Source organism: Larus michahellis, chromosome 9, assembly GCF_964199755.1.
Source record: "Larus michahellis chromosome 9, bLarMic1.1, whole genome shotgun sequence".
NCBI classification, from domain to species: domain Eukaryota; kingdom Metazoa; phylum Chordata; class Aves; order Charadriiformes; family Laridae; genus Larus; species Larus michahellis.
Genome location: NC_133904.1, coordinates 1636388 through 1776012, shown reverse-complemented (window position 1 = coordinate 1776012; position 139625 = coordinate 1636388). Strand labels below are relative to the sequence as shown.

Genomic DNA, 139625 nt, shown 5'->3' with positions numbered 1-139625 from the left:
CCCTGGCACCCACACGGCTCCGCGCCCGCCATGGCCGCTGGGCTCGGCGAGGCCCCGTGGCACCCTCAGCATCACCCACGGACACGCTGTGGGTGGGAGATTCCGGCTCCCATCCCGCAAAGGGCTCTGCTCGGCAGCTCTTTGCAGCAGCCACGTCTGCGCCGGGCTGGGGCTGCGCGGCCTGATCCAGCCCAGCGGGAGTATTCCTGTTGGGATCCCCTTGGGATTCCTCCTGGGCCACAGGAGACACGTTCCCACGAGCCGTGCGCATAGCAGGGGGACCGAGCGATCTCCCCACACAGCCCTGATGCTGATTTCCTCTGCTGGCCACTCCAGCCGGACCAGACCAGGACTGATCCTGCCAGCAGGAGATTTTTAACTCTTTGCCGGTGCTGAGCATCTCCCTTTGGACCTGGTCTAGTGGGAGGTGTCCCTGCCCATGGCAGGGGGGTTGGAACTGGATGTGGAACTAGGTGATTTTTAAGGTCCCTTCCAACCCAAACCATTCTATGCTTCCCTGGAGAGGACACCGGGTGCTGTCAGTGCAGGTCTGCACAGCCCCGGCACACCCCCCTTCTCAGCCCCCCAGGAGGGCAAGTCCAGTCTGGGGCTTGAATGGGGTCCCAACAAACCTTCAAAGCAAAACCCCAGTAACAAAGCCCCTGCAATCTATCACTGGCTTTATTTTGATCCAAAATATAATAAAATCCTTTCCAGCCTGCCAAAAGCCGGATGGTTTGGGGTTGGAGTTGCTGTGCTACACTGGTGAAACGAGGAGCCCGTGCTATTTTCCTGGCCATGGGGCAGAGCTGAGGCCCCGTTCACCCCCGCCAGCTGTCAGCGGAGCTCCGCGCACCCATTAGTGCCATTTTCTGCTGGGACTCGTGCTGACACGCTGCACCGCGTGCCCTCCGCTGTGGCGTTGCTGGGGAGCAGCCGCAGCACAGGGGCTCGGGGCAGTGATTTGCCCCGCGCTCGGCAGGGTCAGGGCTGCTGTGGCGTCCCCTTCACTGCAAAATCCCACCTTCACACCCCATCAAGGGTTTTCCCCCGGCAAGGTCTTGCCTGGCGGGGCTGGCACCGGCTTCCCCCACCCTCTACGCACTGCCCCGAAGAGGGTCCCAACCATTTTCCAACATTTCTGCGCTCCCCCCCAGCAGCAGCAGCAGCCTGTGGGGTGTGGGGGATGCTGGGATTTACCACGACCATGTGGCGGCAGCCTCCCTCCGTCAGCAGGATCAGGCCCCCAGGAGCCACCCAGCAACGCATGCCATCCCAGCAGCCTTTCCCTTCTCCCCCTACCTTCACTGGCTGTCCCAGTTCCCCACTCCAAGCCAGTTGTTTCAATCAGCTAATTGGTGCTAATTAATCCCAGTGGCTCCAGAGAAGCACAGGAGGCACAGCGGGTCCCAGGCACTGCTGCTTCCACGGCACGAGTGGCGGCGGCCGGGGCACGGCGGCTCCTCTAAGGCTTTGCAAGGGCCTATTTTCTCCCTGTTGCCTTATCTGGGCCTCGCTGTCCCCTGCCTCGGTCACCTCCCAAGCGCTGTTTAGTTTTAAGCATCATCTCCGTCCTCATGGAGCCTCCCGCTTCGGTCACCAGCTCCCGGGAAAAATGGTGGTTTTGTCAGGAAGAGGTCATTGCTGGGTGGTTGGGAATTAGAGGTGGCTTCTTCTGCTGGCTGATGTCATTAGCTCTACATTAATTGCATTAACCTTCCTTACAGTTTCCAGTCCAGCCCGTGGCACATGGTTTATCTTTAAAAACAGAGTTGATTTTTAGAAGAATATCAGAGGACAGACTTTTTTTACAACTCTCGGTATTCACTTGTTATCAGATCCACTAATATGTTATGGGAAGGCTTGACACTAGAATAAAACTCGGTAATCTTTCATCAGACTCTTGGCTGAATAATCTCCTTATAAAAAGGAAATCCTTTGTTTATTGGCAGAGTGCTTTTCTTTAAGGGGAATTGGAAACGCATTTGGTATTGGCCTCAAGTAGTTTTAGCTCAGCAACAATAAAATAAGTTGGTGCAACATCTAATCTAATGGTTGGATAATTCTGCGTCTGGGCTGTATCCTGCTGGTTTCACTCCCATGTAACCAGGAGCAAATAAGCTAAAATGCTGCATTTTCTAAGTATTGCTTCTCTCATCTACAATGACAGGGAACTTTAAAAATGTGAGAAAATGCCTGTGTTTCGTGGTGCAAGGGTGCAAGGGCAGGTGACGCAGGCCACAGCTAGCAGGGATGCTTCAGTGCCTCCGGGTACCCTGCACCCCTGAATTTATTTTGTGTCGGTCCCGCCAGGAGGGTGGTTTGCTCAGTGGTGAGAAGAGGAAGTGGGATAAAATTACACAGATTTTATTCCTGCGTCAGTGACCTCTGTTTGGGCCCCAGTTTGTGAAGGTACCGGGGCACCCAGCCGCACGGCAGGACACCGGAGCCCTAAGTAACCCCGTGCATCTGGGTGCCACCTCCAGTCTGGGCCATCCTTTATTCACCTAGAAAATGGGAATGACAGCTCTGGGACAAAGCAGTAGTCTCTGGTGTTGTCACTTGTCACTGTTTCTAATAGGGGGAAAAAAAAATAAGTATCACCTTCTATATGAAGGGAAACAAGCACGTGGCTGGATGCTTATGGATGCTGGAGGACCCTACCCAGATGCCCAGCGGGAGAGCCCAGGCAGCAAGGTGCGAGCCCTGCAGCACATCCCTGGCCCCCGCTGCGGAAAGCCCACGATAAAACACGCGACGTGGTCGCAATCGCCCTGCAGAATCTGGCGGCGACGCAGCCTGTCGCCCGCGCAGCGCCCGGCAACCCGCATTTAATTTTTATGGCTTCGGAGGGAGGGGAGTTATTACTCTCCCAGTGCGCACGCACTGGTCTTACTGGTCACCACTGGATGCGGGCGACTGCCTGAGCGCAGGGAGGCCTCCCCTGGGCGACCACCATCCCCTTGCGCATCACTGCGGGGGCGGGGGGGGGGGGGTGGGGACGGACAGCAGGTGCCTGCCCAGCTCCTGTCCCCCGGGGAAAGGGAGCTCGGGTGGGCAAAGAGTTAAAAACCAGCCTTTTCTCCCCGGAGCGCAGCGGCACCCGCGTCCCGCTCCCCCCTCCCCGCCCCCGGCTGCCGCTCCTTGGCCGGCCTCCCTGCCTGCCCCTGCCTGCCCCGGCCCCCCCCACCTCGTCCCACAACACATCACATCCACCACCCCCCCCACCCCCCCCACCCCCCCCCGCGGGAGGCGGTTGCTCCGTCACGGCGGCGCGGGGTGACATCACCGCCGCCGCCGCGCCGAGGACCGACCGCTTCGGCTGCTCGCCCGGGCGGGCGGCGGAGGGCTGCGGGCTCCCCGCTCTGCTGCCGCCGGCTCCTCCGCAGCAGCAGCCTGTGTGTCCCGTCCCCCCCCCGCCCCTCCCACCCCGCCCGGCCTCCTTCTTCTTCTTCTTCTTTATTTTTTATTCCCCCCCCTCCTTTCTCTCCCCTCTCCGCGCATCTCCTCCCCCCCCCTCCGCCCCTTTCCCGGCCGCCCGCGGAGCTCCCTCTCCCCTCCGCGACTTCCCGCATGACTGTCACCAAGGTAAGGACCTGCCTTTCCCCGGCTCGGATGCTGTGCCGGCCCCGCGACGTGCCACCCCCGCCCCGCTTGCCCGCAAGGTGCCGCGCTGGGGGCTGCGGAGCGGGGCCCGGCCGCCTTCCCGCCCCCTTTGGTCGCTGCTTTTTATTTCTTTTTTTTTTCCATTTTATTGTAATTTTTTTTCCCCTATTTCTTCGCGTCTCCCGCTCGCTCGGCCCCTCCAGCTCGCAGCCGTGCTGCATTTTTAACCCTTGGAGCAGGCGGCCGGGAGGGCCGGGGGGGGCTGAACATCCCCCGCGGGCGGACCCCGCTATAAGCCGCTTTCCGCGGCCGCTCGGCAGATGCTGCCCAGACCTCTACAGGTGGCTGCCGGCTTGTCTGGGAGCGGGGGGAGACCTCGGGAATGGAGCTAGGGGGGATTAAGGAGCGGGACGGGGGGGCTGCGGGGTGGAAGGGGCTTGACGATGGCGTGGGAGGCTGTGCAGGGCCACTTCGGTCCCCCAAATCTGCCCAATAACCCTCTGGTTATTGGATCAGCTTTAGAGCTTGGCTCTCCCAGATTGCTGCCAGTGCTGCGGAGGGGAAGGTTTTGCTCTCCGAGGGCTGTTTCCCATTTCTCCCCATCCCCTTGATCCCTCGTGCCGGGGAGCCGAGTTCATCGCCTCCCGCTTGCCCCATCCCGCAGTGGGTCAGGGTCATGCCAGGGTGAATGTGCCAGTGGGGTGGGCTGAAGCACGCAGCATCCTGCTGAATTAGTGGGTGATACAGCAGTGTCCGGAGGAAAGGGGCCACCTCCGGACTGCGGGAGCCGTGGGACTTCGGGAACGGAGCAGTCCAAGCTGGACCTGCTTGGCCCAAGCCCTCCCACTTGCTCTGCGGCCCTGACACAAGCATGTGGTTGTGCCGATGAGTCTAATGGTTCGTATACTCCGAGGGGAAACAACAGCCCCCCCTGCCTCGGGAAGCCCCCTGTGCAAAGGGCTGCCTGGCGGGCAGGGTCTGGCCATAGCTGGGAGGGTCTCCGTGGGCTGTGAATGCCACCCCGGGAATGGGACTGAGGGGGTGTTTGGTGCCACACCGATGATGTGGGCTGTGGCACTGCTCACGGGGCCGTAGCGCAGACTTGCTGGGGCATTGGGCACGGCACCGAATGAACTGACTGGGTGCACGCAGAGTGGGAGCAAATGGGACTGAAGCTGCCGTGGTCCTTTTCCGAGCGTCGAGGCGGGACGCGTCCGGCGACGGCAGCATTAGCTGTGCTCTGTTTGCTGTCTTTCACCCCAAATGTCGCTGGCCTCCCCAGCGGGAGGGGACAGGCGGCGGGGGCACACGTGTTGGCACGAGTGTGCTGGGGACGTCCGACGAGCCTGAAGATGCTGGTGTGTGCCCAGGCTCCCCAGTGAAGAGGCTGCTGGGGAGGAATCCCTCCCCTCCGTCTTTGTCCTCGGCAAATAACTCGCATTTTGCCTGCTTGGCTTTTGCTGGGTGGTCACCAGTGTTTGGGTATTCCCGCACTCCTCGTGCTGCGTTGTGCCACCCCGCAGCCCATGCCAGCTCCACAAACCCACCAGCGTCTGTGTTCAAGAAAAAGTGTGTTTCCAGCTCTTCTGGGTGCTGTGAGAGGGACTGATCGACGGACCTGTGCGGTCAGTTGGGTTAAAAGAACTGCAAACTCGCCAGCGTGAAGTGTCACAGTTTTAAGCCAGGCTGACTAATTTGTAGTGCTCATTAACAATTTTGTTTTTCTGAGTGCAAACAGATTTATTCAGAGCTACATTGAGAAAAGGCCGCGGGGCTGTAAGGAAAGCACCTTCGGTAGGGCAAGGAAGGACTCCGCTGTTAATTTTTTGGGAATGGAGGTGCAAACTGGGAAAAACTGTGTCATGTGCACAACGTATGCTTTTGCTGAAGCGTTGTAAAGCTCTAATGCACCCCGTAGATTTTATTTCCTGCAATATGGACTGTCCTGACGCAAGTTAAAGAAAACCCAAAAGCAGGCTCCTGACCTGCCACAGCGTGGGCGCCGGCGTCTTTCCAGTCAAGTCGGGGCAGGGACCCCAGCAGCGGGGTGGCGAAGGTGTCCGTCGCTCACCGGTCCTTCCCCTGGGCGCGAGGCTGGCACGCACGGCCCAGGCTGGTGTGGTGGGGGGAAAAGAACGTGGCACGAGCACCCGTGGGAGAGGAGATGCTTTTTCTGTGCGTTTTTGGCTGCCAGGAGTCAGTGCGAGGCGGGGACTCGGGGAAGGGTCCGGTGACCAAAGGCTGGGGGAAGTGGGGGGGTTTGGGGACCAAGAATTGTGCGTGTGTTCCTGCAGATGAAGGGGAGAGTCCTGGAGGACTTGTGGGGTCTTTGCCTCCTGCCCAGCTGCAGGTGTCTAACTAAACCCAGTAATGGCGTCTAACTAAAACCAGTAAAAGCCCACAGCTTCCAGTGCTGCCAGGGACAGGCATTTACAGCGTTCCTGCAACAACTCCTCCCACGCTGGGGCCGCGTCCCGGGCGGTGCTGGAAACGGGAGCCATGGGTAGGATTTTACAAATTTTGCAAATCTCCCCGAGCGACTCATCCTTAGAGGAAAATTGATTTGAAAATCGGGTCTGGGTGCCTAACGCCAGGCAGAGCTGTCCTAGCACGAGCCGGAGGCATGGGGAGGCACAAAAAGCTTTTCTCGGGGTGTGGGGGAGACTGTGGGAAGGCAAAGAGGGGGCAGAAATATCTGCTGTCAGTGTGTGAAACAAGCTGATTTCATCCGCGTCCCAAGCCACCCGCTTCCCTCCCACAGGAAGACGTTCAAGCAGCCGCAGCGCATCCCCAGACCTCGCTCTTTTGGGGGAGTTTGCTACCCGGGAGAGATTAAGCAGGTTATAAATAGGATGGAGAAGAAGCAATTGAAAGGCAAAAAGAACCCCCGCTTGGGGATCTGCCCAAACTCTGTGACACCTCCCTGGCACCATGGCATGGCATGATGTGGCCACGCCGCGCCACACCAGCTCTGCCTGGCCAGGGCTTTCTCCGGGCTCTGCAGTAAGAGCCACCGAGGTGGTGGCCTTCAGCTGAGAAGGTGCTGTAGGCATCAGGGGCAGCTTCATCCCGGCTGTAGACCAGCTGGTCCTGCGAGGGTCTGGGGCTTGGGGTTGCTTGCCAACAGAAAACCAGCCCAAACGCATTGCGCGTGAAGAAAGGGACCCGCGTGACGGAGCTAAAGCAATAGGCAAACAGTGCAGACAGGCCTGGGTCTCATGGCAAACAGGGAATTGTTTGACGGCTGTGGTTTCGAAGGGCTGGTTGAGTAATTCCTCACCCCGGATGACTTTCCGCTTTATACCAGCGAGTGGGGAGAGCGCGAAGCCGGGCTGGTGGCGGGCGGGCGGGCGGCGCGGGGCTCGGGGGAGAGGGGATGTGAGTCACGGGATGGAGAACAAAAGCGGGAGGAAGGAGCCCATGGCCGGGCTCTCCTAATTCATTTGCCATCAAAAGGGTAACGGGATCTTTGGGGGTATCCAAGTGGGAATCCCGCGGTCAGGGAGGGGCGAGACACATTGACCCTCCGAGCAGGGGTTGTGCTGGAGGGAATTTTGGCGGGCAGAGGCATGGCAGAAGTCCCTGGGTATGGCAACAGCGCTGCCAGCTCCCACCCGTCGCCAGAGGCTGTTTCCAAAGCCCTAAATATAATTAACCATGAAGGCAAGTTAGTGGGGGCCTGGGGGCCTGTTAATTTGGGGAATGTAGTTTTAAAATGACTGGAGGTTTTTCTAAAAGACGCAGTTTAAAAGAGGATGCTATCTGGGAGGTCCCGCGATGTGCGTTAGCCTGAATTATCCTATGGTCTTCTCTGGCTTTATTATCTATTAATTGGCATTAGTCACCGAGCCACGCTGCCTAAATAACGGCTTATCCTCATTGTTCAGCGAGCAGAGGAAGCCAAAACCAAAACCCAGAGAGGAAACTGCAAATATGGCCCGTCGTGATCAAATGCAGTAAATAAATGATGTCCCAACACGGGTAAATAGTAATTACCGCAGAGGCCCTTGACTGGGAGGTTACAGTGACAATGCCATGACGTTCCTGGTGGCAAGTCGCAGTGTCCCCTGCCTTGTTGCTAAGGGCAGATACAGAGTGTCTGGGGCTGATCCCATGGAAAAGCTCATAGTGGTTCAATCAATAAGAAGCTTGACTGAAGGCACTGGACCATGTTATCAGGGAAAATAGCTTTGCGGGAATTAGGCTTTGGACGGCACAGCTTGACTTTGTTTCTGGAGGAATAACTGGTGAAGTCTTCTCGAGGTGGTTTGCTAAAAAGGAATTTGATCAAGTGCTGTGTGTGTGCGCTGACGCTTGAGAAACGGCCCCAAATAACGTTAGTACAACTCACGTTAAGGGATTAGGTGTCTAGCAAATAGACAAACGGGATTTATCATTGCATGGGGTTTTTGCTCATGGGGTTCGGCTCCATGGGGCCCCCGTAACCCTGAACCCAGCCAGGTCCCTGCACCACGTCCCCACGCAGGACCGAGTGTCACCGCCAGCCGCTGGCACAGCGCTGTGACAAAGGGCAGACACTCTTCCCGGCGGGAGAGGGGCACGGAGGCGGCGGTAAAAGGCAGAAACAATCCACGGAGGGCCTGGGAGAAGCGGGGCTTCCTCCGCCTCTTGCCGCCTTAAAATCAAAGCTACCGTAGATTCTGAGTTGGGCTTCAGCGATATGGCAGTTGGAAAAGCCTCGCTCCTTTGGGCTGCCCAGGCAGACGTTGCTTATAAATAAGTAACTGTGCAGAATGGAATTCCGAGGCGGGGGGGCGAGGTAGGGATGGAGGGATGGTGGCTCTTCTGGAGGAGCTGCTTTGCAGCACGTGATGGGTGAGGACCATGTAATGGCGCGTGGTGCCGCAACTGGAAGGGGATAACGAGGTCCCATTGCTCGCTAGCTGGGCCGGGATGGAACGAGGCAGTCAGCACTGAATTGTGAATAAAGTACACAACAGGCCCCCTTGTCTCCGACAGCGGGGACGATCACTAATCTTTAGCTTCGGTGGGGTTTCTGGGGGTTGGGAACAAGCATAACGGGCCGCTTTGAGTCTAAAAATGGAAGCTCCCCATTTCAAGAAGTATACTCTCATCAAAGGCAACTTGTCTGGCCTGCGGCTTTTTAATGAGTTTTAATTGTGATTCAGTGCAGCATTAATCTGGCACTTTAACATTGCCTGTCTGTGGCCAGCAGGCTCGCTGGGCGCTGTAATTCATACCCTGCAAGTGCAACGCAGGGTCGCTCCCCCTTCTTCTTCTTTTCATGGAAATTTTATCAAATGATGAATAGTTCAATTCATTACCCAGCTAGCAGAGAGCTCGAAGGAGTCGAATCCTGGATTCCTATCTCCCAAGTCAGTGTGTAATTACCCAAATCTGGCAGCAGGCAAAAAATCTACGTGCTGGAGCCAGCTGCTAGAGTCCCCCACAAATCTGTGAATCCCATCGTTCCCGGGCTGGGAGGGGACGGGCGCCAAGCTCGGCTCCCAGAAATCCCGCGCTCCTTTGTTCATGGCAGAGCTGTTGGCAAAGCCCCCTCGCTGCGGCTCGCGCCGAGTCGCTCTGCGGAGCCTCCAGCATCGCTGGGAAAAGCCCGGGCAGCGAAACTGCCCGAGGGGAGGCTGTGCCGGGGCAGCGCTGGGGCAGCCGAGATGTTGCTTGAGTCGCGGAGAGCGGAGAAATCGGGCTAAACCCTTCAGACCCCAGCCCAGATTGGGGTCCCGCTATGGCGAGCGCGACAGGGACCCTGCTTGAGGAGGAAACCTGGTCAGCCTCGAGCAGGGCAGGGTGACGGCCACCTGGCTGCACCAAAAATGAGCCTTTCCAACTTGTTGCTCCATGCTCGCTTAAAAACACGGCTGAGGAAGCGCCCGCTCCTGCTTAATGCCAGGATGGGAGCTGTGCCTGCAAGCTGCACCGTGCTGCTCTCCCCATCTGAGTGCCCACCACGACCCCCGTCCTTCCACCGGCACGCGGACCCGGATTTTCCCCTCTTGGAGTGGTGGTTTCTTCCGCCGTCAATCTGCTGTGCGAATCCCTCAAACAAGCTGTCGAGCCTTATGGAAAAATCCTCACCCACCTCCTGTTGCTGAAGGGTGGAGAATAGCCGGGCTCCAGCCAAAAAGCCCCGCGGCGCTGCTGGGGCCAGCCTGGGGACGTGCGCGGTGGGGACAGGGGGGGTGCCAGCGCCGGGCATCACTGTCACAGAGTTAAATGCTGTTTGGTTTTGGTACGGGGAAGGACCTAAAAGGCCGCTTCCCGGGATTGTTGGGGCGCTGGGGCTGTCGCCAAAGCCTGAGCCATTGGCGACGCAGGGGCGAGGGTCCCTTTGCAGCCATGGCCATCCCTTCGGACAGCCCAGCCCTGGTTGCCTTCTGCTCCGAGCATCCCTGCTCTCCGCCTGTACAATGGCTGCTATAAATTCACCAGGGAATAATGGTCTCTCTGTCCGTGCGCAGGACCATCTCTGCGTGCCCGCCCCGAGGCACGCTGGCCCTGGGGGGGCTCCAGACTCATGGGGGCCACATCCTGGCCCATCCCTGCCGGCAGCACCGGGAGTTTGGCCGTGGTGCTGGCGGGTCCCGTGGCTGCAGGCAGGCTGGGGCCATCCCCGTGCCAGCTGCCGGCACCCTGAGCCTCCGCACCGGGTGCTTCGGGGCTCGATATCCCCACCAGTGAAGGAGGGATTGCTCAGCCCCCGCTATGAAATCCCTGCTGGCAGCTGGGATAAGCAGCAGTTTCGCCATGTGGGGCTGGGGGCTGGCGAGGAGAGCCGGTGCAGGGGGGGCTGGAGCTAATCCTAATATCATTAGGAATTAGCTGCCGGCAGCTGCGCTGGCACGGGCGGCTGCGCCCTGGTGCGTGTTGGCACCCGGCATTTCTCGAGCGTTTTTGGTAAAGCTGAGGTTTCAGGCTTCGTGCCCGGGGGGGGGCGGTTTGGGGCAGGCGACAGCAGGGCGGCTGTAACCAAAGGGTTTCCCTTTCTTCCAGGGTCGAGGAGCGCCCACGGTTCCCTGAGCCCCGCGGCCGTCCCTGGGTGTCAGGAGGCGCCCCACCAGCCCCCGGAGCAGAGCAGGGCAGGTGAGGACCCCGCGCTGCGCCCGTGCCCCGACGGACCCCGGGGGGGACCAGAGAGGGATGGAAACAGCCCGGGGACACGGCGCCGTGCCCAGGGTGGGGGTCTGCCACCAGCAGCCCCTCTTGCCCATCCCCAGTTGCTCTGCAGATAGCTGCGCAGGCGGTTGCATGGCCAGAAAAGCATTTGGTTTTAATCCAGAGGGGCGCAGCGGCTGCTGCAGCTCTCCTCCCCCCAAAATCTGACCCCGTTCCCCAAAGAAGCTCCGTACATCAGAAGAGAGCAGATGCACGGAAGACTCAGTCCTTGTGGAAATGCTGAGTCCTTTAAGCAAGTGACCAAAAAGCTGAATGTGCCAAAATATTGCTTGGGTGAACACGGGTGAGGCCGCGGTGAGCAGCGAGCATCGCCTGCGGGCTCAGCCTGCGCCTCCCCGGGGGGGTTTCCAGCTCCGGGTGGGTTCACTACCAACCTCTGGCAAAAAGAGTCGCTTTGGCAGCTCTCATAATTATATTAAGTGTGAAGATACCCAATGCTAGAGCATTGTGTGCTAAAATACAAGGGAAAATAGGGAACAGGCGAGATTTGAGCTCTGTTGAATGCGTGGTGAACATCACGGGGCAGGGAAGGAATATCGCAGCCGTTCCTCCATCAGCTTCCCTGCCCTCTTCTTTGTGCCTGAATAACAAGGCTCCGTTTCGCTTCTGCGGATGGTTTCCCCCTTCCTGGGAGCTGGCACAACAAGGCAGGGCTTGTCCGGGCTCCAGCTCCCCGGCGGGCACCGGCCAGGCTGGCAGCGGGGGGGTTGCTGCCTCCCGCATCCCGGCCGTCCGGTGACCTTCATCCACCCAGGCTCTGGCACTTCCTCGCGCTGGCCAGGAAACGGGTTTCTGAAGCCTGAAATATTTAGAAGATAGTGTTTGTTTTTCTTCTTTTTTTTTTTTTTCCTTCCCATTTTTCTTTCCTTCTTCTCTTTTGGAAAACTTTTGCCCCCAGCTGGGACAAACTTCTAAAAAACCCTTGCGGTTTTGTAAGCTGTCCAGGAGCGAACGGCTCCGTGCGGGAGCGGCTGGGATGGGAAAGGAGCCACCGGAGCCTGGGCTGCGGGATGCTGCCCCGTGCCTCAAGGAATACCCCGGGGTACTCGTTCCCAGGGAACATTTTGGGGATTTTGGGTGGAAAACAGCAAGTGAGGGAGAGGCGTCTGAGCTGCTCACCCGTGCACTATCTCCCTGCTTTAGTAAACTGCTGTTTGCCAGGATAAATAAGTTTCTGTGGTTCATGTCCCGTACAAAGCTGGGGCTCAGTAAGGATGTTTTTCAGGCTGTCACAAAAGTAGAAGTGTTCGTGCTCTCCGCAGCCCTTTTTGCCCCCAGATTTTTACCGCCACCCACCCCATAGCATCTTCCCAAGCAGTTTCTTACCCACGGGGTCCGTCAGCTGCCCTTCTCCCCACCGTCCCCCGGCCCTTTCATACCCGCGTGTGCGGCTTTTCACCTCTTTCCAATTAAAAAGCCGGTGGGTTTAGGAAGGGGTTGGATTTATGGCATCCTCCCACCGGAGGCTTTCGCTTGTTATACAGGCAGCCCCGCTCATTCTGCTTAAAACTGCGGGATCCTGGCTGGAAAAAAAACATAACCCGGTCTCTTGACTCAGTCTTCTTGATGACGTGTGGTGCAATGTGAAATAACGTTCATGGATGAGCGCCTGGCTCGGTTACCCGCTCGTCTCAACACGTGAAAAGAGACCTTTTTTTCCCTCTCTGAGTTTCCTAAAAACGTCCCGAGTTGAGAAAAAGCATGCCAGGGTTTTATCCTCAAGGAAACATTATTCCAAGAAGCTGGAGGAGGGTTGAATCCTGTGGCCAGTGACCGAGGGCAGCTCCGGGGGCCAGAAAGGCTTTGTGCTTCATCGGGTTGTTTCCGCCAGCTTCACGGGGTGGGAAGGAGTTGGGAAACAGAGTGGGAGGAAAATTGTGCTTGTTTACAGAATTTATTGACGAGCGTGAGACTTGTGTTTCTTCTCAGCACGTGGGCCCAGGAGAGGGTTGGTTTGCCTCCCCCGGAAGGTTTCCTGGGGGGAAAATGGTCCAAAATGGGAGCCTTGCCCAGTACTGCGAATGCTGGTGCCAGGGATGCTTATTGCATCATTCCTGGGCGGTCCGTGACATCTGTGGGACCGTGTGAAGTGCCCGGGATGGCTGGGAAGCAGCACCGTGGTCAAGGAGGGACGGGGACTCGTGGTGACAGCCTGGCCCCGTGGCCAGGAGACATCTGGCCTCGCTTGGTGCTTTTTTCCCAGCGGCTTGGGAAGAGGAGAGGCTCTTCCCAGGCAGTCAGGGGTCTCTAGAAAGAAGAAATCATTGAAAAGTTGAACTCCAGGGAAATCCCTGTCACTTCCTTCCAGGCTGGAAAAAACTCAGCTGGCAGATACTGCTTCAGAAATGTTCATCTGTCTTCTGTCCTTTGTTTAGACCATGTTAATCGGATTAACCCTTAATATTTGTAAAATCAATCTACTGCTCTTTACAAGTTGGATAAACGTGGAGCTCTCTTTGCCTCTCCTTCTCTGTGCACTAAGGACAAGTGGCTTTCCGAAGCCCATCTCAGGGTGCCCCCCCGGCTCCAGGGTCCCCACCGGGGATCTGGGGTGCGCCCACCGCCCCAACGGGTGCAGAAGCAGAGATCTGCTCTGGCTCTTGGCAGCTCAGCCCCACTTGGGGGGGACCAAATCAGAGCAGTGCTGCCATTGGGGGTCTCAGCCCCTTGGGAGCTCTGCCCTGGGCTGTACGACTGCCTGGTGTCCCCGGTCTCTCCTCCGCCAGGACATTGCCCCAGTACTAATATCATCACAGCATCATACATTGAATCATAGCATCGCTCCTGTAGGACACAGCCACTGCAGGGACATCTGGATTTGCAGCACAACCTTGGAAACTGCCTTCTGGAGCACCCCAAAGCGCTGCTGTCCCTGACCCTCATGCCTGGGCGGCTCTGGCAGGGCTGTGGGCTGCGGGCACATGGGGCAGAGCGAGCCTGGGGGATGCCCAGGCTCTTGCCCGCCCGCCTGAGTGTCACCTCCTCGCGGGGGGACACCACCCCACGGAGCTTCACAGCAGCCCTGCTGCGGCTCCTTGGATCAGGGCAGCCCAAATGCATCCCTTGAGTGCAGCCACTGCCCCTGCAGAATCATAGAATCGTAGAATGTGTTGGGTTGGAAGGGACCTTTAAAGGTCATCTACTCCAACCCCCCTGCAGTGACCAGGGACATCTTCAACTAGATCAGGTCGCTCAGAGCCTCATCCAGCCTGGCCTTGAGTGTCTCCAGGGATGGGGCCCCCACCACCTGCCTGGGCAACCTGGGCCAGTGTCTCACCACCCTTCATGTAAAGAACTTCTTCCTCATGTAATGCAGCCCTTGTATCTTGCTGTTGGACTCGGTGTCAGCAGGGTCCGTCCCCCTCCGGTGCCATCCCTGCTGGGGGGAGAGGTTTGGGGTGTGGATGCGTTGGTGGGGGGCACCTTCCTGGGGCACAGCACGAGCGGATGGTACCAGGTCACCCATGAAGGAGGCAGCCAGGCCACGTCAGGGCGGGTGCTCCCGCACTGCAAGGCAATTAAAGCCATCATCTCGCCATTCGCTATAGCAAACAGGCAAAAGCAAGCCCCCACGAGTAAGGACACAGCGAATTCAGCATCAAACCCCGTGTCTGATTTTTTAACGCACCCTTAATGCGATGTTTGGTCCGGGGGCTCTGCTGAGCTGTGGGTGTCCCACGTGCCAGCGTTATGCCTTCCCATGGGCTGGCAGCATCCCCCGCCGCCGAGCAGCCTGTGTCCTGGGCTGCTGCTGCTGGTGGGGAGCTGCCATGGGGTGCTGCACGGGGTGAGACCCGAGCTATGTCCTGCGCCCCTCCCCAGCTGCCTCCGCTTGCCCCCCAGCAGAGTTTTTAGCTTTGCCGTGTCCCCCGTGAGCTCGTCCCCACCACTGCTCCCCGGCTGTGCTGGGCAGGGCGAAGTCCAGCAGGACAGAGGGGATGGGAACATGACAGCCTGTTTTATAGGAATGTTCTCTTTGCATTTATTCCGGTGTTTATTAGAGCCCAAAGGTGTTTCCTGCGGCCGGGTGCAGAGCTGAAGCCATTCGCTCAGCTTCCCTCTGCCGCTCCAGCTGCTGTGCCATTAGCCAGATGCATAAATAAGGAGAAAACAAGGCGTTTTGCTGGTTGCTGTAGGAGATAGTATACGAAGTGTTGTGAAGAGCAGGCTGAAGGGCTCTCCCCTGCTCCATGGACTAGGTACGTGTCAAGGGCTGGTTGGGCTGGGGCGGATGGGGTCTCTCGTCAGTGGTATGAACATGCACGAGCCGTGGGACAGACGCTCCAGCATCGCATCCCGGCAGGAGACAGTGAAAACGGAGCTGGTGGGGCGGGACGGGGGCAGGAGGATCAACACGGCTGGTTCCCCGCTCTGCCGGGGGGAGAGGAGGCCGGCGGCACTTCTCCCTGCCGTGGGTGCGCGTCGCGGGGAGGGACGCGGCCTCGCGCGGCATCGGCTGGCGCGGGGCGAGCAGCGGCGTGCCCACAGCTCTGCGGGCTGCTGGGCTCTGCCCGGCGCAGCACCCCGGGGCTCCGCCTTGTGACAAGACAGCAAAAATTATGCAACTGCTTATCAGCTTTTCGTGGGGATCAAACCCACATCAGGACCAGGAGAAAAGAGCATCTTCCCAAGGAGATACTCTTTTCTTTGTTCTTGAATATTTGTAACCACTTTGGAACATGTATAATCCATTTTTTGACGAGGGGTCACAACATGCAGGGAAAAACTTGGTCTAAAAGAAAAAAGCACCTTCGAGACGCTGATGGCATTTGGGACTGTGTCCCTGGTGCCAGCAACGGAGCGTTTCCAGGCAGCATTTCTGCCCGCTGGCAGCTGGGGGGGGGAGCTTGTAGGGGTCTGGGTGAGTCCCCCCTGGGGGCCAGTGCTGAGGTGGGGGTAGAGCTGTGACTGTCATCCCCCCCCCGTCCTGGGAGCCACCGCGCTCCCACAGCAGCGTGAGATGGATGAGGTCCCGCAGCACTGCTGATGTTTTCTTGGATTCAAAGCTACCCAGCCGTCCAAACCTTAATAGCTGCGTGGAGGCCTAACGGGAAGCTTTATCCTTCATTATCGACATAGTTATTCTGTAATGGGATGTGCAGTTTTGCCTGTCTCATAAATACCCATAATCTGCTTTTTAGTGGTCAATATATAATCCCGAACCGACCTCATACAACTATCAAACTCCCTCCTGTAACTTTCTCAGGCCGGCAGGGTTGGTTTTGGGGCTCTGGTGGTCATGGCTGCTGTGCCGTGTGTGTCGTCACCCTGGTGCGGGTGTGCGGGGCTCTGGCCGCCGTCCCCAACGCCTGGGGCCGCTCCTCAGGGGGACGCAGGCTGGGAACGCATCCACAAGTTGCCTCCATCAGCCTGTGCTGGATGCCACGCAGCCTCCCTCTTTTCCAAAGTCAAGCAAGCGCTTCTTGCAGAGAAGCACAATTCTAAAATTGAAGCCTTTGAAATTGCACCATTTAACAAATTTGCTCCATGGCAGAGCACAAAATGGCTTTTCCCCACGGCTGAGTGCAACCCCCCCCATTTCTGGTGCTTGCAAAAGCCCGTTGCGCTGAAAATCATAGAATCACAGAGTGGTTTGTGTTGAAGGAACCTTAAAGCCCCCCAGTGCCACCCCCTGCCCTGGGCAGGGACACCTCCCACCAGCCCAGGTTGCTCCAAGCCCCGTCCAACCTGGCCTTGAACCCCTCCAGGGATGGGGCAGCCACAGCTTCTCTGGGCAACCTGGGCCAGGGGCTCAGCGCCCTCACAGCCAAGAATTTCTTCCAAACTTCTCATCTAAATCTCCCCTCTTCCAGTTTGAAGCCGTTACCCCCCATCCTATCATTACGCTCCCTGCTCCAGAGTCCCTCCCCATCCTTCCTGGAAGTCCCCTTTAGGGACTGGAAGGGGCTGGAAGGTCTCCCCGGAGCCTTCTCTTCTCCAGACTGAACCCCCCCAGCTCTCTTAGCCTGTCCCCACAGCAGAGGGGCTCCAGCCCTCGGATCATCTTCATGGCCCTCTGCTGGACCCCTTCCAACAGATCCATGTCCTTCCAGAAAAAAATCTGATCTGTGTCCCACCTTCTCTGTTTCCCCAAGGAAGGGGCTGCCCGGGGGAGGTTGCATGGACCAGCCCCTCGCCTGTCGCAGCCGCTGTGGCCCCGCTGCTGTGTCACATCGTTCCCATGCAGGGTTTGGGGCTGATCCTGCCCCGGCGACGGCCCGCGAGGGGCAGTCGTGCCCGTGCTGGTGCTTTGGGGGCTCTGAGCAGCTGACTCGCCGGCAAACTTTACCTGGGTGTATGAATAGATGTTGCTTTACACCCCGCTGCTGATCCCGGGGTCTCTGGACAGGTTAATGAGCACGTTACCGGGCTGCGCATGAGTCAGGTAATGTGCTGTGTACGTAAATGTCTCCATTTGCGAACGGTCTCAGGAGCAAACGCTGTTTGTGTTGGGATGACTTTGTTCTCTAGAAGAAAGTAGGCGGCACTGCGTAATTATCCTAAACGGGGCTGGCAGTCACCGGGGAGGAGGACATGGGGGTCGGCGTGATGGCTGGTGTCTCGTGGGGCTCAGCCTCGTGCCCTGCCACCGGCGATGCTCCGGCTGGTGCCAAACTTGCCCGGGAGCAGCCCCGTGGGGGTCGGATCCTGCCACGCGTTGCTCAACGCCGTGGGGCAGAGAGGCAGGAAGGGTTTGTGTGTTTTATCTCAGCCTCCCGGGATGGTGAATTGAATGTTTTTGCTTTCCCTCTCTGCACAGAGCTTTTGTCGAGTCAATGAGAGACCTCCACAAGTCTAGCGTGCTGGGAAGCAAGCACGGCAGCCTGGTGAGTGTCCCGCGCAGGGCATTTTAATAAGGCTGGGACAGAGAGATGCGTAGAAACAGCAGCTGAGCCCAAGCAAGCCAAGAGCCCAACTGGCCGGCTGTGCTCGGTAGGTCCCTTGGCACAGAAGAGAAACCACTTATTTTACACCGGAGCCTCGGCGTTTCTTAGCCTGCTTTCAATGTCAAGTCGGGGCTGGAAATGCAGCCGGGTGCCCCGGCCGAAGCATCGATCCTGCGGCGATGCTGACGCTGGCCTCGCAGACGCGTTCGGTGCCCGAATTACGCCTGCACACTGCGAACATGTGTTGCTCGCTGTGGCGGAATTGTTATGAAAATGAAGAACGGGATGTGCCTAAATGTTAAATCTTACCCAGCCTCGTTAGCATGAAAGCCATTAATGTGAACAAAAGCCGTTTTCAAGGTTGAATTGAGAAGCATCGGAGCATTAGAGTAGCGGAGAGATTAAAATCAGCATTTGTTTAGCTCTAATCTAATGTGCATGGAACAATAAGCATTTGATGACTAATTTTGGCAATGCTGGGTATCTTATCAAAATATAGCTGTTTAATTTCAAGCTTTTCTTTAGGGAGTGGATTCCAGCAGCATAAATCCTACATAAATGCTTTGCTCAACGCACCGGGCATGCACTGAGCAGACCCCGAGCTCCGTGGCCGGAGGAGCCGGGGCAGGACACGTCTTGGGGTGACACCGTCCTGCCGCAGCCCGCTTCTGCATTTTCCCCTCCTCCGGGTGAAAGAAATAGCGGCTTTGCTCAAGCAAAGCGAGCGGGGATGGGGTTGGGGTTGGGGTGGGGGGGGGAGGTGGCTTTGCGGGGGCTCCCCCACCCCGGAGCGATTGCAGGGATGGGCGCTTTGCCGTTTGCCGGTGGTGGTTTAGGGTCTGAGCTCATCCCAGCGCCCCGCAGGCGCAGGTCCCCGTTGTGGTTCCTGGGCTCCCCCTCAAGTCCACGGCCAAAATGGCCCCTTTGGGAAGGATTTTAACCCCCCCGCCTCAGCCGTGAGGCTCCTAAATCTCCCAGCGTCGATGCTCACCGGCTGTGGAGGAGCATCGGGACCGGAGCAGGGTCATGCCCTCCTCGCGGGGACTTTGGGGACGATGACTCTGTCCTGGAAGGCAGGGCACTCAGGAGCGTGGCATGGCAGCGAGTCTGGTAGTGGGTTTTTCCCTCTAAAATAAGCCCTGGTGAGCTATTTTGTTTTCTTCCCCGCTCTCTGCACACGGGAGCTGTGAGGAGTGTCCCCGGGCAGGGCTGGGGGGGGCGGGACGGCCAGCCCTGTGCTTCCTTACCAACGCAGCCATCTCCTCGGTTAAGACCTGCCAAAAAGCAGCTCTTGGTTTTGCACAGTTCCGCTTTGTTGCCTTAATGGCTGATCAATACCCGAAATGTCAAACTCGCGCACTGCTGACCTTTCTGATGGAAAATAACTCCGGCCCAGCGGCTCCCGGGGATGCACATGTTGGCTCTGGAGAGCAGGGAGGGAAAATAACCCCGTGCAGGGGGGGTACAGGGGCAATGAGGGGGCAGGTTGCAGTTGTCTTTGGTTTCCTTCATGCAAAACTGCGCCTTGACTTTAACTGGAAAGCCCCAGATGGGGAATGCTCTCCAGAACCCCTGCCTGACCCAGGAGGAGGTGAGAAAAAAGTGTGATTTTGGAAAGGCACTCTGTCCTGTAATGCCACAAAACCTCTCCTGAAAGCCCCATTTTTTCTAGGCAAAAAACAAGTCTTGGATTTCCTTTTCCCAACGCACTTTTTCATGCAAATATTTTTTTTCTTGCTAGTCAACCGTAGCCCTGATACGTAACGGTGGGCAGAACAATAAGTCGGACAGTCAGGGTGAAAGAGCACTGGTCTCCTATTAAAAACCTCCCTACGGCCGTGGGGGATGCTACGTGCCATCGCGGTTACCCAAAGAGCCGCTGTAGGTGCCCCAGCCCCCTTGTCACTCCCCAGCGTGAAGCAGAAAGGGCTTGCCAACCCCCCCCAAACGCCTGCTTCGTCTGCAGGTGAAGGCAGAAATTAATTTCTCTGAAAGCTTTCATGATTGAGGCAGATTAATCGGCGCTATATATAGGATATACAGATTTTTTAGGGATTACAGTCCACTGTAACTGCCTATTGCGGCGTCGGGGGCTCTTTGCGCAAGCTCTCCCTCCCGGCTGCTGTTGCCAAGGCTCCCGATGCTTGAAAAGATGCATTTAAAAATAAACACGTTGAGACAAGAGCTGTGTCCTGCTGCTGCTGGTAGGCAAAGGCTGGAGCTGCCAGCAGATCAGAAAAGCTTCCAAAGAGGGGCTGGGTTCTTTCTTTTTGGCTCCCTTTCTTTTTTTCTCCAGGCGAAGGGCAGTGCCGTTCTCAGGGGACGCGGGCAGAGCTGCTCCTCGGGGGGTTTTGTGCGTGCTGCTGGGACACGGGGGTCAGGTCCCACTGCCCCACGGCATCCGCTCTGCCTGGCTGATGGGGGCGGCAGGGTGGGTACCAGCCCTCCATCCCAGAGAAAAGCCTGCAAAAAAAAAAAAATATTGGGTTTTGGGTGGTTTTGTTATTTTTTTTTTAATGAGAAGCCTGAGACACTCACTTAAAAGCTTATTTCCCCACCCTGCAAGAAGCAGGAGCTCGCAGAGTGCCCGGGGCAGGTCTGTCCCCTCCGCAGCCCATTCCTCATCCCGCGGAGCTCCCTGCCCCGCTCCATGACTTGCTGGCATGGTACGCAGGTGCGATATTCCAGCTCCTGGGATAGGTGGGGAAAAAGAGGGAAGCCAGCTCTCTGCAACCTCCACGCACGGTCCAGCCCGCGCTCTCGGAGAGGAAAAGTTGCCCGTCCCTTCTCTGGTACGGGGCTGCAGCCGCTCCTCCGCATCGTCGCCTTAATCCAGCCCTATGGTAGATAGAAAAGCTCTTGCTAACCGACCTACGTTGCGTGCTCCTGTCCATCTTCTCCCCGTATCTGCTTTTGCAGTGGAGCAAGGTCAGGGTAAGATATTAACGCAACTCTGCAAAGGTGCCAGGCAGCGCGGCAGGTTCACCCAGAGCCGCAAACGCCGGGCTCCTTGCCTAGAATATTGCCCCTGGGGTCTTTCCCCACCTCCGGATCTGCGTGTTTTCCTCTGGTTTTGAGGAACAGCACCAAAACCGACGCGATGACCCACAGAAACAGTCCGGCTCTCCTCTGCATTTCTCCTCCAATGAAATATTTTTTGCTAAAGGAGGGATATTCCGCCCTCCCAGCTGGGGTGCCCGGCTCGGCGCAGACGCCCGGCGGTGGCAGATATCCTTGCTCCGATTATGAAACCTCAATGAGCTGCTTTGTTCTTTTGTTTGGAGAGCAGGAGCGGGATGGCAGCGCTGCCGTCCTCCCCCCACCCCGGGGCTGCTGGGGGGTGCAGGGGAAGGAGAGGAAGGGGAAAGAGATGCTCTGCACTGGCCTGTATCCCTGCTCCGGGCTTCCCAGCACACCCATATCCTGCTAAAACTATTGTTGGCAAAGAGATTTCCACCTTCCAGCTTGGGATTTTGGGACACGCTCTTCCCCTCAAGCACTTAAATAAGTAAAAAATTGCAATGAGCCCAAAAACGCCGGGGCGGAGCAGAGAATTTCTCTGCCGCTGTTTGTCTCATGAAGTTAATGCTGATGCTGAATGTGGTGATTTGGGATGTGATTTGTTTTATCGCCTCGCTTCAAAGTGCTTTATAGCATTCTCCTTTTTCATGTAAGTTCTGCTCAACTTAAAACGAGGGAGGAGTTTTGTAATGAAATTTAAAACCAGAGTCCAACAATAATGCAGAACTAGAATGAACCTTGGAAACGCTGGCACATTAGTGCGATGCTGGAGATGGATGGAAATGACTCCAGTAAATCAATAATATTTTTTTTTTAATGCATCTAAGCCATTGAGAGTGAGGTGATGGAAAAATAAAAATGCCCATTAGTGTCAGCAGAATGTAGAGAATTACCCAAAAAGTGAGTTTCATAAAAATTATGTATTATAGCCTTGCAAATGCTCTGGGTAATAACTTCCAGAATTGCTGGACGTGGCGCATCGTACGGTGACAGGAGCTGGTCCCTCCCTGCCGCGAGTTCGGTCCGAGCTGGGGCTGACAGAGGCTGCAGAGACACCTGTGGCTTCGTGCAAGTGCCCAGGGCATGAAAAATTCCCAGGATTTTTTTGGTCTTCCAGCATCGTCCGTCTTCCCAGAGAGCAGTGGGCAGCAGCGCACCCGTCGGCTGCGGGGTGATGGCTGGGGGCTCACGAGCATCCCTGAATTCACCCCGAGTTTGTGTTTGGTTTTTTTTTTTTCCATTTTTCTCTTCGAGAGCAGAGAGAAGGGTATTTGTAGGGGGAAAATAATTTGCAATGAAAACGATAGGTTCTGAACAGACACAATTTTGCAAAATTTAAGTCAAAACCCTGCAAATAGCGTGTAAGGGAGGAGAAAAAGGAAAAGAAATTTGGAACAAAACCCCCAAGAGTTTGGGGCTGTTCATTTCCACAGTTGCTGAAACGCAGACGGAGCAAGGCTTTAAATTCAAGGGGAAGACAGCAAACGGAATGTTTCTCTCTGAGTTTTGGGGGAGGTCCCTGTCCCCTGGCACATGGAGGCCTTGCCACAAGGATGTCACCGTGATCAGGTCATGGCCACCTCTCCCCACACCCCGTGGGACGTGGGGCACTGCGGTCTCCGCACGCAAATACCCGCGCGAAGCCCCTGGCTGCTGTCGCCGTCCCCCCCGGGAGGAAGCAGAGGGGCCGGCGTGGGACTGCGGCTGGGTGGCTTTTTCCAGCCTTTCCTCTCCTGCTTTGTCTCGCCCGAGTCGAACTCCTTTGGGGAAGGGGCTGTTTTCCTCCCTGGCTGGGAAATGTCCGCACCACCTGCAAATTCCTCGGTGCCGGAGGGGAACGCTGAGCCGCGTCCTGCCGGCATCCGAAGCGTCTCTGCATCCCCCCTCTCCTCTCCATCCCCTCCTCCTCTTCAAAAGCCTTCACTGGCTCAGCCAGGAAAAAGGATGTTTGTCCAGCGCCGAACTCCAGCGTGCCCCCTCCGAGCCCGGAAACCCCGGGGAGCGAAGGACTCTGCAAAGCAGCACACGGGGGGAAAAGAAATAAGTAAATAACAAAACTATTTCCCATTTGAAACTATACCTCTGTCCTGGGTTGCGGAGCTTGTGGGATAAGAGATTTTCATCCTCCTGGCTAGAAATTTTGATTTGTTTTCAACTGTTTCCCATCATAGAAGTGGTGTTTCTTGTGAAACCGTGGATTTTGCTGGGAAGACTTCCCACGTGCAACCCGTCGACCCTTTGCACGTTGGTTTTTCATTGACTTTCTTCTTCTTGGCATCCTTAAGGTGGCTTGGTGGCCTTGCATGTGGGCTTGCGCTCTTCTCCTTCACATCCTTCGGGAGCAGCCGGGTGCCAGGGAAATCTTTCCACATTGGACCCAGGTGTCCCTGGTGTCCCTGCCATGGGCTCAGTGCTATGGCCACCATGGGCTGCCAGCGGAAACCAAAGGGCTCCTGCCCCTTCCTCCATCCCCTGGATGCTTGGAAGCCCCATGAGATAACACTAGCTTCAAAGAGAAGGTTTAAGTATATGTAGTGGGGAAAAATGAATGGAGGAGCAAATGATAAAACTAAATGGAAAAATAAAGCTGGCATCTGCCTGGAAACTCAAAGTTTTCATGAATCCGGGGAACGGAAACATCGGTCACAAAAACACCCCAATGGGATAACGCAATGGGAAACCAGTGATATTTTCTTGGCCGGAAAATATTTCTAGGCTTTTATTTGCAGGCGATGCCTCCTGCAGCCCAGCAGGCTCCACGGGGAAAGGGGTTTGGGTGAAGCGTGGCAGCCCAGGGTGTGCAGATCCCGCCGGAGCCGGCAGCACCTCCACGTGCCAAACCCGGAGGTGTGAACAGCACGGCGGAGCAAGACCCCGCTTTCCCTGGGACGCTTTCCAGCGGGAGAGCGCGGCCTCTGCCAAAGCCATCTGCTGAAGAACCAGACATGCAGATGATGATGTTTTGACGGTGGACTTTGCCTGCCCGCCCACCTCTTGGGGGCTTTGCTCCGGCGACGGGACAAACTGCCAGCAGGAGCAGCCGGCTTCGGAGCCAGGCGAAGGGGCAAAGGATGCTGAACTTTTTCTTTTTCAAACCAAAACCAACGTTGATGTGTAAGTGTCCCGTCAGCTGCTTTTCCCCGCTCCTGCCGCACCGCAGCACCCTCTCCATCCGAAGGCTGATGCTCCCTGCAGCCGGCGGGGCTGGGACCCCCGTGAGCGCTCCCAGCTCTCCCATGGGTCACGGAAGCTATTTTTGGCGCGGGAAAGCCTCCACCGGCTGACAAAACCAGAAATCTGCAGGAAAGGACCTGGCTGGGAGCCACCCACCACACAATGTCAGCTCTGGGCAGCCCCAAGCCCCTTGCCAGGGATTTTGCCGGCGTTTCGGGGCTGTCTGCATCCCCAGGGTGATGGGACGCTGCTTACAGGAAATACGGGCTGAGGTTAAAGGAAAGAAACTCTGGATTTCTCCAGCGAAACAGGCACTTGAGCTTATTGCTTCCTCCCGGCGTGGCGGGGGGCTGCATGGGGGCTTGCCCAGTTTTCGGTGAAAGAATAAAACAGGGAGAGCTGGGGAAAAAGAGAGATGTAAAAACACTGAGGTCCTGGGGACCGCGGCGGGTAGGGAGCATCCATAGCACACCCACGAGGACCCGCGTTAAGGGTAAAAACACATCTCCAGGATGTGCGGAGCTCGTTTGTGCTGGTGATTTCTTTGGCAGCAACTTGTTCAAGTTGAATTTCTGGATGGAGCAAATATTGGGAGCCCCCTCTTCTGCTACCCCCTGCGTGGCAGGAGGGGTTTCCGCAGGGGAGTCCGTGGGTTTTCTCCTGCATGGGGGTATGCTACGAGGCACCTGAAAAGTTTAGTGGGAGAAGGATTCAGCAAAAGGCTCTTTCTGTAGAATCTGGGGCTTTGCTTTTCAATAGGTCCGGAGCAGAGGGGCACAGTCAAAGTGCCAGGATCGTGGAGCAAATCAAGAGCTTAAAAAAATATGGAAATGCATTTTTGTGCTTTTCTTAATATTGTAAAGGAATTAATTTCAATATGAGAACTCATCTGTTGAGACAAAGGAAAATGTAAGACTTAGTGAAACTCTTGAAAGCCACTCCTCAAGCTGCGGTCGGGGTGTTTTTCCTTGCCCTGCCTGACTCCGACCGCTTGGGTAGGTTTGGCAAAGATTCACAGCGCGTTGTTGGACGTGAGTCTGCATTTTTTCAGAGCAGAAGCCTTTCCAGCCAAAAATGCCTCTCTGCTCTCGTTTTGGGTTAAATCCTCCAGAATCTGTGTCCTTTTTTCCTTCTTTGCAGCGTGGGGACTGCCGACAGCATCGCCTCCGCGTCAAACATGCAGCCCTGGTGCTGCCGGGCGTCCTCGGAAGGATGCTGGCAGTGTGTGCGGCTGGGGGGATGGAAAATCCCCAGCGGGAGGTGTCCCTGCCCTGGGTTGGAACTAGATGATCTTTAAGGTCCCTCCAACCTGAACCATTCTGTTATTCTATGATTCTATGAAAATAGAGCGGGGATTTTGGTGTGATTAACGGGGTCAAGGCAGCCCAGCGGGATCGTGGAATCATAGAACTGCCTGGGTTGGAAGCGACCTTTCAGATCATTGAGTCCAACCATCAACCCAGTGCTGCCAAGCCCACCACCATGTCCCTCAGCACCACGTCTGCCCGGCTTTTAAATTCCTCCAGGGATGGTGACTCCACCACTGCCCTGGGCAGCCTGGGCCAATGTTTGATAACCTTTTCAGTGAAGAAAGCCTTCCTAATATCCAATCTAACCCTTCCTTTGCGCAACTTGAGGCCGTTTCCTCTTGTCCCATCGCCTGTTCCTTGGGAGAAGAGGCTGACCCCTCGCTCAGGACTCTGCCTACGGGCAGGTTTCCTGGGGGCAAGGCATCAGATGCTGGGAGGAATATCGGCTTCAGCGGGGCTCTGCTCACACGAGGTCACTGCGACCTGTCCCTGGACACCAGCCCTACAAGGCACAGTGCAGGCTGTCACCTTCTGCTGCTCCTCGCTGCCTTTTGCCCCACAGCCAGGAGTTAATCCTGCCGTCGGGCTCACTCGTAAGAGATGGGAACACTACCTACTGTTTCCAGTCTTAAAGCTGAAGTTCCAGTCTGAAAGTCCGAAATTCCCCTTTCGGATTCAGGAGCTGCTGCTCAAACACGCCGTGCTCCCAACGCTGTGCATGGGCGTTGAGTTTGGGGCGAAGCATGGCCTCAGCCGGAGTTATGTAGGGTCGGAGCAGCCACCGGCGCGTTTCTCTGGTGTTGCCCCACGCTGAGAGATGCTCTCAGCAGATGACCCAGGGTTTAAGTACGCACTTACAGGCTTTTGTCAATAGATGCTGGTTACGGAGACGTGAGCGGCGACAAGTCCTCAGGCAATTACCATGTGTTTGGATAGAGCGGAGTACTTATCTTCCTCTAAGGTGGCTTAAACGCTTATGCTGTTCTGCACACTCAGTGTGCCTTAAATCTTTATAGATTTTATCATGAACACTTGCGCTACCATAAGGATTGTTCAAAAGAAGACCGAAATGAAAAAAACCAGTCTTTTTCTTTTTTTTTTTTTTTTTTCCCCACTTAGAAAAAGCAAAGTAGCGAGGACAAGCAGAAGGGTGCTCACCTCTGCGCATGCAGCTGCGGCGCTCGGACTTGCTATGGGGAAGCAGGACGAGCTGGTGGGTCCTTGGGATCCCTGGTCCGCCGGGATCAGCTGGTGGGATCCCTGGGAGCACCTCGCTCGCTGTTGGGAGCAATGGCAGCCGGCCTGCAGCACGTGCTCCCGCGACGCTGCGGGTTACCCCACGCGGGGAGATCCATGCGAAAGAAGCTGAGAGAGCTGAACACAGGGTGTACCGGCTCCCCGATGCTCGCTCCCTGCCTAAGTGCTCTTATTCTGCCCTGATGCGTGCTTTCATGTGGGCCAGGCCAATCCGTTTCCAAGTCATCGCATTAAAAGCCTTAATTGGTTTGTCATCTGCGCATGAAGTAGTAGCGCTGTGTGTTCTAGATAAGCAGTTCGTGCTGAAAAGGAGATCAGCTTAAATTTTGCAACAGTCGAGAGCCTTTTAATGCCTTGTGTGAGTTGTACCTTGCACCGGGGTACATTTTTTCGAGTGTGTTATATTTGCAGACCTGGGCTGCGCCGATACTGCTGTGCCTCGTCAGGCACAACCCCTATAGCAGCGCGGGTTGGAAACTGGGAAGCAACTGGGAAACAGGCCGGGCGGGGTATTTTTGGAAGGCTAACCCCTCTGTGTTTGCCTGGCAGATGTCATGGCGCCCGCAGTACCGCAGCTCCAAGTTTCGGAACGTCTATGGGAAAGTGGCGAGCCGGGAGCACTGCTTCGATGGCATCCCCATCACCAAGAACGTCCATGACAACCACTTCTGCGCCGTCAACGCCCGCTTCCTCGCCATCGTGACGGAGAGCGCCGGCGGGGGCTCCTTCCTCGTCATCCCCCTTGAGCAGGTAAGAGGTTTGGCCCCGGCGGAGGTGACTCCGATCTGGAGCCGGTCCCTAAGCGCGGGTCTGTGGATGTACGCTCCATCCTGGGAATCCCCTCCTGCCGCGGGATGCGTGGAAACCTCTGCTGTCCTTTACTGGGGTTTTCTTGTGCGGGGAAGGGAGGATTTACAGCCGCCTTAGTGAATTGGGTTTGTTCTTCAGGAAGAAAAGGAAACATTTGTTAAAGGCTTCTCTTTGCGCCGGCATTTTTGGCATCTCTCGGCGAGCACGTGATGGCAGGGCGGGCGCTGGGCACAGCTCCATCCTGCCCCTCCGCAGGGCCAGAGGCCGCTCGGGTTTGTGACCCCCATATTTTCACTGACACAGCTGCCGGGAAGCAGGGGAGTCCCAGGGGAGCCCCTCGTCCTGCCGAGCAGGTACCTGTCCTTGTCCTTTATTTGAGCTTGTCCATATGATGTTCAGCCCTCAAGCTTCACGCCCCGGACAGCCTGAGGGGGAGGCCGCGGCTGCGCACCCGGTTTTCCCATTGCAGAACCAAAGGGGCTTTTGCTCTGTGCACTCCAGCAGATGCCACCTCACGTAAGGTTTATTTTTAAGACCCCATCACCAAGCCATAGCCCCCTGCGAGCAGCCAGTGCCCGGGAGCCGTGTGCTGCGCCCTGGCAGTCCTCTTTGTGTCTGCGCTCTCAAGCCGGTTTGCGGCCCGCGTCCTTTCTCCCCACCGCGCTGTGCTTTTGCTTCCACAGCTGAGGCTTTCCCCGGCTCTTTGCCTGAGTACCCACGTGAATCCGCACATCTCTGGCTCGTGCAATTTTACATTCCGAGAAATTCAGCCGATGCTTCAGAAGCGGCCCCCGGGGGACCACGCTTGGTGTGCAAACAGCCGTGCAACGCAGAGATGCGTCTCTCGGAGGAAAAGCCGGGCAGCAGCGACCTTGAACATGAAATAAATATTACCTTTGCTCTGCTTTGCTGCCCAAACGTGAGCGCAGGGCTCTGCCGCAGGGTACCATGGTTGCAGGGATGCCACTGCTCTCCCGCTGGTGCTCCAGCGTGTGGACCGGCAGCTCCAGGCTGGTACCCACATCCCATCCCTGGGCATCCTGCCGTCATCCCACGGCTCTTGGGCTACAGGAGGGGACACAGGGCTCCGAGTCACTCATTCTCAGGAGTATTTCTGACATGGGAGGAGCTGCGCTCGCTCCCCTTAAGGATGCACCTACTCCATGTCACTTGAAGACACACCGTGTATGAAGACGTACGACGTGCATGGGGAGAAGGTGGTTGTCGGACAGCAACATCACGGACTTCCATCCAGGATTTCCATCTGGGAGGGGAATGTGGCAGAGCTGGGGCGGTGGGATGGAGGAGTGCTCCCCTCCGAGCCCCTCCGCACCCCGTCTCCCCATGCCCTGGCGTTCCTCTTAGACACTTTCCCCGGGTAACGTTCCCATCTCTTTCGAATTTCTCTTTAATTTCTGGAATAGAATCAGCTACAGATGGAAGAAATGATAATCAGTGTCTTAATTGCAGCGCACAGCTTGACTCCTGTTAATATTCGGAAAACCAGGAGCTTTGTCTGAGCACTCGGAGCGCTCCAGCCTCCATCCCTGCCTCCCTCCCCAGGCCACCGAGCCCGAGCTGCGAGGATGCCCATCCACACACCACTTGCTCGCGGTCCTAAATCCCAAGCTAATAACCGGTATTGCCAGCAAATTACCCTTTGTTTTTTTTTCCTGGCAAGCGTAGTCCCGTCCCAGCGGGATAAGAGCAGAAGGAGTGCGATGCCGTTTGCAACCTGTTCCGAAGGGATCATCAGCCGCGGGTGGAAATCCTGGCAATATTGCGCCCAATAAATCCTGGCCGGAGCAGACCTTGGCACTCCATGTCAAGTGGCTGCACACGCCTTCGTGCAATCTAATAATTTCTTTTTTTTTTTTTTTTCAAATAGGGACTGATTAGCTCATTAAGAGTAAACTAATTTTCTTTGGAAATCAGCAGCCCTCTAATTAATTGGCATCCATATTTAGCCGAACATAATTAAGGTAACCTAGATACTGCAGATCTACTCAGGACTTGATTTGCTGCCATTTTTTTTTTTTTTTTTTTTTTTTTACATTTCTGCCCGCTGTTCTGCTCAGAAATGTTCACCAGAAACCCCCTCTGCTTTATGCTTCGAGGGACAATGCATTTGCGTACGCTGGGCCGTATGTTCCTCTGCCTGCACGTCAGAAGGGCTGGTTCCTCGCGCGTTTACGTGGCAATCAAGGGGATGAGCAACCGCTTCTGCAAGGCTCCCGAGGTTGGAAAGATGGAGCACGGCTGCGTTTTGTTCCCCCGTCCTCCCCGAGCCTGTCCCCCCACGCCACGCTGCGGCAGGATCCCAAATTCTGGAGCCTCGGCCACTGGGAAGCAGCCTCTCCCCAGCACCGCGAAGGTTTTGTGCCGTAAATATCCCTGGGGAGTGGGCGAAGCAGAGCTTGTGTGCTGGGGCTGGGGCTCCGGGAGATGGTTTGCTCCCTGAGCCATAGCAACAGAAGGGTTCAGCCCAGGCTTCAGAGACCGGAGAGAGTCCAGCGGAGGCTACGGAGATGACCAAGGGACTGGAGCGTCTCTGTGCTGAGGAAAGGCTGGGAGCCCTGGGGCCTGGAGAAGAGCAGGCTGAGAGGGGATCTCACCAATGCTCATCAATAGCTAAAGGGGGGGTGTCAGGAGGATGGGGCCAGGGTGTTCTCAGTGATGCCCGGCGACAGGACGAGGGGTAACGGGCACAAACTGGGACACGGGAAATTCCATCTCAACACGAGGGAAGACTTAGAGGGTGGCAGAGCCCTGGCACAGGCTGCCCAGAGAGGTGGTGGAGTCTCCGTCTCTGGAGACATCCCAACCCCGCCTGGAGGCGTTCCTGTGCCACCTGCTGTGGGTGACCCTGCTCTGGCAGGGGGTGGGACTGGGTGATCTCCAGAGGGCCCTTCCCACCCCTGCCATTCTGGGATTCAGCTGAAGGGGAGAGGAGACCATGTCAAAAATCTGTTATTTTGAGTCAGCAATAACCCAGCCCGGGTTGAGCTCCATCATCATGAGCAAAATCCAATCCTGCTCAGTCGGTGCAATTCCACAGGAAAGCAGCTCGTGCGATTACATCCCTGTTTGTGGTCCAACACGGACCACGCTTCTGCTCCATCCTCTCTGGACACGCTGCCGGCACCGGCCGTCCCGCCACAAGCTGTCCTCGTGCTCGGCGCCTTGCGAAGGGATGTATGGACAGAGAGAAGGACATGTGAAATTATTGGAAAGCCACGATTTGGGCTCCATTTTTGAAAAATCTGTGCAAGAATCCCAGAAAAATCAGGAATGGTGTGGTAACATTTTTTTTCGCAGGTAACGTGCTTAATTGGGAGAATCTGAGGTCTCACATTTTGCAGCCCGAATAGCAGTGTTGTCCCCAGAGCTGCGCATCCCTTGATGCCAACGCTGAAATCCAGCCTTGTCACCATCAGCAGCAACGGCACAAAGTCACCCGTGGAGGAGCCTTCGTCTCTTCTGGACTTTCCAATGCTCCAGGGTGCATTTTGTGGCATTTCCAGGTTTTTATTGGTAGCGATGAAGCATTTCTGTTCCTGTGAAAGGGAAGCCGTGGCTCTGACATCCGTGTCTGACCCCAGGGCCGGGATGGGGCCGTGCAGCCCCAGGAGCACCCGCTCCGCCCTACCCAGTCCCTAAATCCCAAAATCCGCCCCCCAATCCCTAAATTGTCGTCTTCAGCTTCGGTCCGTTTAGTCTCCCAAATGCTTTAGCTTTATCCAAACGCATGGAGAGCCCAGGGAAAGGGACAAAATACACGGTGCTTTTTTAAGATATTACACTTGCAGCCCCGAAGCGTGAGAGCTGCTCTCCCCCGCCTCCCCCGTCCAAGGGCTGGGACACCTTTTGGAAGCAGTTATTAAATAAAAGAAATAAACCGGGGCGTTTGTGCTGCAGCTCACCCGCAGCAGCCAGCACCAAGGGTACTCGGAGAGCCCCTGGGCTTCGGGCTGGCCCTGGGCTGGCCAAAACCAAGCCCCATTGTTAGGTGGGTCTATCTCGGCTGTGCCTCATTTAGTTGGCGTCGTATAAACGGGGCTGGGGGTGAGGAGGGGCCGTACTGCATCTTGCTGGGGGGGGGCTGTGCTGCAGGGGCCCCTTAGGCCAGCTGTTGCAGGAGAAGGGTGGGTGGCATCGCTCGCACTGCGACAGGAGGATTTCTGTTTCCATCGGGGATGGAGACGGCTTGTTTTCCCCAGCCAGACAATGTTATCTGCCTGCGCACCTGAAGGAAGCCGCGGGCAGGAAGGGGGAGTCTCTGTTTACATGTGGGAAGCTGAAGTCCAAGGCCGCTGCTCGTGCCAGCGCTGCCTGCGGGGGCTGTGGGTGGCTGCGTGTGAGCTCTGGAGCTGCCCGTGGCGTGGGGCAGGTCCTTCACCCCACTGTGGGCAGGGCTGCCTTATTGCTGGCCAGGGAAGGCTGTGCAGAAGAGCAGAGGTGTGAGCAGGGCATCCTGGGGGGCTGGCAGGGGACTGAGCCCCCGCTGTGTCCCCATGAGACACTGATGTCCATTGCCTGTACAAACCGATCCAAAGCAGGGGCAGCCCATGGAGGTGATGGACCCATTGCCAATCCCCGCGGAGGTCCCGGACCTCCAGGGCGGCTCATGGAGGTGACGGACCCATTGCCAATCCCCGTGGAGGTCCTGGACCTCCAGGGCGGCTCATGGAGGTGACAGACCCATTGCCAATCCCCGTGGAGGTCCTGGACCTCCAGGGCGGCTCATGGAGGTGACGGACCCATTGCCAATCCCCGTGGAGGTCCCGGACCTCCAGGGCGGCTCATGGAGGTGACGGACCCATTGCCAATCCCCGTGGAGGTCCCGGACCTCCAGGGCGGCTCATGGAGGTGACGGACCCATTGCCAATCCCCGTGGAGGTCCCGGACCTCCAGGGCGGCCCATGGAGGTGACGGACCCATTGCCAGTCCCTGCAGAGGTCCCGGACCTCCAGGGCGGCCCATGGAGGTGACGGACCCATTGCCAATCCCCGTGGAGGTCCCGGACCTCCAGGGCGGCTCATGGAGGTGACGGACCCATTGCCAATCCCCGTGGAGGTCCCGGACCTCCAGGGCGGCTCACGGAGGTGACGGACCCATTGCCAATCCCCGCAGAGGTCCCGGACCTCCAGGGCGGCGCACGGAGGTGACGGACCCATTGCCAATCCCCGTGGAGGTCCCGGACCTCCAGGGCGGCCCATGGAGGTGACGGACCCATTGCCAATCCCCACGGAGGTCCCGGACCTCCATTCCAGCCCTGGGGAGTTGGGGACAGGGACAGCAGCTGGGTGAAGCCTGAGTCGTGCCGCGGGGAACCGCGTGCAGATATTGCCTGTCTCTTTGTTACCCAGCACAAAGGGACGCAGCAGAGGAGCAGCCCCTCTGTCACCAGGAGCGGTGCCACCATCCCTTGTCTGTGTGGCATCAGTGGGTGCCCTCCTGCCAGCTGTGTGCCAGGGTGGCAGCTGGCAAGCGGGAGGAGCGGGCTGCATGCCCCAGGCAGCCTGCCCTGGCTCTGGGATGGCTTGTTTTGGCTCACGGTCCCGATGGTATCCGCTCTGCCTGTGCGCTCGTGGCATCACCCTAGGGACCCCCCCGCGGGGACACCGGCTTGCCGAGGCTGGGCAGAGAACGGGCAAGCTCATCGCACAGCTGCTCTCCTTGCTTCTCAGAGCTGCTGCGCTTCAAAGCGCTGGGAGGTTTTCTGCAGGGAAAAAAACGCAGAATTTTCTCTGTTTCTCTGTACTATGAACCAGTTTTCACGTCCTTGGAGCTTTTCTACCTTTAAACTCCGGACACAGGAGACTGCCTTGGTCTGTACTATGGGTTTTTTTGGTTTTCTGTGGATTTTTCTCTATCCACTTTTAGTCTGCGGGAGACATCTCCTTTAACCTAGAGCTGGCCACAAAAAAAAAAAAAAGAAGATAAATACCTGAGGCTTACAAAAAAAGCTGTCACTTCAGCATTACCGTTCCACACCAGAGCACAATGTGATGTCTCTGCATTTATCAAGGAGATAACGGGAGAGCAGCTGTGGGGAGCCCGGACCTGGGACCCGGCTGATATTAAGCACCTCGATCAGTCAAAAAGTGTCAGTGTAAAATTTCCATGCTGCTCTGAGAGCTGGTGCTGCATCAGAGGAGGAAACGAGGTCTGGAAACGCGGATCCTTGGGCCAACAGGAGCTTGGGGGTGGGGGGTGGGGGAGGCAAATCTGGATTTTTGCCCCCATTAATGCTTCTGCGGCTGCAGCAAAGCCTGGGGTCGAGCCTGGGGAAGGAGAGCTGGGCTTTGCCGGGGCCGTGGCAGCGCAGCCCTGCCGGCCCCCTCTGCCGGTTAAAACAGAGAGAAACCCTGTCCTCGCTGGGGAAAAGGGGCTTTTTGTTACCAGTAAACATGGATTTATTTTTAGTGTTCCATAATCCAATTTAACAGAGACGTTATATGGGCTTTTGTCTTTTTAATTAACAAGCTTGAGCCTGGCTACTGCTTTTATGGCGCAGATAAATACCTCTGCAGCGAAGCTTCGGGGTTTTAATCTGTGCAAATTGTTTGTCAGAAAGCTGCTGCGTACGGTGCTTTGGGGGGCTGTAGGGCTCGGTGGGTCCAGGCGCGGGCAGCTGGGGGGCTGCTGTCTGCCTGGGCAGAAGATGGGATGCTTACAGCCCACAACGGTATTTATATTTAATTTAACAGTACTTATATTCACACAAGAGGAGAAACTGATATTTAGACCTTCATCCTGGCAAAAATGGCATTAAGCAATGCCGATTTCTTCTCCTGCTTTGTGATTTGCACGGCTTAATACAACAAAAAGAGTAACGGGGTCATCTATAAAGGGACGTAATTTTTTTATGGCGGTAACCTGGTAAATCTGGGACTGTTTGTTGATCCCGAAGCGCCCCTGAACATGGAGTTTGCCAGTTTTGGACGATGTGATAGCATCATTGCTCCTGGGGAAACTGAGGCACGGAGACTTGTGCTGTTTGCTGAAGGGGCATGGCGTGGGGGCTGAGGATGGCTAAGCGTGCTCGCTGTACGGAGGCCGGCGGCTAATACCTGCGTGGATTGCAGCTTTTCTTGCTTTCCCCTTCTCCCCACCGTGGCCAGGCTTTGCTGGGGAAGGAGCCTGTGGACCCAGGAGGGTGGGAGATGTGCAGGCAGTAAAATCCCGAGGGCTAAGCAGGAATCCTCTGCGTATTGCCAGGCTTGTTTCAAAAATGCACGCGCTGTTTTAGCAGGTGCTGGAGGATGCTGAGGGCACATCTCCCTCTCCCTCCCCTCCCTATTTGAATTTCCCAGGTGTCACAGGCCGGGAGAAGGGGCAGCAGGTCTGGCTCGTGGTGGTGTTTTCCTGGAGGCGCACATCAGGCTCAACAGCTTCTTCTCTCAAAGGTGCCAGAACATGGGCCGAGCTTTTATAATTTGTTTACTAGAAAGCTGGCTCTTGGCTTAGCTTTTTCCCTACTGCTTTCATTCACAGGAGCAGCCAGGGAGCTTGAGAGTGTGTTCACAACACCCAGGTTACTCTCTGCAGGACCCGGAAGGATGTTCAGACATTTCCAGTGCCTGGAATTGATGCTTTGATAAACAATGTTGTTGTTCGCACGCATGGATTTCCTTTTTTGGTTTGGTTTGGTTTTTTTCCCTGTGGATTTATATTACTGAGAATCCCTGGACCGGCTTCCAGCCAGGTCAGTTGCGTGCCCCATCCCTCCCAGGGGATGATCCTGCTGGGAACACGTGTGGTTGCCCCATCTCCTCCGCCTTGGCTGGCTTTGGCCAAAATGGGGCCATTTAATCTCTCCCGTCTGGCGGTTTGCGCCTGCTGGAGGCTGGATGCGCATCCTGGCAGAAGGGATGCTGCTGGGGAGAGCAGAAAAGGTGGAGAAGGGCTTTAGGCATCTGTCTTTATCCCGTTGCTGGAGAGGAACATCTCCAGTAGCAGCATCCTTCCACCTGCACAGGGGAATTTCCTCGGGGAATCGTTTGTGCAGCTGCACAAGGGACTGGGGCAGTGAGTGCTGTCTCTCGGCGCTGCCCGGTGATCTGTCCTCTCGCGTTCAACCTCTCGCCGCTCGAAGAGCTGGTGTTGCAGATGTGATGCCCAGCTGTGCCTGGAGCCCTCCCCTTGCCTCCCCCTTCCCGTGGGCTCTCAGCCGGGGCCGGTCCCCCGCTACCCGGCAGCCGGCAGCGCACGGTGGCAGTGGGTTTTCTGGGTCCCTGCCAAGGGTTTGTCCCATTTCTCTCTCGCTTGTGCTGGTTCCGTTTGACTTGGTTCCTAATGGCGACCAGTTAACCTGCAATGACCTTCCCTCCTACTGAAATCAGCCGGGATCTGCCCCGGGCCAGGGAAATCTGTGTAATTTCCTCCTCTTTGGTTCTTGAGTAGGAGAGACCTTCTTTAAAAAGGCGGCAGTAAATGTATTTGCTCTTAATCGCAGCCACTGGAGACTTGTGTGTACTCAAGGATTTCCTGGGAAACCCTGTAAATCCCCTGTGGCTCAGGCAGCGCTTCCCTGATCCCCCTCGAAAAGCTAATAAGGGATCAGGGAGCATCTGGGGGAGCTGCGGGGTGGGGAAGGGTGGCCCGGCCGGTCCCCGGGGTCACTCACCACCCTGGTGGGTGCTCCTTCCTCGGGGAGGTTTCTCACCCAGGGAGAGGTGCCGGCGTTGATGCCGGATTGATGCTGCTGCTGCTTCTGTAGAGTTTTCTGTGCGTGGTTGGTTTGAGGGGAGAGTCGAATAAAGGTTTTCACCGCGCGCGTAGCCCTTTGTAGGGAACATGAGGATCTGGAAATGTGCTGGGTTTGTATTTCCAGGGAAGCTGGTGAAAAGCAGGTTTTATGAAATACATCTATTGAAATTATTCATGCGAGCTTCCTGCTGGTTTGTTGCAAAGCAGATGTGGAGTCATAGAATCATAGAATCATAGAATCGCTGAGGTTGGAAGGGACCTTTAAGATCATCAAGTCCAACCTTCAACCTACCCTGACAAAAGCCACTTCTAAACCATGTCCCTAAGTGCCCCATCTACCCTTTTTTTAAACACCTCCAGGGACGGTGAATCCACCGCCTCCCTGGGCAGCCTATTCCAATGTTTAATAACCCTTTCAGTGAAAAAATGTTTCCTAATATCCAATCTAAACCTCCCCTGACGTAACTTGAACCCGTTCCCTCTCGTCCTATCGTCTGCCATGCTGAGCCTGAAGCTTGAGCTGCTCAGAGGGTCTGAAGCGATGACGCTTCTTGTGGCCCGCGTCTGATGCTGCTGGTGGCCAAGAGGGTCACTGAGATGACTCCGATACCCAAACTTGCCGTGGGCTCACAGCAATGCTTTGATGACTTAAGAGTGCTTAAAAGTGATGCTTCTAAGAACACGGAGGCTTTGCTCTGAGGGATGGTGTTCCCCTTCCTGGGGCAGCCCGACCTCCTGGGGCCGTGGATCCATCTCTCCTGGGCTCTGCCCTCGCCGCTGGTCCAGCCGTCCCTGGGAGAAGGCTTCCTTCTCACCCACCAAGCAGCAAAATAACTGAATTCAACCAGCTTCAAAAATTCATTGCCCTTTCTCCCCCAGCCACAATACAAATAACTTTCTCCTTTTCAAGCGCTCCTCATCGCTCCAGGGAAGGGAGGAAGGCTTTGAGGGGCTGAAGTTGCTGGAAAATGTGCTCCTTCCAGCCCATGCTGTGGAAAAACATCAGAGCTGCCGGAGCCGAGAGCCACGGCGTGATCTCGCTAAAGGGACGGTATTTGGGTCACTGAGCTTCCCAGGGATCCGGCGATTAGGATTCACTGCAGCTTAATGCACGGCCGCTGGCGGGGTCCCTCAGAGAATGACTGAATGGGAAGCTGCAGCATGAATCCCTGATTATTTTTTTTTAATCTTTTTTTTTTTCTCCTTAAATTCCACTTCTTTGGCTCCTCCTCCTCTTTCGGGTGCCCTGGGCATGGGCACAACCCGCCACCGCTCTTGCACGAGGGCTGTCCCTTGCTGTGGGCAGCCTGGCAGCTCCTGCACGCTCTCTGCCTTCAGCTAATTTTAATCAAAACTCTTGATATCTTGGGCAGAAACTATCCCTAGCGACCAAACTCTTGTTTTGTCCTCTGGAAATCCTAGTGAATTTTGGCAAAAAACCATCTGATCTACCTCGCAAAGGACATCACTTGGCCGGTTGCTCAAAACTGGAGTGATTGCATATTAACTTGTGCTGTTAAAAGCTCTGTCCGCCCGGAATTTAACGGCTGCTGCGTGAATTTCTCCTCTAGACAGTGTGTTAATAACGTCACGCTAATGCAAATACGAAAATAGGGGGGAAGCTAGATAATCTGAGCAGTTTGGGTAAGCGATGTCTGCTAGCATGCTTAATATAATAACCGATAAAGCTGTGCTTTGCACCCCGTTAATTCACAGGAGGTTGGTACCAGGAGGCAGGGCTTCATGTGCTGCGTTTTCCTCCACCTTCTGTCTCTCGCTTTCGGGTTTTCCCTTCCCAAATCCTGTCTGCTTGTCCCGGGGGCTGCATCCCTGCAGCTCGCGCTTTGCTCCGTATGATGCTCGTGTGCAGGACGAGACCCAAAGCACCTCGTCCTCTCTCCAGGGCCGTGGGGCACAGGACTGAGCTCTCCCCACCTGTGAACAGAGGGCAGAATTAATATATTTTTATTTTTTTTTCCCCCACGAGAAAACTTAAAGAATGTGGGAAAAATCAGATTTTTTTTTCTTAATAACTTTTCATGGCATGATTTTTGCCGTGGAGTTTGGGTGAAAGCAGCGGCTCTGTGGGTCTCCCCAGGTGATGGGCAGCTCTTGCCCCACGTCCCGAGCACCCGTCGGGGCAAACGTCCCCTCCGGGATGCCCAGCCCAGCACGGACACCCGGCGTACCGGGGCGCCGGGGAGAGAGCTGCTGAATGGGAGTGCTGGTTTTAGGTGTCAGGATGTTTTTTAGTGAAAAGCAGCATTTTCCTAAATCTTCCTTCCCCTCCACCCCTTCGGAAAGTTAAATTTAGTGGAAAACTAACTTTTTGATCAAAGCTGTTTTCTAGGCTCTGCATCAGAAATGCTTAATTTTTTTTTTACTTATTTAAATGAAGGGGCTTGCCCTCTCTAATGGTTTCCCTTGTGTTGAAGCACATGTGCTCTCAGCACTTGGTCGGTCGATGCTTCTCCTTGGGCTTTGCTTTTCCTGGGGACCGTTGGCTCCCAGCACGGAGATCTCTTAGTGTGCAAGGGGGGATCCCTGAGGTGCTGGGGGCCGCTGCCCCGCACCGTGCAGGTTCGGTGTGAGGGGGACTTCCCAAGGGGCTCTCTCTGCCACCGAGGAAAAGGAAAATTTAAAATCGATGGGTGATGCTTACCGTAACGTATTGCCCTTCCTGCAGTGGTGCTTGGTGTCATGTGGGCAAAGAAAAGTATCCCGGGGGGACGCGTGGCTGGGGGGATTCAGGGCACCATCCCTCCAGCCACGGCACCATCCAGAGCTGCCGGAGGTTTGGGTCACCCTGGTAAAACCGTCAGAAAGTCACTTTGCTTGTTTTTATCCCTAATAACCTGAACCGATTTATAATAGGGCTAATAAAACAAGGAAAGCGCCCTTTCGGCTGTTTGATAATGTCAGAAATGTGTACGTCGATCATTGCTGCTTATCCGGGGCAAAGCTGCCAGGTAAAAGCGGGGAAGAAAATGCATTAGTGGATGGCAGGAGGCAGTTAAAGGTCCAGGACTGACACAGCAGCTCAGGTCTGAGCCAGATTATTGCTGATGGGCAGAATTATCAAAATTTCGGCTCTCTGAGCGAGCCAAAGGGATGCCGTCGGCAGCTGAAGGAGTGGGTGGGCACAGCCGCCCCATCCCGGCTCTTCCATCCATCCCTGCCCTGACACCCCTGAAATTGGCCCTAATAGAGGTTAAAATCACACTGGCAGGTATCAATCACCCAAGGGAAAATGAACCCCGCGCCATATGGGTAGGGAATTTGTGTAACGTGCCCTAATTAGAGAGAGGCTCACGAGTTAGAAATCAGTCTTGCGTTAAGTGCTCAGCACAGAGCGGCTAACGGGGATGCGATCCCGCGCCTGTCACACGCCGGGGGAGTTAATGAGTGTTTGTAAGGGACCGCATCCAAGGGCAGAGGGGAACGGCTGCCAGTGACCCCGTTACCCAGCCAGGGGTGGAGCTGAAGGTGTCCGTTTGCTCACGTACTGAGGGCAGGCACCTATTTTTTTTTTTTTTCCTTTACCTCGATAATTGAAATGACCCATATAACGAAGTCCCCCGTGTTTTTAGCCCAGCCTAGTTCTCATCTTCTATGTGGGCCGTGTCTGAGGGGTGACTTAGAGCTGCTGCAGCAATTTGAGCAAGAACTGGCTTATCACTAATAATGCCTATTTTAAAAATTGATAAAGTGGGCTCGGGGAGGGTTGCGTTTGCCCGTGTTTCTCAGTGCCTCCTGTGATGGTTTTCCGCATCTCCATCCCTGCCTGATGGAATCCGGGCAGGCAGAGCCGCTCTGCCCGCGCATCCCGCGCTGCTCCCGGCTGGCGTTGCAGGGGGCACCTCCGCGCTCCGGCAATTAGCAGCCGCGTCTCCCTGGGAGAGAATTAATTCAAATCAACCTTCCCAGCAGCGATGGTGCAGGGGTGAGTCCCTGGGCCTGATCCGGCTGCCCGGAGTGTTCCTCCCTCAGCTGCGGATGGTGAAAATGCAGCGTGTTATCCTCGGTGTCTTTCTTTGTTCCCGTTAAATGGAGCCAGGAGCTCGATATGTTAAAAGGTCAGTGCTGGAAAGGGCTATGAAATATTTAGTGGCTGTGTCATGCTGACCTAGTTAGTTTGCATGCTCCGAAGCCTGCCACCACCTCCGGGCTGCGGCAGGGAGCCAGCGCAGGAGAAGGAAGGGCGGTGGAAGGCTGCAAGAAATGGGGTTCCTGCACCCCATTTACGATGGGAACCTTAACGGGACCTTAACTGTGCCGGGTGCTGTGTGCTGTCCTCTGCTGCCGAGCTCTGCAGGCCCTCTCTGCTGCAGGGGATGTCAGGACTGGACCATCCCAGAAAGTCTTGCAAGGATTTCCATCCGTGTGGAAGGATCCCATCGAGTGGTGTAATTAGCCTTGTTAAGCAAGAGTGTTCCTGGGCTGCATCAGTAGAAGCGTGGCCAGCAGGTGGAGGGAGGTGATTCTACCTCTCTGCTCTGCTCTGGCGAGACCCCAGCTGGGGCACTGCCTCCAGCTCTGGAGTCCTCGGCACAAGAAGGACACGGAGCTGTTGGAGCGGGGCCGGAGGAGGCGCCGGAGATGCTGGGAGGGCTGGAGCCCCTCTGCTGTGGGGACAGGCTGAGAGAGCTGGGGGGTTCAGCCTGGAGAAGAGAAGGCTCCGGGGAGACCTTCCAGCCCCTTCCAGTCCCTAAAGGGGCTCCAGGAAAGCTGGGGAGGGACTCTGGAGCAGGGAGGGGAGCCATGGGACGAGGGGGAATGGTTTTACACTGGAAGAGGGGAGACTGAGATGAGATCTGAGGAAGAAATTCTTGGCTGTGAGGGTGCTGAGCCCCTGGCCCAGGTTGCCCAGAGAAGCTGTGGCTGCCCCATCCCTGGAGGGGTTCAAGGCCAGGTTGGATGGGGCTTGGAGCAACCTGGGCTGGTGGGAGGTGTCCCTGCCCAGGGCAGGGGGTGCCACTGGGTGGGCTTTAAGGTCCCTTCCAACACAAACCATTCTGTGATCCCAAAGTGGCTGGGGATTTGTCCTGTGCACACGTGCACACCTTGCTCGACATCACTTATGAAGTTTGGGAGGAAAGTTCCAAATGCTTCATGCCAAAAACTCTACCGCAGGGTGAGCTACAGAGCTCAGCCCCCTAACAGGGCTCCAGTCTTAAAAAGACCAATTTTATCACTAATTTTTTTTCTCTCTCTCTTTTTTTGGTTGTTATTGTTTATTTTAAATTACAGACAGGCCGGATCGAACCAAACTACCCCAAAGTTTGTGGTCACCAGGGCAACGTGCTGGACATCAAGTGGAATCCCTTCATTGAGAACATCATTGCATCATGCTCTGAAGACACCTCGGTGAGCTGGGATGCTTTGGGCTGGCACCTCCAGGACCCGCGCGGCTCCGTGCACCGTCTTCCCTTTAATTTATCCCCCCGGGGGTGTGGGAAGGGGCTGCGGGTGGGTGATGGCACAGCAGTCTAAGGGATGGAGAAGGGGGGAAGAGATTGAGGCAGAGCAATAGGCAAATTGTGCCGGTCCCCGGCTCCTGTGTCATCGGTGCCGGGGCTGCGGCTGGTGCCCAGCTCCTCTGCTGTCCCCGGTGTCACTTATCGTCACAGCGCTGCTCTTTCCGCATCCCCCGCTGCAGATAAGCCATGCAGCTGTGCACAACAAGGTTGTTTGTTGGTTTTGTTGTTTGTTTTTTCCCCCAAGCCCAACAGCAATGCTATAATAATAGCATTGTTTTTAATACATTTAAATACATGTGTTTAATAATAGCATGATTAATAAATCCTTCTTGCTATCAGGGACCGCGGGGGCTGCGGCTGCTCTCGTGGCCGGACCCATCAAGCCATATGAGCAAAAGGCAGTTTTGCAGGGCGGGGGGTAACGAATCGGGTCATCGTTCCGTAGCTGTTATTCGCATCCTCCTCCTTTTTGCTTTCTGGCCACAAACAAGCCCATGGCAAAGGCTGTATCATAAAGGAAAAATAGCCTTTGTACGAGGGAGAAGATCCGAAGCCATCACCCATTCTGCTCGGCACGGTTTGGGGTGATCCAGTTTTTAACCAGTTACAAACTGCCTCACCTGGTCCTTAGCCTTTCACTGTATTGTCACGTAATGTCTCATTGTCTCCTTCAGTTCAGTAGATTGGCGTTTTTTATTAGCTGAAAGCTTGTCAAGGAAGATATTGAGTGGGGGGAAAAACAATTCAGATGGCGGCCATGAATCATGGTGAGCTGTCTCCCACTTTAAATTATAACCTTTTATATACAGTCGCCGGGGAATAGGAGGTGCTGGGAGGGAGGAGGATACTGGGAAGACTTCGTGAGCCATTGTTAAACCTGGGAAATTAAGCTAATTGCCCCATAGGCTGTCCAGTGTGGGGGGCTTCCCCCCGTTGGGGATGAGTTGGAGGGGAGCAGGCTCGTGGGTGCCGGTGCCACCCCGCACCCAGGGTGCTGCTTAGGGGCAGGTCCTGCGCCTTCGGGCTCTCCCTGCTCGCTCCCAGGAGGTTTCATGAGGTTCAGGCCAACGGCCGTTATCGAAGAGAGAGGATGCTCAGGTCCTTGCGGAGTCCGAGCTGCAGAAAACAGAGTATTTGCATGATATTTGTCACCCGGGGTCACCGTCGGTCCCAGGCGGGGGACACCGCTGGAGGACCTGCCATGTGGACCACGAGCACGGGGATGCAGCAGCTGGTCCTGCTCCACAGCCCCATCTTTCCTCCATCAAGCCTGGATACGGGCTAATCCTCTCCAAGGGGGTGATGAGGATTTTGCAGCGCGGCAGCACCAGGTATCAATGGCCGCGGTTAAACGCTGCCTCGCTGGAGAGGGATCGCTCCCACGGCCCACCCGGGTTATCGCGCTGCTTGAAACCCCCTCCTGTAGTTACTCCCTCGCTGTCAAACCTGTCTCCGTCCGTACCTGTCTGTCCCCGCTTGGATAAAGCCGTCTGTCCTCGCCTGATGCTTTCCCATGGCGTGCCAGGGACGTTAATTCATTATTTGTCCTCACGGGACAATTAGTGGCAGGGCTGGTCCTCGAGTTCCTGGTCCCCGCTGCGGTGATGCTGAAATGCTGTGAAGGCTTTTTGGGAAGGAGCTTTTAAAGGGCAGGACAAAACAAGCGGGAAGATTAAAAGGGGAATTACCTAATCTCGGCAGATATTTCTGGATCCGTATTTTCCCTGTGCCGGGGCTCGCCGTGCACTCAGGCGCCAGGAGCTGATGTGGCAGGGAACTTGTGGCACGGTGGCTTGTTTGCAGGATACATCTCTTTGTGGAAAGGTGCATTTCAGGGAAAATTTTATCAAGAAGATTCCTGAGGATGGGTTGGGAGAGGAAGGCTCTGGCTTCACAAGCTGCGTCCTGTGCCAGCTGCTCTCCCTGCTGTCACGGGAGGAGGAGGGAGAGAGGTGCTTCTAGGGCTCTTCGTCTGTTTTTTTTCAATGATAATTTTCCAAAAGCATCGTTTCCATCCCAGGACGGGATGAGGTTGTGAAGCCCGGTGCTCGAGTTTCGGGTCAGCTGCAGCTATGCCTATACTGGCAACAGAGCCGCGTTAGGACTGCAACCAGTTCCACCACGTCTATTTTCAGGTCATAGTGACCGCGGTAATGGGGAAACCTGCCTAAAATAGCCCGTCCCTGGCACTCGCTCTTTTTTTTTTTTTTTTTTTGCAAAACATGAGGAATGATGCAACTCCGTTAGGAGCCGACCGCAGAGGTGACGCCGCTCAGCGACGCTCCCCGGCTGAGCGGGGATACAGGGCACGTTTAATACCCATCCTTTAGGCTGCCTTTACAGCAAAAGGCAAGAGGTGGCTCCCACCTGAGCAGACCCTGGCCATGCAGGGGGCTCGGCTGAGGGCGTGAAGGTTTCCCTGTGTGTCCCCCCGGGTTTGATGGCATGTCCCTCGAGCAGCGAGCAGGCAGGCGGGCGCCCCTGGGCGTGCAGGGCTCGCTCAGAGCCCGCCATCGCCGGGGCCAGGCGCAGCCCGAGGTTTGGTAACAGCCGTTTCGTAACGCGCCGCTTTCATAACCGGTTCCTCTGACAGCCCGCCATCAGGGCTGTGTCGCTCGTTCCTCGTGTTGTGCCTTGTTTGAAAACCGCTGATGCTCTCAGAATCGTCCCTCCGAGCCAAACCGGCCCCTTAACCCCGTCGCTCTCGTAACGCTGTTTCCTCTGCACGCCGTGCAACCCGAAGGGCGAGCGTCTTCGCTCCACCCGTGCATCCGTAAGCAGGTTTTTCACTGCAATATTTCAAATTAATTTCCCCCACCCCTGCCACTCAGCCCCTGGCTGGATGCGGCGACCCTGGGGGGTGCTGGTGAGGAGGGGCGACCGAAGGGGCAGCAGGATCAGTCCTCCCCGGGCAGCAGCCTCCCGATATTCCCTAGGTTTTGGAAAAGCTTTGTTTCAGCTCAGCGATGCTCGCTGGGGCGGTGCAGCCCCGGCCACTGCCTCCGCTCAAAGCCAAGCTCCTCTTTCGAGGTGCTGGGGGAGGAGGCGAAAGGGAACCTGCGTGGGCTGGGAGCTGCCTTCGGTGTGGTTCGGCTTTTTTGACGGGTGTTACTTGAAGGTGTTGTGATGTGTCTGCAGCTGGTGTCAGAGCTGGGGTGAGAGGAAGGCTCCAGGAAGGATGCACGAGGCAGGCTGCCATGGGGAGGAGATGGGGGGGGGCAAAGCTCAGTCGTTTCTCATCTCTCACCTGAGCCCCGGGGACGTGTAGGCACCACCAGACGCTGCCGGCTTTCGGGTGGCTCTGGGAAGCCGCAGGGCTGGCGGGACCCCGGGGCTTGCTGCTCGGATGGGTCTGGGGCACTCGGGCCCGGAGCAGACCAAGGGGGGATTAGATAAATGTGATGTGGTGCCTTGGCTTCATACCAGTGACCCGCCATGGGGATGAAAGCATCTGTAATTGCTCTTTGATAGCATTATCTGGAGCTGTTTAATTGAAGAGGGGATGCTATAGAAGCCTTATTCTGTCCCAGTGCATCACCTCCTTTTCCACAGCAAGCACCCTCTGTGTGGGGGCTTTTCTGGCTTGTTTTTAACCCAGGTTCTCCTGCTCGGGGGGGCAAGCACCCAGCAAGGCTGATGGAAGGGGGAGTCTCCCCGGCCCTGCTCCCTGGGAACGCTGCATTGGCTTTATTGGGTCCTTCTCCTTGGCACCCACAGTCCAGGGGTGAAACCGCTGCCTTTTTTGGGTCTGCCCTTTCCCCGGGGTGCTCGCTGGTCCGGTGGGACGGACTCTGCCCTTGCAGGGGACGGGGTCGACCCCAGGATGTCCATTAGGGTGCAGGATGAGGCCGCTGGCATTGGGGCACTGCGGGGGTTGAGCAGCTCAGAGCCCCCCACGGCGGGCGTCGGGGTCCTGCCGGGGCTCCCAAACCCGCCCCGACGCCTGCCCCGTCCCCAGGTGCGGATCTGGGAGATCCCCGAAGGCGGCCTGAAGAGGAACATGACGGAGGCCGTCCTGGAGCTGTACGGGCACAGCCGGCGCGTCGGCCTCGTCGAGTGGCACCCTACCACCAACAACATCCTCTTCAGCGCCGGCTATGACTATAAGGTGAGCTCTGCCCGGCCACTGCCCTGGCAAAGGCATTCCCTGCCCTTGACAGGGCTGCGAGTCACCTGGGTGCCGCCGGCGCAGGGTCCTGCCGCCTGGAATAAAGTGACCCACCGCGTCCGCAGCGGACGGTGCCTCCCCTCCTGCAAGGGTCACGAGGACTATTTTAATTGTGCCCAAGCAGCAGCCGCAGGGCAGCGCTGGGAGGAGGGAGGGCGGCTCTGTAGGTGATGAGGGGGCAATTTCAGCCCAAATAGGAGATATTAAGGTGCCCAGAGCAGACTTGGAGGTTGTGGGAGGGGTGGGGGGGTCTGCAGGAGTGGAGATGGCAGGGCTGCCTCCCTGCTTCCCGCAGGTCCTCATCTGGAACCTGGACATCGGGGAGCCGGTGAAGATGATCGACTGCCACACGGACGTCATCCTCTGCATGTCCTTCAACACGGACGGCAGCCTCCTGGCCACCACCTGCAAGGACAAGAAGCTGCGGGTGGTGGAGCCGCGGTCCGGCAGGGTCCTGCAGGTGCGGTGCTCGTGCCGGGGGACTGCGCGGGGCCGGGGGTGGGATGGAAATAAGATCCTGGGGAGGAATCCAACTGAAAGTATGTGAAAACACTCGCAAGGTACAGCTGCTACTCACGGTGGGTTGTTTTGGGTGTGCCAGGGTCTGCGGGTAATTCTCTGCTGTTTTAATTAGGTGGAGATGACGGCAAGGGCTCGGCCTCATCCCAGGCACTGGAGTTGGAGGCTTTTGTTCTTTTATTAATTAAGGATTTGTGGAAAATAGTAGAAACTGGGGAGGGAGGTGGGGATGCAGAAAGTTCCAGGAAGAGCCACAGTTTGGAGGAAGCTGGTGGTTTCTCGGTGAAGGTGGTATCTAATGTTCAGGGCGACGGGCATTTTCGTTTTGCACAGGCGACGGGCGCTGAATCATGGTACCTCCGCGCTGTCTGCCGGCACAGAGCCGGCGTTCCGCCGGGACGAGGCCGGAGAGGCGTTGTGGGGGTGGCAGGTCGGGGGGTGCCTGCCGAGGAAGGGGCTTTCCCAGGGCGAGGGTCAGGTCTGGGGGCCATGGTGGGCCTGGGGGGGGGGATGCTGTCAGCGAGCTCACTCCTGTCTTGCAGGAGGCCAGCTGCAAGAACCACCGTGTCAACCGGGTGGTCTTCCTGGGCAGCACGAAGCGGCTGCTGACGACGGGGGTGTCGCGCTGGAACACGCGGCAGATCGCCCTCTGGGACCAGGTGGGTGCTGGGACCCCCCAGCTCTGTCCCCGCCGCAGTCCCCCCGCTCAGCAGGAGCATCGGGACATCTTGCTCATGGAGGTGTTTCTTGCTGTTGTGCAGGAAGACCTGTCCATGCCCCTGATAGAGGAGGAGATCGACGGGCTCTCGGGTCTCCTCTTCCCTTTCTACGATGCCGACACGCACATGCTGTACCTGGCGGGCAAGGTATGGGCTGCGCTTCGCTCCCCACAGCGGCGGGGGCTGCAGCGTCTCCCAGGGAGGTGAAGGGGGGAATTCATACAATCCCAGAGCGGTGGGGGTGGGAAGGGCCCTCTGGAGATCACCCAGTCCCACCCCCTGCCAGAGCAGGGTCACCCACAGCAGGTGGCACAGGAACGCGTCCAGGCGGGGTTGGGATGTCTCCAGAGACGGAGACTCCCCCACCTCTCTGGGCAGCCTGTGCCAGGGCTCTGCCACCCTCACAGCAAAGAAGTTCCTCCTCGTGTTGAGATGGAACTTCCCATGGGCAAGTTTGTGCCCGTTACCCCTTGTCCTGTCGCTGGGCACCACTGAGAAGAGCCTGGCCCCATCCTCCTGACACCCCCCCCTTTCAGTGTTGATAAGTGTTGATAAGATCCCCCCTCAGTCGTCTTTTTTCCAGACTGAAGAGACCCAAATCCCTCAGCCTTTCTTCATCAGAGAGGTGTCCCAGTGCCCTCAGCATCTTGGTGGCCCTTTGCTGTCCCCTCTCCAGCAGTTCCCTGTCCTTATGCAACCGGGGAGCCCAGAACTGGACCCAGCGCTCCAGCTGGGGCCTCCCCAGGGCAGAGCAGAGGGGGAGGATGACCTCCCTCCACCTGCTGGCCACGCTCTTCTTGATGCCCCCCAGGATGCCTTTGGCCTTCTTGGCCACCAGGGCCCATCGCTGGCTCATGGTCACCCTGTTGTCCCCCAGGACTCCCAGGTCTCTTTCCACAGAGCTGCTCTCCAGTAGGTCAGCCCCAGCCTGTCCTGGTGCGGGGGGTTATTCCTCCCCAGGTGCAGCACCCTACACTTGTCCTTATTGAATTTCCGAAGGTTGCAAATTCCAGCAAACGGCGCGGGGGAGAAGAACCGTCTGGGGAGCAGGGCTGTGCTGAGCCCCGAGCAAAGCATTACGCAGCTCTTTGGCCAAAACCCCCCTGTTTTGGAGAGGTGCCCGCTGCTCAGCATCCCGCGGGGTGATGTGCGGTGCTGCAGTGGCCCCAGCCTGTCTCCCCCTGGCATTTCCTAAGGACGGGGTGCTGGGGTTTGTTATCATGGTCACTATTCAACGTCGCGTTTCCGAAAGCACTAATCCGTCCCTCTTCCCTGTGTTCGCTCCAGGGTGATGGCAACATTCGGTACTACGAGATTGGCTCGGAAAAGCCCTACTTGAGTTATCTCATGGAGTTTCGCTCCCCGGCCCCGCAGAAAGGACTGGGTAAGGACAGCAGAGCTGCTGCCCCTTCGCTCCCGATGTGCAAAAAGTAGATGATGGAAGGCGCTTAATTAAATGCCGCAGGCAAGCAGGTTTGGCACGGGTTTGGCGGGCGCTGCGCCGGCTCTGGCTCATCAAGGCAGGGCTGCAGCGCTTGCAGGGCAGCGTTCCCATTGCTGTGCTGTCCTTCCCGCGGTGATTCAGCCGGGCTGGGGCTGGGCGCCAGCCAGACGCATGCCCAGCGACACCCTTCCTGCCGTCATGTGCCATGGCTTTAGCAGGGCACATCAGGCAGCGATTCCTGTGATTCGTCCTGAATAAAAACTGCTCATCCCTTTCCCGACATCCCTGCAAGCACCCGTGGCGTGGCCCAGGTCTGTGCCCCAGGGATGAATTCAGTAAAGACCTGGGTCTCCTGATGGAGAGCATGGACCTTTCGGGGTGCCCCGTTCCGGGGAGGGGGATGGGTCCCAGCCAGCTGCCAGGGGTTTGCGGCACGTGGGGGTTAACGTCTGCCCCTCCTCTGCAGGGGTGATGCCGAAGCACGGGCTGGACGTGTCAGCCTGCGAGGTCTTTCGTTTCTACAAGCTCATCACCCTCAAGGGGCTGATCGAACCCATCTCGATGATCGTGCCGAGGAGGGTGAGTCCCTCGCCGCACCCGGGGGTGCCAGGATGGGTTGGCGGGGGCGAGCGGTGGCTGGCGGTGGCCGGAGTGGGTCCGACGCGATGGAGATGCCCCTGCTTGCGCCGCCTTGCTGACCAGTCTGACCACTGGGTCTCTTTGCGCTGGTCTTAGACCTTCCAGTCATTACGCTTCCCAGGCATGGGATTCCCAAGGGGTTTTTCCCCAGGGGTTAATGGGAGTGTTTTTAGGAAACACATCTCTGCATTGCCCCTGGCCTTGATGCGATTTTTTTTACGTGCAAAATCAGCTTGGTCCATTGTGACGGGCAGTAAAGGGCTCATCTCACCTGAGGTTTCAGGGCTGTTCCTGGTAAAATGTATCTTGGGGCTGGACCTGGATTTGGCGTTTGCCTTTCCCAGCGCCGGCGGGGGCTGCGTGGAGGAGCCGGTCCCAGGCTCAGCAGCCGCTCGTCCTCCTCCGGCCCCTCGGCTCTGCTGCCGGTGGCCAGCCGGCGTTTCCCAGATCCGCACATGCCCTGAGCAGCCAACGCTGGCGTTTCTCGTCTGACCTAATGGTGCAAACACTGGTTGACCGCTTCCCCGGGTGGCTGCGTTGCCGCATGCCAAAGGAGCGAGCGCAACCCTTGAGAGCAGGTTGCATCACGTAGTTAAAAAGTTGTGAGCGCGTTCACGGAGGCGGTTGCTTTTCTTTCCCCCGTGTTTTCAGTCAGAAACGTACCAAGAGGACATTTACCCGATGACGCCGGGTACGGAACCAGCCCTCACGCCGGATGAATGGCTGAGCGGGGTGAACCGAGGTAAAGCTGCCGGGGGGGATGGCAGGGAGCCCCGAGAACGGCCGGGCAGCGGGACGGGGCCGCAGCCCCCCCTGACCCCCTCCCCTGCTCTGCCCCGCTCAGATCCCATCCTGATGTCGCTGAAGGAGGGCTACAAGAAGACATCCAAAATCGTCTTCAAGGCACCGGTGAGGGAGAAGAAGAGCGTTGTCGTTAATGGCATAGACCTGCTGGAGAACGTGCCGCCCCGGACAGAGAACGAGGTAGGGCAGCGCAGCCCCGGGGATGGGGGGGGGACGGTCACTGGCCGGGGGGGGGAACATTTTCTGGGTGCAGCTTGGAAAGCCACCGCTCTGCAGGTCTCTGCTGGTACCCTGAGACTGAAGTGCCTGGGCACCGCTGTTCCCTGGGAATTGAAGCATCCCGCTCTGTATTTAACCACAGAGAACCCGAAAGGAGCAGCGTTAAGCTCCTGAATTTTTATTTTTTATTTTTTATTTGTTAAAATCCCTCTCCGGGAACAACGTATGGAGGTGCCGGGGCAACATCAGCACTTGGTCCCGGAAGGAATTTGTTTTGCTGGAGCCGAGTTTGCGGATGGCATCCATGAGGGCATCCCCGTGCTGGAGGGCGAAGTAGTAAATGGGGGAGAGGCGGGGGCTGAAGGCGTGTTGCAAAAGCGGCCGAGTTACGAGGCGGCCCCAGCGCGAGGGGTGAGTGGCCGGTGCGGTCCCTCCAGCTCCCTCCTTCCCTTCCAGCTCCTTCGGATGTTCTTCCGGCAGCAGGACGAGATCCGGCGGCTGAAGGACGAGCTCTCGCAGAAAGACATACGCATCCGACAGCTACAGCTGGAGCTGAAAAACTTACGTAACAGCCCGAAGAATAATTAACTTCCAGGGACGTTTTATAAATAAACTCTCTTTGTTTATACTCGCTCTTTAATTTTATTGTATCCACTTACACAGAATACGAGCCAGAAGTCAAGTGACCTGCCAAGAGCCCACTCGCTAACTGGAAACACGTCCTCCTAGTCTCGTCTAGCGCTAAAACCGCCGTAACCGAAAGCCACTGCATGAGAGAGGGCTGGGGGGGGGGGCGCCCGCCCCGGCCGTGGGCTTGGAGTAAGTAGAGGAGCAGTGTCCCCTCCGTCGGGATTCACGGGAACTGGGGGGGAGCCCAAGCGGCGGTGACCCCCCTCCCCGGGAAAGCGCGATGCTTCGTTGCTGTTTTTTTTCCTATGCAAAAATGTGAGGGCGGGTGCAGAACTGGAATGGGGCGGGGGGGTCGGAAGGGCTTCATTTATAAAATCGGGCATCCTGGGACCCTTCCCGTGGTGGGGGTGCTGCCGGGGACGGGGGCAGGAGCAGCCTGTGAGTGTCCCCAGGCTCCGGCCCGGGGAAAGGAGCTGCTCCGTGTGTGCGCACCCATGCACACGCACCCATATCCTTCTTTAAATTAAAAAAAAAATAAAAATAAAAAGAGGCTGGGTTTCCTAACCCCAGAGGGATTTTTTTTTTCGCTCCCTCCGCCTCTGCGCAGAGGGACTTTCCCTCCTCCTTCCCGCTGGGACGCGCCAGCGCCGTGGGGAGGGGGGAGGATGCCCCCGGGATGGACCCTGCAGGTGCTGGAGCTGTGCGGGCACTCGGTGGGTTCAGCACCTCTGTACAATCATGGGGGGGTTTTTTTTGTGGATTAGGCCTGTAGCACAGGGAACAACACCAAATACTGCTAGTTTACTGATATATATATATATCTCTCTATGTATATTTTCACTAAATCAAGTTGCCGAACTGCCCAGCACTACCAGTGCGAGTTTCTCCTCCCCGTTAACTGCCGCTGTGCCCCGCGCCCGCCGCTTGCCCCTCTTTACGTTCCACGTGCTGTCGTTGCCTATTATTTATGTTACCATGGAATAGTGATGAAATAAAATGTTTTCAAGATACCAACACCTTGCCAGCTCCTTTCTTTCTTTCTGTCTTTGCTGAGGGGCCGGGCACAAGCACTGACCCCCCACCCGAGAGAGGGTGGTGGGACCTGAAGGGGCATTTTTGGGGTGTCCACTGAGGCACATTCTGCTTGCGCTGCTGCTGCTGCTCTTCCCTGGGCTGGGAGGTCCCTGCAGGGACACGCGATGCTGGCCGGAGGCTCTGCTCGGTGCCGTGGGCTGCAGGGGGAGCAGAAGCCCTGGTTGTGCAGGGAAGGAGGCGGTGGAACTGCCCTGGGCTGGGCTCCCTGCGAGGGCGCTGCGCGCCCGGCTTGGGCGAGTGGCAGGGAGGGAGATGCTCGCTGCGTGGGGGGACTGCCAAAGAGGAATCATAGAACAGTTGGGTTGAAAGGGACCTTTAAAGGTCACCGAGTCCAACCCCCCTGCAACGACCAGGGACATCGACCTACAGGGAAGCTGGGGAGGGACTCTGGAGCAGGGAGGGGAGTGATAGGATGAAGTGGAACAGTTTTAAATGGAAAGAGGGGAGACTGAGATGAGATCTGAGGAAGAAACTCTTGGCTGGGAGGGCAGTGAGCCCCTGGCCCAGGTTGCCCAGAGAAGCTGTGGCTGCCCCATCCCTGGAGGGGTTCAAGGCCAGGTTGGACGGGGCTTGGAGCCACCTGGGCTGGTGGGAGGTGTCCCTGCCCAGGGCAGGGGGTGCCACTGTGGGCTTTACGGTCCCTTCCAGCCCAAACCACTCTGTGATCTTCAACTAGATCAGGTTGCTCAGAGCCCCGTCCAACCTGACCTTGAATGTTCCCAGGGATGACGCATCAACCACCTCTCTGGGCAACCTGGGCCAGTGTCTCACCGCCCTCAGCGTAAAGAAATTCTTCCTTATATCTAGGCTGAATCTCCCCTCTTCCAGTTTAAAACCGTTACCCCCTGTCCTATCGTTACTACAAAGTCATAGACTCACGGAAGGGTGCCGCAGCCGGGCGTGCGCGAGCAAGGGGCCAGCACGAGGGACGCCGAGACCTTCATTTTCTGGTGTCGAGGAATGTGTCATCGTTTCGGTGTCAGGACGGGACTATCCTGGGTTTAGCGTGTCTCGTAATTGGAAGGAGAAAGCACCATGCAAGCACGTCTTCTCGGCCGCTTCGTGCAGCGCAGCGCTGGCTGGGCCCCGTTCGAGGTTATTTATGTCGTATGGCCTTATTCGACGGGGGTGCGCTGGGACTCATTGCGCTAAATTACCTCCTGTAAGGGAAGAGCCAGCGTTTCTCCAAAGTCCCTGGAATCAATGCAAAATGAGCCCAATTACAGCTGCGGGTGGGGATGATTAATGAGCCAATTAGCATATCTGCAAACATCAGCACAAATCTCGCGGGGGGGCCGCTGCCTCTGTGGCAGGTCTGGGGGGGGGGGGAAACACACACACACGCCTCGGGGTGCAGGACGCGGCCCCGTGGGGTGGCTCAGGGTGGGCTTCTGTGTGCCCACGGGGCTGCCGAAACGCTTGGGATTCGCCCAAAATCTCCGGCCCCCGCCGTGGCCGTACGGTTTCCAGGGCAAACCCTTCGGCGGGTTTTCCGGCTGCTTCTCTCGCACCTTTCCCCCCTCCCAAACTCCCTCCCCCCAGCAACAGCTCGAGCTTTTCCCGGCCTTTCCTCCTGCACCATCTGGGCGCTATTTAAAGCAGAAAAGGCCCATTTTTGGGGCACTCGATACATCCAATTTTAGCATTGAATTCCCTGCACTGCCGCAACCTTATGACCGGACCCGGGAGCTGGGGGGGGCCCGTGCCGCCGGGTGCAATCCTGCATCGCTCCATCACCCCCACCCCGAGGGGTTTGGACCACCTGGGAACGGCGAGACCTGCTCCCGTGCCACCCCACGTCCCTGCCCGTCGCTCCCGAGGAGCCTGTGCTGCTGTTGTGTTTTGTTTTTTTTTTAATTTTTTTAGATTTGCAGTATTTTCCAGGGTCTAAACGAGACCAATGAGCCCGCGACCTCCCAGCTCTTTTTCTCCCGTCCTCGCAGACAACGTTACGGTTTCTTTAAAGCCTCCCAGCTGCTCCCCGGCACTGCAGCCTCGGCAGAGCTGACCCCTTGCTCTCCAGGACCTGCTTTTCCAGGACCCCTCCGAGAACTTTATCCAGCCTTGGTAATTCGCAAACATCTCCTTTACCCGCAGCACTTCCCAAGCCGTCCCCGTCCAAACCCAGGCTGGGGTGCGGGGGGGTCTCGCCCTTCCTCTACTGCTGCTAATTGCAATCACCTCTCCATCGCAGCCGACATCTTTTAAGGATAATAGGTTTTAAGGAAAAAGGCTTAAAGATCTCAGCTGTCCGTAGCAGGCAGCCCCTTCCTTCTGCAAACAGGGCCAGGGGGTGATTTCTTTCCGACTTTTGTTTTCCCCCTCCGTGTTAATGCTGTCCCTCTGCGCTCATCCTTATCAACCTGACCTACTTTCTGCTTCCTGGAGGTTTTGCTTTGTTTGAGGCTCGGCCTCCTCGTACGCTTCCCTCGCTGCAGGATTATCATCAATTCTCCGTTTTTTTTGTGAGCGCCTACTGGAAAAGATTTCTGGCGATAAAAAAAAAAAAAACGAAAAAAAACCCAAACAAAAAACAAAACGCCACCACCCTCTGAATTTATAGATGGAGATGCAAGATCTGGTTTTTTTGGAAATCTAAAATTAAGCCAACGCTGGGGAGAAGCCACGATGGGGTTTATTTTAGTTAAAGGGGAGTTTCCCGCCGGTTTGCTGAGGATGGTGCTGGTTCCTCCTTTTTCCGACATCCTTAAAAACCAAGGGGTGCTTTGCACTGGTGGAACTTGGCCCCGCTTGGTTCAGCAGCTCCAGCTACGCACGCGGGGACCCCCCGCTGGCAGCTCAGCTCCCTCACGGCAAACAATTATTAGAATTTTTTTACAACTTTAGTGCATTTTAGGTCAGAAGGCGGTAGTGCGTAATTTCTAAAAGCACGCTACATCTGTAAAAAATCCTAGTAACTGTTTGCCGTGAGGGAGCTGAGCTCCCGGGGGAGGGTCTCCCTTCTCCGCGCGTGTTTGGCAAGTGCCAAGTGTCCAAACGTAACGGAAAAATAAAAACTCCAAGCAGAAAGTGTTAAAAGTCTCACCAGGAGTTATTCACCGGGTTTTCACCGGCTCTGGGCAGAAGGAGCGAAACCGGCAGAGACGAGAGCCAGCTGCCAGCGGCACAGGCACACGGGGACGTTATCTGGACCAAGCGCTTGTGTGTTGGGGGGGAGCGAGAGCCGGCGAGCTACGGAGCACAGCAGTCGACATCCCTTCGGAGAAGCACCGCTAAGAGCTAATGGGAGACGCTCAGATGGAAAAACACTGGTCCGTTTTCCCAGTCAAAAGGGGGGTGATAACTGCAGCTCCCGAACCGCACACGTATGTACCCCGACGCCTTGTCTCACCCTGCGCTCACCCCCCCCAGCAGCGTTAATCCCCCCCCCCCCCAATATTCAGCGAAGGAGCAGCTGAATATTGAACTATTGGGAATTGCTGCGGTGCGTGCCGCAGGGAATGAGGGCGCTGCCGCCGCTGCCGGAGCCTCTGCTGGGAGACGGGCGAGGGGTGCTGGGAGGGAGCCATGGGGTGGGCAGGGCGATGGCTTCACCTGCTGCGGCCCAGCGAGGGCCCGTCAGAGCACAGGGGAGCGGGAGAGAGGAGGAAGAGCCCTCCCAATTCCGCCTGGGGAGGTGGGAGGCATTGTGGAATGGTTTGTGTTGGAAGGGACCTTAAAGCCCCCCCAGTGGCACCCCCTGCCCTGGGCAGGGACACCTCCCACCAGCCCAGGTTGCTCCAAGCCCCGTCCAACCTGGCCTTGAACCCCTCCAGGGATGGGGCAGCCACAGCTTCTCTGGGCAACCTGGGCCAGGGGCTCACCGCCCTCACAGAAAACAATTTCTTCCCAATATCTCATCTCAGTCTCCCCTCTTCCAGTTTAAACGCATTCCCCCTCGTCCCATGGCTCCCCTCCCTGCTCCAGAGTCCCTCCCCAGCTTTCCTGGAGCCCCTTTAGGGACTGGAAGGGGCTGGAAGGTCTCCCCGGAGCCTTCTCTTCTCCAGGCTGAACGCCCCCAGCTCTCTCAGCCCGTCCCCACAGCAGAGGGGCTCCAGCCCTCCCAGCATCTCCGGCGCCTCCTCCGGCCCTGCTCCGACAGCTCCGTGTCCTTCTTGTGCTGAGGACTCCAGAGCTGGAGGCAGTGCCCTAGCTGGGGTCTCGCCAGAGCAGAGCAGAGGGGTAGACGCGTCTCCCTCGACCTGCTGGCCACGCGTATTTCCAAGAGCAGAAGAGAGCAGCGAGGCGGGATGCCCAGGGAGAGCAGCGCTGCCCCGGCCTCACGGGGCACAGGGAAACCGTCATGTCCTTCTCTCAGACCCACCTGCCGTCAGCCTTCAGCCAGCGCAGCGCCTTCACCCCGTCCCCAGCCTGCCCGCTTCTTCCTGCCGGCGGAGGGGGTCCGGAGGAGCCGGCAGGACACTGGCAGCAGCCGCAGGGCTGCGGGGGGGCTCCCGTCGCTCCAAACTCAGCGCTGGGGCATCCCCCCCGGCCACGGAGGTGGCCACTGCCAGTCCAAACCTCGTCCCAGCCTGCCGCTTGCCGCAGGCATTGGTCTAATGTTGTCCTCACCAGCTAAAGCCGACAGGACCTCCAGAAAGCTCAGGAAGAGTTGTCTTCACATCAGGAGGAGCTCCGCGCAGCCAGATCGCTAATCGAGTCTCATTTTTTTAAGTGCATTTCTTCCCTTAACGTGGACTGAAAAATCCTCTGCCATCGCGCTCCTGGGGCTGGTGTCTGTAATCATCAGAGATTTCTCAATTTCAAGTCTGTCATCATCAGAGATTTCTAAATTTCAGCACAGGCCGATTCATTTTCACCGAAACACGAGGGATCTTCAAAGACAACTGTAAGAGACTCAGGGTCGGAGCAGGGATTGTCCTGCGGAGGACCAGGGCAGTGATTTAATACCAACCAAAGCGTTGCAGGGCAGGATGAGACCCTGGATGATCACCGTTTCGGGTGGCCACTTTTGGCAAGGATGGCCAGTTGTTACAGACCAACAGATTTGCCTTTCTCTGTATCCAAATCTCAATTCAAAGTGATCTGGAACACACGTGCAGTCAAGCGAGTCATTGGCCCCACCTTGGGGAACAGGGTGAACAAACAGCTTTCCCCGACTACCACAAATTCCCAAGTTTTAAGGAAATAGCATTTAAACTAGTGGTGGTGCAGAGTCCAGAGCGAGCCTTGGCTTTCCAGTGCTGGCAGTCACCTCCTCCCGTATAACTGGATAACATTGACCATCACTTGGGCTCAGAAAGACTTCCCGACCTTCACCAGAGCCCCGTCCCCTGCTTTAACCACCACAAATAGTTCAGGTACAAGAAAGCATCATCAAATCAGCCAAGGAGAAGCCATCCTCGAGGGTGCCAGAAATACAAACACCCAGGCCATTACGTTATTAAGACGGACTGGATTTGCAGTCCCCATACGTTCGGCTTGGCACGTAACGACTTTGACCAAGAGCATCTTGTTCCCGGCTCGCTTACGCTCATCGACAGGCGCGGCACAACCCCGAGCAGGAGAGAGGTTTTGTTGGTGAAGAGGGGTCACAAGGAAGGCTGGAAAGCCCCAGCAGGACATTTTTAGGTGATGTGAGCTTTAGAACAGGTTCAGGACAGTAAGGCAAAATAAAACACCCCAGGAACAAACTCCTGGGACTTCTCCAAAATAGGAGCCAAGGGAGGGCTCCACTTTTCCATGAAGAACCTTTCCCCAGCACCCGACATGTTCCAGGTAAAGCAAGTTTCACCCCACACGTAAGGATGAATGCACGAAAGAGAACAGTTTGGGCACCTGTAGAACACCAGGCTCCATCCCCGTGGTCCCGGCAGGTCTGTCAGCCCCAGGCTGCTGCACGACCAGCGCCCTTCAAACCACCCTGTCGTTAAAAGGCAAAGCGAGAGCAAAAGGAGCAGAGTGACACAAAAACGTGGCATTTGATGGAGCTGAACTCTCCCGTTACTCGTTTCTGACAGTATTTCTACCTGGGTTTTCCTGCTGGACTGTCATAAAATACTGGAGTTTGGGTTTTTTCCAAGGGGTGATGCGTTGATCGGTATCACTGCGAGTTGCTAAGGATTTTTAGCCAGTGGTGACGCGCGCACAGAGCGCCTGGGAAAACAGGCCGTCGGTTCTCAGCGTGACAAGGCTGCACTCGCGTACTATCAAATACGAAATAACTGTGAAATGAGCCGCATCGGGCAAACCTCGGTTTTGTTTTCAGCGGCAGCGGGCGGGCAGAAGTCACTCAGGACACAGAGTCAAACCCTCGCCCCTCCTCAGGGACCTGCCTCCCCTCGTCCCTGCCCCTCCTCTCCCAGGGTTAGGGCACAGGGAAAAGCAGTGAACACCAGGCATGGCCAGCAAAGGCCTTACCGCTGCAGTTTTCCTTGAGAAACCTAATTAATTCCAAAGTCAGCTTTGGAACAATTAACAGTACAAAGAGAAGAGTCACTTAAATGACACCTGGGCCACTCACTGCTTCCACAGGGTGAAGAGCTGAAGGGTTTCTGAGCCAGGGTAAGAGGAAAAAGTGCTTTGCGAGCCAGTGGTGGCTCACTTAGAGCCCACGGGCGACAAAGGTTAAACCAAATGTCACTTCAACCTCACCACGTGAGCCTGGCACTGCTGCGTCTGCGGCAGGCAAAGGGGACGCTCATCCGGGCGTCCCCGGTTGCCGCGTCCCCGGGAGCCGCCGAGGCTTGTGGCGCAGGAAAGGTCAGGTCCGGCTGCTGCCGCTTCCTTCCAACAGCTCGAGTAAAAAGCTGCGTCTTTGGAAAAAACGAGTTCCCCAGTACAAAGCCAAACTGCTAAGCTGGTCTGCGGTGCCACAAGGGCCCTGGGCTGTAGCCCGAGAGCTGCTGGCCCTGCCTGAGGGCTGGTGGCCGCTGGCGGCTTCGCAGCAGCCTGGCCCTGCCCTGCCAGCGCAGGGTTTCGGTTTCACTGCAGCGGATCCCAGCCGGAGAGGGAAGCAGTTTGCCCAGTCGGATTCCCTCTTGAAAAAAAAGAAACCACCAAACAAAAAACACCCCACCCTACACAAAGGCTTCACCACAGTGTGGCTTCCCACCTACAAAAAAAAAAAAAAAAAAAAAAGAGGCATGTTTTTTACCAAAGAGATCCAGTGAAGAAGGAGCAATACGTGATCTTCCACAGCTTCTCGTGCTCCTGCACGGCACAGCAGCTTTTCAAAGCACGCAGTCCGTGCTACCTGCTGTGCCATTTACCTTTAATACCCAACTCACTCCCAAAGAGAGGAAAACGCGGAGGCTTGGCTCTGGAGCGGCAGTAAGTCCCAGCAGACAGCGCTCGTCTCGGACGGACAAAGCTCGGAGGTGCGCTAACCCAGAGCTCACACACCGAACCCCAGCGCTTGGCTCGAACAAAGGGAATCAAGTGTCCTTTCTTCCGGGCCTGGGTAAATAGGGACAGGATTAACCGGTGGGAATGAACGCGCTTAACTGCGATAATCACGCTGGCGACACAGAAGAAACCCTCACTTGGGAAGAAAAATGGCATATCCCGTTATTTGCGTTAAAGCCAAAACCTCTCCCTTGGTTTCACCCAACCATGGCTAAGAGTAGTTCTTATGGAGCAAAACGTATCATCAAGTTACTAAAAATATCAGGGAATTTACCAGAATAGCTTAGTAAATGCCTTTTTAAAAAGGTATGCGATTCCTTCCCAGTGGCCCATTTTACTCAAATAAGCCACAGAAAAATTGTATAAAAAGATTTATTGAAATTCATCAATGACAAACAGACATAAAACTCAAAGTTTGGCTCTTCTGGGAAAAAAAAACTGTTGCAAATGTATTTATACAGATGAAATATTGACTAGGAAATACAGGTCACTTCTAAAGCTATTTTAAAGAGGGATATGAAAGTAAAACTGTACATTCACTAGGTATTTTCAGTCATTTTACTGACTTCCACTAGGTAAGAAAATACAATTTTGTATTAGTATCTCGTGCTTGAGTGTATGAAAAGAAACCTCCTACCCTACATGCTGAACTGCCTCCTGTATTTAGGTTTGTAAAAATTTTCAAAGTATATAGCACAAGTGGAAGTAGTTTCTCATCACTTAAAATTGACTAGGTGTTATATATTACAGACCAAAATAGTACACACCTTATTTAAAAGGGTTGAAACATTTTTTTATTACAATTGTCAAATTCATTTCACTAGTAACTCAGGAATTAGGAACACTTTTTATATATATTTATATATATATTTAAATGCCTGCCATTTTCAGTGTCTTGGCTATACCCTAGCCAAAAAGAAAACCAACCCAAAAACAAACAGAAAGGAAAACACGCAACACACGGGATGGGGGGGGAAGGGAAGGGGCGGGGGGGGATTGGAAATTCACCCCACAAACCAGATCCAAAGGAACACCCCAAAAAAAAAAAAAAACCAAAAAAAACCAAAACCAACAAAACAACCCCAACAAAAACATTTGGTCACTATTTACAAACAGCGAAATAAAAGGTACCTACAAAAGCAGGGAAAGCATTGGCTGAAAATGGCAGTCATTCACGGACAGGCAACAAAGAAATCACTTTATCAATATGCCATTCTCACACCCGTTGCTGTGGAGGGATGCTCTGCCTGGATTTGCAGCACCCCCCAAAAAAACGCTGACAATGGATTTAGTGACTGGCAGCGGCGGAAACATCCCGACAGCCAACGCTATTCAGCTGTCTCGGGACGGAGTATGTGTTATTTGGGGTATCGTCCACTGATCTTCAACTTTTTTGTCTTTTTTTTTTTTTTTTTTTTTAAAAGATGTCAAACTATCCACTCCAATAATAAGAAACAAATTACCACTTGGTTTATACTTACTATTGCAGTTACAGGGACTAAGAGAGGGACAAAAAGAAAAAAATTTAAAATGAATAGGAGGAGTGGCAGTAAAAATAGTATTTTATTCCCTTGCCCACCCGGTCTGCTTCTCCCTCTCATTCCCACAGCAACATTACAATCAGGAAAAAAAAAAAAAAAAAAAAAAAAAAAAAAGAAAAAAAAGGTTGGGGGCGTGGGGAGGGGAAATACAGGGTAAAAACAGTCAAATCACAATAGGAAAATTTCAAAATAGGTTATTCAGTTTAGTCGTCTTCATCCCCTTCGTCTTCAGGTTCTCGTTTTCTCTTCTGTCCCTGTTCTTCCTCTAGAAAATAAAACACAACTTGAATTATACGAGCGCTCGCCCATGCTGCTGAGAAGCTGAACAAGTTCAACGAGCTTCTGCTTTGGCAACTGGTTTGCCATCAAAGGAGCAGGATCACAAACATGAGCCTGCTTTTTAGAAAATGGTATTTTACTTTAAAAAAAATTAAGCTATTATTTTATCTCTAGCAGAAACTGGATTGCTGCCATACCGGGCTCTTCTTCATCTTCGTCGTCATCTACCTCACCATCGTTGTAGCCTTCCTCATCCTCCTAGATTAAAAAAAAAAAAAAAAAGGGGGGGGGGGAAAGGAGGGATTAAGGAAGTCAGGTTTAGTGCAGGACCTTTCACAATTTGGCAACATCCAACAGCATTTTACAACAGAGAGAAAGTCCTTGAAGCATCTTAAACAAAAACCAAATAAAAAGACAGACACTTCCCACGCACTTTTATATAAGTGCAGGGTTTTGCTACAGTATAACCAGGCTCTGGCACAAGTTTCACTGCAGAAAATCACAAGCCACCAGAGCAGCCACTTCCAGCTTCAAGCCTTCAGCGAGAAAGTGGTTTTACACTTCACACGGATATGTAGCTGCAAATTTTGTTACGATGTCCTGAGTTTAGTAAAACTTGATGACTGGTCAGTAGAAGGCACGTGTTCTAGGGGCAGAGAGAGTTAAAACACCCACAGACATTTCCAGAGCCCGAGGAGCTGCTGTTGGTTTTGAGAAGAGGGCGACCGGCCATTCAGGAGCAGCAGTTAAGGATCTAAGATCCTCCGTTTGGCCGGAGGACAGGCAATACGACCTCCGACAGTCAAATTTTAGCCCCATCCCAGTGGCTGTGCGGGGAGCGAAGTCTCGGCAGGCGGCGACTGGCTCAGCACACCCTGCACGCAGGAGCTGGGCTGCGCTAAGGATTCCAGCGTCCTGAAGAATCACAAGGTACGTGCCCCAGGGAGGAACCTTGCTCTGAGAGCACGGGGTGGGTGACGCAGGTACCACTCTCGCCTGTACGGAGGCTGTAACCCCAGCCCCTCAAAGGCACCGCAGACTAGGTCTGCAGACATTCCTGGTTGTATTTTTGACATCAGCCCAATAAACAGAATGATTTCATGTCAGTGGTCACTAGATGGCAGCTGGCTCATAGACAGGCGTGCCTCAAAGCCACCCCCCACCGCGATGCTTCTCAAGTAAAAAAGCAAGCACGCACTTCAAGTACTAAAAGCCTCCAGTATTTGGTGTATTTCTTGCCCAACTATTCCCAGTTAGAGAATGTTCGCTCCACACCCATTATTAACTACATAAATCCTTACCTCCTCTTCTCCGCTCACATCCTCCTCTTCTCCTTCCTCCTCTTCCTCCTCGTCTTCTTCATCTTCTACTACCTGAGCATCATCATCATACTCCTCTTCTATACAGTCAAACGAGATTAACCACTCAGACATTGAAAGTTTACTTTTTTCCAACACTGCCACCTGAGATGTGACCTCCTACCGACACAAGAGGCAAGCTGAAAGCACTGCTTAAGGGCAGCACAGAATTAAAGGCAGCTCTGCAGCTGCTAGACAGGGCTAGACGTAGCACTGTGCCGCTTCAGCCCAGCGACAGGGTAGTGTGGCAGCTGCACCCGCGGTCTGAGCTGCTCTAGACCTGCAGGGGCCTCGACAGTAAGTCACAGCAGCCTCGGGACCACTTTAGCTTCAGCTGCTCCAGTTCCCGCTACTAATATGCGTTTTTGAGCCCGTGGGACACTTGCGGCTCTTCATCTGCAAGTGTCCATCTGCAAGTGTCCATCTGCTCCCACCAGGGACAGAGCAGAACTTTACAAGCCGACCAGCCGTGCACTGGGAACCCTCCCCATGGGACACCCCTTGCCTTTATGCTGCCAGAGCCATACAAAAGGGTCACACACAACCCGTCTTACGGGTTTGCAATCTCTTTTCAAGAGAAAAAAAAGATTAAATGCAACTAGCCCAAGCAACAAACCAGTAGCGGTTTTCCATGCTGCAGGAATGGTGTTATGGAGCTTTTTCATGCAGCCGAATGCAGGCCCAGACTTGAGCTCTGATGAGAAGAGCCTGTCCCCGCCGAACCTGGCGGAATGCACCACTCTGCCAGGCGGTGCCGCAGCACTCGCCCCTCTCACCACTGCTCACATTCAGCACTCGAGGGAAAAGTGCAAGCCCAGCTATTCCGCTTTTGCTGCGCAGCTGGGTTTGAAGAGTCTAGCAAATTCCCCAAACCCAGCCAGATACTCATCCGACCAGTACACCGATGCCTCCGAGTGCAGTCTGCCGGGGAGGCAGAACGGCTCCTGCAGCACAGCGGGACCCACCGTGCATTTTCCTAACGTTAAAAAGTTGCTTGCTGCTTCATTAGTGCCTTTCACAGAGCTTGCCCCAGGCACACTTCCATACACACACTCTCCTCTCTTCTGCCCGATACCAACTAGTTCACTTTGTCCTCACGGAGCAGCTACAACCTCCTATTAATACCTTGGCTCCTTTACTTAATTCCTTGACTCAGCTACTTTTTTCTATGCCCGATCTGGTTCTCCACCCCACACTTCCCCATCAGGGTGTACACAACTGCTCATACTTCCCTGACCGCACTGTTCCTGGAAAACTGCGTGTGCATGCCGTCCTTTCTTACCCACTTCTCCCTGATGTTCCTCATCCCCTGGGGTTTACTGTTCCCTGAACTCTTTCAGCGTCTTACTCCTCCTCTGGGCCCCTACCTTCTACCACCCTTTCACTCCCCCCACCTTTGACTATTGATACAGCTGAGAAAGTAGCTCTTTCAGGCCCTATCCATCTCCTTTCCCCTCATTCCTTCAGAGGACACCGAGATACTTCTGCTTCACATCGGTCGGAAGGAGCTGCTGAGGACACCCATCTCCTGCCAACAAGTCAGAGCTGGAAGCAAAACGTACCACGCAGCATATCAATCTCACAACTTACGTACGCCAAGTAGCACAAATTCACATACCATCTTCATCTTCCTCCTCGTCGTCTAAGCCCTCCACGTAGCCCTCTGCATCAGAGTCCGGCGCTTCTTTGTCATCCCGATCTTTCACTAGAGATAAGACTGAGAAAGTAGCTCTTTCAGGCCCTGCCCATCTCCTTTCCCCTCGTTCCTTCAGAGGACACTGAGGTACTTCTCCTTTACATCAGTCAGGAAGGAGCTGCTGAGAACACCCTTCTCTTGCCAACAAGTCAGAGCTGGAAGCAAAATGTACTAGGCAGCATACTGATCATTTAACTTACGTACACTAAGTAGCACAATTCACATACCATCTTCATCTTCCTCCTCGTCGTCTAAGCCCTCCACGTAGCCCTCTGCATCAGAGTCCGGTGCTTCTTTGTCATCCCGATCGTAGCCATCGAGGTATGTGAGTTGCGGGAGGAGCTTGAATACGTTTTCTCTATAATCGTTCAAGTTGGTTACCTCGCAATTGAAAAGATCTAGACTCTTCAGGTTTTCTAACTTTTTCTGCAAAGAAAGGAAAGTTCAGCGTTACCGTAGTTCTCTCCAGAGCAGAGAATGCAACAGCAGGCAGAGTTAACGTGCTCAAGAGCTTCCCACGATAATAGGGTCATTTTGGTCTCTGCCTACTAATTTGGTGTGGAAGAGAAATCTGCAATGCCTGGCCATTGCCGCTTTGGTATCTGAGTGGTCTCTCTCAAGTTCAGCATCTCACCAGTAGAAGACTGAAGTTTGGAAACAGGTGATGGTGCAAAAATCACACATGCTGCGAGGGGCCAAGCTGAGAACAAATGTTAGTCCCATCAGCTATCCCAGAAACACAAGGCAAGATACTGGAGCCAGCAGTCAGGTATATTTACACCACTACTTTCAACAGAAGAAGAAACAGACTATTCTTTGGACACGGGAATTTTGCTAAGAGAGATTTAAAAAATTTTAATGATTGCTCCCTAGCATTTGGAAAAACGAAAAAAGACTTAGAAATTGAACAGGAATTCAATTCCTTCTTGATTTTTTTTTTTTTGAGGAGGAGGTAGTCTGCATCGCCCACAGCATTTCGAAGTACCAACAATAAAAGCACAAGCAGTTGAGGATTTGTATCAAGTCTTATGAAATATCTCCCTTCTGGAGTTTAGCGTGTAAACCAACAGTGACATCGAGAAAACAATAAGCCCGAAACCGGTAGCGGTTAGAATCCTCTCTCTCATCCGTTTGCTACGTGAGTTGAACCGCTCTGCTCTCCCCTTCTCCTGGGGGAAAGGAGAGCCAAGACGGACTCATGTGAGAACTGCTCCTCGAGATGTTTTATGAGCAAGTATTTATGAAATAAACATGAACCAAACCTGTTCATTTCTGGAGAGCAAAGGGCACACAAGCCGAAAGCTAGAAAGCAGCACTACCGGGACTGACACTAGGATGCTCCTTGGAACTGCAACCTGACGAACTTGAACTCAGCACTTGAAATAAGGAGCATAATGAGAGGAAATGGAAACCAGCAGGAATAAGCTGGAAGCTCAGCAACCTCTGCCCAGCTGCAGCGAGCAAACCCAGTACAGAGGGAGGCAGGCGATGCTGCAGCTGGCCCCTACCTACCCCCACCACACACCACACGCCGCAGCCGGGGCAGACGCGGCGGCTGGCGATTTTAGACCCAGCGCTTCAGGGAAAACGCACCGAGCTGGAGCAGAGCGCCCGGGAGACAGCCCCGCGGCCCCGGCCGTGGCGGAGAGCCGCCGTGCTCCCCGGAGCCGCAGCCGCTAGAGGGAAGCAGCCGCTCAGGCTGCGGGCACAGCCCCGGGGCAGGGCTGCCACAGAGCCCGGGGCCAGCTCGAGCGCCGGGCAACCTGCCCGCAGAGATAAGCACCCAAGACACTCCACCGCAAGTTCGCTTCGGACTTTCCAAGCCTGTAATGTCTCTACTCATCACAAAATGGGGTTTGATTTCAACTTACCAGAGGTTCTATTGTACCGAGATCTTTTATTTTGTTGCCGCTTAGATTTAGATGCGTGAGGTTCGGACACTTTTCTGCCAACACTTCCAGCCCTCCTGAGATTCTGTTGTCGCTTAGCTCGAGCTGGAAGGCACGTGAACATCTTGAGTTTTTAGTGCAAACACGTATCACAAAGCAGTTTGGTCAGCTAAATTAGGTTTTCATGCAGACAACTATTTTGCATTCGGTATAGTGCAAAGAGGGAGGGAAATGGCACAGGACATTTTATTTACCTTCTTAAGTTTGTTTAACTTTGGTAAGTTTGCAACTGAGGTTAAGCCTACGTTGATTGTACTTAAGAATTCCAGCTCTTCAAACTCATCTGTGAGGCCTTCAATTTTGCCTTCATATGACCTGCAGTTGTCAAGAACGAGTTCTTTAACCTGGGAAGAGAACAATGCAAAATGTGCATGAGACGTTCTGCGCGGAGGACAAAGATTTCACTCCCGAGCAAAGGATGGCACAGATCAGGCAAAAATGAAAGGTATTCCAGTAGACTGAGAAGTATGAGAAAGGCTGTTTTCACTGTTTGATCCCTATTTTTGCTAGCGTGGTTAGCAGCGTTTCAGAAACACAGATATTTGGCTTTGCTTCAACTGACCACCTTTGTGTTGTTCTATAAACAATGTAAACAGTTCAAAAACACAAATCCTGGCTTAACCGATTTGGCTGTTAGAAGTAGCATCGCCTTTAGTAAAGGCAAGCAATAAGCACTCTAAAAAATACGAAAGCCATCTATTTATTTTTAAACTAACCTACAACTTAGACACCCTGTACGACTCGTGTGCTATTACAACATACCATCAGCTGTTAAAATAGCTTCTCTCTGCACGCAGAAATTACTCAAGCTTTTCAAGCGTGGAGAGATCACTGTTTGCTCAGACCCTCCTGGAACCTAAAGTAGGCACTGGCGATCCTAAACCAAGTCTCGCCGGAGCCCACCCTCCCCCCTCCTCATTAGGGTGGCCTGACGGTGCTTTAGGGGAAGATGTCCTCCAGCAAGGCACTGGCCTTCTTGGGGAATTACAAGGGCTGTGTCAGAGGATGCTGGCAGGGGAGGTCCCGCGAGCGTAGCTGCTGTTGAGGCGGCGCAGCCCTTATCTCCCTCGCCCTGTTGCGGCAGGGAGGGTCGAAGGGAGAGGCAAAGATAATGTCCCCATGGGCCCGAGCAGCACAGGACCCACCTGCCAGCCCGAGCCCGGCAGCCCCACGGGTGTGTACAGCAAGTAACAGGCTGCAGGGCTCCGCCGGGTTTTGGTTTGTTTTTTTTTTTTTTTTTTTTTTTTTTTTTTTTTTAAATACAGCACCACTCTTTTTGCAGGTGCTATCTTTAACGGACACAAACAGCAGCATCAATGCCAAAAGAGCCCCTAAATACACCCCACCCTGAATAAAACTGCTCCTTTCCACCCTAAGGCCAGGCCAGCCTTACGGGATTCAAGTCCCTTAGTAGCCAACGCGAGTTCTCCTGGGCTCTGGGGAAGCTCTGCCACCGAGCACTGTGACTCCACAGGACGGGCCCACCCAGGCGGGGAACACCCAGACATTTTCACACCGACGGACAATTGCTGGGGCTTACTTCTCCCCTACAAAACACCCAAGAAAACGCACCCCGTCCCATGCCTGAGGTTTGTTTCCAGGTTTGGAAATGGAGGGGGTGCTGCTTTACGCTGCGGATGGCATAAAAGAAGTCTGCAAGAGCGGCGTATGCAGAAACGTGAAGCAACTCTTCCGTTCACACCAAGGACAGACAGTTAATATGCAAATATTTTATTTTTTTACATTTTTTTTTATTACTGTAATCCCGCTGCACAGAGAAGAATCCCATGTAGCTGTATAGCTCCAAATAACATCCCTAGATTTCTAATTAAATCCCAAGCACTGAAGTCAATAGGGAAGTCAGCCCAAAGCAACACGAGAGTACAAGTGATTCATTGAGAGTAGGAGGATCAGCGTTAGACAGGAAATACATTTTCCAAGACTCTACAATTTTCCTAGAAGAATTATGATAGGGAATGACTATACAAAAGTCTTCCAGAAGAATTTTAGGCTGGTCAGAAGAAACCAAAGATCAAGTCAAATGCTTCTGATCCCACATACATCTATTATAGTGGGGGGCGAAAAAAACCAACCCAAAACCCCAAAAACAAACTACAAAAAACCCTCTCTGCTTTGAAATTTGGACAGCAGGAAAGCCATTTTAAAGGCAAACATGCATATTTTCTTCCTGTAACAGTATTTAAGTATCAGGATCCTCCAGCGAGATCAATTTGGGGACAAACACACCGTTTTATGAGTCATCTGCTTCACACACACACACAGAGCTCCCGCCAAAAAAAAAAAAAAAAAAAGGGAAGGAAAAAAAAGGTAAAATAAAAGAAGCTCCACCCCAAACCCAGACTGTAGGGCAGCTACATTCCCCCCTATCTGTGTCCTTCCTCACCAGCACAAGAGGCCCCTGCCTGCCCCGTTATCTCCCTTGGCCAGCGAGGTGGCTCATCTGAGCACCCACCTACGGACATGTTTTGGAGCCAGGAGGGCAAAGGAGCACGGCTGCAAGGGCAAAGGCACTTAAGCAGCACCTAAACCTCCCGCTCAGAAAGAAACAGCATCTGCCCTCACCCCAGGAGGTGGGACACCCATCCCTTCACCCTCCCCAAGGGCAGGACGTAGAAGAGGCAAACATGGAATTGGACAAAGCTTCCTCAGGGCTGGAAAACAGATTTGAGGTGGAGCTGGAAATAGCCATGGATGCAGACGAAAACCCCTTTAATATGGTGGCAGAGGAGCCAACTGGCTTCTACTTTTAGTTTACTCTTTTTAGCTCAAGACTGCTGTTTCCTCTCTACCTTTCAGAAAACTCTGTTTGATACAGAACCGCAATGCTCCCTTCGTTGCTGTGCCCAGTACCAAGATACTGGGCAAAGGTACAGTCAAAACAGCTCCGCGGGGAAGCCATCGTGGACTCAAACCGGCAGGTTTGCGAGTGGTAGAAAGCTTGGTGGAATCAAAGAGCTCGGTTAGGAAACAGCCCAGCACAAGCTCCTAACGCTCCAGAAGCACAACCGCAGCAACGTAATTTCAGTGCTTACGCGGTCAGAGGTACATTAACACATCGCATCGCTTCTGAAAGAACGTGACTCCGCAGAGTACAATTCAAGACAAAATTAAAATGGCTTAATGTTTGAAGAGATTTAAGAATCCCATAGAAAATACCCGCGTGCGAAAGGAGGGTGGACTTGGCTCATGGGGCTTCTCCCAACTTCACTGCCACGTGCACGCTCACCGCTGCATCGTACCCAATTCTCTTGGTTACAGTACAAGCAGTAGAAACTACCACCAGCTTAACGCAATTTCTATAAGTATTAAAAACACCCGCAGCTATTTGCCCATCGCCTCTCAGCCTACAGCCTTGCATATCCCACTCTCCTCCCCTTCCACTCTCATTTGCCATCTCCTCCTTAAGACCTTGCTGTTTAGCAGTTAACCGGCGAGGCAGCGCCGGCCCCCCAGGAGAGGCCATTGCTCTCCAAGGCCCCTCCGGGTTATTAACGGGGCCCTTTTCCACCGCGTTGGCGGCTGCACAGAGGTCTCTTCTCAAACCTTCACCCCCTTGTGAGGATGCTGGGCCTCATCCAGGCACGCTACAGCCTCGACAGTCAGCGAGCACAGAACTGTGTCAGTCTATGGAGAAATGGAAAGGTGACCTTAGCAAAGCTACATTCCATCCAAAACAGCTCACTACCACACAAGTATGACAAGGACTAAAAACCTATTCCTTGTTTGTTTTTCAGAAGTCTTTGTAATCTTAAGGAAAGTTCCAGCTCCTGAATCACTCTCCCGACATCCAACAAACTTTGTTGAAAATGCACAGTGAGATTACAATTTTTACATCTCTTTCCTCATATTCTGCCACCAAAACGCAGGATAAACTTTTGCCTGATGTGGGTAGCCTGGGCGAGCACCCTTTCTGAGCCTTGTTATATACCTGAACAAGATAAGTGGGCTCAGCTGGTCTGAACCAATTCAGTTGTACGACGCCGCAGCCTCTGCAATATTACAGACACGTAGATGAGCAGTCAGTCAGAACGCGGGAGGACAATCTGAACTCGTCTGGAGAGACAGGCTAAGGGAGTAAGTGTCCTCAGCTAATTCATGATTAGCTGCATCAAAGACGGGAAGATTCAACTTGCAGAAGTTGTGTAGGGTCAACCTTATCCCTGTCCACGCCACAATGCATAAGCAAATTAAGCACCAACTGAAGCACTAACACAAGTAAGTACTAGTACAAGACAGACCACGAGCTGTACGTATCTTTCCTCCCTCTGCCAAAAAACTGCTACGCAGTGAGAAACAGTGGAAGAGCAGCGTGCCATAGGTAACCAACCACCACAAGTAACACCACAATACTTACCTAAACAGCAGGTGAATGTCTAGCAGAAAGCCTAACAAGCAGGTGGCTAGGTTGGTTCCTGTAGTACATAACCACATCTTCGATAGCATTTATGATAAGGCACCATCAGGTGCTCGGGTAGGGATATTACACATTGCACAGCTTCAACTGCCAAGTGTTTCTTGCCCAGCCTGCCATTCTGCCTTGTCCTCTGTGTCCCCGGGGTGGCTCAGGGCTCTGCTGCCCCTCTCCCCCATTCCACAGGCACCATCTGCTCGAGCAGGTGCTTCCTGGTTGCCCACGTACTTCTGCTCGAGTGTCGCTCTGTGGTTTGCTGGTCTCAGTCCTCGGTTTTCAGCAGTCACACATAAGTGAGTAGATTGCTGCTTCTCCAACAACATCTTCAGACCACGCGCCTTGGAACTGTTCTCCTGTGGTCATCCCAGTTTCTATTTCTGATGGTCCCAGATGCTTTCAGCACATGACATCACATCTCTGGTAACGCACGCTGTGCTGTTAACTGTGGATGACAGCATCCCTGCTATCTCTTCATGACTTTCATGACATCACACTCTACATTACTGCCTGCTTGATAACCAGGGACTTATCTGCTTCCTAGTATGGTTACTGCATTCAGCTGCGCTCCCAAATGCATATACGACATCCTTAATATAGCCACGGGGTCTACTGTGAGACTCCAACCTATTCCTAGGCCAAGCACGGGCAATCGTGTGTAAGTGGCCACTGGATTTCATGGGAGTCATCAGAAGTGACATCTGTGACTCGCTTGCTGTGCACGGCACCCATCAGACCTTCCCCTGCCTCCCTTTCCCAGGCTGCCTCTCTGCAAGGGACCATGCTCTTGAGTTATCATCACATACACAATCAACAGAATATAATTACACACGGACAACTATTAAGCCACGCATGTTATCACCTTAGCCTTTAATCTACGTTACCATTGTAACAGGTAAAAAGGCAAAGTCTCTACTTCAGAAAGCCTACAACCCATGGGCAGGGAGATCCGTGAACTTGGGACTAAGCTCCCAAATCCTGGTCTGTAATTGAAGGCTTACCAAGGTGATGGAAGGACACAGTTGTGAGTATAATTTTAAAAGATAAAAGGCAAATTTACAAGTACAAACACCATCCTGCTGGCTTTACAAGCAGGAACAGCAAAGGCTGTAGCATCTCATTTTCAGCACAATGGACCAGATGCTTTTGAAGTGTAGGTTGCATATGGTACCCCTAGGACGGGAATATCCCACTACGTGGCATTTTTATTGAAAAAAGCAGGTAAACATGATAGGTTAACTCTGTCGTGCACTGCTCCCAACCAAACGATCCAGGTGAGCATTGAGAGAATTCCTTCCCATGTCTTAACCCAATGGAAACCGCATTTGGAGAAGGGGAGAGCTGTGGGAAGAAGGGAGGGGAGAGCAAGGGAAGGCCGTTGTGGTTAAGTGGGAGCGAAGTCCACGTTACTTTTGAAAGCAGAGACAGTTTTATTGTCTCCCAGACACAAAAACACTTCTTCAAACACTTCTTGCATTTCTGTCTTTGGGAGTTCTTTGGTCTCAAAAGTCTGCACAGTCCACGCAAAGCCTTGCGTCACTCCGTGGTAAAGAATGACCATTGCTGTCTACTGTAACCAGACTGCCAAGAGTTGTGTCCTCCTAGTTTGTGTACTGTATTCTAGATCTGTATTCACGCAGATTCAGGGATCCTTGAGCGGAAATGGATCTCCTTAGGTTTCTATTCCACTCAATTTGTGCAGCAAAGTTGAAGAGAAGCCAACCCTCCGCAGTCACGACGTTCTCATCTGTTGAGGAAGGCATGGGTTTGACAAGGCTCAAGGTAACACCCAAGTCTTGCAGGAGCCCATCGCTCATGCTTAGCTGCACAGTGATGGTAAGGATACGATATTCTCCACGCTCACGTTACAAGCTTCCCCCAAGGTTACTTCTGGAGGAGATAAACATTGCATGAATTTCCATTTCAGATACTATCTGGAACATGACTAGGCCAAAAAAAAGCTTGAATGAACAGCCTACTTAATACCTTGGGCTAACAAAGCTGCTCTGAAGCCTCGAAGACATGATGCAACTTCTGCTCTAAGATGGTCACCAAAACATAACCAACCTGAAGAACTGATTTTTTTTTTTTTAAAAATGAAGACAGCCCCACAAGCTGTTTGCCACCTACATTCAAGACAGATCTCCAGCCACGCTGGGGCCCCTTGTGAGACAAACACACAGCAGAGCCAGGCTACGCAAAGTTCAGCTCCTGCTGGAAAACAGCGAGAGACAGAAGAGCGCAGAATAATCTCTAGCCCAAATTAGAGCAGCTAGTGGGCTGCTATGCATCAATTAAGAGACACCTCAAGAGCTGTTCAGCCTTTCCAGGCTTGTCAGAGTGCTGCCCGTCCAGGCTGTGCCCCCTCATACCTCTGGCATGCTGCCCGCGGGACGGGGAGGGAGGCAGGTGCCATGGCACTGATGGCGCTGGCTTGGTGCCACGGGGGATTTCCCTTCCGCGGGGCACTCCTCACCTGCTCCTCCTGGGCATGGCCCGGTGGAGATGCTCGGGGATGAGGATCTAGCCACAAACAGAATTAAATTTGACAGGGAAGGGAAAATTCCAATAGGGTTGACATTCTCTTCCTCCCTTGAGATACAAAAGTAAAAGGCAAACCAGAATAAAGGCACCAACCGCAGGTGACAGCAGTAAAGTTTTTTTTTCCCCCTACTAAACCAACATGTGATTTTGGATTTTGATATATCCCTTCAAGGCTTTATTATAAGTATCTGACATGGGATAAATAGATTTAACTCACTTGCAGTACATGTCTTAAACTAGTTAGCCAACCACCATTTACCTTGCACAGGCTCTGGTCATTACTGTACGGGGCAAAGAATCTGCAAATCCCGGGGCAGGGGGAAATGCTGTGCAAAAAATGGCCACGTAACACAAACCACTTCCCTTGAGATATGGGCAAGATATCTAGCGGCCAGAGTACTTGAGAATTGTATTAGCAGAGGCAGTGACTGACGGCTGGGAAGGGACTGGATAGGATTAATGTGTATAGCTTGTAATTTTGAGCAGCGCTCCCTTACCACCACTACAGACACCAGGTACAAGCGCAGCGCCTCACCACGGCTGAACGCCAGGCGTCTGTCAGGATTTCAAAGCCGTTCAGGCTGAATTTTATGGGATTTACCGCAGGCACGCTCCCCACACCCGAACAAAGGCGTCCCTTCCACCAGCACTCGGCAACCGGCCCCTTCGACACTGAGCAATTCACAACCGCCGAACACAACAGCTTCCAGCACAGCCTGGTTCAACAGCAACCCGCTCCACTTCTGGCTGCTTTGCCTATTCTACACCCATTCAGTCGAGCTGGAACTCCAAATTCTTGCAACAAGGTCACATGAAACAACTGCTGGACCTCAAAATTAATCTAGGGTTTCTCAGAATGACGCAACCCCACCAAACTTTCATATCTGAATTCCTCTTCTGTATCTCAGAAGCTTCCACCAATGCTTTTAAAACACTTCAGCGGAGGGTTTTAGAAGCCCAAAATTGAACTTCCAGCATCATGCCAATACAGTTTTGGCGCCTCTCATATTTTTCACTACAAGCACCGATATGGATGGACGTGCATGGATCCCAATACTGCTGTCTTTGAACTGTAATGCCACAGTTCTCGCACGTTTACCCTGTGTTTGTAAACTGTACCCTAGCAAATGCTTTGTATTTAATTTAGTTGGTCCAACAATCACGTGATGAAGAAACTTGGATTGACTCCGGACAAAGGTGCAACCAAGGAATTGCAGGAAAACATTTGCTTAGGGACCAAGAACAAGCCGGTGACAAAACGGGCATCTCAGTGGACATCTGTCACAGTCTGGGCTCCAGCACCTTGTTAAATCACAGTCCCCAAGTCCAAAGCAATGCAGTACAATAGCAGTTTAAAGCCACCTTTTAAACTCCCCTCAGGCTGGGCTCTGTTGATGTTAGCTCCCACAAGGATGAGTGCAGTGAGCGGCCTCTTTTTGCTGGCCTCTCTGCATTTTTTGGGGACCCTGCATCATCCCTACCCTGGCCAAGGGAAAGGAGCGGGGGAGGAGAGACAGGAAATTTTTGTTGGTTTGTTTTGTTCGTTGTTGTTGTGTGCTTTTTCTTTTTCTTTTACCCCGTCCCCCCCCAAAATCAAAGCTGCTCTGTGTTCAGAGACAGCTTAAGGCTGCTTGCACAGCTCAGAAAAAATCTGGCTCAATATCAACACATTTACTTTTTGTACCCTCTAACATTTTACACAGCATAGCTATAAAACCCTGAGAGCAATACATATGGCTCCCACTAATTTTACGTCCCTTCGCTCTGTTCTATGAGAAACTAAAGGTCCAAGCGAAATACGTAAGTGGCAGAAGGACGGAGAGTCTTGGCAATTCTGACGACGTCTTAACACTCCAATCTAATTACGAGGCATCTCCAGTACTAAAAAACTTCCAAAAAGAATAATCTGCCCTTGTCTTTCTCAAAAAACAGCCCCCCAACCAAGAAACCCCATGAGTCACATAAATAAACTTTCACACATTTACAAGGGTCAGTATAGCCATATGCATAAGCAACACACTAATTAATAAATTGAGAACACACTTTAGGGACGTGGGAAAGCTGTTTCATTCAAAAGCATGTAGCTAGGTCTCATTTTTGCTTCTACTGTTGGGAACATAACTCTGTAAAAACTCCAAATATTTCACTGTTTCAAATACTTAAATTGCTTGATCTTTGCATTAAATGTTTGGGGGTTTTTTTGTTTTTTTTTTTAATATTCATATTAACATTGATGGCTTCTCCCTTTTCTACAGCCGGTATCACCTACGGGCAGAGCACTTCGCACTGCTCCTGGCTGGGGTGGGTGACTTTGCACGGTCACTTCAGCTCCATGTCTCCGTTTCTCCCTATTTGAGAAACCGAGTGCGTGATACCACATCCAGCGGGCTTTTCGTTCCCTGCCAACTATTATTAAATAAAACAGAAGCACAACATAAGGCTGCACTGCACCTTTAATTTGAAAATTCTTCAGTCAAAAATTTTGAGCATTTAGCTGAACCGCTTAGTTTGTTCAGTTGCATGCACTCCGAATTGCCCTCAGCAACAAAGGACTGATGCAGAGGCATACATAAAAAAGAAACACTGCATTTAAATTAAGACTAATTTTAAGAGCTGCATATTTAATACGGAAAGCAGTCTCTGAAGATGTCAGCTGCTACAGAATGCACTGGCAAATCATACTTGCAAAAGATAAGCTTTTCCTAGCTTTTTTTATGGCTTTGAAGGTAGAACGTTCAATAGACCAAGTCGATGGACAAATGAGTGCTCCAATAGAGAGCACAACTTTTACACAGTGGTGGAAAGGAAAACCACTGCACTGAGGCTTCTTTTTTTTTTTTGGAAATATTTCAAAGGTCATGCTTATATATGCAAGGGCTTCAGGACTGATTTTAGCAACCTAGACAAAAAATACAGACTGTGTATTTACTAGTTATTTTGTCTGAAGGATAGCAGAGCAGGAGAGGAGACAGGAAAAAATTATATGCAGAACAAGTCCAGCAGTGTCACATAAATAGCCGAGAAGTGTCCATCACTCCAAAGCACAACCAAAACATCACTGCTCTCTATTCCCACTTGGGACTTGTACCTCGCTGCAGACACAGAGGGTTTGGTTCATCGAGCTGAGCTGTTTGTCAATCTAAACTGCCAAAAGCCATCATGTGCGCCACAAATGGCAAGGCTTGCCTCGGCAGACGGCAAGGAGAGGACCTCCCTTCCTCCTTTCCTCCCTTCCCGGCACCCCGGGTGAGCCCTGCTCCCTCGCAGACAGGGCACTGCAATCCCAGTAGGTGCACGGGATTCTGGTGAGCAAACCAGAACTACTCCCACAACCTTCCCTTACTTTTAATTCATTCAAAAAACATTCAAGACGTTGGGTGTTTCACAGGTCCAGTTTCTAATTTTCAGGTTTCTCCACAACTTACCAATACCTGTATCTTTACAGCAGGAAGAGGGGGGTGTAATCCATAGAATGAATGAAATGGGATGAATCAGTCAACATCAGCCTTACAGGATGTAAATATTTAAGAAAACAGCAACTGATACTTGTGCCACCATTCAATGTACACTTAAAGATACACCACTGACGTAAACAATATGGTCTTTTAAATACAGCAAAAGATAGCAATACTTTGGAAGTCCTAAATCCCTCCACATGATTAATGGTACCTTGAAACATTCAGGAGTTTTTGGTGTACGTTTAGAGCAGAGCGGCAGAAAGGTATATTCTATTTATTGATACATAACACACAAATCCTGCTGCAAGGATGGATTATAATAGCTAGGCTTAACCCTAGAAGGTTTGTACTAAGAAGCTTTTTCCCACCCCCCTCTTGTTTCAACAACTTGTTTCATTTAGTGGGCAGGACGAGAACCCTCCTTTCTTAGGAGATGCATTTCTTGATGGACTACAACACAATTACATCACCTAAACCCCACCTATTTCTCGTAATACATTTTTCTCAATCCAGTATTTGGACACAAAGCTGAATCATACTGAAAATTTTGTGACTGTACTTTACATGTTGCTGGTCAAAAGGGAATTCTCAAGAATTGAGGGTTAAAAAAAAAACCAACAAACTCTAACATTGTTATTTTCTAGCAGCATCACAGAGAAACGGGAAAATTAGGCAACCAGATTTAGAACCCTATACTGGTGTTTTCAGAGTTCCTTTCATATGCTTAAAACTTGGTCCAGGTTAAGAGAATTTCCCGAATGCTTCCCTGATCAGCCCCGTAGTCAGCTGTGAAACTAGTCTAAATTTCACACATCACACCCTTCTCCAGCCTGGTTTCTGTGGGCTGCAGTCCCTCCAAGATGAGCATCCATCCAATGGGATACTCATTTTAGAGGTTTGCATCTGGAAATTCAGTGCCATGAAAACCAGCTGTTATACAGCCTTGGGAAGTTTGCAAAAAAAAAAAATACAGCTATTTCCTTGTACGTTTACACCCTGCTGTCAGCTACACAAGTGGTTAAGTGACACAAGTCTGCAAAAATCCATGATGATCTGCACACGCCGCACAGAGTTTGTACGTGCTGCTCTCATGCCACCCTCAACACAACCGCATCCCGCTTTGTTTCAAACCTGGAGTACATCCCCTTCCCATTTTGAGGTACTTCAGCCTACTAATTCTACTACTAAAAAGTATGTATCTGCACCCATACACAAGACCAAAATATTTTTTTAAGTGCAGGACTTCCGTGTCACTTTAAACTTCCTACTGTTCTTGCAAGCACCACAACAAGGAACTAGCTTGGGGGAAAAGGGCCTTTTTATTTATGTTCTTCATTTGAAAGAACACTTTGTAAAGATGCTTGCACTGTATTTCCCTTCAGTGTTAAAATGTACAGAAAGGCAGAGAGAAATCTGACTGTCAAGTAAGTTTTAAAGTGCAACAAAGTCAGAACTGTAAGAAATAATGCTGCAGTCAGTATTTTATCACTGTCGAAATTTTGAGCTGGTAAGGCACTAAATCCTCAGACTAGAAGACCCGGCATGGCAGTGCTAAACCAAAGAAGATGGGTTTTGTGCATCATTTCAAAAAAACCTACCTCGGTGTGAAGGGCCTTAGTACCGAGCTTGTTTCACAGTCTTTGCATGTTACTAATGAGTTTACGCAGGGAATGAACAAGAATGCCTGCAAACGTGCCCAGGCGAGCACTCCCTCTGCAAGGTCAGTGGTTACACCACCCCCGGCTGATGGTTCTGAAGGAAACTCATGTAAAATAACTGTACCTGGCTCATTTCTAGCAGGCAGTTAATTATAATAGAAAACCACGTTGATAAGATAAGCAAAGTGACAAAGGCTACCCCAAGTGCGCTACTGTCAGTGACCATTAAACGTAATGGGATAAAAAGTTGAAATATCTGGGCAGAAGGCAGATGCGCAAGCTCAACTTTGGCTGTACAACACACAGGAAAAAAAACCAAACAAATTTCAAGTATCAAAGCCCCAGACCTCTCACCAACACTGAATTCACATTAAAATGGAGAGAGAATTAAAAAAATAAGCACAAACCAACAACAAAGAAAAAGAGACAAAGGAAGAAACAGTTCCTATACAACCCACTTCAGGACATTTATATGATGTTTTACTAGCCAACGCGTAACCTTACAGGATTACATGACTTAAGAGCTCAAAGTAGCTAGCTCAGCTGCACAGTAGCACACGGTATTCTACACGAGAACCGTATTAGCCAGATCAAACTATAAAGTATTAATATAGGATCACAAAGAACCGCACCACCTTATCAACATCCTCTTACCTAACTTTGATTTACAAGAAGTTTTGATCCTGCACATTTTGATAACAGGATATATTAAATACAAGACGTATCGCAAAACAGGACAGAAGCTCCAAAACAAGTATATTCATAGTTATTTTCACCAAGATTTATTTACATTACACTTAAAAGTTTGAAAACAATGATCTCAGAAGGAGAAATACTGCCTATCTATCAAAGCTGAGACTAACGAAAACAATTCACAGAACCATCCTGTTCATGCCCAAAGACTTACTAAAATCCATAAATAAATGGCACTGGCATTAGGATCGCTTCTAAACCCCGGTTGCAAGTATTTAACCTAAAGCACTAGCTGGATTTAGCTAAATTTTATTTTAATAGGTATTTTTAAGAGAACCAGACTTCAAACCGTACACTTAGTTCTCCATGACAAAAAAAACCACGTGCAGACATCTGTAATCAATGGCTGTACAGAGCGGACCCTAAACAGAACAGCATTCCCAAATGGCATCTCTCCTCCTTCACATGAAACCAGAAAGATTTGGCTTTGTAGCAGAGGCGTCACCTTTGCTACCTCGGGAGGACCGATACACAGAACTCATCGCCAGAGCTAAAGGCGAGCAGGTAAAAAGAAGTGGTCACAGGTTAAATAAGCCTTATTTTACAACCAACCGCTGCAGATTTCAGAGTTCCTGAGGAACAGTGACTCCCCACCAGGTCTGAGCTCTCTCGACTTTCTTTGGCATAAGCCAAAACGGAGCAAAAACTGAACAAAATCCATGCGTGGACGGGAAAAAAAAAAAAAAAACAAACGCGAAAAAAGTCCAGTTTATACCCAACACACTTTGGATCAAGCCTTTAAAGCGTAGGTGTGCGTTTAAAATGGTGAATCAGCCTCCAGCAGTAGGAGCGATGGACAAATCGTCCAAAAGCCGGGGAAAAAAGGAAAAAAAAAAAAATTTAAAAAAAAAAAAAAAAGAAAAAGGAGCCCTAAAAGCAGAGACCTACCTTCCCGCAGGGCCCTGCCCAGGAAGAGGGCGTATTCCCAGCGCCGCGCTGCCCGCCCGGGGGAGGCTGCGGAGGGTCCCGGGCCCCGGCCCCGCTCCCCCGGGCGGGCGCTGCCGGGGCGGGGCGGGCAGGTGAGGCCCGGTGCCCGCCGCAGGCCGGGGGCGGGCAGGCGGCCTCCCTCCCCAACCCCACAGCGGCATCAAATAAAAATAAGAATCATTAAAAATAATAATAAAGCGGGGAGGGGACGAACAGCGCCTTTTTACCCGCCCGGCGCGTCCCGCTGTGGCCGTGACGAGCCTCCTCCCGCCCCGCGCTCGGCGACAAAATGGCAGCCCCGGCGGCTGGCAGTCATGTCGGAGAGGGCGCCCGGGCGCCCCTCCGCCGCCGCCGCCGCCCGGCCCCCGCCGCCGCAGTGCCGGCGGGAAGGGCCCCTCCGCCAACGCCTCATGTCGCACTTCCACACACCGCCGCTACCAGAGCGGGAACCGGCAGCGGGGCGGGCCGGGGCTCCCCTCACGGCTCGGCGGGGCGGGCAGGGCCGCCGCCCGCACCTGGCCGTTGCCTCCGCCGCGGCTGAGGAGGAGGAGGAGGAAGAAGAGGAGAGGGAAAGGCGGGGGGGGGAAGCAAAAAAAAAAAAAAAAAAAAAAACCAAACAAAACATGGCGCCGCGTCCTACTTGCGGTGTGGCGCTGGCAGCGCGGGGCCGCCGGCGGCGCGGCGGGGGGCGATTGTGTCCCCCGCGCCCCCACAACCGGACGCGCCGGGCCCCACCGGCCGGCCGGAGACGGCGGCGTGTGCCGCGCCGAGAGCCCTCCTCCCCCCGTCCTCCTCCTCCTCCGAGCCCAGGAGTTTTTAAACTTTAAAGAGCAGGTTACAGCGACCTGCCCGCCTTTGTCCCTCGGACACCGAAAAGCCGCGGGGCCGCGTCCCGCCTCCGCCCTCCCCTGCCGGAGAGGTACGTTCCCCCCCGTTCTTCCCCTTCCTTCCCCTCCCGCGGCGGGGCCGGGGCGCACCTCGCCCTCCCCGGCCATTATGCAAGGGCCTGGCGGCGGCGGGCCCCGCCGGGGCGGGCAGGGAGGAGGGAGGGAAGGAGGGGGCTTCCCCGCCGCCTCCCTGGGCCCCGAGTTCGAGCCCCGCCGGAGCGGGCTGGGGGCCCCGCCTGCCTCCGGGCACCTCTTCCCCCGCTGCCGCCGCCTCTTTTTTTTTTGGGGGGGAGTGGGTAGTTAAGGTTTGTTGGTTTGGTTTTGGTTTTTTTTTTTTGTTTTTGTCCTGACAAAGTTTTTTTTCTCTCTCTCGGTTTATTCCGCCAGACGCGGAACAACAACCTGAAGTCCGGCCCCGGGGGAAGGGGAAAGGAGCCGGGGGGGGGGGGCAAAGGGGGGGGGGGGGGGGAGAAAAACACGCACACGCACACATCCAGCCTTTTTGTGCGTGTGCGGGGATGGAGGGGGTGGAGAGTGCGTTTATTTCTTGCAATATTTTTTTTATTCAACGCTCGCGCTACCGGCGGCGATACCCGATCGCCAAAAACGCTAAGCATTGGTTTAAAATTCTTTTTCTTTTATCTTCTCAGCATCTGGAGAGAGGGAGAGAGAGAGAAAGGGCGCGTTCATGAGGACTACAAAGTTACAAATATGGCTCCCCAGTCTCTCTTGCCTGATCACTGCAAAGAAATGAAGACGCACTTTAAACTAAACCGTTCGCAACTCCCTCGCCGTCCCTGTCTGCCTCTCCCTGCCCAGCACCCACTACAAATATTTGCCAACTAAACACGCCGGGCGAGGAGCACCAACTTATTTTTATTTAATGCCCGGCGAGCCCCCCGACAGGCATCGCGCACCGGCGGCGGCGGGAGCAGCCGCTCGTTGCCCCCCCCGCCCCCCCTTCCCCAGACCGTAACGCGTGTGCTGGGGACGGGGGGCGACCCCCGAACCGGGGTGCGCGGCCACACACACAACACACACGCACACAACACACACAGGTAGGCACCTCAAGGGCAGCAGCGGCGGCGGCCCCGCCGCCACCCCCGTCCCCCCCTTTCCCCGGAGCCCCGCGGGGTTGGGATGCACACCCCCCACCCCCCCCCCCCAAAAAAAAAAAATTAAAAATGTGGGATGGATTTTTATTATTATTAATTATTATTATTTTTTTTGCATTGCTTACATCTGAGGGCGTCCTGTTCCGCAGCTCTAAGTGGATCCTTTTCTTCATGTCCATGTCGGTGGCTGGCGGGAGTCGCTGGCTGTCGCCGGCTCCGCTGGCGCAGTGACACCGATGGAGACCCCCCCTCAGCCAGCGCGGTCGGGGACTTTGAGGGCTCAACCAGCTCCGCTCGGAATCCCCAGCCCCAGCACCGCGGCGAACACTAACCTGATAACTGCGGAGGCGGGCGCTCCCGGGGGCTCCGGCCTGATTGACGGCCTTGGCCGCCAACCGCCGCGCCGCAGCGACGGGCCGCAGCCAATGGGGCGGGCGAGGGGCGGTGGAAGCCAATGGGGGAGCGGCGAAGCCGGCCAGAGGGACAGCCCGGCTGGGAGCGGAGGATCATTCCGTGCTGGTGGCTGATGGGGAAGGAGCGGCGGCGGCTCCGTGGTGGGGATGGGGCGCGCTCTGCCTTTTTTGCCCCCCTACACGCCGCGCTCCGCTTCCCCCCCGGCCTGCCGGATCCTGGGGGAGGCGCCGAGGCGCGGGGCGGGGAGCGGCCCTAGAGCCGGAGCCGCCCGGGCAGGGGCGCGCAGCCAGGAGGGAGGGAAAGGTGCGGAGCGGGGCGGCGGAGCGCGAGGAATGGCGCGCGGGGGGGCGGGGAAGAGCGCGAGGCGGGCGGGCCGAGCGGCGCGCGGGGGAGGGGCGGCCATCGCCTCAGCGGCGGCGGCGGCGGCGGCCGGGAGGGGAGGCCGGGCCGGGCCGCCCCGCTCCGCCGGGGCCCTGCCCGCCCTCCACCAGGTCCCTGGGGCAGGGCCCCGGCGGGCGGGGCCCGCAGGGTGTCGGTGCCGCTTGTGCCGGGCGGAGGGCGGTTGGTCAGCGCGGGGTGTTGGCGCTCGGGCTCGCCCCTCTCTGGGTGAAGGAGCTGCTGAGGGCTCAGGGCAGAGAGGGGGAGGGCTGCGAGGCGTTGATTGTGCAAAGAAATCCCGGGTCGGTCGATTCCCTCTCTGGAAAGCTGCTTTTGGAGATGCTTGTAGCTGCTCTGGGTGGAAGTGTCGCCAGAAGCCTTGCAGCCTCTCGGGAGCCTGCTTTTGCCGTTACTCAAGTCCAGTTGTTGGATGAAGTGGTGGGGCAGGGTCTGTGTTGCCAACCGGGGGTATATTCTCCTGCATCTTTTGCCGGGCAGGCTTCTGAAACGAGGTGCCAGATATGTCCTGGTAGGGCTTGCTCTCTGCATCAGGTATTGGATCCACTAGTGTTCTGACGGTGGCGAAACCCCGCACTTGTTTGTCTCCATGTGCTTGTGACTGGTTTTATCAAACGTAGGGGGCCGTTTTCATTGGCCTTAGATGATAGGTGAAATGTGCTTCATTCGCTTAGTGAGATTCCAGCTTCTCCCTTTGTGCAGGGTCACTGGAGTTTCGGTGGACTTGTTAACCTTGCCTTCACCTCAGGTGATTGAAAAAGACAGGGCTGTAAAAATCCCTAGGAGGTGCTTGAAGCATTTGATAGTCACTATCAACAAAAAGATGAGAACTGCTGGAAAACTGTCTGTCTTGTCAAAATATTTTGCAGCGCAGGATGGCGATACTTTTTTACCTGTGTTGCCTGCGGATAAACTGTAATGAATGCAGTTGACAACTAAGCACGAGTTCTGTGAGAGCGTGTGAGCTGAGAGAAAGGTCAAGCTGGATCCAGGTTAAGGTAAAAAGCGTAACTTACAGTATGGTACCGCTAGTATTCTGTGACAAGTTCTTATTTTTGTGATGGTTTAGGGCCTCGTCATGATTTATCTGTCAGAGCTCTGGCATTTCAGTTTTGTCATTTTATTTATTGTTCTGTGGCACTGGTTTCAATGTAATAGAAGTGACTGCAGTAGATTTAGGATATAAACTTTATAAAGCGTTTAGGACTTTTGGATTAGGGTGATTTTTATTTTAGCTCTGTTTTAAATTCTCCTTTACAGGTGTGAACGAAGGTGGCCCCTGGGCTGAGGCTTCACAAAGGAAGGTTTGATCTGGAGTTTGTTTTCGTGGCACAGGTGAAGACCTTTGGAAAAGAACTTTTATCATGGAAACCAAGTGTCTATAAGTATTAACTAAACCAACATAATATTTTTTTAAAAAATGTTTCTGAGAATACAGAGATACTTTTTCCTTTGTTATCTCAGAAGAAAGAATGTGTTGTGTGTTCCAATTATATAAAGTTGTATAAAATGCCCCCCTCCAAAGTATTGGGCAAAACTTACTCAAAGTTCAAAACCAAAATGAAGTGTTTAAAACTGTTGGTTCCCCCTCTGCCCTGCTCATATGCACGCTGTGTGTATTGCAGGGGTTTGAGAAGTCTTGAGAACTGTTTGGAGAACTAAAAATGAATGGGGATGTTCCGCAGGCCAAATATCTAAGTGTCCTATCACAACAGTAAATAAATTTTAAATAACATCTTTGCAGAGTACAACTTTTCTTAAACAAACAGCAACAAAAAAAATCTGGTCACTGGACTGACTGATACTTTTAGGATATGAAAAAAGTAAATCAGCTTTAAAAATGCATTATGATTATGCCATTTAAACTAAGGATCCGGTTTTGTTCTCTTTGTAATAGAGGAAGCAACTGTTACATTCTGATGAAGAAATACTTAGTTGAGGAATTTTTATTACACGTTGAATACACAATGAATAAAGCTGTCAACTACCTGTTATAGGTGTCATTGATTAGAAATACTGCCTACTGACACAGTGTTTGGAATCCTGTCTTGTCGGAGTCCTTAATGGAGTGGAGCAGCAAAAGCGGTCTGAGCACTGCTTACGATGGTGGGAAACTGCTCTGTAGGATCCCTGGTCAGTCTCCTATTGGAAGATCAAAATATTCTCCATTCTTATCTCTGTGTTCTGGGTTTTAAAGCTCAAGTACAAAGAAGTTAATATTGTGAGTAATCGCTACAGTTAATGTTTGATTTTTGTGCATCGTTCATATATTTGTCCAATTTCTTCATTGCTCAAAGTAACCTGTTGTTAACTATACAAAAAGGAAATTATAAATATTATAAATACAGGTTGAAGCTGATCGCATGTCAGAATCCTGAGCCAGAACTAAAATACTGAAAACACTCGCTATAGAAACTCTTCTGTTATTGCTGAGCCTGAGTTAGGTTTTCATGCGCTTCTGTATGCTTATCTTTAAAGTATTTTCTGCTCTATCCTTAAAAATCATTTAATGTAACTGTAGTTTGGTCAATTAGGTGATGTCATCCACAGTTTATATTTTGTTGTTGATGGTTCTCCATGTTTCATTTCTTTCCTTTTTTTTTTTTTACATGAATGCTGCAGCCTTACATTAATACCAGTTTCATATGAAGGGCTCCTATACATTAAGCACGTGCATCATGTGTGAAATCCTACTGTGTTCTATGTCTGTAAAATTGCTGGGTAGCCGAGCATTTGCTGAAATGAGCTTCTGATTGTTTTTTGTGGCTTATAATACTCCTTTGTAGATCTGCTGGTATCTTGTTTGTCCCTCCTTCATCTAGACAATGCATTCCTTCATGTTTTGTGTAACATCTTCTTCTGTGTATGTAGATACGGTAGCTGGAAAGAGAAAATTCTGTTCTTAAATTGTCCCTCTTCCTGCCCTTAACTTCCCCATGCCCCAGTATAACTGGAGTATTGGTCATTAAGGGGAATTGAACAGTATTGGTTGATGATATCTGTGAATTCTGGGGAAAAGGGACAAAAATGAGCATTGGGAAACTATGTAAATTTTCTGTCAATACAAATTTATGCTTTGAGACCCTTAAGATCAATAGGGGAGTACTATAGGCAGAATAAAAAAAATAAATTAAAAAAAAAAAAAGAAGAGCTCAAGATGTTGGATGAATAAGCTCTGGAGCTTACTACCATTTTAAGAGGCTTGGATGCTGGTGCTGTGCCTTCTGTCTGTTGTTCATTTGTTTAAATCTCTCCCAGGAGTGTTTAGCAAGGTGTAAACTGAGTGGTCAAGTCTAAACCCAGAAGGGCTCTTGTCTGCTGTTACTTGCTCATTTTTAAAATGTAATCAGTCCTTTGAGGGATTTGGGCGAGTTCAAAACAATATGTTTTTCAGTGCTTGCTTCCAGGACCGTTGTATAATTGCTATGGCTTACGAGTGATTCCCATTGGTTTCTGCATTAATTGCTTGCAAATAATCCACATCTGTGTCACAATATTCTGTATTCTAGCAGTGTTTCACGTAAGAGGTTGATACTCAGAAGCTCAGACAAGAAATGAAGGAAAGTTATTTAAAGCAATGTATGGAATGGGAAGCAGCTGTTTTAAGTTAGCAAATTAGGAGAAGAGGTGAATGCTTCTGGTATATCAAAACTGGCTTTTTTTCCCAGAGTTGAGTGTAGGATGTTGTTTCCATTTTTATTTGCACAGTATGAGGCATACCAGTGGAGCCTAGAAATTCATAATTAACAAAACAAGGGAAGAAATTAAGTTTCACGTGTTTTCGCTGGTCTATGGGAATAGACTGATCGACGTTTACACGCATAAACCTTCCATAACTTGTACACCAGTTTTTAAAATAGTTTACATAGATTTCTACAAGTCTTTTGCAGTATGCCACACCTCACCCCCTTTTCTGTTTGTCAAATATGTTTTTTTATTTCCTGCTGAAACTGGTTGTCGTAGTTGGTGCACTTTTAAGACAGGGTTTAGATGAGTTTTGGAGGTTTTGATTGTTGGGGATTTTTTGGTTTGTTTTTTAACCAGGAGATGCACTGTGTATTGTCTCTTTTTGTGAAAAAGATACTTAAGAATATTCGTGAAGTTTATTCTTTGGTGTTTTAGCTAACCAGGCAATTTGTCACATAAAATGGAGCTTTCTTCATATTTCTTCTCTGAAGCATTAATCATTTTATTATGAAGGTAGAATGACATCATTAAAAATAAGTGCTTTTTATGGCTTTGATACTTCATTTTACTGTACAGGATTTAACAAACGAAAAATAATTGTTCAGTTAGTTCCAGTGGCTTATAGTATTTTGTACTTACATTGTAACTGAATATTCAGCCATTCTTACTGCTGTTGGTCTTCCTTTTACAGGCTGTTCTGTCCATCATCAAATTGTGTAAAATCTCATGAATTGGACATTGTAAACCAGAAATACTAGGGATTTGCTTAATTGCTAGATAGACCTTCAGGATAATTTGGGGGAAAAATATGTGTATAATGTGAAAGTGAAAAAATCCAAAATTGAAGATGTAGCATAACTTTGAATTCAAATGAGCAGGCCATGTGGCTTTCCTGAGTAGTTTGTAGAGAATCAAAATACAATAACTTGTTAGACGTGTGATGGGAGGGAGGGTGGGAAATCAGCATTATTTTTTATTATTTTTTTTTTTTAGCCTGTCATAAATCTGTGAGTAGGTCAACACACAAGTAGGAAAAGAGGAAAAGAAGTTTAGAGATTCTTGCAAAACTCCTGATACAGTTCCTTTAAAAAAAAAAAAGCTGTTAAACTCAGCTGTGGTATGGCAAAATAAAACACCAAATCAGAAGTAGGAAAGAAAAATGACAACTTTTTGGTACAAAAAGTTTAAAAAGTTTTACATACCAGCATTCAAAGCTAAAAACATGTGTTGATGTGTTTTTGTAACTTATGTGGAAAATAGAGCGAATGATGATGTCAAAACAAAACTGTATAATATGAAGTTTATTGAAAAGAGTTTGCAGGACTGGTTTAGCTGTTCCTGAGGATGATAAAAGACATTTGGAGGAGACTCTAATTAAAATAGAAAAATCAGAGATTCTTGTCAAATCTCAGTGTTGGGATAAATTAGAAGGGTGTTTTTTGTCTTGTCTGGTTGGTGGTTGGTTTTTATAGCAGTTTTTCTGAGTTACTCAAATCAACAAGAACATGATTTTTTACGAGCCCTGCACACCAGCAGTGTGAACGTAGTTGAAAGTACAGCAGCCTTACTGTTCCACTAGAACTTAAAGAAACTTTTGGGAGTATTTGACTAGTTATGCTCTTTTCCGAGTTAAAAAAAAAAAAAAAAGGAAATGTAGTTTTTATACTTTACAGAATGATTAGGTTTTGATTTAGCAGAAGTGCTTCAGAAGAACGGAGTGCATTTTTTTTTCTTACAAGAAGAAGCACCTGCTGTAGAAAGACCGTATCGTATGCAACTTGCTGCAGTGGATGTGGGAGCTTTCCAGTCTGATAGTTTCAGTAGTGAAGATGAAAGCGAGGACAGTTCTTGGGCAGGGGATTTCAAGAGGAATGTGATTCATGGGACATAGTTACTAGCGTAATTACCAGTGCAGCTGCCGTAGTACCTTCTGCCAGTACTAAAAAAAATCTGTCATGTCCAGTGCTCTGTTGGTTGTAGCGTAAGTGATAAAGATGGGAGCAGCAGAAGTGTAATACCTTGTCCCACTTACCAACTTGAGACCAATGTACGTGGATGGAGCTATTTCTGCTAGGTTTCAAACTGACACCAAAGCTTCACAGGATTTCCTAAAGCGTTTAGGCTGGGCTAAAATTTTGTAATTGGACATGGTAAGATTTTGTTTTGTGTTTTCTGTAAATAATAGTGAAAGGGCAGGGGTTCAGAGGGACTGACTTACTCTGATAATGAGTAAAACCTGTTGAATTCAGGTAAGAAAAAAATCCCAACCCTTAAATATTTTGCACTTCTCTTTTTGCACTTTGGTTATACAAGGTTTTATTTCAGTAATAAATTAATTTGCTTCAGTATTGTAATAAATGGGACTTTTCTGTTTCTCACCATGCTAATACTTTCTATTTGCCATTCCTTAAACTGTAGGTCAGACTTTTCATTTGTTAATATTTGTTTCCAGTTAGCTTGAATGGAATACTTCAGATTTGATCCAAAATGGAATTTGGAGTTAGGAGCTCTTGAAAAATTTGGGAGCGCAAGGGATAAGCAGTGTTCTGCTAGACCCAGACTTCCTTTTAATATAAATTTCTAGTTCAAATGAAAAGAATCTTTTACTGGAAATGGGGAACTTCTGAAATACTAACCCTAAAACCTCTCACTAACGTGTGTCATCAAAACTCAGTTGTCTAGCACTCAATAAGTGCAATTTCCATTTAAAATTCTTAAAGTGAATTGCCAAAGGTCACGCATCACTCTGCTGTCACGGATGGGTCAGGAATTCAGGAACTTTGATTTTTACAGTCAGCGCAGTCTATTTAACTGCCTGGCCCCAACATCTGCATTAGCAGATCACCAAATTTCATCTGTGCAATACATATAATTATTGTCCTATTTAAGAGAGTACTTAGCTTCCTTCCTAGCTGTTCTGAGTATCAATAACATATGTACACACACGCAACCTTCCTAACTTCATTCAGTCTTCCTTATCCTCTTCAAAGAATTGCCAGGTTTGCTCTTCTCAACCTCTCATCTGCCTGCTGTTTCACTTTTGTCGTTTCCACCTCCTGTTTCTTAACAGCTTGCCTCCTACAGCTTGTTTGGCATTCTTGAGCAAAGGCTTTTGTGGCTTGATTCAGGGAAGAGGTAAAGAAGGAATCAGAAGTTCCAGTATACAAAGGTATCACAAGATTGTTAGTGATTTCATGGAAATGTTCTCTAAGCATCCTTGGCTCTTACCCCTGCTGACTGCTATGGCACAACTCCTACAGACTTAAATTTGGCACCATGTGAGTCCGATAGTATTCCTACTATAGGATTGAACTCTGCTGTAGGGCAAGAGACTCCCTGTACTCCCAGGCACCTCCTGGCTGCAAACGGAGCCGCAGTGAGCAGTGTAGTTCTGTAGCTGACACGTCTGGCATGTGTATGTATGTACTGGGGCTCAGCCCTAATGCAGTGACCTCTTTTGTGGCAGTTACAGTGTATATTTTCTTCGTCATAGATGGCTATCAGTTTATGGAATGAGAGTAGCATTGCACTTTTGAAAATACCATTAAAAATTAAGATTCTCTACAAACTTATTTTGCCTGAAAGTTGTGTTGGTTTTTGTTGGGTTTTATGTTGGTGTTTTGTTTTTTTTGTTTTTTTTTTTTTAACAATGAAACCCCCAAGCCTGAATATTGTAATTTAATCCTTTTTCTGTGCCATCTTCGAACGTCTTTCCAGTATGGAAAGCAGGCTGAACACTGGTTGTTTTGTGTTGTTGTTTTTTTTTTTTTTTTAATTTAATCTCCTTTAAAGCCAATGAAACAAAAATAGTTCTAGTTCTAAAATGAAGACTACAGTTTCAGGTGGTGTAAAAGGAGATCAGCTCATCCCAGAGCGGTTTTGTTTTTTTTTTTCCTCAACAATTAGGTCTTCACAGTTTCTGAAGTAGGTTAACAAATAGAGTTTAATAATCCTTTAGTTTCTCTGCTTTTCTTTGTGTCTTGTTAATTTTTCTGCCTAATGTAAAGGTATGGTACATTGTGCATCCATCATTTCTGTTTTCCCAATTACATGAATAATTCCCTTGTTAAACTCAATCACGGGTGACAATAGGATATGTAACTCCTGTTTCAGCCAGCGCTCTGAAAGAGGATTTTGCAATTCTTATATTGGTTCAAAAACTCATTGAGCCAGAGACAAATCCAGCCAATGGACCGGTAACTATGAAGACTCACAGACTCATTCATATCTATGAATAATATCCATGACATGTACAAACTAGGAGGAAGACTCGCATCTGTTTTATAGGTGGGTAAACTGAGCTGAGGTAAGTGATGTGAACATCGTGTGGGAAATCCAGATGGATCAGAAGTTCTAAATCTTGACTGACAATAGAGTTACCCTTCTTCTCCACCCAAAAGTACTTGGTGCTCCTTAGATATGCAGGCTGGTCTTCAAGTGTGTGGTGTGTCTCCTGTCACTTTTTTATGCCCAGTTATAAAAATAAATGGAGCTACTTTTGCGACACAGGAAAAAAAGCAAAAGTTAATTTATCAAGTTGAAGACTTGACTTGTGCTAGGATGGGTGGCTACTTTGTTCAGAGACAGAACGAAGGGGGAAGGAAGCAAATTCTGCAGCGTAAAAGTTATTATCAAAACCAAATTAATTTTAAAGATAAAGTAGATGAGCCTTTTTAGAAAGTTAGGATGATTTTTGTGTGTCCACACCGTTGTTGCCTTTAGAGTGGAAGTGACGTACTGGAATAAGCATAATGATTTGGTGCTGAATAGGAGGTTGAGCGCACACTGGATGTGGTGGCCTGGCTCGTAGAGTTAACGGAATTGTTGCCATTGGCTTTGTGAGCGCTTTGGTTTTGGCTCGTAAGCCGCTTACAGCTCCTCTTCTGCAGTGAGAATAAAGAACAATCAGCAAGTTTGTACAGAAGCTTCTGGTAGACATCAGCCATGAGATCTAGCCTGGCATTTAATTAAAATTTAATTAAATAAATGTTTTTATGGAAATAATGGGAATCCTAATCCTCTTGTGGCCACGTTGTGGTGTTCTCCCTCCTAGGTGGGCATGGAGTTTCTGGGTGGCAAAAGCAGGAGTTTTACAAGTAGTCTATGCACTCTGTCCTGTAAAGCTGTAATTTGAGTACGTTCCGCGTCTGCTAACACAATAGTAGCTACAGGGGTGAAGCAGGACTTGGATAAGTAACATTCAGTTTTGCTCCATTAGTCAGCAGAGAGAGGGTCCCTACCTCCTTCCTCGTGGGAAGAGGACTCTCAAACACAGGCAGTGCTTTTTACAGCGCCCTGGTAAATGGAGGCTTCTACCGAAAGATAAAACTGGGTATGCTGCTCCAGTGAAATACATTACGCGTTTGTTATTCTCTGGGTAACAGCCAAATCATTTGTTGTCCCTCCACACACACACACTTCCATTTATAAAGGAAGTCTTCAGTCTTTTGAATGTCATACAAAACTGTTCAAACCCAGACTTGAGCAATTGAAATTCAATTAGTTCAATCAGAGCAATTCAATTGACACAGCTGAGTTCTGTGATCCGAACAAAAGATTTTGCTTTAATTGTGTAGGAATATATAAATGGTGATGTGATTGTCTTGTTCCCGGCCCTCCAGAAAGTTGTAATGCATTTTAAAGTTTAGTGGTGTACGCCCCATTTTGCTGCTTGAGGTTTATGTGGTGCCTCAGCCTTTCATAAAACCGCAGGTGAAAACAGTCCCCTGGAAAACAAGAAAGTGTTGGTGTTTTCTGTGGGCAAGCCTGCTCAGCGTTGGGGGTTAACATGTACCATTACGACTAAATTCGGTAAATGGCTGTCATCCATTCTGCCTTGAAACATCCATTCGCAGGATGGTAAATCATTTGAGGTTGCGATTCACGGCTCAACTGTAGTGATGTTCAACTCAAATCTGAAGTTTATCTCAGAGGAGAAGAGGTTATGATGTCTGCTTTTGTTAAATCTATTTACGCTGCTCAGTCTACAACATACAATGGAGTGCAAAGCCAACATAAACACGTTTATTCCTAGAAGCAGAAATTTCCTTGATTGTTTGCCTCTGCCACCAGCAGTTGTGCTTTTGGACTTTGCTTTTCCCATGGCATCTGTGGCTGGTTGCCAGCGTTTCTTTTCTCACCATCCTAGATGCTTCCTTACTACGTCACATTTACTTTTCTGGATGTAAGCAAAGACCACAGTCACCATCTTGCTTCCTCCGTGCCTGACTTTGCACAAGCATGCAACCAGTGGTCATACCAGAGTTGTGGTGTTACCTAGTTCTGTTTTCTCTCACAATCTACAATTTCATTTTGTCTTTCTGAAAGTGTCTCTGTATGTGAGGCGTCAGCTTAAGCATCACGCAGTTGAACTGGAGATTCCCTATCTCTGCCAGCCTTCCTTCACTGTTTTAGTCATGGAAGAAGAAGCAGCCTTATTTGTTTATGCAAATTAAAATTGAGCATCATCTCTGAAATAAGATTTTTCTCCAGTTCTCAGTAGGGTTGTCTAAACTTCCACATTTCTTTCTACATGAAATCTTAAATGATGATGTCCTTGGCCATCTGCATGTGGAGAACTTGCACAACGTCTCACTATCTGATTAATCACTCCTTCCAATATTGTTTTCTCTAACTTGACAAATTTCATCATGTTGCATCCACGCAGAGTGATGCTGTGGAGGGCATCGTACAGGATAGTGGTTTGGTATTTCATCTTCTCGCTTTCCAGAGGAAGTATTTTTCCTTATCTTGGATCCCACACAGCCTTGTTTCTCATCGCCTCACCTTAGTCAGCCACCAGTTTTGCTTGATGCAGTGTGCCAGCCTGCATTGTCTGCCAGTTGCATTTAAAACCCTTATTTTCATACAAGGAGGAGTATCCCATAAACAACCCCTTCTCCTGAACAGCCCTTAATTTTCCTTTACTATGATGACTGCAAAAGTCCTCAGACTTATTTGTTGATGTGCTGTTGGGGCTATCAGTGCTCTTTTGCTGTTTGCCTGGGCCTCCCAACCTGTCTATTCTACTGTTGCCTCATATTTCTTTTTTGTGCCCATTGTGGAATTTCTGTCACATGTTTGTCCTATCCCAGGACTCCTCATGAGTCAGTGGCTAGACTTCATAGATATTATAGTAAGACAAATAAATAATGATAGAATATGCAATAATCAAACATTGAGCCGAGCGTGGAAGGCCATCTAGGCCATACTTCCTTTCAGGGCAGGGTCAGCTAAACATCACTTTCTTCCTAACAGATGTTTATATGGGCTGCTCTTGGAGGTAAGTAATGCTGAAATTTCTGCTTCCCAGTAATTTGCTCTGCTACCTTGCCATCCTTGCTGGTCATAACGTCTAACCTGAACCTTCCTTGTTACAGTATAAGCCCATTTCTTCTCATACAGGTTGTGAACAGGAAAAAGGTTTGGTGGTTTGGTTTTTTTTAACACTTTATTTAAAGTACTTACAGACTTTACGGTCTTTTTGTTAGACCAGCTTCCTCTGTTTCTTCAGCCCTTCCTTGTAGGTTGTTTGCTGAACATCTGATCGTTCTCACTGCTTTTGTGTATACAGTCTGTATTGGGTACACCCCTTTCTTAAGGCACAACATTCCAAAGGTGGGTGCTGTACTCCAGCTGAGACCTGGGTTATATTTGTCTTTGATCCTCATAAAGTGCAGCACTACTGTCCAAATAAATAAACGCTGTTGACTCATGTTCACCTTGTAATTTCTCTGCAACCATTACATTCTTTTCTGTAGAGTTATTTAGCTCATTCTTTCCATCCAGTATTTATGTGATTCAAATGGCAGTAATAATAAGTAGCTGCAGTGGTCAATATGTCAATGAAAAACTATTTCTAGAGGGAAGTGTGATCAGTGCGAGGAAGTTGCGTGGCCTTGAACTGGAAACAGAACTGGAAAAGATGCTGAAGCTGTTAAAAAGTGGATATAAGCCATCTCATTTTTTATGGTGATTTGGCAGCATCCTTGTAGTCACAATAGCTGTTAGCTCAAATAGCTTTGCTTCTCTGATATTTATCCTTTAGGTATGTAGAGGGAGGGATTTTATCCCTTTTCAGCCTTTGTTTTTGTGAAGTGCCTATATACTTGATGAGATCTGTTACAAAGATAGTCTTAGGTCTTCTTCTCTGGACTTGTTCTTTGCTAACAAGAACAATTATATTTTTAATAACTCTTCTGATCCATTTCATCCTGGGTGTCACAAGGCAAGAGATCCTGGTTTCATTTCTGAATCTTGAACCTTAGAGACAACATAAAGAAGCGTAAGTGTATCAGATGGTACTCGGAAGAGTGAGTCAATGGGCCAAGCGGCTGATCGTGCATCCTTCCCATCCACGCAGTCCCAGAGTGCTGCAAAGGCTGAGGAGCAAACTCTGCCAATACTGGACCCAGCAAAATCTTACAAGGATTTTCAGACTGAAAAAAATGCCAGAATAGACAGAAAAGATGTGGGTAGTAAAAGAGAGGAAGGATTTCTTGTTGTCAGTCACTATCCTTATTGAGTGCGGTACTACTACTCTAGACCTTGGAAAATAACACGTTATTTTCTTCTAAATATGACAAAAGCAAAACCTAGGACTAAGTGGTGGATATGGAATATAACCAAAAGGATTTGTCATCTGCTAAGTATAAAAAGACTTCACTTCAAAAACAAACAGGGTGGCTAGGCCCTATATGTTTGTTTTTCTTCATATGGATCATGAATTCCCATTTCTGTTTAAGCTAAATTTGCGTTTGGGTAAATGGAAGTGCTTTTCCTTTACAGAAATGCTATTACAAAAATAGCAAGTGATTTAATAAAAAGAGCTTCACAGAATATTCACAGTTCACCCTCTTGCGTGCTAGAGTTCAGCGTTGTACAAACAGGATCAGAAATTCTTTGCTTACCTAGCAGCAAACGGGCTGCTTAGTCAGATACGCAAAGCACCCTGTTGAGCATACAATGCTGAAATAAAGTTTTGATAATTTAGCCTTCTTCTATAGTGTCATTTGTTGTGGGGTCAGACTTTGCAGATAATAGCTACACAAAGCGCCTCAGCATGCTGTGTGTCTTCTGAATGAAGCTCAAAGCACAGATCTTTACGCTGGAATGTGTGCTTGGAGATGAGCTAGGGAAATAGTCAGGGGCTCTGAATGTTATTACTGCTTATGCGCTGCATTATTCTTTTTGAAAATTCCCAGAGCTTGCGATATGTTGTGTATATTTAAAAGCCCCATGAGGGGAGGAATAAAATACGTTCTTCTTCTTTCCTCCATACTTCATGAATAGCTTCTTTCTTGAAAACACAAAATGATACAACCTTGTTTATTTTCTTACATCTGCTTCTGCTGTTTTTACAGTAATCTTAAAAATGTACTCTTTCTGTCATTGTTCCTTAAATATTTGCTTTCCTATCTCAGCCTCATGAGTGGAAAACCATGGGAAATGGATGTTTGTGGTTTATTCATGTTTTCAGTTCTTCTGGAAGTTGAGAGTTCTAGAAATCACTGCAGTATGGGCAAAACAAGTAGACCTGCATTTTCAAATCTTGTTTCTGTGTGTAGAAAGTCTGTGGCCACCCTCTTTTTTTTTTTTTTTTTCTGAGGCAGTTCCGCAGGTCAGTCAGGCATTCAAAGCTCCAATTAATTTGTGTGAAAATAAGATTAAAAAAAAAAATAAAAATCAGTTGGCAGTTGTGAGCTATCTTACTACAAGCATCAGAACACGCAGAATGCCAGCTAGCATGAATTAGAGTGTGTGCCTATAAAGAAAGGCGTGCGTTCATCTGAGGAAATAGGTAGACTTATAGGTTGAGATTCTGAAAATACGGCAGGGCTGCAGGACGTGTGCAGGGATGCAGAGCTGCATGCCAAATGTATCTGCTCCCTTGCAATGACCGTCCGTGCAAATCGAGCTTTTGGGGATGCAGAGGAGCTATACTTGTTTTACTGGGCATATATCTCATTTGCACACAAGCTCGTGACAAGCAATAATGGAAATCAGAAGTCAAATTACTGGAGTGTTTTGTATTAATTAGTATGTTTGTGAACTTTTAAAACACTCTGATATACTTGGTCATACATATTTGAAGGTACATACATCTCTGCGTACAGGTTACTAAAGGTAAGTTCTGGTACCAGGAAAAGTACAAGGACAGTAAAATGATACAAACAAGTCACCTTTGTTTTTTTTGTTCTGTGAGGTAAAATGGAGGGATTCTGATCTATTATTTACTAGCTAGAGGTGAATACGGAAGGTGGCTTTTTGTTCCTCTAAAATGAACAGTGGCTCATCAACTTCTGGTTTTCACACGCACCAGCAAAATATCTTCCCCTTGATTTAATCTTCAGCTTGTTCCAGCTTTCCACCTTCCTTCTGTCAGTGCTCGCGATATGTCTTTACTCAGCATCTCTGAATGCAAGGGAGACACGGGTGGAGCTTAAAGCTAGGGGTAGGAAATGAATTTAAGCAGAAGAAGATAGTACTTGATTTATTTATTTATTTATTTATTTTTCTACAAAAGGCTTCTATCACAAATTCACTTTATAATCATAGGGCAATGTTGTACTCTCCAGAAATGCCTAAACTCCACCCCAAAAAAAGTCCACGATGAAGAAGGGACGGGAGTATAGAAGTACATATAGAGAGCATGTTTTGCCTTTTTTGTTGTGTTGGGTTTTTTGGTTTTGTTTGTTTGGGGTTTTTTTGATAAAGGGTATCCTTTAGATTCCTGCCAAAGGGTCCTATTACTGAATCCTGTACATTAAACTCATCAAGTGTTTTAATTAAAAAGTGTAGGCACTGCTCTTATGTCTTGATGAGATGCACTCATGTGTTGTTCCCTTGGTCGAGAACCATTTCCTTTACTCGGTTCTGGCCGCCTCTTCCCGGGGCCTAATCCTGCTTTGACAGAATGCCCCTGTGGCTGACTCGAGGCCTGACTGAGGGTGGGAGCCCACAGATTTAGAGAACAGTTGCACAGCTGATCACGTGTACAGAAAGCCAGTGCTTTTAATTGATGGTTAAAGTGTTGAAATCGGGGAAGAAGTGCTCTTGATCTTTAGTATTGCTGTCCTCTTTGATCTCCTTGGCAATCCCTCTGTTTAGGCAAGAAGATCCTTAATGTTTTATTGAGGTTTTGATACAGGCAGGTCCACCTCACCGCAGCGATTAGGTGGATCTGCCCTGCCCTCTTATAATTTTACAGTTTCTTTCTTTGGCGATTCTTTGATCTCCTCCGATCTGAGATGTCATCACATCTCGGATCCCTGGAAGATGCCATTGTTTTCCAGGGTGTGCCTCCTCTTGACAGATCAGTTCCCAGTGAGCTATAGTTCAGTGGGGTAATCCTGAAGTCAGATAGTCCCCCATTGCTAGCCTATACCAGCACTTTTTAGGGATCTCCATCCTACCTGGAGAGTAGAAGACAACAGGATAAGGAAAAGCCCAGGTCTGCGTTTTGACAGGTGCCATTGTTTCAGCAGGAGACCAGTAACTGTTTGAGGATTTCCAGATTGTTTCGAAAGGAGGACTGGAATGAGCTGTGCCGGGGGAAAGTGGAGCAGAAGGAGCAGGGTCCATATCCTTGGTATCGCCATGACCAACACCGGACCATGTCATCTTCAGATGCAGTAGGCTCACGAGCAAGTGAAGGTCTGTGAGCACAATAATGTATTGCGGAGTCTTTGTAAACAGGCTTCGAATGAACCAGGCCACCCCATTCAGAACCTCAAACAACGATAAGATGATTACTAATTAGGCAGACCAAGTGAAACAACCTGAACGTAATTGCGGTTGCACAGACCTGTGGAATCACGCTGCTCGGAAGGGGCTGCAGCTGGGCTTCAGCCATAGCATTGCTCTTCTCCTTGCCTGCTCTCCCCAAGATAAGGGTTCACAAGAACCAAACCTTGAGGGAAGGAAAATGTGCTGCTGCTGTGAAACTAATACTAGGAAAAGTGTTCAGGTGAGGGAGGTAGATCCCACTACCTGCTGGTTATTGAGGTCCAATAGTCTTTTTATTTCATAACTGAAATGGTAGGGAATGTCCCGTAATAGCGAGGAGCAGAGTAGAAGCCAGTTGCGTGTCTGGTGAAGCTGAGAGAAAGGACTGGGTTTGGGTTAACCTACCACTAGCTTGCCCTATGAAGCTTTTTTTTGATGGGATGAGCATACTTGCTTCTTATTTGTTCATTAATAGCACTGAATACATTTCAGCCTTTCTTTCAAGGTCGAAGAATGAACATTGAATGTGTATGTAGACAACAGCTTGTCTTTCAAACAGCAGCAATGAAGTGCCACAATGTTTTTAACCTTCCCATTTATTCCTGTTTCAATGTAAGTATATGTGACTTGGCTGTCCGCGTGGCTGTAACTTAGCACTGAAGTGAAACCATTGCCGAATACACATGGTCAGATATTCCAAAAACAACAACAAAATAGTCTTCTCTGTGTGTGGATGACTGTGACTGTCTGGTGAATGTCATCTGTGTTAAAGTGCTTTTAACTTGTTGCCCAACAAAAAATGTGTTATAGCAGCGCTTTTGTTAGCATTAACATTTTTCTGGCCATATCCACTACAGTTTCCAGGGTCTTATCTTACGTTTCGGGCTCTGGAATTCTGCATCTCTGGATTTCTAGAAACAGGTTGTTAATCTTTCACACGTTTAGTAAACATATATCCCAAAGCAGACTTTATTTTGTCTTTTGCCTAGGGGATATGTGCATAGAGCGCAGCATAAGTTTTGCTATCTATACTTGATTTAAGAATTGGAAGTAAATAATTAGGTAAAACCCTTAGTGCACACAAGTGTGCATAAAAGAAAGGCGTTTCTGGCTGTCTTTAAATTTAACATTATTTTATATAAATATATTCCTAAGGGTTTTGTAGTGAAATTTCTTTTTACGGTTTCCCCGTGATTTGCAGATGTGTTGTTCCTCAGCAAAAATATCTGGCGTGGCTATTTTCATAGAATCGTAGAATGGTTTGGGTTGGAAGGGACCTTAAAGCCCCCCCAGTGGCACCCCCTGCCCTGGGCAGGGACACCTCCCACCAGCCCAGGTTGCTCCAAGCCCCGTCCAACCTGGCCTTGAACCCCTCCAGGGATGGGGCAGCCACAGCTTCTCTGGGCAACCTGGGCCAGGGGCTCACCGCCCTCAGAGTGAAAAATTTCTTCCTGTTACTTCATCTAAATCTCTCCTCTTCCAGTTTAAAACAGTTAGCCCTCGTCCTATCATCACACGCCCTTGTGAAAAGTCCCTCTCCAGCTTTCTTGTAGGCCCCGTTCAGATACTGGAAGGGCTATTAGGAACTGGAAGGGGCTCTGAGGTCTCCCCGGAGCCTTCTCTTCTCCAGGTTGAGCAACCCCAACTCTCTCTGCCTGGCTTCGTAAGAGAGGTGCTCCAGCCCTCTGAGCATCTTCGTGGTCCTCCTCTGGACTTGCTCCAAAAAGGTCCATGCCCTTCCTATGTTGGTGGCCCCAGCGCTGGAGGCAGCACTGCAGGGGGGTCTCCCCAGAGCGGAGCAGAGGGGCAGAATCCCCCCCTCGCCCTGCTGGCCACGCTGCTGGGGATGCAGTCAGGGTGCGGGGGGTTTCTGGGCTGCCAGTGCACATTATCGACTCACGTTGAGCTTCTTGCCCACCAACACCCCCAAGTCCTTCTCCTCAGGGCTGCTCTCTCCAGCCATTCTCCGCCCGGCCTGTATTTGTGTTTCAAAAGTAATATTATTTTGAATCGCCTTCTGCAAAGTTTACTGTTCCACTGATACTGATCTTCATCTGATACTAGATGCAAAAGATTTCAGAACGACAGGAATGACTAGCTCTAGCACTCAAATAGGAGCAAAAAGAGGAACAGAGTGATTGAGCAATATGTGTGGAACATTAAGAGTTTTACAGATGTGGCTTTGTGGCCTCATGTCCCCAAAAGGGGTTACCAGTATAGATCAGGTGTATGTAATACCTAAGGAAGCATTAATCAGCTCCTAGACTCCTCAGCAGGCTGTGAAACACTCTCAGGAACTGTCTGCCAAAGAATGCTGATGATCAAGTGATTCTTAACTTGCGTTTCATTGGGGAAAGGTGTTGTCAGTCAATATCTTGCCAAGCAAGTTTAATGGGGTGGAGATTCTGGGAAAACTGGTGGGACTGGAAGTAAGTAGTACTCTTCTAATATGAAAATTGAGTTAGGCTTCTGAATAAAAAGCGATTATTTGCCTAATTTCCCTTCAGATGTTCTAATATACACATGGGTCCAAAGCTAATTCTCTGACTATTTAATAGCTTTTTGCTGGTTCAGATGCAGACCTTAGAATTGGGGGGGTTGGGGAATGACATCAGTTCGTGGTTAGGAAATCAGGTAAGTAGAAAATTTTTGAATTTTTTTTTGTTCCTTCTAAAATCTTTTACTTTGTGGTTTCTGTTATTTCCAGTTCTCTCGTTCCTTTGTGATCTATTATTTCTATGGATGTTTCTCAAAAAGCTGCTGTTCCTGCTTGTAGCATATAGCAGAATGGGGAGAAGTTTGTAATGTCACTTCTAAAAAAAAAAAAAAAAAATCTATTTTCCATGGTGCCTAAAAAACAGGATGGGAAAGAAATCCTCTTTATCTTTTCAGAAATATGGGTTGCATTTTTTTTCTATTGGGGGACTGTGGATAACCCAGAGATGGGGGGCTGTCAGCTTTAGAAGCCTTTGCTTGCAAAGGCAAGGATTTGAAGTCTCAGCCAACATTGCTTTTCCCCAGGTATTTGATTTAATGAGCATAAATAGAAACCAGATAATTTTAAGCCACCTGTAGTAAAGCAATTTCCTTTGCAGACCAGATTTTGCTACTGTCTCTCAGATTATGACTACGCGTACCCCATGGGAGAGAAGACCTCAGCATCCAACGTAAGATCTCAGCAGGCAGGAATTTTTATTTTATTTTATTTTTTCATTTTAAGCAAAATGTAACTAGTTATATTTCTCCTTTTTTTTTTTTTTTTTTTTAGGGTATGTAAAGAAAATTCACAACCTGGGGAAAAAAAAAAGGGCAAAAAACTTTTTAAATCTTTCCCTCAAGTGAATCAATTTGGAATATTTGCTTTGAGCAGACTGAGTTTCCCTTTAGCTGTGAGTGTCTGTTCTATAGGCCGTTTCTGTTGCGCAAAGACTTCCAGGTATTTAAGATCCTCATTCCTAAAGGTATCCTGTGTTTAAAAAAACCTCACACAACTCTATTCAGGTGTTTCTGGAGTGCATCCGCATCTGAAACCCATCTCAGGGTCTCAGAATTTGCATTAAACATCTTGCATTTCAGCTGTTGTTGAGAGAGCAGCTGTTGAGCGTGGTGGAGATGTGCCATGTGTCTGGGAGTTACGGTGGTGTGTGTTGTATGAGTTGGATCTGGTGTAATTGAGATGTGGGACTTAAGCTCAAACTGAGCAATGCCTGTGATGCTTCTTGTTTCATACCGTAAATTTCCTTGATTTCCCACTGCCCCCAAAGCAGGGACAGGCCCTAGCAAAGAGACATCCCTAGAGAGGTGTTCAAAGCCAGGCTGGATGAGGCTTTGAGGAGCCTGGTCTAGCGGGAGGTGTCCCTGCCCAGGGCGAGGGTGTGGAACTGGATGATCTTTAAGGTCCCTTCCAGCCCGAACCATTCTGTGATTCTATGACACGCGATCGCGCTGCATTCCTCACGCTGGCGAGTTCCAGACAGGCAGCAAGACAAAAGACAGGCAATAGATCTAGAACCAGTGACACTGAGAAAGGGGCTGATGCAGAAGAACATGCTGCTTCTTTATTTTATTTATGTATTTATTACATGAGAAAGTTCGTGCAACAATTGCCAGTTTGGGGATGAGCCAGCTGACCCTGACTGGCAAGTGCTGCGGGTCTGCAATAAGAGAAGTTGGCAGATGTCTAGAGTGACTTCTCTCTGTCACAGATTTTGCTTTGTGGCTCCACAACATTTACGTGCGCTCACTGCTGCCGCCTCTCCAGCTGCAAGTCCACAGCTAGCCAATTTGGTATTGACAGATAAATCACTAGGGCTTCTCTAATGGAGCCAGAGCTGCTGGCCGGAAGGTGTTTGTCACCCTTTGGGTTATTTTTGTCTGAGTAATGCACAGGAACTTGATAAGGGTTTGAGATTTTTTTTATTTATTCTTTTTTTTCTCAGTGGAGTTTCTGAATTGCACAAAACTCCCTGATGGGGCTCCTCACAGAATCGGTTGAGTTGGAAGGGACCTCTTGAGATCAGCTAGCCCAACTTCCTTGCTGAGGCAGCGTCCGCTGCACCAGCTTATGGAGGACCGTGTCAAGTCAGGTTGGGAGACTGCATCTCCTCTCTGAGCAGCCTGCTCCAGCCGCTGACCACCCTCACAGTTAAAAAAAAAAAAACCAAGAAAAACCAAACCCAAACAAACAAAAAAAAAACCCCAAACCAAAACAAGAAAGTGTTTTGCTGCGTTGAGATGACACTTCCTTTTTTTTTTTTTTTTTTTAATTCTTTTTATTTGTGCCCATTGCCTCTTGTCACTGGGCACTACTGAGAGCGGTCTGGTTTCCTCGTCTTCATTCCCTCCCATCAGGTATTTATACGCACTGGTGAGATCTCCCTGAGCTGCCTTTTCTCCGGGCTTAATAGTCCCAGCTCTCTCGGCCTCTCCTTATATGAAAGATGCTCCAGTCCCTCAATCATCTTTGTGGCCGAGCACTTGACTTGCTGTAGGACCAGTCTACGTCTGTCTCGTACTGGGGAGCCCAGAACAGCACGCACTGGTAGTGAGCACAGGACCTCACAGGCTTTTTGCTCTCTGCAGTTGGTCTCAAAGCTCATTTTCAAGTGAGGGTGTTTTGACCAAATGTTTTTCCCAGCCTGTCTGACCACCATGAGGTGGCTGGGGCGTTCCTAACTCCAGGAATGCGTTAAGTCAGGTTCTTTTGAGAAGAAAAGGATGGTTAGGTAGAACGTTCAGTGGAAAGGCTGGCAGAGGGGCAGCAGCCGTCGGGGGTGACTGACTGCCCCTGAGCTCCCTCGGTGTCCCAGTAAACCTGTTTCCTAAGAGCTTCTAAATACCAGTTATTTCCTAACAAATTCTTCCGTTTATCAACACAGAACGCCGTGTAACACCACATAGCAAGCAGAGCTGCAGGAAATTTCAAGTACCGGCAAATCGTTAGGCTTGAGGCCTGGAACTTAATGCCGTCTCTGTGTTCCTGTTATCTCAGATTCCTAATTTAGATTTGAGATCTCTAAGGGGTTCATTTGAACATACTCTTTACTAGCACTTTAAAAATGTCAGGCATATGTTTGTCAAATTTAGAGCTGGTCCAAGCACAATTATGCATGCATTTAAGCGTAGTAGTTAAGTGGTTTCATGAACTATATCAATAAGTTTATACTAATATAATTACACTGACACTAGCAACTTTTATGAATTAACTGTATTTGTTTCCAAACAAATGGAGCTAGTTGGATTGGTACAGAATCTGTGCGCAGACAAACCCTTACTTTTGCTAATTATACAGTATTGCAAAGGTGGGATGCGTTTTGTAAGATGCATCATAATATTCTTTCCCTTAAACAACAGGAAACTGAGGAGTTGGAGCAAGGCGCTTTAGTAAAAAGTGGGTGTAGATTTTGTTTAGGTTTTTTTTGTCTTTTGATTTTTGTTGAGCTGTTTGGGTGTGGCTGTTGGTTTGTTTTTTGTGTTTGGTTTTTGGTTTTTTGGGTTTTTTTTAAGGAATAGGGGGCTATAGATTTCAAGGAAGAAGCATGCTTGGCAGCGATCCAGAGGTTGTTTCCAGTGTACCATAGGCAAAAATGTAAAAAGTCAGAATAACGTGCAGAGTCAGTATTGTCAAGGCTGTCTTGATTGGGGTGACCGGGGAAGGGCGTCTTTGGTGGGTGAGCACAGCTGTCCCAGAGAAGAACCTGGCAGCTCCTTTGTCTGGCTCATCTCTTCCAGTTGCTGAGCGTTCACCAGGCGGAGGTGGGAAAGCCGTGGAGAGGCACACGTGGATTGTTCCTGGGAAGTCATTTCTGAATCGGATTCCGCTCCCGCGAACCATGCAGTACAAGAAAGCTGCCCTTGTGGAGCGGGGGGATTTGATGGGCGCGGGGGAAACAGCGGCGTGGTGTTAGGGCTTGTCTGGATGCCTACGGGGGGGGGGGGGGGGGAGCAAGAGGATGGGGGTCCCACTGCAATAGTCCAGTGGGACCTAGTTCTCTCTGCATGCACAAGTGACGTGACAACCCACAGACCCTGGTGTGGCGTTCCCAGCATTAACTATCAAAGTGAGCCTTTTCCTTCTGTTTTCTGAGTCTATAAACCCTGCGTAAGCACTGCCATCTCTAGCCCTTGGGAGGGCGGCTGCACTCCGTCTGCTGCGGCCACCTGGCAGCGGTGTCAGCCCCGATTCGTCTCTGAGTGAGTCTTGGTTTAAAGGGATGAGCCTATGTTTTTAAATTAGCTGTATTTTAACTGAACTGAAAGGTAGGCCAGAGCCTGAGCTGCCAACTCTCTCAACAAAAAGAGATTTTATTTTGAGAGGAATGCAGTAAAAAGTCCAGTCTTTTGTCTGGAGCAGATGCCATCTTCGCTCCAACTGCTTTGCTGGTAGAGGAACCTCCCTGTGTCAAGTTCTCACTGATTTGGTTTAGGGACTAAGCTGGAATGGGCAGAAACGTTTGGATAGAAGTTTTGTATCACAGCATCTGTTTTTTAAAATTGTTGTGTCTGATGTTTCGGTAATGGGGGGGGGGGGGGGGGGGGATGTAAAATCTTCAAAAATTGAAATCACGTTTTGGTTTGCCTTTCCCACCTCATTTTCTGTTTGATAGCGTAAGGGGTCTCGTTTGCCTTTCCGACTTCAGATGTTATCGTTTGCGGTATTTTGAGGCGGTTCTTATTCCCGCAGTTCCAGCCAGGTGCCGCGTTTGGAACAGCCCTGCTGGCCACGGGGATTTGCTCTTCGGTCACAGCTACTCCCAGGCGTTCCCTTCCCCGTGGCCGCGGCGCTGGCGCTGGCTCCCGGGAGTCGCTGCCTGGGCGCTCGCGGGGGGTAGGTGACACTGGCGGTGCCAGCCCTGTCCCCTGCTCCCAGCAGGGACCACCTGCAGACGGGTAGCTGGGCCGCCAGGCTGTTTGCTCTTGTCGTTTGAAATGCAGACATCAAAATGAAAGAAACATTGTAGTAAATTTTGTTTTGAAGCTCTAAAAGAAAACTTTCCTTTTTCCCATGTGTTTTTCATTTTGTTAGTTTTGCAATAGCAACTTTTCATCCCAATTCAGATTCCCCCCCCCCCCCCCCCCCCCCCAAAACAAAACCAAAACAAATTTAGCATTTTCCTGGAGCAGAAATCCCGTTTTCACACATGCATTTCCATTGGGTTTTGTGGGACTACTCGCATGCATGAACAGCTACAGAGTGTTATTGAAATCACAACCATAAATTTTGTAATAGGTTAAAAGTGTCAAACTGTGGATAATAAATTCTGGATATAATGAAATCGTTCATAACATTTGGGGGGAAAAAAAAACAAGACTGCGTTTCCCCCAGTGATTTACAATGGCTGTAATCTTCAAAGAGCCTAAAATAACTTTCCAGTTTAAAATTATTTAAAACACTTCCCTGAGCAAAGAGTGATGTTATGTTGGCCATAACGCTATCTAATTAAATATTTACCGTGCTTCTGTATCTGGTAGCAGAGGCAGGACGGTGGAAGTGCTGATGTGCACGGCCCGGAGACGGCGCATCGCATCTCCCAGCCCTGACCTTGGGGACCACCCTGCGCCTCCCACCCCCTCGCTTGGCTCTGCCTGCTCTCACCCGGCGCTGCGAGCCTTCCATCCCTACAGCTCCTCTGGCTTGCGTGGATTTCGTCGCCAAAAACCTCTTTGACAGGTGAAAATGTCTTTCTTTGAAGTTCCCCGGAGAGGCAGGTTCCCTTTCGCTCTGCAGTTTGCTGCGCCGGTGCCTCTCGGCGTGTAAACGTTTCTGTTTGCTCCGCGAGCCTTTTGCCTCTGCTGTGCTCTAAATATTCCTCATTTAATGAAGCAAAGTTCTTTAATTACTATTTTTCTTTGTGGAATGGCTCACGGTCCCTTGGTCTTTAGATACTATCAGACTGAAAGGGAAAAAAAAATTCCTTTAAACAATTTTCTGACTCCCTCTAGAGGATTTCTTTCCAAACCCAGAAATAGCTCCACAGTGGGAGAAGCCGAGCATTCAGTCACTCCGCCTGCACAGCCGGGTTTCAGCGCAGATCACATCTTTTCCCGTATCCGCAGACTGCTTTTTTTCTGTCAGTTGCTGCTAATGTCTCCCAGGTTTTATTCCCACTGTTCTTTAAATATAAATGTTCGCGGTCCATTTTTCCTTAGGCAGCGCAAGCCCGGCGTTCTCGGCCCAAGGAGCCCCCTGCAGTCATCGCCCTGTGCTGTGCTCACTCCTCTGGACCAAATTTGCTGAGACTACCAAGTAGAAAGCTTAATTTTAACACCCTTTGGATACCTCCTCTCCCATTGCAATAGTGGAATTCTGATGTCTGTCATGAAGAGCGACTCATTTTCATGATGGCGTATTTTTTTTCCCCCTTCGTATTAAGGGGTACACATAATTTTCTTGTATATCTGTCCTTTCCTTTTGCTGTCCTGTCGTGCTACGGGTGATGAAAAATGCCATTAACGTTGGGCAGACTGCTGTGGCTTCCTCACAAAGGTCCCGGGAGGAGTGGAGACCTTTTTACTAGAGCGCACTGACGCGGTCCCGCTCAGAAAGGCGAGGACGCGGTGTCTGTGGTCTGTAAGGAAAAACGCTCCGGGGCACTCTGTGGGAAACCTGTTTCTCTGACACGCTTAAATGATAAGGAATTTATTCCTCATATTTCACATGCGTTATCTTATGTAACCACTCGGTACCGTTATCTTATTTAACCACTTCAGGTGCGTTGCCTTATTTAACCAGGGGAATATTGGTAGCAGTAGTAGGAACAAGCAATCCTGGCTCGTCTTCCTACCCCTTAGTTTAACATTATTTCGGGATCTTCCTTAGCAGCTGTGGCTAAGGGCTAATAGCTGGATTATTGCTGCGCTAAGTCATTCTCAATTTGATACAGGTCACAGCCCGCTCTTATTTCCTAAAGGAAATGTTAACCAGAACAATCACTTTAAAAGCAGTAGCTAATGATGGGCAATACCATTTGGTTCCTTTAACATACTTACAGCCAAGAGAGAAGTAAATCACGGTGTAACCAACTTAATGCTACCATCAATCCTCGGCCGAGGGGTCAGGCGTGGGTGCGTGAGGGACCTCTCTGCCTCTGCACTCCCTCGTCCATCCCATACTCCGCAACTCGGCTGGTTTCTTTGGGGAGCCGGGACCGGGATTGTTTCATCCGCAGCAGTGCCTGCGCTGTACAGGTGAGGCCGCGTCCCCCTTCTCACCCCAGGTGACACTGGGTCCCCCTTCTCAGCCTTAGCACGTGCAGCCGGGACGTGGCAACCGCTGCCTTGCTGCCTGCAGGAGATTTTGACCCCTGGACCGAAGTCCCTGCAGAAGCACAGGTACCTTGGGGTCGGGAAGGGTCCGCAGGTGGTTTGCGGGGGTGTCTCTGAAGGGCACAGCGGCCGTGGGCACCGAGGGTAGGGTGGAAGCCGTTACTTGTTGCTGGCTGTGCATCCAGGCTGCTGCTGCCTATTTCTGTGCCCTCATTGCAGCAAATTGTCATTGCGGTAATTTCGCGTTTGGGGCCTGAAACCGGCTCGGGTTTATGGCGTTTGGCGTGTGACAGCAGAGACCCCCCCCGAGCGCCAGCATTTAAAGGGCTTTTATCCATGTTTTCACCACCCGCCGGCTCCTCCGCCGCAGGGCCGCTTGGTTCCCGGCTCGGGAAGGGGGGACCGGGCTGGGAAGGGGGGACCGGGCTGGGGCCGGGTCCCGTTCCCGGGGCGGCGGCGGGCGGCGCTGGCGCTGCTGGTGGCCGCGGCGCTGGGGACGGGGCTGTCGCCGCCCGGCGGTGAGTCGCCACTGTGTTCCCCAGCACCGAGCCGCCCGGGCCGGGGGGGCGCTGGGGGAATGTGGCTTTTTCCTCCTTTTCCTTTTCCTCTTTTTCTTTTTTTTTTTTTTAACTTTTTTTTTTTTTAACTTTTTTACCGAAATCCCGCCGATGTGAGGTTTTTCCCGAGGGCGATGCCGGCCCTCCCGCGGGCGGTCACCGGTTTTTTGGGTGGTTGGTCCTGGGCTCGCGTCCCAGTTTGCTTCCCAGGAACCGGCACGGTCCGTGCTGTGCTTTATTTGTGGTGCTGAGCGTGTAAAACCAGATAGGAAGCGTTAGAGTTTACCCATAAAGGGGTTGCTGACCTGCTTAGCTACATACACAGCTCCTCCCCAAATTAAAACGCTGAATAAAAAAAATAAAAATTAAAGGGACTATCATTATACTACTGAAGCTAGCTAGTGACATTAGATATATTCTTTCCGGCGTTTCCAAATAATTCTTTTTAAAAGGTGGCCGTAAGCACCTAGAAGCCACGTAGCTTCTGTGTGCTTGTAAAAATATATTTATGTCCTGTCAGCTGTAGGTTAAGGGTTTTTACTCCATCACATCATGAGGGGCCTAAAGGAACATCGTGTTCGCGGATTTAGGGAAGTGGCAAGCCGAAATAGCTCTTCTGCAGCGCTTAAAGTAGCAATCTGGTGTGAATGCTTGAGCTTTTCTGCCACCAAGCGAGGCAGAGCGCGAAGTGATGAGTGACGGGCCCATCTTCTCCCCACGGTCGTCGTCTCCCAGGACTAATGTTGTTTAAAATTTCATTTTCTTCGTAGCGTTTTCTACCTGTTTCTTCAAATTATTCTCTCTTTTCAAAGCTTGTAATTTTTTTTTTTTCCACTGGAGGTACTCGGTTATGACCCAAACCGCAAGCGTTTGCTTAGCAATAGTGCATTAGTCTGTTGTTGATGGAAATGATCATCTACAGCGAGGCTCCTCTTCTTGCTTAAATCAAGACTTTATCAAGAATGATGTTGTCAGATGTGTTTCTTGGAGTTCAGCGTTGTGTCTGAGAGTTAGCGAGCAGGACAGGGAGCCCCGGAGCGTGGCCACCTGCTGCTGGTGTGGGCTACCGAGGAGGGGGAACGCGTCCGCGACTGCTGCTACCAACCTGAGGCAAGCTCGGGAGTTTGTTCCAGTCTGAGCTCCCGTTCTTTAACCTTCCGAAGGAGCGGGCCCAGAAGAGATTCGATATTTTCGTTGGTACAGAGGACTCTGCCCGGTGGTTAATTGTACGTGTGCCTGCGGGAAGCCGTTGCTCGTGTTACTCTTGCTGCATAAAACACCTTTTCCCCTTCGATTGTTTGATGAGCGACGGCTTGTTTGAGGAGAGCGAAAAACTTTACGTTCTTGCTCAGACATTCAATGAACGAGAGTAAATCCGTGTCTTTTTCACACAGTCTTCTGTGTGCCTTTTTATGGAACGTATATTTTTAAACATTTAGCCATTATAGAAAGCTTGACAGAAATAAAAATAATACTAGGCTTTGCCTCCTGTATAGTTATAAAACTTTTACCTTTCCTTCACAAACTTCTACCTGAATAGACTGTTAAAGCACAATTTGTACTTCAAGGTATGATGCAAGATAAACCTGTTAAAGGGCACCTATTACCTGAAACCTTCCCTAATTTCCTACACTGTTTCCAGCGTGGTAGAAGTTGTAGGGCTGTCGCTAACTGAGGCATAAGGAACATTTGGGAAGAGCAGAAGGCACTTGCAGGTGCCACCAGAGTTTATAATATTTCTATTCAGTTGGCAGGTTACTCGATGGTAGCATTCATCAATGTTTTCTGTTGATATAGAGGACGGGAAATATCTTTTTTTTTTTTTTTTTTTTTTTTTCCTTTCCAGATTGAAGAATTCAGTCCTTATGATAGCTATGCCTTTGAGTTCCCAGCTGACAGCATTTAGTCTGTCAGCACCTTTGGTGGGACGGTGGCTGCCGTTTCAGCGGACGGAAGCCTTTCTGGTGAGCCTGTGGGCGAGAGGAGGCGATGTCAAGTCTCAGCTGATGGGCCTTCAGCTCCTGCACCGATTGCTATTCTGGGGAGGTTTGGAGGAAATTTTAAAGACGACAGCTGAGTACAAATCAATATTTTTCTTGACAGCCCTGGTCCTCTTCCTCTCTTTCCAATTTACATCTGTCCTCCGGAGATGACAAATGGCGGCGTAGTAACCAGAGAGGCTTTTCATCTTCTGGTTTACAGTGTGGGTTTGGGGATGGGGTGTTTTTGTAATCCCACAGACAAAATGGATTAATTGGCATACTTTCTCCACTGTAAACCCTTCAAGATCCCTTTGATTTTCAAATTCTCCCATTGCTTGAATAGGGGCATAGCTGTAATTCCCCCCCCCCCCCCCCCCGTTCTCAGGTTAATTTTTAGGCATTAAGATTGTTCATCTAAATTGTGAAATTTTGAAAACTTCATGCTATTGAGAGCGCGGCGTCAAGCTCTCTAAAACCTCACTTGTTGGAGATCTGAGCATGTGAGGAAAGCTCTTTGTCATCAAAGGTCAAATTTATTTTCTTTTGTGGTTTCAGCCTTATTCCAAACATGATTTCTTGTGTGTATGCTGTTTTGTAAATAAAGCTTTGTCTGGAAAAGTTATAGGATCTTATTTATTACGTGCATATTGAGGTATTGTGAAGCCTCTCGAAAGACAGGAGAAAGCCACAAGTTTATTTACATTCCTTCAGAAAAAATCACGCATCCTTTTTAGAAATAGCGTTTGTGTGACGTTTTAATCTGATTTTATAACAGTTAGTTTTGTTTGCAGCTCTGTTGCCTAGCTTTTGGGATTAACCGTGAAGGCTTCAACTGAGATTTTTACTGTTTTATATTGTCTCTCAGAAAAACATGGAATTAGGAAATAATTTGAAGGATTTGAGGTTGAGCAGTTACTGCAACACGGCCTTAATAGTAAGCTTCAAGGTTTGGTATTGTCTTTGACCTGTTCCCCTTTGTGTGTCTTTTTAATTTTGGAGCCTTACTGAAGTGCAGTTTTTAAATGATCACGATGGTAACGCAGGCGCTGTGACGACCCCGCCAGCGGGGCGGCTGTACGAACGCCTGCTAGGCCTGTTCTGCTGGGCACGTTATTTCATAGCTGAGGTGGAAACTCGCACGGCTCCTTTATCGAGCAGCAGAAGATCAGATCTCATTTTTATATTACCTTTCATGTATTTTGTTTTTTTTTTTTTTTTCCAAAGCTGCTCTTTCGTATTGCTCAGGAGGGACCAGTAAGATTTTCTGTACTCATTTCTGTACTCGTGCAGCGTCATACAGGCAAACTGCGGCTAGCTTTATTTCTAACTCGCGCTGAAATGGTTAGGATGAACCGATTGCGTCAGGGGGAAGGCAGTCCCCCCCAAAATACGCCTCTGAACTTTTGTGGACGCTTGAACGCTTTCAAATGCCTGCCTGGGGGCTCGTGAGGGCGGTGTGGCACGGGGAAAGGAGACGTGTCGTATTATCTCCAAGGTCAGTAATTAGACTGCATTGAGGCGCTAGGTAGGATGCTTCAACAGAGTATCTTCATTAAGGTGCTACATGGGAAAATGATTTATTTTTTTCTTTGTTTTTAAAGGTTCTGATCCCCTGAAGCAAATTCCAGCTTTGGAAGGGAATCTGTGTTACAGAAAAAAATCTGTACAAATTTCAGAGGGGAAAAAAAAAAAAACCCAAACCAAACAAACCTGGCTGTGAAAAAGAGACCACTCTCCAGTGCTCTTTCGCAATAGGGCTGTGCAGCTTTCCTTTACCAGAACTGCTTATGACACGGCAACTTCTATTCAAAGCAGAAGATTATAAAGTACAGAGAACAGCAAATTCAAGCCTATGTATCAAATCGAGATCCCGTTGTTTGTGTTTGTGCTGAGTGACTGATTACGTTTCTAAAAAATTTTTCTTCCTTTTTAGCATTGCAGCGTAATTTCAGGGACGCGAAACATGTAAAGGTAATTTTAGCAAGGGGACTTTGGAACGTGGATGTATTTATCTCATTAATTACTCACTCTTTTGGTGCTACTATGTATATGATAACCCAAATTTTTCTGCTCTTGAGACTATTAGGAAGCTTTCCTGTTGATTTTTATGTGAGCAATGTCGAGGGAGACAAAGGGAGGATCCTAATAGGTTCCCGCTATGGGAAGACTTGCATGAATTTCACTTTAAAATTTGCAAGGTGGAACCTTTCATGAAGGCGCTTATTTATTCCTAGTGAAGAGGATTCATTTCATCAAGCGGCACTTTTTATAACATGTCATTGAGTTTTGATATGTCACACCCTTCTAGTGCCAGGATTTGAATGATGACGTAGGAACAGGAGTCGTACGTTGCTTTCTGGTTTTATGATTTTCAAACACAATAACGTGCCGTGTTTTTGCACAGTTTGCGATATGCTGTGGGTTTTGTGACATTTTGTTGTAGTTGTTAGCGTTGACCGACTGGGTTCAGGATTTTAGAATACCTCTGGGTGGAGAAACTTCGCTGCTTCTGAGGTGCAGGTAGTTTTAAAGAACACGTGGTACTTTTTCATAGTTTTATGGTACCTTTCAAAAGTTGTACTTTCTTAGTTGTGCGGTAGTGTTCAAAAATACTCAGTCTAATGATAAAAGAATGTACCGTGTACACGTAGGGCCACTGGCCGTACATGAGGCTTTTAGGCCTGAGTGTATATTAGTTCCTGTTCAAAGTTTTGCGCATGTGGAAGTTCGTACGTATATTTCCTGCATGCAGGCCGGGTAGCTGTTTAGAATCTACCTGAGGTAATTTTTTTCCAAGAAAAAAGGTAGGAAAGCAAAGTGTAAATTAAAACGTTCAGTTGAAAGCATTCATTTGCAAGTTGGATTTTGACATTTTTAAACTTGAAAAAGCCTATATTCTCCCCCACATAGTGCGTCTAGAGGAGAAGCAAATTTATGAGTTGTGAGTATTGTAAAGAATATATTCATGAATATACTGTGGTTTTTTTTTTCTTGGCCTGGTTTGATTGGTTCTTTACTAAAAATAGTAGCCTTAACTTTGAGTTTCCAGGCCCCTCTAGGCATAATGTTTTCATTAAAGTTATCTCCCACCACCCCAGTTTTTTTACAGTAGTTTCTCTTAATTTGAACCTAAAAAAATTCAGTGCGATGATATGGCGATGAATATTATCACCGCAATGAGCGGTGAGCCCTGATGGGATTAAAGTTAGGTTTTGTGTTTGGCAGATGATGGTGCCTCATCCATCCTCATCTCCTGAGCTTTCAGCTGCAGACACAGCGGGTGCTGTCGTCCACGGTAAGAGCTTTCCCCTTGCACAGCAACGACCCACAATTCAGCTTCAGACTAAGCAGTAGGACCTTTTTCAAGCCAATAAGCTCTTCAGGAAGGCATCCCATGCACGTTTCCCGTGCTCATTAGGGCACAAAAGCTGCAGCTTTCGAGAGCAGTGTGGAACAGACTCCATTTCTTTACAGAGACAGAGTGAACTGGACAATTCACTGCATTACTCGTCCATTCAAGTCAGCAAGGTTGCCATCTAGTATGGCAAAACAAATGGATTTTCTGTAAATGTGAAGATGATAATTATTCTAGCATAAGTGTGTTTGTACTGTGATGTTGACTGAAGGGTGAGCGTAACGAGATGTACATCTGACGTTTGCCTGAACGCACAACTTCAAAGCTTTTTAATACTCTCTTGCAGCATCTTGGACAACAAGGACAGAAGCCGCTGAAGAAGAGGAAACCGTGAAGAGCCTCATGGACGTTCTGGAGCACGTAATGCAACATGTGCCCACGCAGGATGCGCCAGCTCAGCATTCAGCCATCACACCCGCTCTCAATGATACCGTTGATTCTCTTTGGTTAAAGTATGGAGGAAACACACTAAAAAGAAAAAAAAACAACTAGAAAACGTCTCGATGACAAGAAAACCTACTCCATCTACAACACCATCGGCTTTGACAGTCCAAACCGACCCAGATATTTCTGGTTTATGTGTTTCTGAGTCTACCTGGCTGACAAGAGCACTGAAAGAGCTAGCCTCAATATTTCAAACTGCTGCTAAAAGAAAGAAAAATAAGGCTCTTGATCAGCTACTAAATGGATTTAGTGAAATCTTGGAAGAGTGTCTTAAAAAAAGGTATGCTAAATATCACAATTAAATTTGAAAAACCCAAACCTACCGGCAAAATGATGAAAAAGGTTGCACGAGTCTAAGAAGATGGAACATCAAGCTCTAGGGAAAGTCCTCTCGGGAGTGATTGAAACATTACAGATAGCAGTAGTGAATGCCCTGAGAGCATTAAACAAACCACGTCTCAGCGGGTATGTCGAATTGGCTGGAATCTAGAAAAGAATAAAGGATTTGTAAGAGCAACTGTATAATTTTTCTAATGCTCCTCCCTCTCCATCCGTCTGTCCACTAGGTCAAGGAGAGAGCTCAGCTGGAAGCAGGAAAATAAGATCTTTGATTAACCTGCTTTATGATTTTAGTCATCAATTGAATACATATACTGATAGTTGTGTTGAGAAAAATATTCCAGCTTTTAAGAACGGTGAAAACGCTTTAAAAAATAAGTTAAGTGCTAATATCTGGAATGTTGTCATTGTCTTTCTTTGAGATTTAAAAGACTGATTTTCAGTTTTGTCCGTCACCCAAACCAGTGATTGGTTATCTAGAATGATAACCAGAAGTTATCATTTTAGAATGTTTTTACTCATGTCTGTTATGTGACAGCGATAAATTGGACCACAGTGAACTGGTGAATGACAACTCAAGGCACGTGTGTTTTTAGAATACACTTGATGTTCTCCACTAATGACACAGTAATAAATTGGCTCCAACAATTCCTCTGCTTTTTGGTTGTGGTTTTTTTTTTTTTGTGTGTGGACATATTCCAATTTAAATGTCCTCATTGGAAAATATGTTCTTACTTAAAAATAGTACTGTGCAATATTTACATTTTCTGCTGCTTCTTGCCAGATTTTTGGAGCGCTATACTATTTCTGTTTTCTTACTGTTTATTTGCATTTTCTTTTGGTTCTAGTTACATTCTTAGCAGGCTTCTCTCAAATATTGTTCTTTCTTGAAACGTAGTCTTCTGCATGGGTTAAAAGCTGAAAATGGGAGTTTTCGGCTTTTTGACATAAACATGTTTTTAAACTAAATATATTCACTTGTATGGCTTTTAGTTCAATATCCATGACATACTTCTTCGTTGCTTTTTCCATTAAAAACGGGTTCATACCATGATGATACAAGTCGTACATTCAGAGAAGAACAATGTGCACATTCTTGGTGTTTTAATACCAAGTAAAGAAGATGATTGTGTTTTATATTTAATTTTAAAATATATTTCTAACTTTCTAGCGTAGTCATTATTTCATAAATTTGGCACATTCAGTTAAAATGTTTTCTCAAAACGTCTTCTCTTCTGCCTGACAAAAAATAAAAGTAGTAGGCTATTGGTTTTAAAGTGCTAATGTATGCAAAAGCAAGTAGTGCAAAGAAATACAAATGTGAGGTGGAGGCAGCAAAACGCGTCCCCGAGAGCCATGGACTTTAGCTCCTGCCTGTTGCCTGATGGGGTTTCGTAAATACGGGCAATCTTCGAAAAGAAGATGAAAACTAAAGTCAGTGGGGTCGGAACAGAACTGTCGCGGGAAAGGTTGGGAGCAGGCAGGGTAAGGAATCCAAAAATCTCATTTTTCTTCTCTTGTAGGAGCAATTGCAGTGAATTTTTCTGCTTTTCCACTTGGAAGTATACCTAAACAAATGGACTTTTGGATTGCGTGGAATAGTTGGAAAAGTTTTTACTTAGAAACGAGTGAATTTTCAGTGTGCAGTTTATTTATAAATTGTTGTCGGCTTTGATTTTTCATTTATTGTTATTGGTGTTGCTTGTTTGAAGTTAGTAATTCGTATTCCTTCGGCGGGTCGCTGGAACTTTGAGGCAGGAAAATAACGAATGGTGGATACAGTACCCTGAACCCCAGGTTTTTGTGTGAGTAATCAGTTCTCGACCAAGGGGTTTTTTTTTTTTTAAATTCTTTGGCTTTGCAAATATTTTCACCAACTGCAGGGAGCTGGCTGAATAGGTACCACTGTCAGCGTAACGGGAAGGTCACAGAAAATGGATCTTTCTGCTTCACGGGAATTACGAGTATTTTACTTATCGAGGGTGAGCAGGCGCTATTGAGAAAGATTAAGGCTCTTTAGACAATTTAAAGTCCAGGATTTAGGAGAGTCGAGCGCTTTCAGAACAGTTGCCTTATTTTCACATGCTTGTATCAATATAGGGTAATATATGTGTGTTTTGGTAAAGAGGGATATTTAAAAAAAACCCAAAACACACCGCCCTTAGTATGTCGGAGCGCAGCTTTCTTACGGCATAAATTTGTGGCTATAACGCGCTTGGACTCGTGGCTGTTGGCAGTAACAAATGGTTTGTAAGACTTTCTGCAAGGCCTGAGGAAAGAATCGCTTCTGAGCTTGGGGGGTTTGGGTGCGAAAGGGGCACGACCTCCGCCACGTGAGCAAACCTCGTTGGCGCGCGCGCGCGTCGACTCGCGTCGTCTGGGGCGCTCTCGGCAAGGGCCCCTCGGGTTAGCGGTTAGGAGATGCCAACGGGCTTTTACAGCCCTCAAATTAAAAACCCAGCACGATTATGAACGTGAATGAACGGCGGTCTGCTCGATGCCCGGCTGCACTCAGAATATTTCTTAGGAGAGCTCGTGTATCGAGGCCTCTCCATCACCCTGCGGACGTGGCGGACCCTTGGCCTTTGCTCAGCTCCCGTCCTGTAGCGATTTTTGTGAATAACTCCATCACGTGTGTTTGGGGAGCCACGTGCTCCCTCCTGTTTCTCAGAGTATGTAGGCGAGGACCCGTAAGCCACTTTTGAAGCGGTTCAAAAATAACTAGTTAATTATGGAAACGTCACATGCAGATGCTCCTTAATGGTTCGGTTGAAATCCTTTTCTTTTTTTATTTGACGTGGAAAGCTTCACCGGGGCTGACAGAGCTTAGACCTTTAAAAGGGTGCGCATCGCTGGGGTACAGTCATCTGAGGTGAAATCGGTTAGGTTGGAATCCGCAGCGATCCGAAGAGCACTGCGTCTCTGAATAAACCAGGGTGAAAGCTGTGTCCGGTGTCTGATTTAAGGTGAGTTTAAATATGAAGAATGCTATAGCAGACCATTCTTCAAAGAAAGATTTTTTTTTTTTTGACGCTTTTAATGTAATTTAAACATCTTGCATTTTTTCCGTTGTGTAGAAACGTTTGTGGAAAATTTGAGCAGACTTAAGTATTTGTAGGCGTAAGTTGCCTACTTTGTTAATGGGTACGTAATTTCTTGCCTTAATGCAAATATTCTGATAGTTGGTAAATACAAAACTAAGTTGATGTTTTTTTTAAAAAGGGAAATAAGGTATTTTGAGGAGGATTCTTTAGATTGATACATATCGGCCAGTTATAATTTTGTATTAATTGTGCTTAGTTTGAGTATTTAAAGTATTCATTTAGATTGCAGTTCGTGAATTTATAAAGCGATAAAGTATGTTTAACTTAGTTCTAAGAAATGGAGCACAGCACTTAAATCGCGATGCTTTGTGCATGTTTTTAACATGAAAGAAACATTACATTTTACTGGTGAGCAATTATCTAAATTTTATTATCTCGGATATTTTTGATAGTAATTTTTCTTAAAAAAAAAAAAATCCTAAAAATTTTCCTTGTGTTTAAAGGATATAATTTTCTCAAATCTAATTCTTAAGTTTGTAAACATTTTACTTCTCCTGTGTGTACATGAATGTCCTCTAGTACGTGAATGAAACAATAGTAGCTTTTTTTCCTCTTTGCTGGGCAGGAAAACACTTTGCTGTGTTTCTTTTTTGACTGTTTTTACCTGAAACTCATCACTGAGTGAATACGCAGATAAACGATTTTATTTCCATTCTCCTTTCAAAAGTTGCCGCCAAACTGTGGGTCGGTTGACCCCGTAATCAGGCACGTGCCGGTTGTATTAAGCTTGAACGACCACGGGGTATTTTGAGAAGATGCTGTTTCGGAACATCGCGGCTCCTCCGCCTGGCTCCCCCCCACCGCTCCGCCTGCTTGGGAACGCTCACAGCGAGGTGCCACCAAAACCCAACAGGGGGGTTCTCCCAGAATAACCGACACCAAACACCCTGAAATCACCAGCCAGATTGCTGACAAATAATAAATGTTGGCCCCTTTTTAGCTACCTGCTGGTTTGGGGCCTTAAAAATTCATAGCGTGAAGCTGGGGAACCCGGTTGCTCTCCGTCAGAAGAGACTGAGTCGTGAGTTTCAGACGCGAGTTTCGGGTGTTGAAGCTTTCAGAAAAATACCAAATATCAGTGACGTTGGGATGACGTTGCGAGGAACGCCAGCTCTGCTCTTACTGTGTGCTGCTCTGCTTGACCCATCGGGGCTGGAGCGTGTCCGGAGAAGGGCAACGGAGCTGGTGAGGGGTCTGGAGCACAAGTCCTGTGAGGAGCGGCTGAGGGAGCTGGGGGTGTTCAGCCTGGAGAAAAGGGGGCTGAGGGGAGACCTTCTCGCTCTCTACAGCTCCCTGAAAGGAGGGGGGAGCCAGGGGGGGTCGGGCTCTTCTCCCAGGGAACAGGCCATGGGACAAGAGGGAATGGCCTTAAGTTGCACCAGGGGAGGTTTAGGATGGATATTAGGAAAAATTTCTTCACCGAAAGAAGACATTGGAACGGGCTGCCCAGGGCAGTGGTGGAACCACCATTTCTGGAAGTATTTAAAAGACGCGTAGACGTGGTGCTGAGGGACATGGGTTAGTGGTGGTTTGGGCAGTGTTGGGTTAACGGTTGGACTTGATGATCTTCAAGGTCGCTTCCAACCTAAACCATCCTATGATTCTATGAAAACTTCACGGGGCTCGGAGGAGGAGAGCGACACAACCCAAAAACGTATCAAAACTTAAGTTGCTAATAAATGCAAGAAACAACGAAAAATAACTTAAAATGATGGCTTGACTGTCTTCCGGCTCCACAAAGACCCAGGCAGGGTGACTTTCTTCCTAGAGCAGGGATGGCGTTGCCTCCGCCTTCCCTCCCCCCTGCAGCGGGACGATGCCTTTGCCACCTCCCACCGCACACGGCGACGGACATCTCGATTTTCAGGCTCCACTGGCAGGGATGTTGCCTTTGAAGAAATGACTCAGGAAGGCACATTTCAAAGCTGCTGCTTGCCTAAATTATTGCTCAGCAGCGTTACAGGGATGTGTCTCTTCTGTGTTAATTGCAGCCTCTTCGTTTAAGCAGGCGCGAGCCTCGCTGGCGGCTGCTGGGGTGTTAGTGCTGTAGCTGCTTCTCGTCCTCGGGTGTTTTGCTGCTTTTAAGGCCATTGAATGCGTTTGTACATTTGATTTTGGTCTTGGAGTGACAGGCAGTTGAGGCACCGTCCTGTCAAGTTTGCCAGATGTGTGATTTGACTCCAGAAAGTAGCTTTAATTAGTGATTTCAATGGAAACGGCCTGCGTTGGTCTCCGCTCTAGGTTTTTGCAGAACTGGGTCCTTGTCCTCGGTCCATCTTGCACGGCCGGCGTTACCATCACACATTCCAGCGCGGTGCGAAAATTCTGGGTTTGTGGCCGGCTTTGAAAGCCTGAGAGGGGAACCTCTGCGGGCAGAGGAAACAGAAGCGCTTTTCTTGAGCGGTGATTGACTCGCCAGGCTTATTTTCATAAACTTCTATGAGGAATTTAAGGCAAGAACTAAAATAAAACAGAGTTGCGCTGGCACATCCACCCGCTCCGAGGGGAGATTATCCGGCATCCCACTCCGTGCAGCGTCCGATGTCTGATTGTAAGGTATTATGTCCTTTTTGTAGCAGCCTGACCACAATTTATTAAGTTGCATTAGCGAATTTAAGGTCTCCTTTACTTTAGATATCCGCAGTATGTTTGTATAGGTGAACTACTCTGGGCATAAAGGGGGGATTGTGGCTGCAGGATCCAGCACGTACTTGGAGATGATTTATACTTTACTCTCCCGTTCCCCTAGTGAACGGTTTTGTGACCTTGGATTGCCACGGTTTTAAAGTGAATTTATCTGGACTGTGAACTGACAGGTTTTGCTCAGTTCAGAACTTGTGGTGCTTGGCTTCTGCTGGATCCCCGTGGGGAAAGCTGCGACTGCGTGTAAAATACAGTCGAGAAGAAACGCCGCCGCAGTGGGAAATGGGAAGAATAACCCCCTTGAAACTGCATTACTTGGCAGCGAAGCTCAGCAGCAGGCAGTCTCTACAGCACCCGTTTCTCAGCTCTTAGCTGGGTTAAAGGAGTTATACCGATTTTTGTGTACTTTCATAAAATCTCTTTACTGCGATTCTGTTTCAGCATCTTTTCAAATGGAAGCCTTACCGTGGTTAGGGAAATAAGCCCTTACGTGAGGAATGACCCGGTTGTGACCCAAGGAGATGCTTTTTGCGTGACGGATTTTGTGTTTCCTGGTACTTTCCGTCGTGGTAGTGTGTCTGGAGGGGAAGGCGCTGACGGCAGGGCACTGCGTAGGGGTTTCCTATACCTTGTGCGGGCTCTGCTGCCTTAGCCAGCTGCCTCCCCGCTCTTCGCCCTCTGATGCGTGGGGCATACGTCGTGTGCGGGGCATACATCGTACACGGGGCATACATCACGGTGCGGCTTGGGCGGTGAGGTAGGAGAGGTGAGGCCGTGGATGCTCCTGAGGTGGGGTCTCTGTGCAGCACAAGCCTTGGTCCCTGGGCGACGTCCCCACCGCAGACCTGAGCCACGTCTGCAGTTCCCCTGGAGCCGGAGGGGGGATTTTTGTCCAAAGCTCAGCGAACTTTCCAATAAACAAGTCGGTAGGCAAACCGAGGGAGTTTTTCCAGCTGGGATCGGCTGCCTCGGCTCCGGCGATGAAGCGAAACTCTGCCGCTTAGCGTACAAAACGTCTCCCTGCTTCCCCTGCTCCATCGCTGCCTGGAGCAGCCCCGGCATCAGCCGGAGCAGTAAAGCAGAAATGGTTTACTACCTGGCTGCTGGTCCTGACATCCCCATGGCAACCTCCTCCCCAATTCAGCCCCCGCTTAGTGCCGTACAAGTAGGATTTGTTCAAAAACGAATAAAGGTTGCAGTATGAAAAAGACACTTCCCCGTGTGTTCCTGACGGCCAGTAAATAAGGATTGAAGCACCGGGTGAATACGAGCTCTTTATTGGAGTTGGCAGGGCCCGCGCTTCCCAAGGTTAGACTGCTTAATGGCGCAAGAAATATAAAATAAAGGAAATTAAAAGAATAGCATGCAACAGCTGTGATCGGCTATGTTTTAAATATCACGTGGGAAGAGCTGCAGCCGCAGACCTGCTGACAAAACCAGGTGTGACTGTAAGACGGGAGAGACGGGAGAGAGAGTAAATTAAAACCGGCGAAGCAGGAGTGACCTCCCTGTACGCGAGCAGAAGTTTGTGCCTTGTTCCCAGCCGTATCGCCCAAACTTGCCCTATCACCGCCTGTTCTCCCCGGGAACACCGTGTCCTCCTGCTGAGACCCCCGTTTGATGTCCCGTTCAGGAAGGGGGAGCGGGAGGGGGTCGGGGCGATGCGGCAGAGGCTGGCTCAGAGTTGTAGAAAGGCTCGTTGGACGCTGCGGCTCTGTGTTGATTTGCTCTTGGTTTCCCGAGATAAGGAGAACCGGCAGTAATTTTGGACTCCGTTGGCAAGCTGCTGTCAGATCGGAGAGAAGCGTGGTGGATTCGAAGATGCGGGGGACTGGAGAAGGAGATGGAGAGGGGGATGGGGAAGCGAGAAGGCAGGGACCAAAGGGAACAGGGATGAGGACCAGCCAGGAGAGGAGAGGGAAGGGGAGAGAGGGCCGGGTGCCTGCAGAGAGCAAGGTTTCCCGTCTCCCTGCTCCAGTTTTGTTGGCAAAGGGAAACCCCAGGGCATCTTGCCGCTGCCACCCTCCTTTTGTCCCGGCGTGACAGAGGAGTGGCACCTCCCCGGCGCCGGGCCCTGAAAGGGTCTGGGAACGGTTCAGTCCAGAAAACTGAGCTCCCAGAAGTTAGGGAACTCCTAGGATTAAGGTGTGGGTGTAAGAAGTTGTTCAGCCTCGCTGAGCGCACGCTGTGGAACAGGTCGGGCTGCGCGATGCTGCCTCAGGCTGGGGTGAGCAAAGGGACCCGGGCAGCCCCAGGGCTTGTGCCCACTGGTCCTGCTCTACCCGAGGGACCAGCTACAGAGGCCCGAGAGCAGCACGTGTCTCAGCTCTTACCATCCCCTGTGCTGGTCATTGTGAATTCGGGTCCACAAAAGCAGACGAGAGTCTCACAGGGGGCGTGCGGGCACGGGGTGGCTCATGCAGCCGCATCTTTCGACTTGCCTTGGGAAGAAAGGTCAGGAAGGAAGGAAAAGCTGGAGAGGGACTTTTTACAAGGGCATGTAGTGATAGGATGAGGGTGAGGGCTTCGAACTGGAAGAGGGGAGATTGAGATGAGATATTCGGAAGAAATTCTTGGCTGTGAGGGCGCTGAGCTCCTGGCCCAGGTTGCCCAGAGAAGCTGTGGCTGCCCCATCCCTGGAGGGGTTCAAGGCCAGGTTGGACGGGGCTTGGAGCAACCTGGGCTGGTGGGAGGTGTCCCTGCCCAGGGCAGGGGGTGCCACTGGGGGGGCTTTAAGGTCCCTTCCCACCCAAACCATTCTATGATTCTATGAATTACCCCTTATTAGTACTAATATCACCTCCAGCTCATTCGTGGTGGTGATCGGTAGCGCGGCAGGTACAAACAGGACTCAGCAGCTCGTTTCTTTGGTACGTGGAAATTTGGGGTTGTGTGTGATGCAGCACCCACGTGCTCCTCAGGTGTGTATTGTCACCACGGCTGTCGTGGCTGCCTGCGTCCCGGCTCATCCCAGGGCGGCTGCTGCGGGACCCAATGTGGGACCAGCAGCGAGGAATGCCCCATCCTGCCCTGGCAAGCCGGCAGGGAGCAGCCACGCCGTGCCCGGCTGCAGGGAGCCTGCGGGTGGTGAAAGCATGGCAGAAACAGTAAAAAAGCAGGTTTTGAAGGCTCCAGGGCGTTGCGAGGGGCTGCTGCCCGTCCCGCGCTGTGCCCTCCCGCAGGTTCCCGCACCATGAGCGCGGCTGAGGATGCCGAGTGGCTGCGGCGGGTGAGGAAGCAGTTCGGGAACATCGCGGGGGAGCACAAAGAAATCAACTTGGAAGAATTCAAAAGTGCTCTGCAAGTGAAGGAGGTGAGCGCTCCCGCGGGGGGCCGGGGTGTGGGGTCCCTTCCTCTGGGCAGCCCGACACCGAGCTGTGGTCTCTTATTGTACTTCGAGAAAATTAAGCTTAAAAAATAGAATCGCATGATGTTGCGGGAGAGAGAAACCTGGAGGTACGCTGCAGCAAGTGAGAGTGGAAAACACGGATTAACCACCCGCAATGCAAAATAGATTGGATATCCACAGTCTGTCTTTGAACGCGCTTGGCTATTCCCAGCGAATATTCCCTCCCAGCTGCCTGTTGCCCCGTCCCATCCCATCCCGTGTACCCTGGGCTCCCTCCCTTCCCCGGGCAGCCCCCTCCGGCTGCGGTGCCAATACACCCCTGCGAAACGGCAGCCTTCGTCCCTCCCTCCCGTTTTCGGACCGTCCCCGTGACTTTCAGCTTTTGCCAGACGATTCCCATGGCTGGTGGCGAGAGGTTTTGTTTGTAGCGTCAGGACCCGGCCGGTGGGAGAGCATCCCACCGCCACCACGTGAGAGCGTTTGCCCCCCTCCCCGCAGTCCTTCTTCGCCGAGAGGTTCTTCGCGCTCTTCGACTCGGACGGGAGCGGGACCATTAGTCTGGAGGAGCTGCTGAAAGCCCTGAGCCTGCTCATGCACGGGAGCCAGACGGACAAGCTGAGATTCCTCTTCCAGGTTTACGACGTGGATGGTAAAATGATGAAAAACAGGTTAATTTGTGGGGTTTTTTTTGAACAAAGTTGCAAGGTGGCGCGGCTCTCCTCTGAGCATCCAAGTGCCGGCATCGCCCCTCGGGCTCGGTGCTGGTCCCCTCTGGGGTTAAGCACAGCTGGGTAAGGGGGGAGGTGGGTCTTCGCTGCTGGATATCCGTTAAAGGTAAGCGTCTATCTGGCACAAATCCACCTGAAAACCAGCAGTTAAACCAGCCACCCGGCAGGAATTCCCACAATTCGCTTTCCCCCTCGGCCGCGGAGAGGAGCCCTCTCTGCTCCGCACAGGCATCAGCTCTCAGCCCCCTTGATATTTGCAAATCCCAGCCCGCTCCCTTCTTCCCTTCTTCCTCCATGGGCTGGGAAAGCTGGAAATAACAAAAGCAAAGCTCTTCTTGAGCTGCTTTTCCTGCTCGGACCTGCTTGGGCAGAAAATGCTGGCCGAAGAACTGAGAGCCAAGCCGCTTGCCCGTCTGGTTTGCCCTCGTGCCTGGCTGCCAGATAAGCGCGTCTGCGTGGCTTTGCTAGCGCCGAGCTCTGCCAGCCAGGCGGCAACGCGGCTGCTGCGGGGAAACGGCCCATTACGTCGCCTTTCTTTAAAAAAACCAGCTGATTTATGAGCAATGGCACGGTCCTTCCTCCCAAAGAGCCTGCGTGCGTTAAGGGGAGGTGATTTCTGCACCAAAGGTGCAAGGTGAAGGTAGAACCGTGGGGTTGTCGGGGTGCGGCAGCGCGTGGGGGGTCCCTGCCGTGACCCGCTGCGGCGCCCGCTCGCCCCGCGCAGGCAGCGGCTGCATCGACCCCGACGAGCTGCGCCTGGTGCTGCGGTGGTGCCTGCGGGAGAGCGCCATAGCCCTGCCTGAGGAGCGGCTGGCGGACCTCACCTGGGCACTCTTCGAGGCCGCCGACAAGGACCACAGCGGCTCCATCACCTTCGAGGAGCTCCGGGAGGAGCTGGAGGGTTTCCCAGAGGTCATGGAGAACTTGACCATCAGGTAGCTGTGACGGGGGGGCCCTCCGGCAGTCCCGTGGGGCTGCGGGTTCCCCTGTGAGCACATTTTTCCTCCTGAGTGGAGGGAAAAACATGGGATTTATGCCCTCACTAAGGTTCTCATGGGGTGCCCAGGCCATAAGGTACTGGGAGCGACACAAGTGCCTTGCGGTGCCAAGCTGGGTGCAGGGATGGTGTTGGGATGGATGCAGGGCTCGGATGTAGGGATAGTGCTGGGATGGGTGCAGGGATGGCGTTGGGGTGGATGTAGGGATAGCTGCAGGGATGCTGCTGGGATGGGGGCAGGGCTTGGATGTGAGGATAGGTGTTGGCATGGATGCAGGGCTTGGATGTAGGGATGGGTGCAGGGATGATGTAGGGATGGGTGCAGGGATGGCGTTGGGATGGATGCAGGGATGGCATTGGGACGGATGCAGGGATGGCATTGGGACGGATGCAGGGATGGCATTGGGATGGATGCAGGGCTCAGATGTAGGAATGGTGCTGGGATAGGTGCAGGGATGGCATTGGGATGGATGCAGGGATGGTGCTGGGATAGGTGCAGGGATGGCATTGGGATGGATGCAGGGATGGTGCTGGGATAGGTGCAGGGATGGCGTTGGGATGGATGTAGGGATAGCTGCAGGGATGCTGCTGGGATGGGGACAGGGCTTGGATGTGAGGATAGGTGTTGGGATGGATGCAGGGCTCGGATGTAGGGATAGGTGCAGGGCTGGTTTTGGGATGGATGTAGGGCTCGGATGTAGGGATAAGTGCAGGGATGGTGCAAGGATGGTGCTGGTATAGGTGCAGGGCTCGGATGTAGGGATGGGTGCAGGGATGGTGCTGGTATAGGTGCAGGGCTCGGATGTAGGGACGGGTGCAGGGATGGTGCTGGGATGGGTGCAGGGATGGCGCTGGGATGATGCCACGCTGGGGGCAGGACTCAGATGCAGGGATGAGTACCAGCCTGGGTGTGGGACTGCCCCGGCTTCCCCCTTTCTCCGGGCAAGGAGCAAGCCGATGCCTCCGCTCCCAGTGCAGCGAGCTGGCTGAAGCCCCCGCCGCCCACGGAGAGGAGCTGCCGGCCACGCTACCTGACCCGGGCGTACTGGCACAACCACCGCGGCAAGCTCGCCTTCCTGGGGGGCTACATCAGCCTCAACCTCCTGCTCTTCGCCCTGGCTGCCCTGCGGCACGCCGGCCTCGGCGGGTGGCTGGTGGTGGCCCGGGGCTGCGGGCAGTGCCTGAACTTCAACTGCTCCTTCCTCGCAGTGAGTGCCGGGTGGCAGGAGGGATGCTGAGCTGGCGGGGGGGCGGGGTGATGGTTACCTGGGCTGTTTATGGTCACGTTTACGCTAGGACCTTCTCTCTGTGCCAGGGGCTCCTTGGAGGGCAGTAATCGGAGCCTGTGAACTTTTGCGGTTGTGGGACCAGGCTGTCTCCTCTTATTTATAAATAAATAATGGGTTAGGGAGGATGTGAGCTCTCTGGGACGAGGGCACTTATGGCACCCTGCAGATGGGTCCTTGATTTCTGCCTCTGGGTGCTCTCCAGGCTGTATTAGCAGGGAGCTGGCTCTGGAGCCCCGGGGGACCAGCCCCTGGCTGAGCCCCCCAACATCTCTGATTGTCCCCGGCATCTCTGACTGCCCCTCTCCCGGAGGTGCTGATGCTGCGGAGGTGCCTGACCTGGCTGCGAGCTACCCCCATCGCCAAGGTTTTGCCACTGGACCAGCACGTCGTTTTCCACCAGCTGGTGGGGTATGTGGTGCTGGTGCTGGCAGCCGTTCACACGGGCGCCCACGTCGCCAACTTCAGTAAGTAGCAGCTCCCGGGCAGGGGAGGCCCTTCGGCTGCCAGGGGTTTGTCTCGGGCAGCACCCGCTCTAACGCGCCCCATCAACCCTGTGGGGGGTTCCCCCCTTCCAGTCCCTCTGCTAAAGTGGAAAATGCCCCTCGGTGCAGGGGGCATCACCCACCCTGCACCGACGAAAAGTTGAGGGGGCCTGGACCGAGCCCCGAGGGTGGATGCTCGTGTCCCTGGGGGATGCGGATGTCCCAGGGAAGGGACGCTCATGTCCCATGGGGGGATGCTTATGTCCCAGAGGGATGCAGATGTCCCAGGGAGGGGATGCAGGTATCCCAGGGGGATGCACATGTCCTGGGGGTGGGATGCAGATGTCCCGGGGAGGGGATGCATATGTGCCAGGGGGGATGCTTGTGTCCTGGAGGGATGCAGGTGTCCCAGGGACGGGATGCAGATGTCCCATGGGGGCATGCTTATGTCCTGGCGGGATGCAGATGTCCCATGGGGGGATGCAGATGTCCCGGGGATGGGATGCAGATGTCCCGGGGAGGGGACGCATGTGTCCCAGGGGGCACGCATATTCTCCACGAAGGCGATGCATGTGTCCTGGGTGTGCACATGTCCCGGGGAGGGGGATGCAAGCCCTGGGGAGGGGGGTGCACATGCCCAGGGGGGCTGAGAGGCCGCAGGCAGGGTGCGGGCAGCCAGAGGGTGCGTGCGGTGCCGCACGGTCTGTGCACTGGCTGTGATCCCCCTCTAGCGGCTCCCCAGCCGGCAGCAGGGGGGCTCCCGCTCACCCCCCACGCAGCTCCCGAGTGGGGTCTGTGCCCCACAGCCCTGCGCACCATGGCCCTCCCATCACCCCACGGCGGGGTGCCAGGGCTGCACCCCCCGCTCGGGGGCATGAGCAACACAAGGGGGGAGCACGTCTGCTCGCACTACCCACCCTCCTGCGCAATGCCCCCCTTGCAACGATGCTGAGCCCGAGAACGGGCTCCAGAAAGGAGAAATGTTGCATTTTTTCAAAACGTCCGAGCAAAGCACTTGGGCGCTTCTTAGTTAGAAAAAAGCAAATTTAAATAATGTAATTGGCAAGAGTTGGGTGGGTGCAGCAGAAATCTGGGTGCGCCGCGGGTGGGTGCTGCGGGTGTCCCGCGCCCCGTCCCGACCCTGCGTGTGCCCAGGCAGGCTGGCGCGGCAGGACGGGCGCCATGCCCTCGCCGAGTACCTGCTGTCGGCACGGCCCGGCGCAGGCGGCCTGGGCGGCACGGCCTCGCAGACGGGGCTGGCGCTGCAGGGGCTGCTGGCCGCCATGCTCGCCTTCTCCAGCCCCTGCATCCGACGGAGCGGCCACTTTGAGGTGGGTCCTGCCGCGGCCCCGCGCGACCGGGAGAGCCCCAGCGGTGCCAAAGCTGCTCCATGTTGGGGAGCAGGGCAGCAGGGGGAGGGTCTGGTGGGGGGGTGCCCAGCCCTGGGCTGCCCCATGTCGGGGGAGAGCTCGTGAGCTGGTGCCTCCCTTGGACCATCCAATGCTCCTCAGGTTTGCAGTTTTGGGGTTTCCGTGCTTTTGTTAGCCTGGAGAAGAGCAGGCTGAGAGGGGATCTCACCAATGCTCATCAATAGCTAAAGGGGGGGTGTCAGGAGGATGGGGCCAGGGTGTTCTCAGTGGTGCCCAGCGACAGGACAAGGGGTAACGGGCACAAACTGGAACACGGGAAGTTCCATCTCAACACGAGGAGGAACTTCTTTGCTGTGAGGGTGGCAGAGCCCTGGCACAGGCTGCCCAGAGAGGTGGGGGAGTCTCCGTCTCTGGAGACATCCCAACCCCGCCTGGAGGCGTTCCTGTGCCACCTGCTCTGGGTGACCCTGCTCTGGCAGGGGGTGGGACTGGGTGATCTCCAGAGGGCCCTTCCCACCCCCACCGCTCTGGGAATCTGGGATTCTTTACCGTTTGAGCTGCCTTTGTTTGTTGGGGTGCCCCAGAGCCGCCTCACCAGGAAGCACCGTTTGGCTCCACCGCTTTCGGTTCCCCCTCAGCCCACCCTGTGCCCCCCTGCTCCCTGCCCACAGGTCTTCTACTGGACCCACCTCTCCTACATCTCCGTCTGGACCCTCCTCATCCTCCACGGCCCCCATTTCTGGAAGTGGTTTGCGGTTCCCGGCTGCCTCTTTGCGCTGGAGAAGGTGGCGGGCTTGGCTTGGCGGCGCGCTGGGGGGCTGCGCATCGTGGAGGTCAACCTGCTCCCCTCCAAGGTCTGCACCCCTTCCCACACCCCCCCAGCTCTTCTGAGAGCGGGAATGAAGGTGCCGCATCTCACAGAAACACCTTTAATATCGTGAGCTGGAAGGGGGATGCTCCCCCGGCCACGCGCGGGAGGGACGGGGTGCAATGAGCAGTTTGCATGGAAAAGCCGCGAGTTTGCGTTGCTTCAGGCTGCGTCGGGGAACCTTTGTGGCAAAAAAGTGAAAGCGATATTTGTTTTCAGGCAATTCTTTTTAAATTTAGAATTTTTGCCTGTTGTGCAAGTAAAAAAAAAAAAAAAAAAACAAAAAAAAACCCCCAAAAAACCCAAAAAAAACCAAACCAAAACCTAAACTCACAGGAAAACAAATGATAAAATGAAAACTGCTTTGGCTCTTAGTTTCTTCAAAAAAAATTGCTGTTCGAGGCCAGCCCTAGCCGAGATTTTTGTTTGATAGCGAAGCTGGGCAGTGAATGGGAGAACAAACCCTTTTCTGGGGTCGAAGCCGTGCGTCCGCCTCATGCCGGCTGCTTTGGAAAACGGGAGACACAAACCCGGGTGCTGGTGGGCTGCGGGAACACCGCCCCGGTGGAGACGGACCAGCGCGACGTGCCTGCTGGATGCTCCCAGCTTCTCTGCTCTCCTTTTTCTCCAGGTGACTCACCTTGTGATCGAGAGACCGCAGTTTTTCCGCTACGAGCCCGGAGACTATGTCTACCTGAACATCCCGGCCATCGCCACCTACGAGTGGCACCCCTTCACCATCAGCAGCGCTCCCGAGCAGCAAGGTGATGGCCGATCCTTTCCTCATCTTGCATCACCGGCATGTTTTGCATCACCGGGATGATGTTTTGCATCACACCGGCCCCACGAGGACAGCTGGATCCCCTCTGAGGGTGGCGCGAGGAGGTGGCCATGCCCATGGAGCAGGGCAGCGTGCCTTCATGGTTGCCTCAACCTCTGCCCGTGCATAAGTGCCGCGTAAAAACATGCGTTTGGCTTATTTCAAGCAAAGCACGGGGAACGAATGGCACCTGAATACCCTGCCCGGCTCCGTGGGTGCCCAAGGTTTGGGATTTGGGCTTCACCCAGCTATTGGAGCAAGCCCAGTCCCCTGCTGCAAGCCCAGGGCTGAGATGAAGGAGGATGAGGTGGGGATTGCTGCACCCGGGGCCGGAGCTGTGCGGTGCCCAGCCCGTGGTGCCGGGGGCGGCAGGGCAGTGCCTTACGGAGGATGCCCACCCCCTGCCCCGCTCCATCCTGCAGAGACCCTCTGGCTGCACATCAGGTCGCTGGGCCAGTGGACCAACAAGCTGTACGAATACTTCCAGCAGCCCGAGTTGCCCAGCCCGGAGCCAAAACCGCTCAGCAGGAGCCTGAGGGAGAAGAGATGCCGGCGCTGGGCGCAGGTCGGTGCGGACGGGGCTCAGCTTTTGGCAAAGGCAGGGGTCAGACCGTGGAATGCTGCTGCTTGGCAGAGGTTTGCGATGCGGCTTTGCCAAGCTGAGCACCCCCAGCGCGCCCATGGGTTTCTCAAGCTGATGTCCTTGTCTGGCACGTGGGGAGGGCTCTGCCCCGCGGGCTCTCCCTGCCCAGCTCCAAAAAAGTGAAGAAGCGAGGACAGGTCGGGCTGGGCGCTCTCTGCCGAGCGGCTCCCCCCGGGGGCGCCCCAGTTCTCAGCCACCCGTGCGGCACCAGGCTGGGCATGGGGCACCTCTCCTGCTGCGTGTCCTCCGCAAGGCGCTCGTGCTGCCTTGGAGGACTTCGTGTCCCACCCTCCGCCGAGGCTGTGTGACCCCGGTGGATGGGCCATCAGATGCCGGCGAGCATCGCGCAGCCAGCGATGCCTTGGCCTTTGCCTTCCAGGAAGGTCTCTGCAGCAGGGCTGGCTCGGAGCAGGGGTCCGTGGCCACCGGAGGGGACGGAGACGTTCAGCTGATGTCGTACAGAGCCACCAGTGCTGCTGCCCCGGGAGAGGAGGACCTGCCGGCGGGGGGGGTGAGCACCGTCTCCCGCCCTCGCCCAGCACCGCCAGCCCCACGCCCTCCCCGGGGGGCAGAGGCAGAGCCCCCGGGGCCTGCGGGGTGGGAGGGGGGTCTCTGCTCTCATCAACACGGCAGCGACTGGAGGCCCAGCCTGCAGAAACGAGGGGAAGCGCGGCTTCCATCCCGCATGGGCCGAAACTCATTAAGAAGCTCTTTTTAAAAGAAACTTCATCCGCTTCCAGGCTGCTGAGCGCCACCGTTAGTGGCTTTTATCCCCCGATATGAAAAGCTCTCAGGATATTGATTCTGTCTGGGCTGGCGGAGCAGTCCCTGCAGATAACGAATTTACATGCGCCGGTTGTACTGAGTTTCTCTCCCTGGCTCTCTTTTGCTCCTGTCTGCGCCCCGGTGAGCAGAGGTTCCCCACGCCTGCTCCCACCGCCCGCGCCATCGTGGTCGCTGTAAACCTCTTACTCACCCCCCAGCCTGCGTGGGGATCTGGATAATTGCCTTTTTAATCAATACTCAACCCGATTACGATCCAGACAACACCATCAGGTGGCGGGTACCCGGCATGGGACGTGTGTGGGGTGTCCCAGCAGAAGTGCGGGCACCGCACCGAGCTTGGCATCGAGGGATGCGGCTGGAAGCGGTGTGCACAGCCCAGAAAAAAACACCCAAAAAACAAGCCCAGGGAACAAGAGGGTTAGCGTTAGCTGTCACGGAGGGGTTAGGGGTAGGCAGGAGGAGACGCTCACTGCTCTCTTTACCTAGCAGGTGTCCACGGGGCTGGGTGAGACCCATCGGCTCTGCAGCATCAAGGTGAGGGATGCCCCGGTCCTTCCCCGGCTTTGGTGAGCAGGGCTGTGCTCAGCATCCCTGGGGGGACCCACACGTGTGCCCGGTCACCCCATGCGTGTAGCCCCTGTGCTCCACGAGCCTGCAGTGCCCCCTGTGCACTAAACCCTGCTCCTATCCGCAGCTTACGAGTTGTTTTAGCACCCGCGGGCTGCTGGGTTTATCCACGACTTTCTTGTCTCTCCTAGTGCTACATCGACGGCCCCTACGGGACCCCGACGCGGAGGATCTTCACCTCGGAGCACGCCGTGCTCATCGGCGCAGGCATCGGCATCACCCCCTTCGCCTCCATTCTGCAGAGCATCATGTACAGGTTGGTGCCGTTGCAGCAGCTCGGGCTGCGGTCGCGCCAGCAGATCCCCAGTACGAGCTCTGGCGTCGCTTTGGGAGGCACAAGGCATGACGTACGCCGCGGTGGACCCGTCCTCCAACACTTCTCCCTGCGGGATGAGCACCATGGGGCAGCACCCATCGTGGCTCCTCCTCGCTTCTAACCTTGGGACTCATAACACGTGGCCACGAGACCCACAGCTGGGTCCTCCCTCCGTGTCAGGCTTTTCCCTGGGGATTTCTGCTGCAGGGAGACCCGCTGGCAGGAGGTTGGCCTGGAGATGGTGAGGAACGGGTGCTTGGGGTCTCCTTGCGAAGGTCTGCTGGGGTGTGCGGGGTGCGGGCAGTGGGGCGGGCAGGGCTGTGTCTGCCCGTGCAGGTACCGCCGGCGAAAGCAGAGCTGCCCCAGCTGCCATTACTCGTGGTGCGAGGACCTGCGGGACGAGGAGATGACGCTCAGGAAGGTAGGAGCAGGCAGAGGGGGACCAAGGTTAACCCTGGGGACAGTGACAAGGGGGCTTGCAGGGTCACGGGGGTGGAGATCCCACAAGCATCCCTTCCCAGTCCAGGAGGTCTGGGGCGTTGGGTGGCTGGATTTGGCCCCCGTGCTGACAGCTCCAAAGGCTGCTGTGTCCTTTCAGGTCGACTTCATCTGGATAAATCGGGACCAGAAGCACTTTGAGTGGTTCGTCAGCCTGCTAACCAAGCTGGAAATGGAGCAGGCTGAGCAAGAGCCGGGAGGTGAGCGGGAGGCAGGGGCCGGCCACCACAGCCCCCTGACCTGGGGGTGCCCAGCCCTGTGCTTGGTATCCCCCCCCCCGCAGAGCCCACCCTGACCCGAGGGGGCATGGCGTGGGGCCGGACCCCCCGTCTGCAGCCGGGCTCCACTTGAACACCCAGAGCCGTTTTTGGAGATGCACATGTACATGACGTCGGCCCTCAGCAAGAATGACATGAAGGCCATCGGGCTGCAGATGGCCCTGGACCTGCTGGCCGCCAAGGAGCAGAGGGACTCCATCACGGGGCTGCGGACCAGGACCCAGCCCGGCCGCCCCGACTGGAGCAAGGTGAGGGCTGGCCCTGCCCCGCTGCCGACAGCACGCTCGTGGGGAGGGCACCGTGTCCCCCAGACCCGCTCTTTGTGGAGGGACACCGCGGGAGAGACCCATTTTAGAGCAGGAGGATGCACTGGGATACCCAGACCTGGATATTCCTGGGATATCCCTCCCGTGGGAGTGCTGGGGAGCACCCGGAGGCTGAGTTGTGCCGGGCAGCACCTGCTAAAGCAGGCAGCAGGGATCTGGCCATCGCTGGGAGGGGAGCGGGCTGTGCCACCACCTTCTCTTCTCCCTTCCACCTCCTCTTCTCCTTTCGCCTGTGCCCTAGGTGTTTGGGAAGGTGGCGGAGGAGAAGAAAGGGAAAGTCCAGGTCTTCTTCTGTGGCTCGCCAGCGCTTGCCAAAGTCATCAGGGCACACTGCGAGCACTTCGGCTTCCGCTTCTTCAAAGAAAACTTCTAACCGCTGGCCCTCGCCTCCCTGCCTGCCCCTGCCAGCCCTGATGCCGGGTGATGGGCTCTGGTGGCTGGATCCTGCTGCACGGCCCGTGTTGGCTCCAGGCTGTCTCTCAGTCAAAGCTGGGGAGGGTGGGACGCACAGCAAGGGACAGGGAGAGGAAGGGGCTGAGCTCGGCCATGGGGCTTTGGGGTGGAGGGGACGCAGTCCTGGAGCCATTTTGGGTGGAGGAGATGGGTGTCCTGGAGCATCCGTGTAGAGGTTTTGAGGGGGAAATAACCAATGCCCCAGAGCACTTTGGGATGGGGGGGAGGGGGTCCATAAGCACCTTGCAGGGCTTTGGAATGGAGAGGATGGGGTTCCATCACCTTGCTGGGCTTTGGGATGGAGGGAACTGTGTACTACATCCCCTTGTCGGTCTTTGGGAGGGAGGGGGTGGGGTTCTGCATCACCTTGCCGACTTTGGGAGGGAGGGGATGGGGTCCTGCATCCCCTTGTAGGTCTTTGGGAGGGAGGGGATGGGGTTCTGCATCACCTTGATGACTTTGGGAGGGAGGGGATAGGGTCCTGCATCACCTTGCAGGGCTTTGGGAGGGAGGGGATCCCCTTGCAGGGCTCTGGGATGAAGGGAATATGATCCTGCATCACCTTGCAGGGCTTTGGGATGGAGAGGATGGCGTCCTGCATCACCTTGCGGGGCTTTGGGATGTAAGGGGCAGGGTCCTGCATCACCTTGCAGGGCTTTGGGATGTAAGGGACGGGGTCCTGCATCACCTTGCAGGGCTCTGGGAAGGAGGGGATGCCCTTGCAGGTCTTTGGGACGGAGGGGACGGGTCCTGCCGTCCCCTTGCCGGGCTCTGGGACGGAGGGGACGGGGTGCTGGAGCCCGTGGGGGTGGCGGGCACCCGGTGTGCGGTGCCCACAGGAGGGCACTGCAGACTCGGCAACCGGGGCCGTGCGGCCGCCCGGGGCCGGGGCTGCGCTGGCCGGGACCCCCCGGACCCCCCCCCGCCCGAGGGCAGACCGGCCGCAGCCCTGCCCGCCTGGTTGGCAGCGCAGGAGGGGGTTTGCCTCTTTTTCCGCTAGAAAAGCAGATATTTCGGCGGTGCCGCGGGGGGCCAGCGCAGCCCGCCCGCCTCGGGGTGGCCGGTGGGACGGGGTGACATCGGACGCGCTGGGCTGGGGGGTGCAGGGATGTCCCCGCCTGTGGCCGGCGGTGCTGGGAGCAGTGATGGCCCACGGGGACCCATCGCTGCCCAAAACAAACGCTGGTGGGAAGCTGCCCTCCCTGCCTGCCTTATACGGCCTCTTAGGGGCCACCTGTGCAATACGCTGATGCTTTTGTGTAAAAAAAAAAACCAAAAACACAAAAAGGAAAGATTAATGTAGACGAGACACTCGTCTGATGGCAAAGTGGCCCGTGGGGGAATCAAAGTCTAATGAAGGGCCAGAGGAGCCGCCTGTTGCCGGCACAGTGTGCTCCCGGCCGTCCCGGCAGAGCCAGCGCAGCCTGGCACGGCATGGCACGAGGTGGGTGCCGAGGGACCCTGGGGAGACTCTGAGCCCCCAGCCGCGCCGGGGGGCAGGATGGCACCCCTCGGTGCAGGGGGAGCCCACGGCGTGCGGCATCCTGCACCGCGTGGTCCCCGGGCCATCGTGCTGTGCAGAATGGGTGCTGACTGGTGTGGATGCTGGAGGGGGACAGGAGCCCAGCGCGGTTGGGGTGGCCATCAGCATGCCCTGGGCCACAGAGCTGGTGCGGTGCCCTGCCCTGCCCCTCGGCGCTTGCCCCATCCGGAGCTTTGCTTCCCCCCTGCTCCCTCCCTCCTCCTTGCTGGGGCCATTTGGGCAGGGATTTGATGCCCGAACCCCGCTGCCTTCCAGAGCCCATCACAGCATCCACCCCATCCTGGGTCATAGAATCACAGAGCGGTTTGGGTGGGAAGGGACCGTAAAGCCCCCCCAGTGGCACCCCCTGCCCTGGGCAGGGACACCTCCCACCAGCCCAGGTTGCTCCAAGCCCCGTCCAACCTGGCCTTGAACCCCTCCAGGGATGGGGCAGCCCCAGCTTCTCTGGGCAACCTGGGCCAGGGGCTCACCACCCTCAGGGGGAAAAATTTCTTCCTAATGTCTAATCTAAATCTCCCCTCTTCCACTTTGAAGCAATTCCCCCTCGTCCAGTCACTACATGCCCTTGTAAAAAGTCCCTCTCCAGCCTTCTTGTAGGCGCCCTTCAGATGCTGGAAAGCTGCTCTGAGGTCTCCCCGGAGCCTTCTCTTCTCCACGCTGGCCCCCGCCCCCCCCAGCTCTCTCAGCCTGTCCTCGCAGGAGAGGGGCTCATTGCCGTAACGGTGCAAAGCTGCGCCGCTGATACTCCTCGTTTTGCCTGTGCCTTTGCCCGTGAGCTCTTGGTTCACCCGGGGCAGTCATGGCAGCTGTAGGAAGGTGTCAATGCAGCAGGGAGCCCAGGTCGGTGCCCTGGGCAGCGGCGGGGGCTGAGCCCCCTCTTCCCCAGTGCCAGCACAGTGCTGGGAGCTGCCCCCCCCACTGCCTTTTGGAGGCATGGCCTGAGCGAGGCAGAAACCCCCCAAAACTGGGACACGCACCTTCGCGCTCTTGTTTTTCCTGCAAGCCCTGCTGTAGCCCCTCCTGCACGAGGTAAAGGGGCAGGGGGGCATCAGGGTTCCTTGGGTGACCCTTTGTGCCGTGCTGTCCGTCCACTCCAACAGCCTCATCCCGGACCCGCTGGGATGCGGGCACAGAGACCACCAACCTTATCACTTAGCCTAAAACCAGTAGCTGATTTGGGCGGTGTGGAGGAGCTGGGCTGTGCAGTTGGCTCCAGTGATAACAGTGAAATCTGGAGCCAGAGAGGAGAAATCATTTGACGTGGGGCCGTGACACAAACTCGGTGGCTGAACCTGCTCTAGACACCCTGATAGATGGGCTGGGTAACGATCCCCGCTGGGTCATGTCCAGGGCTGCCACGCGATGGATGGAGAGACAGCGGCGCGCTCTCAGCTCCCCGTGAAAATGCAGCACGAGGTGAAGATCCCAAAGTCGAGTGTTAGTTTTTCTTAGCCCTGGCTAATGCGGGCTCCTTGCCTCCTCGGCGTAGCGGCAGGATGGAAACGGAAGGCAGCTCACCGAACTGAGCTGCTCCGGCGGTGTCAGCGTGGGAGAGGGGCTCCCCTTCCCTCTGCATCCCACCGCATCCCTCCGGGGGTGTTCTCCAGCTTCAGCTCGCTCTGCAAAGAGCCTCCTCGGCTCCGCACTCCCCATCGCGGCTCCGTCTCCCTTCCAAGCTTCGGCCAAGGAAACCAAACCTGCTCAGGGTCTTTGCAAGAGATCCACACTGCGGAACGGAGCCGGGATGTCACCCCCCGGACCCACGGGCTGATCCGCTGGGGCACGGACCAGGACGCCTGTTGACCAGCGTTGCCGCAATGACAGCCCACGGCCTGTAATTAAGGCGGCTGTTTCAATCAGGGGATGATGTAAGCTCCTGCTCACCACATCCAAGGGAAAACCAGGACAGCTGCAGCCTCCTGGGGCTTGTGGGGAAATAAATATCTCCCCCCCGCCACCCCCCCCACCCTGGCAGACGGAGTTACGGTGTTTCAGGGATATCTTTCAGCTACGCTCCCGGAATGACTCAATTTGTGTGCTTTCACGTTGCCAAAGACGCCAGGGAAAAAAATAAAAATAATGCGGCAGCATCACGTGGCCGAGGAAAACACGCTCATCTCAATCATAAAGAAGAGTTAATTACATCTCCCTGCTCTCCCTACGTTTCGAGGCAATTATAAACAGAATGAATCATTATGCGTCTGCTGATAATCATTTCCATTCCGCATCCCTGCTGAATCGCAGGGTGCCGAAGCGCTCTGATGCTTGCAGCATCTCCAATAAAATAAAAAAAAAACAACAAAAAAACCCCTCCAAAAAACCGCTCCAAAATAAAGCAAATTTGGCTCTTTTTTGAGCATCGGGGCGCCCAAAGCAGAAAGATTTTGGGGAGAATTCATGCAAAACACCCAAGACACGGGGCTGCCGCCCTGGCGGGAAGCTTTTGTAGGGCAGGAGGGTCTTGCGAGCCAGGCGGGCTTTGATTTTTTTTTTTTTTTTTTTATTATTTTCCCTTTGGAGGAAGGCGATGGGGTTTGGGGACGCCGAGAGGTGGAGCGTGTCCCCTTCTGCCGCCGGTAGGCTGCCCGCCAGAGCACGCATCACCGCCTTTTTCCAGTCGCGCATATGGTTTATCGCGAGGAATTTGGTTGCTCCTCCTGTTTTTGGGCTTGACACGTGCCGGGTGGGATGCACGTCGCTGCGCTGGCCGGGGGGGGGACGTACGTCCCCCCCCGGCCAGCGCAGCGACGTGCATCCCACCCGGCACGTCGCAGGAGGTATATTTTGCTGCCCCGAAGCATCAAAGCATCTTGCAGGATTTCAGGTCCCTGCTCATCCTGACAGTGGTACCCAGCCCAGGGTGTTTTCCATCGCTGGTGGGCAGAGGAGGGCAGGGTGATGCTCAGCAGATGGTTGGGGGGAAACGCTCTCCGAGGGCGGCGGGTGATGGGTTGCGGGATGGAGGCAACATCAAGGTCACCGCTGCCACGATGAATCCTGAGCTGCTCACGTCCCGGCGAATGAAAAATTAACGAGTTCCTTCCCCTTCCACCCGCAGAAGCTCCGTCAGCTGCCATTTTTGCTCCGCGCCTCCGGTTCGTCGGATGTTTCCTTTGGATCCCAGGAATAAATGATTGAAAGATGTGAAAGTTGGAAGGGGGGGGGGTGGGGTTGGGCGCTGGAGCAAGGCAGGTACCAGTAACTTCGGCTCCTTGGCCAAACCAAACCACGGCTGGGATGGGAAGCGATGCCCAGAGAGGAGCTGCTCCCTCCAAGCCCGGGGTCCGCTTTGGTTTTGGGGTTGTTTTTCACATTAGAGCAACAGGAGGCTCCGAATCAGGAGCCGGGGAGGCAGGGGGTGAGGTTGGGTAATGACATACCTCCTGATTAATGCCTTCCCTTGGCTGGCTTCATTATTGTGATTGCACTCTGGCTGTAGCATAGCAACAGCTAATTGTTGGTTGGATGCAAAGTGCATAATTCCCTGTATTAAAATTTTATTAAGATATAATTGCATTCATCTTGCAGCAGCGGATGCTTCAAAGATGCCGAGAGGAGGCGGCGGCGGCGCGCGTTGGGGCTCTGCCGGGTTTACCCCGATCCGCCGCTCCAGTTGATGGGTTTTCCAGTGATGTTTGAGCCCCCGGGAGATCAGGTCTGGGCGTCGGGATGCCGGGGGTCCGCAGTGCCGGAGCGGGGCTCGGCACCGGGTTTCAGGTGGGAGAGGGTTTGGCTGAGGGCACCCGGGCTGCGGCGCCTCTGGCACGGAGTACAGCACGCGGAATATTCCCTGAATAACCCTCAATATACCCATTTTCGTCCCTTGACAAATGAAAATGAGGATTTGAGATGAGAGGTGATGAAACGCTGCCGTGTGTCGATGCTGCGGGGGGGGCGGCTGCTGTCAGCAAGAGAAGGTTTTTTGCAACGTGTTGTTAAGAATAAAACTAAAGTAGGAGCTTACGGCTGCCGACAGCCCTTTGCCACCCTGGTGCCACGTCCCTGCTCCTCCGAAACCCAGAGCGGGAAACCTTAAAGGAACTGTATTTATTAACAGTATGATCACCCTTGGCATATTCTATTACTAAGTGGTCCTGGTACACAGATATTATTCACTTAAGTAATCAATCACTGCCAACAAATT

General features: G+C 52.1%; 3 protein-coding genes and 1 long non-coding RNA gene across 12 annotated transcripts; 3 read left to right on the top strand and 1 right to left on the bottom strand.

Moving 5' to 3' along the window:
* Positions 1 to 3241: 3241 nt before the first annotated feature.
* CORO2B (coronin 2B) lies at positions 3242 to 50576 on the top strand. Of its 4 annotated transcripts, XM_074600513.1 has the most exons (14): positions 3291 to 3588; positions 10600 to 10689; positions 17543 to 17609; positions 26981 to 27181; positions 41207 to 41323; positions 45395 to 45544; positions 45900 to 46064; positions 46666 to 46782; positions 46885 to 46989; positions 48130 to 48226; positions 48753 to 48865; positions 49577 to 49667; positions 49770 to 49909; positions 50405 to 50576. In XM_074600513.1, the coding sequence occupies exons 3-14, from the start codon at positions 17559 to 17561 to the stop codon at positions 50534 to 50536; spliced, it is 1479 nt and encodes a 492-aa protein (XP_074456614.1). In that variant the 5' UTR covers positions 3291 to 3588; positions 10600 to 10689; positions 17543 to 17558; the 3' UTR covers positions 50537 to 50576. The 4 variants fall into 4 exon arrangements, with proteins under 4 accessions (XP_074456615.1, XP_074456614.1, XP_074456612.1 ...); XM_074600514.1 differs by lacking the exon at positions 17543 to 17609 and having other exon boundaries at positions 3242 to 3588; XM_074600511.1 differs by having other exon boundaries at positions 3448 to 3588; positions 49577 to 49909.
* An 8821-nt stretch (positions 50577 to 59397) lies between these two features.
* Positions 59398 to 82102, bottom strand: ANP32A (acidic nuclear phosphoprotein 32 family member A). The gene is made up of 8 exons (XM_074601607.1): positions 81761 to 82102; positions 66059 to 66208; positions 65787 to 65909; positions 64143 to 64341; positions 63838 to 63936; positions 62163 to 62260; positions 61059 to 61119; positions 59398 to 60847 (listed from the first exon to the last, which is right to left on the bottom strand). Exons 1-8 carry the CDS (start codon positions 81812 to 81814, stop codon positions 60786 to 60788), a joined length of 846 nt encoding a protein of 281 aa, XP_074457708.1. The 5' UTR covers positions 81815 to 82102; the 3' UTR covers positions 59398 to 60785.
* Positions 82103 to 82120: 18 nt separating this feature from the next.
* LOC141748909 (uncharacterized) lies at positions 82121 to 115009 on the top strand. 5 transcript variants are annotated; one of them, XR_012589142.1, is made up of 9 exons: positions 82121 to 82352; positions 83315 to 83443; positions 83706 to 83780; positions 84443 to 84666; positions 90246 to 90419; positions 110028 to 111658; positions 111765 to 112134; positions 113389 to 113458; positions 113865 to 115009. It is a non-coding gene; the product is annotated as an uncharacterized LOC141748909 (long non-coding RNA). The 5 variants fall into 5 exon arrangements; XR_012589144.1 differs by having other exon boundaries at positions 82131 to 82352; positions 110028 to 110384; positions 112097 to 112134; XR_012589143.1 differs by having other exon boundaries at positions 84443 to 84578; positions 110028 to 112134.
* An 8292-nt stretch (positions 115010 to 123301) lies between these two features.
* On the top strand, positions 123302 to 133858 carry NOX5 (NADPH oxidase 5). Of its 2 annotated transcripts, none has more exons than XM_074600824.1 (15): positions 123302 to 123421; positions 123956 to 124106; positions 124910 to 125120; positions 126156 to 126390; positions 126782 to 126935; positions 128109 to 128284; positions 128995 to 129177; positions 129823 to 129955; positions 130434 to 130576; positions 131930 to 131974; positions 132199 to 132323; positions 132720 to 132804; positions 132982 to 133081; positions 133241 to 133407; positions 133727 to 133858. In XM_074600824.1, exons 1-15 carry the CDS (start codon positions 123302 to 123304, stop codon positions 133856 to 133858), a joined length of 2160 nt encoding a protein of 719 aa, XP_074456925.1. The 2 variants fall into 2 exon arrangements, with proteins under 2 accessions (XP_074456925.1, XP_074456924.1); XM_074600823.1 differs by having other exon boundaries at positions 123956 to 124133; positions 124790 to 125120.
* Positions 133859 to 139625: the final 5767 nt, after the last annotated feature.

Bases quoted from the DNA above. Each gene is read 5' to 3' on its own strand.
- CORO2B (XM_074600511.1), top strand. From the start codon at position 17,559: ATGAGAGACCTCCACAAGTCTAGCGTGCTGGGAAGCAAGCACGGCAGC. The intron at 46,990-48,129 runs GTATGGGCTGCG...TGTTCGCTCCAG, and splicing joins TGCTGTACCTGGCGGGCAAG to GGTGATGGCAACATTCGGTA. The intron at 49,910-50,404 runs GTAGGGCAGCGC...CTTCCCTTCCAG, and splicing joins CGCCCCGGACAGAGAACGAG to CTCCTTCGGATGTTCTTCCG.
- ANP32A (XM_074601607.1), bottom strand. From the start codon at position 81,814: ATGGACATGAAGAAAAGGATCCACTTAGAGCTGCGGAACAGGACGCCC. The intron at 64,342-65,786 runs GTAAGTTGAAAT...CTTTCTTTGCAG, and splicing joins TCGGTACAATAGAACCTCTG to AAAAAGTTAGAAAACCTGAA. The intron at 60,848-61,058 runs GTATGGCAGCAA...TTTATTTTCTAG, and splicing joins CGAAGATGAAGAAGAGCCCG to AGGAAGAACAGGGACAGAAG.
- NOX5 (XM_074600823.1), top strand. From the start codon at position 123,302: ATGAGCGCGGCTGAGGATGCCGAGTGGCTGCGGCGGGTGAGGAAGCAG. The intron at 126,936-128,108 runs GTAAGTAGCAGC...GCGTGTGCCCAG, and splicing joins CGCCCACGTCGCCAACTTCA to GCAGGCTGGCGCGGCAGGAC. The intron at 128,285-128,994 runs GTGGGTCCTGCC...CCCTGCCCACAG, and splicing joins GACGGAGCGGCCACTTTGAG to GTCTTCTACTGGACCCACCT.